The sequence below is a fragment of the Liolophura sinensis genome, chromosome 11 (genome assembly GCF_032854445.1).
Source record: "Liolophura sinensis isolate JHLJ2023 chromosome 11, CUHK_Ljap_v2, whole genome shotgun sequence".
Classification (NCBI taxonomy): domain Eukaryota; kingdom Metazoa; phylum Mollusca; class Polyplacophora; order Chitonida; family Chitonidae; genus Liolophura; species Liolophura sinensis.
This window is the reverse complement of record NC_088305.1, coordinates 19,034,074-19,147,693: the sequence shown is the minus strand read 5'-3', so window position 1 is coordinate 19,147,693 and position 113,620 is coordinate 19,034,074. Positions and strand designations below refer to the sequence as shown.

The 113,620-nt window shown below is 41.3% G+C and overlaps 6 protein-coding genes across 7 annotated transcripts; 2 read left to right on the top strand and 4 right to left on the bottom strand.

Annotated features, from left to right (window-relative positions):
• Positions 1 to 297: 297 nt before the first annotated feature.
• On the bottom strand, positions 298 to 50,042 carry LOC135477412 (116 kDa U5 small nuclear ribonucleoprotein component-like). The gene is given in 30 exon segments (XM_064757497.1): positions 298 to 1,702; positions 3,089 to 3,145; positions 3,147 to 3,197; positions 3,788 to 3,941; positions 4,279 to 4,373; positions 5,986 to 6,104; positions 6,781 to 6,868; positions 7,513 to 7,726; positions 8,334 to 8,424; positions 9,784 to 9,877; positions 10,696 to 10,836; positions 12,591 to 12,702; positions 13,250 to 13,443; positions 15,001 to 15,128; positions 15,652 to 15,787; positions 16,426 to 16,516; positions 17,063 to 17,126; positions 17,797 to 17,924; positions 18,499 to 18,665; positions 20,613 to 20,695; positions 21,632 to 21,722; positions 24,290 to 24,325; positions 26,018 to 26,083; positions 26,644 to 26,719; positions 28,261 to 28,339; positions 29,135 to 29,171; positions 29,834 to 29,953; positions 32,234 to 32,366; positions 33,679 to 33,741; positions 50,018 to 50,042. Coding segments are annotated over 28 exon segments (2,964 nt in total). The 5' UTR covers positions 32,357 to 32,366; positions 33,679 to 33,741; positions 50,018 to 50,042; the 3' UTR covers positions 298 to 1,573.
• On the top strand, positions 41,198 to 43,900 carry LOC135478328 (uncharacterized). 2 transcript variants are annotated; one of them, XM_064758603.1, is made up of 6 exons: positions 41,213 to 41,249; positions 41,731 to 41,786; positions 42,355 to 42,442; positions 42,701 to 42,765; positions 43,008 to 43,091; positions 43,509 to 43,900. In XM_064758603.1, the coding sequence occupies exons 1-6, from the start codon at positions 41,217 to 41,219 to the stop codon at positions 43,711 to 43,713; spliced, it is 531 nt and encodes a 176-aa protein (XP_064614673.1). In that variant the 5' UTR covers positions 41,213 to 41,216; the 3' UTR covers positions 43,714 to 43,900. The 2 variants fall into 2 exon arrangements, with proteins under 2 accessions (XP_064614674.1, XP_064614673.1); XM_064758604.1 differs by lacking the exon at positions 41,731 to 41,786 and having other exon boundaries at positions 41,198 to 41,249.
• Positions 50,043 to 50,303: 261 nt separating the features above from the next.
• Positions 50,304 to 57,263, top strand: LOC135477948 (rRNA N6-adenosine-methyltransferase METTL5-like). Its single transcript, XM_064758183.1, has 6 exons — positions 50,304 to 50,442; positions 51,343 to 51,474; positions 52,087 to 52,201; positions 52,904 to 53,100; positions 55,563 to 55,645; positions 57,037 to 57,263. The coding sequence occupies exons 2-6, from the start codon at positions 51,360 to 51,362 to the stop codon at positions 57,220 to 57,222; spliced, it is 696 nt and encodes a 231-aa protein (XP_064614253.1). The 5' UTR covers positions 50,304 to 50,442; positions 51,343 to 51,359; the 3' UTR covers positions 57,223 to 57,263.
• A 3,047-nt stretch (positions 57,264 to 60,310) lies between these two features.
• LOC135478148 (diacetyl reductase [(S)-acetoin forming]-like) lies at positions 60,311 to 64,566 on the bottom strand. Its single transcript, XM_064758420.1, has 2 exons — positions 64,338 to 64,566; positions 60,311 to 60,879 (listed from the first exon to the last, which is right to left on the bottom strand). The coding sequence occupies exons 1-2, from the start codon at positions 64,564 to 64,566 to the stop codon at positions 60,311 to 60,313; spliced, it is 798 nt and encodes a 265-aa protein (XP_064614490.1).
• A 3,845-nt stretch (positions 64,567 to 68,411) lies between these two features.
• LOC135478147 (diacetyl reductase [(S)-acetoin forming]-like) lies at positions 68,412 to 72,623 on the bottom strand. Its single transcript, XM_064758419.1, has 2 exons — positions 72,395 to 72,623; positions 68,412 to 68,980 (listed from the first exon to the last, which is right to left on the bottom strand). The coding sequence occupies exons 1-2, from the start codon at positions 72,621 to 72,623 to the stop codon at positions 68,412 to 68,414; spliced, it is 798 nt and encodes a 265-aa protein (XP_064614489.1).
• A 16,178-nt stretch (positions 72,624 to 88,801) lies between these two features.
• LOC135478146 (diacetyl reductase [(S)-acetoin forming]-like) lies at positions 88,802 to 92,874 on the bottom strand. The gene is made up of 2 exons (XM_064758418.1): positions 92,802 to 92,874; positions 88,802 to 89,370 (listed from the first exon to the last, which is right to left on the bottom strand). Exons 1-2 carry the CDS (start codon positions 92,872 to 92,874, stop codon positions 88,802 to 88,804), a joined length of 642 nt encoding a protein of 213 aa, XP_064614488.1.
• Between the last annotated feature and the right edge of the window lie 20,746 nt (positions 92,875 to 113,620).

Sequence of the window (113,620 nt, the reverse complement as noted above, 5' to 3'; positions counted from 1 at the left end):
AAGGGACCTTCTGTAAGTCTTCAACCTTTTCAACCACGTAAGCACCTTTTTTCAGCAAAAATTATGCACACAATTATTATGAAAATGATGCTAAAGTGATTTGTTTGTGTCACTTAAAATGCAAGCTTCACAAAGCTTTGCTCCCTGTTTCTGTAAAACTGCTTCAAACTGTTGGTTGCAGAGAAGCTTGAAAAGAATTAAGGTACAAGTCTTTACTGGCATCTTGACAGAAGTTATTTTTCACAATTTTTTTATAATCCTTTTAAACCTATTTCTTCATTATTCAATATAAAAAAGAATTCTTGCCCGACTGGCCTCATTTTTTTCCTCATACAATTGGGTTGTACGTAACAAAAGGTTTTTTAAGAATGGCCGTGTTTACATAGCAGGGGCCGACTCAACAAAGATTTTTTCTGACTTAAGTCAAAATTTATAGCGTTTCTCACAATGTTTAGTTTTCAGAAATGGAAGTTAAAATTTGGACACATCTGTTTCAATATGGCGAGGTGGCCAATTTTAATTTACAAGGCTCAAAAATAAGCTCCAAAATTTTGTTTCAAATTTCAAAACTGGCCTTCTGGAATCTGCTCTAGATACAAGAATATTAATAATGTGAAAGGTGTTAAAACAGTATTTTTTTTTTTTATTTGATTGGTATTTTACGCCGTACTCAAGAATATTTCACTTATATGACGGTGTCCAGCATTATGGTGGGAGGATAAAAGTAGTACATAATTAATGAATGCTTATGGCTCAACGCCACATCGGCAATATCTCAGCCATACCCTTGCGACAGTACATATTGAAGTGTCTTCTTCAGGTAAAAAAGATAGCTCAGCAGAGTTCTAGGCAGAGAATTTATGTGACCCAGAATTCCAAGAACTGGGTAATCACTACAGCAGAAATACAACCGTCACAAAAACATAGACAGTAATGTTACAATTTATATATGCCAATAAGCAGCAGATGTTGTACCAGTATACAATGTCCTACATACACCCTATGAATACGAGAGTGCGGGAGTTTGAGGTCAAGGTTGATCCGAGACAATTCCTCATAAAGTGAGTCGTGCTTCAAGTTTATGAAATGTATCCACGGATCCAGGTTCATCCTTACCTCAAAATAACTCTGGATGAAGACTGAGTCACGCTAAAAGTTACTGAAAAGTACATGTATTTCTGAGTCATCTTAACTGATGAAAAGTATCTCTGGATGAAGGTTGAGTCATGTCAAGTCGATGAAAACTACCGCTAAATGAAGGTCATCTTAAGTTGATGAAAAATATCTCTGGATGAAGTTCTCAGTTCTTCCCAGCAGGAGGAGTCAGTCTTTTGAATCATCTTTATAAGTTGATGAAAATATCCCTGGATGAAGGCTGAGTCATCTTAAGTTGATGAAAAAAATCTCTGGATGAAGTTCTCAGTTCTCCCCAGCAGGAGCAGTCAGTGACTCAAGTCTTTTAGGTATGAAACTATGTACAAATCTGATTGGTTGATCCACTGACATGATCCAAATGACTGAGGATATACACGAATCTCTCGTCCCCATGACACCAGGGCACCGGGGCACTGGATTAGACACCGCTGTCTTCACGCGACTTGCGAGACAATTCACATGGGATAAGCATCACATCCTGCTTAGCCAATTCCAACAACATAGGATCGTCAAAGAATTTGTTGATGCTGACGTCTTCACTGAGACCCTGGAATTAAAAAATGGAAGTGTTAATAATGCTTTTTTTTTTTTTTAGCCCACGGCTCTTGACCAAAATTTTATGTTGGTAACCCTTACAATACCCACGGTTAAATGGTGTAGTACAACAATCTCTTTGGGAAACAATTGTTGATTGACTGTACTGGAAGGATTTTAAAGATTTACAAATTGTAACAAACATTACCAATTAAACACTGTTTGAATTGAGAACGCATTTTTTATAATATACAACATTCAGTTATAACAAGAAAGTAATCTCTGGAGAAGAAACTGACTAAACACAATAGTTAATACTAGTAAAGCTAATACTAGGGCAAAGTGAATAATAATTTCAGAATGATTTATTTATTTATTTATTTGATTGGTGTTTTACGCCGTACTCAAGAATATTTCACTTATACGACGGCGGCCAGCATTATGATGGGAGGAAACAGGGCAGAACCCGGGGGAAACCCACGGCCCATACGCATGTTGCTGACAGACCTTCCCACATATGGCTGGAGAGGAAGCCAGCATAAGCTGGACTTGAACTCACAGTGACTGCATTTGTGAGGGACTCCAGGGTCATTACGCTGCACTAGCGCGCTAACTGACTGAGCCACAGAGGCCCCTAATTTCAGGAGGATGACTGACTACTGTATGTACAGTTAGATGTTGATTCAATTTATTCCTTTTCGGGGGCCTCCGTGGCTCAGTCCGGCCGTAAGTGGGAAGGTCTGCCAGCAACCTGCGGAGGTCTTGGGTTTCCCCTGGGCTCTTGCCCGGTTTCCACCCACCATAATGCTGGCCGCCGTCGTATAAGTGAAATATTCTTGAGTACGGCGTAAAACACCAATGAAATAAATAAATAAATAAATTGACTCCTTTTGATGCTTCTTAATAAAGTTGAAATATTATGAATATACGATGTAAAACACCAAACACAGATGCACTTTGGCATCAGGTTACTGTTTAATAATGATTTAAAAATCCTGGACAAGTATGTAAAGATATCTCCCTTCCCAACAGCTTGAGAACTCTATTTTCTAGTTAGTTATTTACTTGTTTTGTTTCATACTCACTGATCATACTCAAGAAGTTTTTCACTTGCATGATGTCGGTCAGTTTTTATGGCTATAGAAAACCACAGTGTCCAGGGAAAACCACCACCCTTTGGTAAGTTACTGACAAATCTTCCCCACGTGACGCACATATAGGCAGAGCATACTGATAGCTGAGAAGTAGTCTCCGATGAATGTTAGACTGTGTAATTAAACTGCCAGATGATCATAGTCCACTGTTTATTGTAAAAAAATCCCTGTCCAAAGATGAAATTTTCTGATGGATAATTAACACATGTAAACTATGCATGATAACCCCTTCTTATGCCCCTCACCTTGCGTCTGCGTGTCTTGATCATGAACTCCCTGGCCAGGTGTGTGGCTGGCTGAGGGCTCCAGAGGACGGATAATGATGCTTTTGTCCAGCGGGTCACCGGGTACAATCTGAAGATGGCAATTAATTCAAGGTTAAAGAAGCCTTATTTTGAGTCGGGTGTATACAATTGACGCAAGTCCGCAAGGCGCATGTGGAGTAGAAAAATAAGTGGTACACTGATATCATCTGTTGTTAGGTGCTAGATGCCACAGTAATGTTTAACTGCAAGATTAGTGCTTAAAGATGGAGAAAACATAAAATTACAAAATCCAGATGAAAGAGGTAAATGTTTTCTTCAATATTTTTTTCGATGTTTCTTTTGAGAAAAGTACACTTGGCAATAATTTTCAATTGTGGGTATTTGGGACCTGGTATATTCTGTCTTTGTGAAATGATGTTACAAAATGACGATGTAACACATGTTGAATAAATATATTAGCACTAGAATTTGGTCTTTGCAGCTAAGAAAATGTGTTCAACCTAAACTTTGATCATAATTAAATTTTTTAAATATATCCATGAACATTATCATAATTTACAGCATATTAAATGCATATCTTTGGTCATGTCCAAACTCCAAATTAAGTTTTCCAGAATAATGATTTAGTTCAAGAACATTCCTACCTGTTTCACTGTCACATTGTACACCAAAACTCACCTGCCAATGGTGGAAGACAGACAGACAGAAGGCCTGGCCCTGGGTGTGAGTTCGCAAGTCCGTTTCAAACCCCATGGAGTCTATGGCAGGAATGAATGCCTTGATGGTGTACAGCGGGGAACCTGGTACAGGTGCATCCTGGGTAACGTGACCTCTGATGAAACAAGCAGAGGCTATGAATACTATGAATCTAGTGAATACTACCTCTAATCACAGAAGAGCTCAAAAGTTCCACAAAAGAGTTACATCTAAGAACACAAACTTATTTGGACAGTCAACTTTGTTTTCTTTTCTTTAAAAGACAGGACATTTGTTTCCTTCTGATGGTTTGCTTGGGCATTTTAATATCACCTTGAACATTATTTTTGTTGCCACAGAATGATGCCTCCATGTAGATGCCAACATTATATTACAAGAATAATGCTGCCTCACTGGAACAGCATTCTGAAGACACCCGACAGGACACGCTTGTCCACAGTGTCACTACTCACCTTCGCCTGGCCAGGACAGTGTAGACAGCAGACACACAATCAGCTGGCGCCATCACCTCCACAAAGAAATACGGCTCCATCATTCGCGGTGTCGCCTGAAGAAAAACACAAAATCTAATTGTATTTCTTCTGATTGCATTTGTTTGATTTCTCAGTTAATTTATTTATTCAGGATATTTTCACTTCTACAATGGCGCTCAGTTTTATACGTGGAGAAAACGAAAGTGCCTGTGTTAATCCACCGACCTTTGTCAAGCTTTTGATGATCTTTTTTACATGTTACATTCCGTGTAGACATGATATTGGTGGAAGGCAAGTGGTCTTCTATTTTAGACACTGAACCATGTAGATGGTCACATAAAAGTCATCAACCATTTGTTGTTACTGCCGTAATTCTTCAACTTTTTGGCATATTTGCAAAGTGTTTATTCAGGCATTATTCTGTGAAGACTGATAAAAGTATACTTTTCGTGAACCCTGGAATTGGCCGATCCAACCAATGTAGTTTTGTCTCCAAAATGTGCATAAATTTCACTGAAAGTTGTTTTTTCATATGCGAAAAGGAATTAGAGTAATGTCTCATGAAATTTGAGATAACCTCTAGAAATTTTTTGTGTACTCCTTTATTTGACTTTTTAGAAGAATTAATTAAATACCATACAAACAAATTTACGTATTATTTATAAAGGCAAACAGGCATTTTAAGAGATTAACTGTTCATCAGTCTGAAATCGCTAAAGCAATCGAACAGTTGTATCCATATACAGAGCTTCACTGAATTTTCAGAAATTTTGTAATGTTTTTTTTTTTGAACAGTGCTCTTGAAGGACACAAAAAGACACTGCATGCAACACTGTAGGTGATGCAAGCCCATATCTGCTAGTGTTAACAGTATTCCACCCTAAACACCAGGAGAGTTGATGTAAACACCAGAAGAGTTGATGTAAACACCAGAAGAGTTGATGTAAACACCAGGGGAGTTGATGTGAACACCAGGAGAGTTGATGTTCTCACCAGGACAGTTGATGTAAACACCAGAAGAGTTCATGTAAACACCAGGAGAGTTGACGTAAACACCAGAAGAGTTGATGTGAACACCAGGAGAGTTGATGTGAACACCAGGACAGTTGATGTAAACACCAAAAGAGTTGATGTAAACACCAGGGGAGTTGATGTGAACACCAGGGGAGTTGACGTGAACACCAGGACAGTTGATGTGAACACCAGGAGAGTTGACATGAACACCAGGAGAGTTGATGTACTCACCAGGAGAGTTGATGTAAACACCAGAAGAGTTGATGTAAACACCAGGAGAGTTGACGTAAACACCAGAAGAGTTGATGTGACCACCAGGAGAGTTGATGTGAACACCAGGACAGTTGATGTAAACACCAAAAGAGTTGATGTAAACACCAAAAGAGTTGATGTAAACACCAGGGGAGTTGATGTGAACACCAGGGGAGTTGATGTGAACACCAGGAGAGTTGACGTGAACACCAGAAGAGTTGATGTAAACACCAGGAGAGTTGATGTACTCACCAGGAGAGTTGATATACTCACCAGGAGAGTTGATGTAAACACCAGAAGAGTTGATGTAAACACCACGAGAGTTGATGTACTCACCAGGAGAGTTGATGTGAACACCAGGAGAGTTGATGTACTCACCAGGAGAGTTGATGTACTCACCAGGAGAGTTGATATACTCACCATGAGGAAAGCAGAATAGGCCACTCTCCTAGCTGTGGGAATGATCTGTCCACCACCTCTGTGGATTGGTTCCTGGGCTATCACTGCATCAAGGATTTTAAACTTCACATTCCTGATGGCTGAAATCAGAAAGACAAAACATCACAGAAACTTTTCTTTTCCTGCTAGCTAGTCATGGGGGAGTGAGTGAGTGAGTGCTTGGCGTTTAACGTCATGCTCAACAATTTTTCAGTCATAAGATGACGAAGGAATCCTTAGGGTGCATGTACGTGTAATGTGCCTCCTTGTTGCAGGACAGATTTCCACCGCTCTTTTATCTAGTGCTGCTTCACTGACCTACTGAAGGCAAGTAAGCCGCCCCGCCCGAGCCATTATACTGATATGGGTCAACCAATCGTTGCACTATCCCCTTCATGTTGAACACCAAGCGAGGAAGTTACAACTTCCTCTTTTAAGGTCTTAGGTGTGACTCGACCCAGGTTTGATCCCGGATCTACCGGTCCCGAAGCGGACGCTCTACCAACTGGGCTATCCGGGCCGGTCACTAGTCCTGGGGAAAAACCACAGACACTGGCAGGTTGTCGGCACACCTGACCAACTACGACAAACTGGGGAGAGGAAACCATCACTCGTCACCAGTTACGTGACAAGCCAGCGAAAGCTTGTTTCAAACATGTCCCAAAATACCAGCTATAAACCTTGCATGAATTCACTGGACAAAGGTTCAGGTTATTGTCTCTAAACATGTTTAAAATCTGTGTTTTTCCTAAGTGTTCTATCAAGCAGTACACTCACGTTCATCGCAGAGAGGCCCCTCCCTGGTGGCCCACTGAAAGCCCTGCACAATACTGTCCTTCACAGCACCCAGCAATCCTTTGTCAACCTGCCAGGGAAACAAACACAAAGACATCAGGTACATGCTGCATACATGTAATACAGGTCCACGCAATAAGACTGCTGCGTCAAAAGGAGGGAGATGTGGCGTTAAGCCATAATTATTCATTCATTCAAAAGGAGGGTGTTGTTGTTGTTGTTCTTGGTGTTGGGAGACAGCTTTCTTAGTCTGGACCATGGGATCCAATTCTAGCTGTGATGAGTATCTCAGTGGACAGCATTTTTGTTGTTCTTATTCTATTTGTTAGGGATTTTGTTTGTTTGGGTTTTTTTCATTATTATTATTATTGTATTATTAATCTTCTCTTCCAATGTCAAATGAAATACCCACGATCTGTGTGTAAAAACTACATGGATTCTGCCCAGTTTCTTCAAAGCATTTTTGATGTACAAAACATGATTTTGTGTTGTCTTATAAATCAGGCATACAATGTCATAGTTCCAAGATTTAATTTAATGGACAACTCCAACCGATGAGCTGCCTTGGGTTTCTTAAAATCGTGTGCAATATTCATGTACATCTAAGATTCAGATCAAAAAGTTAAAAATGCACACGCACCGCAGCTTGTCAAAGCACATAGGTCAAACTCAGACTGTCCAAAAAGCTGCTAAGTTCAGTTCTATGAACCTCACCTCTGATGGCAACGTGTCATCAACCAGGATATTGGGCCCCGTCACATCTGGCCCAAAAGCCCAGATAGACCTGGCTGCCAACAAATCCCAGTCGTATTTTGTCTGGAAAAATTCGCCCAGCCTCTTCCTGGGCCATGAAATCTGAACCACCTCGTTCTCAATGTCCTCAGCCAGCCCCTTCTCAAGTGGCTCAGCAATCATGGTTACCTTGTTCCTGAAAATAAAGCATAACAATAATAAAAATGACACATTTAATATATTTATTTATCAAAGGTAAAAATCTGCCAAATTATGAAACTGTTCTTCTGCGTGGCCTTCACAAATAAAATATATAGAAACAACTTGTAGTATCACATCACACTTTTATGAATGTTCATATTTTAACATACGTGTAACACAGCTGCACAGCCATTAAGGACAATTACTACTGCCGATCTTGCCCCTTTCCCCAACAGCAGCTAGGTCAGGGTAGTGGAAGGTGGCCAATCAAGTAATACCTTATAAATGTAGATGGGACAAGTCTTGGGACACTGGATTCTACTGGATCCGTCAAATACAGCTTTTCAAATTTGTGGCTGAATACCAGGAAAATAAGCGATATTTCCTCACATTTTTAAAAACCTCATTAATAAACTGAGTTTATTTCGGCTTTTTGGGCCCATTATTTGGGAACTCATTAAAAGTATGACATATTATCTCCACGTGACCCTGGTATGGTGGCAACTTCCAATACATTTATGATTAAAATTAACAGTTGGTCAGCAATCATCACAAGCCCATAAATCTAGTAGTTGTTAGACAACTATCTTAAATTGACTTACTTTTTGTTTGGAGTTTCTGCAAAACATTTTAGCGATGATGTTTCCACGACAGTCTCACAAAATGATACCACTGGATCTGCTACTTTTATATCTGAAAAGGGAGCGGTGATGATAGAACTCCATCAGGGAAGATTGTTTATGATTTTATGATTCAAAATCCATTCACTTATTGAGTTATTCATTGATTAATAGTTGTCTATTATCCTTCTCAAAACAATGTTTCATTTACATGATGGCGGCAAGGTTTCTGGGTCAAGGAAACCAAAGTGCCCGGCCTCAACCACCAAACACTCAAATGAGTTCACAATTTTATTTGTTTATTTGATTGGTGTTTTACGCCTTACTGAAGAATATTTCACTTCTATGACGGAGGCCAGCATTATGGTGGGACGAAACCGGACGACACCCAAAACCATCCACAGGTTGCTGGCAGACCTTTCCACTTACAGCTGGAGATGAAGCCAGCATGAGCTGGACCTAAACCCATTCCAACCGCATTGGTGAACGGCTCCTGGGTCATTGCCTTGTGCTAGCCTGCTAGCCCCCCAATAAGTTCATGATGCCCACATTATAATGCCACACTGACACCCCCCATGAGTTCATGACACCCACATTATACTGCCACACCAACACCCCCAGAATGAGTTCATGATGATCGCATTATAATGCCACACCGACACTCCCAATGAGTTCATGATGCCCACATTATAATGCCACACCAACCCCCCCACAATGAGTTCATGATGATCGCATTATAATGCCACATGGACACCCCCAATGAGTTCATGATGATCACATTTTTATAATGCCACATGGACACCCACCAATGAGTTCATCATGATCACATCATAATGCCACACCGACAATATTTCAGCTGTATCATGCCAAATCAAATCAATGATACAAAAAACAACCATATCTGAAAATGGGATAAATATAGTGTATTTCACCTAATGTTTGGTATGTAAAAAATGTATTTTTAGAGGTACATAATGGCCTTATTTGAAGTCTTCTCCTTATCAGAAAATCAAGAAACTTCACAAAAAAAAAATTGGATTGGATGAATCACTTAGAATCAGGCAAATGTGTCACTTAAATGATGTTAAACTTCACGTGACGTACCCAGTACAGAATTCCAGGTTGAGCTGGAACTTGCTTTACACATGTAATATTGCAGCTGTAATAGCACCAGTACCCTAATTCCTTGACCTTTTCGCATATGAGAAAGCAATTATTATGCACATTTTTAAATTGATTTTGGAGAAAAAATTACATGTTGGATTGGCCAGATTCAGGGCTTCGCAACAAGTACAATTTTATCAGTCTACACAGAATAATGCCTTCAGAATATACTTGAGTAAACACCTTGAAAACTTGTGAAAAGGTTGAAGAATTACAGTACAATAAAGTTCCCCTCCCCCACAATCCACACACAGAGGATTTACTTTACCTATCTCAGAGTACATTTTCCTCAGATCATGCATAACACAGTCCAGGTAGAGCTCTCCTGTCCCCAGCACAATATGCTCCCCGGACTCTTCCACCTTAAACAAACATTGCCATCAATGTAAGTTCATGTCAAATCTTTGGCAATCAAATCTGACTGCAAACAGCACAATATTTATGTATGTATGCTTAGGGTTAGATCTCATACTTAGCAATTTTTCACTAGGTTTGTGTACATTTGCTGTGACTTCTGTGGCAGGACAGAGTTCATGTTGGCAAAATGCTGCCGCCACTGAAGCATCATACCAAAGACACCAGACATGACACCTCACTCAGTCACATTATACTGACACTGGGCCAACCAGTCCTGTTTCCTTTCTCTACCCAGGGGTTTACAGAAGTCATTTTTCCACGTACCGACCAACACTTTTTGGGCGAAAATGAGTTTTTGTTTCAACTGAAATTGATGTTTTTTTGTTGTTTTGACCGACAGTTTGAGAGATTAAAATTATACTGGATATACTAAAAGATATTAGCGCCATCCTGGGCCTGTCCCCTTCAAGGTGGATGCTCTAGCCATTAGGTCACCGCAGCAGTCCCACAACACATTACTAACAGCAGCATATCAATGTGCTTTCTCAGTGGGGAACAATCCTATCTACACAATGAACAGATTTTATTCAAATATACATTACAAATATCTAAATATGATGCAAAATAAAAAAAAAAACATTTTCTTTAATTTTTTTCATAAATTAACATACTTTTTAGTTACAGGAATACTTATTTATTCCTTTTAATTGGTGTCATGACAGTCTGTTTTATGGGTGCAAGAAACTAAAGTGTCCAAGGTAATACATGAATATGTAGAATAACAGAAGTTACACATTCAAGTGGATCAAGAAGAACAGCCAACCTTTGTATTCAAGAGGGGATAACTCTTGTTAACCTTCCTCAGTCCATCCAACATCTTTGGCAACTCTGACGGGTTCACAGGCTCCACAGCTATTTTGATGACAGAGTTGGTGTTGAACTTTAGTGGACGAAATATGTATGCCTGCAAGACGAAGCAAGATGGTAACATTTCAGGCATTTTTCAGGCTATGTGGAATAAATATTCTGTAGTTAGACAAGGTGAAAATTGCCCTGTTTGATCAGTTTGACACACGCACACCAGTGTATCCATCAGTTTCAAAGATGGCTGAAAACAAATTTTTTTATCTGGCTCCCCAGCTTTTTTGATGACAGAGCTGGTGTTGGTTGAACTTGAGCAGACGAAATATGTAGCCTGCAAGACGAAGCAAGATGGTAATATTTCTGAATTTTTCAATCCAGGCTGAAAAATATAATTTTCCAGGTAACATGGAATAAATATTCTGTAGTTATACAAGATGCAAAATGCCCTGTTTGATCACATTAACATATGCACACCAGTGTATCGATCAGTTTCAACGACGACTGAAAACAAATTTCTTCTGGAGAACATCAGCATAGTATATACTACAACTTAGGCTGGGTCTCTAATCTGTTAACAGACCTGCCTACAGTTCCAATTTGGTTCTAATTCCAATTTTCAAGGCCTATAAATATATATTTTCCACTCCCAGGTATTTCAAAGTTGTCAAGACATGGTGTGCACCCTGCTTTCTGGAGCTAACGGGCCCACCATGTTGTAAACAAGAGCCATCAGAAGATAGTGAATCTCTTTCGAGTTATACTCAATAGACTAACAGCGTAACGATGTCATCACCGGCACGCAGAGAGCATTATGGGCTTAGAACGCGATTTGATTGGTTTACAAGACGGTGTAAGGTGTGTAATTATAAATTATAAAAATGAACAAATCACATGGTTTACAGGAATAGAAAACCAGATCACAATGATCAGGAAGTGGAAACCAGGGATTGGACATGCTACATATCACCACTTAGAGACCAGTATACCACTGTAACAAGTATTCACTATCTACATGGGGGCCTCCGTGGCTCAGTTGGTTAGCGCGCTAGCGCAGCATAATGACCCAGGAGTCCCTCATCAATGCGGTCGCTGTGAGTTCAAGTCCAGCTCATGCTGGCTTCCTCTCCAGCCGTACGTGGGAAGGTCTGGCAGCAACCTGCGGATGTTCACTGGTTTCCCCCGGGCGATTTCCACCCACCATTATGCTGGCCGCCGTCATATAAGTGAAATATTCTTGAGTACGGCATAAAACAGCAATCAAATAAATAAATAAATTCACCGTCTACAAGTCTCAATTCTATGTTCAAAGGGCAATAACTCTGGAACTCGCATATCCTTATATGGTCTCTGTACCGTGTCTAAAGTTTAATGAATATCATGCAATCCAACTTGTAGGAGAGGTATTGAAAAGGACTCCCTACCCCTGAGTTCACAGAACAGTTCATCCACATTCTCACACGATGTATGTCACCCCTACAAACTTTCACGAAAATCCAAACATAACTGTATGAGCATATACATTGACGAGGTAAATGATTACGGACAGACAGACAGACGCACACAATCGCTACATCCCCTCCCATTATATGCCAAAGGGATAAAAAAAAAAAAAAAAAAGGTCACAGTAAGACAATCTGTGATTGAATGATTGATCAATACTTCCTTATAATGACCTTCCGAAATTTACCACGAAAACATGACGTTAAACTCTCCTTGGCAAGTGACAGAGAATGGAGCGGTGCAAGCACACCATCTCGTTGACCGAGAGGAAGCATTTATCTCCGTAACTCTTTGTCACTTTACAAAGGGAGGTAAATCCTGCTTCATCCATTTCATCATGGACATTCCTCTTACCTCTTCATTGCCAGACACATCTGTAATGGTGGAGGTTTTCACAATGGGTTGGTCGATGCCCTCAATCAGCACCCAGTTCCCCGCAGGCACTCGATTCACCTCCACTTTGTACCTGTGCCAAGAAAAGAAAATACAGGCTGACATCAGTTGGTGATAAGTTTTCATAACTCCAAATTCTACAGCTGACAGCCAGTGAACAAATGGTTTTATCAAATTTTTGCAACTTCAAACACATAGGTGCCTTGGTTACTCAGTCTATTCAGTCTGATTGATTTCATGTTTCAGAACTGCTACATTCACTGATTTCCTGTGGCACTAGATTCTATATAAGCTTACATAAAAATAAATTAAGTCTTCTCACCTGATATAAAGTATACATCAGAATTCAGAATATGTTGAAATACATATGGATCTCCTCAAATATTTATGACCAAATCTGTCACAATCCACATGAGCACTTTCACTGAAACCATAATTTGCTTGCTTTACGCTTAATGTCGCTTTCAACATTTCTTGGTTATTTCACAAAACTTGTACTTCTTTCTAGCAACGATGCTGCCTCACTAAAAGTACAAGTCAATAGGAACCTAGTTACAACATAACAGATCATTGGTTGCTCATGTTCTCTCCACCAATCAGAGAGCTCCTAATATCCTCACCTTGACTCGGCGATCCAGAGTCTGCCGACCTGACCAAATCGTGAGTCCTCCTCATCTTGTAATGTGTAGTTCTCCCCGAGAATCTTCACATCCTGATTGGCCTGAAGCGTTCCGCTCATCACACGACCAAACACGTGAAAACTTGTGGCGTCCTGTGTTGGGTACAGCTTTGTCGTGTGCATCATGAGAGGTCCCTATCAACACGAAGGATAACAATTAATGGGAGAGTGAGTGAGTGAGTGAGTGCCTTGGGGTTTAATGTTAAACATACTTAACTATTTTTCAGTCATATGACAACAAAGGAATCCGTAGAATGCATGTATTGTGCCTCCTTGTTGCAGGATAGACTTCCAGCGCTCTTTTATCTTGTGCTGCTTCACTGAGACGCCTTACCGAAGACAAGTGCACTATCCCCTTCATGCTGAACGCCAAGTGAGGAAGCTGGAACTTCCTCTTTTAAAGTCTTAGGTGTGGCTCGACCCAGGATTGACCCTGGATCTACCGCTCCCAAAGCGGACCCTCTACCAACTGTGCTAGCAGTTAATGGGAGAATAACTAGGAATTCTAAAAATAGCTCAAAACACTATGGCAATATGCAAATATTATTTCTGATGGTAGGCAATAAAATTTGCTACAAACATGACACAATAATGGCTTGCGGCATCTTATTCTTAGTAAAAAGATTGAGAAATTTAATACCCAATATATCTTTAAAGGGATGGAGGTGGACTGGGATGGAGGTGGATTGGGATGGAGGTGAAATGCGGATGGAAGTGGAATGGAGGTGGAGTGGGATGGGATGGAGGTGGATTGGGATGGAGGTGGATTGGAATGGAGGTGAAATGAGGATGGAAGTGGAATGGAGGTGGAGTGGGATGGGATGGAGGTGGATTGGGATGGAGGTGGGATGACAGTGGAATGGGATGGAGTGGGATGGGATGGAGGTGGAGTGGGATGGGATGGAGGTGGGATGGGATGGAGGTGGAATGGGGTGGAGATTCAGCTGGAATATGATGGAGGTGGAATGGAGGTGAATGGGATGGAGGTGAGATGGAGGTGGAATGGGATGGAAGTGGAATGGGATGGAGGTAGGATGGAGGTGGAATGGGATGGAGGTGACAGTGGAGTGGAATGGAGGTGGGATGGAGGTGGAATGGGATGGAGGTGGAATGGGATGGAGGTGGAATGGAGGTGGAGGTTAGAAGTTTGAGTGGTGACGCTAAGCCGGTCCTACACTACATACACGCATAGTAAATTCATCCATGACATCTTTTAAGTGACTTAACTGGTCAATGGTTTGTGTACCTCTGGCTGTGAAAATTGACATGAATCAATTACTTCTCATCCATGAAAAATCAAAACAGACTATAAGCATATACTGACTTGCATTTGATTTATTTTCTTTGCATTATGGAATGACACCAGGCTCTACCCTTGACCATCCACAGGTTGCTGCAGAGACCTTCCCACATACAGCGGTAGAGGAAGCCACCATAAGCTGGACTTGAACTCACAGCGACCACACTGGTGACTTGCATTTAAAATCTTATCTAACCTTTATATGCATGGCGGGAGGAGAAAATAATTTCATAATTAAGTGTTATTTCCGGTAATGAATAACACCATATTTGCAATCAAATTAAACCTCTAAAACACATTTTTCTTTTTGAAAAAAAAAAACAAAGGCTTGGCTGTTTAGAAATTACTAAGCAGCTGATGAGGAAGAGAGATAAGGGAAGAGTGCAACTTACATCAGGATCACAAGCAAACATGGCATCAGCCAGCTCTGTGTCGATGTCTCCTGTGTAGATGTGCTCGACTTTGCTACGGGCGTTGTCTTGCGGTGACCCAATGTGCTCCACACACATATCCACCAATCCTGACACAGATAAATGCGTGTATGAGTATTTAATTATTTATTTGATTGGTGTTTTAAGCCGTACTCAAGAATATTTCACCTATGCGACGATGCCCAGCATTATAGTGGGAGGAAATCGGGCAGAGCCCGGGAGAAACCCACGACCATTCATAGGTTGCTGATGGACCTTCCCATGTACGGCCAGAGAGGAAGTCAGCATGAGCTGGATTTGAACTCACAGCAACCATCTTACGTAACCATTACTTTACATCTCATGTAACCATTTTACATGTATGCACAAACTGAGCTCAATACCTGCAGTACTTTTTCAGACAGCACCCACACCATTTACCTTAACATTCCTTTCGCTACGCCTGTACTTAGTAAGAGGCTTTGTACAGGCTAAACATGGTTGTACAGGCCAAACATGGTTGTAAAATTCCCTAAAATTTACATCGAACTCCACAAAGTTGATGTAAAGAAGGAATTAAGTGAATGTTAAACATAATGTTTGTTGCTCCTTGATATTCCGACAAATATGTACCTGTAAAATCCCCAAAGAACCTACGACAAATCAGTCGTAAAAGCGGGCGAATGTTTATTTTCTTCTCTTCCTTCGTCAGTGAGATGCCCAATTCATCACAAAGTCGTGGCAAGCACTCATCCACATCTCCTATGATCTGTGGAAGACAGACAATATAGGACATGAGAGTGATGATGTGGAAATGTGGAAGACGGACAAAATAGGACATGAGAATGACGCAGAACTGTGGGAGACAAACAAAATAGGACATGAGAATGACATGAAACTGTGGAAGACAGACAAAATAGGCCATGAAAATGAGGCAGGACGGACAAAGTAGGACATGAAAATGATGTGGAACTGTGGAAGGCGTACAAAATAGGACATGAGAATGAATGTAGATACATGATGTATGACGAAGTGGAAATGCTGGAAATTGCATAAAAATACACAAAATCATGATAATAAATAGAACCTTGCATAATGAAGGTTGAACACCACAAATAATTTTCTCTTGAAAGGTACAAATGATAAAGAAACATATTTCTGGGGTTCAAGCAGGGAAATCCACAAATTCCCTGTCCAAGGCCAGGTTTGAGCCTTGACCCTGTGTGCCCAGGTGACTGGTAAGCATCTGTAAGCACTGGATTATGCTATCGCTACTCATTATCCAAGATCTCAATTATTCAGCTGTAATGTAGTCTTAGGTTTTCTAATTTATAACTTTCGGTGTAGGCGCTACTTGACACTTTTTTAATCTCAGACAATTGTGAATATGGGTTCTGAAATTCAAACCTGCGCAAATATCTTGTACAGAGGCTCTAGAATGAATTCCACAAAGCTTCTCTGTGAGGTGCTGTGCGGCGGCTTCTTTGTGAACTTTCTCCTGCAAGGAAGAATGTGATTATAATATTAGTTTATAAATAATAACATTTTATAAACAATCACATTAACACAAGTTGACAAAAATCAATACTGTCTAACTCAGGAATTTATTTATTTGATTGGTGTTTTACGCCGTACTCACGAATATTTCACTCATATGACAGCGGCCAGCATTATGGTGGGTGGAAACCGGGCAGAGCTGCCCAGGGGAAAAAAATGACCATCTGCAGGTTGATGACAAACCTTCCCACGTACGACCGGTTGGACTTGAACTCACAGCCACCGCAAGCGTGAGAGGCTCCTGGGTCATTCTAACTCAGGAATTCAAGGAACTGATGATAAGCCTGTTCTATACTATATGTTTATGTAGCAGGAAATGTATATACTCTCCAATTCATTGTCTTTATATTAAAAAAAAAACAAATAACAATTGCAATTAATATTCCTTAGTACATGTATTGTATAAATTTTCTTTCAAAATGAACTTACATGTATTAAAAATTAACTGAAAAAATTGTTCATGTCTCAGTTTGAGAAACTGACTTACGTTCTTCCATTAAAATAGATATCGCCCCAAAGTCTTCGTGCGAATTCCACTTCGTTGATACCTCCTGAAAAAAAAACAGAATGACCTTGACCTACCATATTTCACCTAAAATCCTACAAAGTTTCAATTTTCATAGTTTTGTCTCCAGCAGACAATTATTACATTCTTTTCATCAGAAAACATGGTCCATGAGTCAAAAATGGTGGGGCGACTCCCTCACTTTTCACAGCTCAACATACAAATGCTGACCTCCAACTGCGCCCAGGTCATCACAAAGATGACTTCGTGTCAAGCAAACATGTGCAAAATGACTATTCTGATTCTTCAACCTTGTCAGCCGCCTCTGCAAATCAATATTTCGAAACATTCGAAGATTTGCACAGTTTTATAAAGCTTTGCACCTTTAATGACACAAACTAATCATTTTTACTGTCGTTTTCATAGTAATTTTATCCATAAATTCCGCTGAAAAAAGGCTGAAGATTCACAGTAAGTAAATTTGTGATATTTTTTTTATCCATCATCCACTTTTGTATTATTACTTTATGATAATATAGCTGGAGTCTAATAAATTTGACCCCAGTAAATCACATTAGATGATTTAAACTGTTGTTTAGGCCAATCACAAGGAAGAGCTGAAAATATTAAAACATTTTGACCCCTGTGTTTTCTGCAGTAATATTAAGAAGTTTGATCACAGCAAGTTTGTAGGAAATCACCGTTTGACGACTCACCGTAGGTGTCGGAGTAGATCTTAGCAAATGAGCCCAGGGTAAAGCAGAATCGGTAGTACGAGCTGGCAAAACAGACGTTGCCCAGGATGGGTGACACTCGTCTGTTCTCAGTGTCTTCAGCATACAAACTGTGGAGAGGAGAAGTCATGAATTTGCTAATTTATCTGTCTGGGGTTTGTTCATTTGACTGGTGTTTTACACTATACTTAAAAACGCTTCACTTTTACGACGGCTACCAGCATTATCATATTGGTGGCACTGATGGGAGACACTGCTATGAGACCTGGATGTGAGACACTGCCATGAGACACTGATGTGTGTCGTTGATGTGAGACAATGATACAAGACACTGCTATGAGAACCTGATGCAAGACACTGCCATGAGACATTGACACACTGATATGAGACAATGACACACTGATGTGAGACACTGATACAAGACACTGCTATGAGACCTGATGTGAGACACTGCCATGAGACACTGATGCTTGTCGTTTATTTGAGACACTGATACAAGACACTATGAGACAATGACACATTGCCATGAGCCAATGACACACTGATGTGAGACACTGATACAAGACACTGCTATAAGACCCTGATGTGAGACACTGCTATGAGACACTGATGCGTGTTGCTGATGTGAGACACTGACACGAGACACTGCTATGAGACAATGACACACTGATGTGAGACACTGACCTGATGATACTGTTGACCTCATCCAGAATATTCCTGAGTTTGTAGTAGGCATCTGTCGGTGGCAGCTTTAACTCTAGGATAAGTCGATCAACTTTGTTGATACAGATGGTGACAGCCATTTTCTCCTGAACAGCATGCTTGATCAGGCGTTCAGTGTTCAGCATCACCTGGAGGACATGCAAACAAGGTTGGGATATATACAAGTCCCAAGGCAAGTAAGCTGCCCCACCTGAGCCATTAGGTTGATACGGTTCAAATAGTCGTTACACTATCCCCTTAATGTTGAACGCCAAGCGAGGAAGTTACAACTTCCTCTTTTAAGGTCTTAGGTGTGACCCAGGATTGACCCTGGATCTACTGCCTCCCCTGGCGAACGCTCTACCAACTGTGCTGTCGGGGCCAGTCCTTTGGCCATGGGGGCCCTCTACTAGACCATGTACATTGCAAGACGACACTGTAAACTTATGCATTGTGAAACTAAAGACAAATGGATAGGTGAGTTAATTTAATGTTTGTATCTCTTCTCCACTTTTATTTATTTGGTTTATTTGGTTGGTGCTTTACGCCGTACTCAAGAATATTTCACTTATACGACGGCGGCCAGCACTATGGTGGGAGAAAACCGGGCATCCACAGATTGCTGGCAGACCTTCCCACGTACTCTCCATGTTTATATTATGGGCTTCATGACTCCTTCATGGCTCCTTCATGATTCCTTCATGACTCCTTCATGACTACATGTAAGTGTACATACCGACCAGAGAGATCTGACAGTAACTGGACAAAAGTTATATAAAACAATAAAAACACAAAGCTAGTTTTAGGTATAGTTTTAAGTGGTCATTCTTGCAACGTTCCCATTATTTTCTTTTTTCCTTCACTTCAATTTTCACCTATGTGCATGTTCATCACAATGAAAGACAAATAAAGTGACAATGCTTCGTGCAAGCCATGTACACTCAGTTCTCGGGTTTCAATCAATGAGAAACAAATCTTAGATAGGCCCCAGAACCAAGACAGGCATAGCATCATATGGGTTTTATTCAAGGGATAATAACTTGATGATATAGCCTCACTATAGCTGATGCCGTAAATGCCTTTTTATTCGCGGGCATAAAATTTCGCGGATTTGTTAAGAAGACACATTCGAGGGCATCAATTTTCGCGGATTTCAACAGAATTTTTGGACAACTGATAAACGAATATCAAACTTCAATACAGAAACGCCAAGTAATAAAACAACTGAAGCATTCAAGTAACAATGTTATCATTTAAACTTGATTGTACCTGTAACATATGACAAAAATTCTATACAATACAGTAACTTGATCAGGCAAAGGAAATTAATCTTCCTAAGCTTTTAATCTTTTGAAGACTGTTAATCTTTATCACACAAAGCCCTTGCCAGCTGTGTGAGCAAATATTCGTGTCACTCACTCCGGGAGACGACGAAGGTTTAAATGTGATATAAATAAATCCCACTGTTTAATTGCTCATGCATCGGCAGGTGAGTGAAACTTTGAGTGAACTGTGACAGATTTGAGTAAATTTCTCTGAAATAAACTTTATGAAAAGGGAAGTCTGAAGTGCGGAAAGCCCCGAGCAATGTATTGGGCACGTTGGAAAGGTGATCTGACTGGAAGGCAAGTGCAGTCAACGACAAAAACAGCCTCTCTCATCGTATGTATATTGTATCACGTACACACGCCCAGTATAAATTATTGATTTGTATGTCTCTAACTGCGGCAATAAATCAACAACAACAGCAACATCGCATTGGGGTGATACTTAGACAAAGCTAAGCCTCGTTAAAAGAAAGCGCCATTAACTGACAATCAATTAAGCTGGACTTGTGAAAGGCAGAATACATTCTAATTAGGTATTTCTAATTAAAGTGTTTGAAAAAGTATCAGAACCGTAGTCCTTGTTAACGAATTTATGCCTGTAACGCATGCTACATTTATAAAGTACTTACACGGATTTTATATTTGATGGCACTTATTTTCGCGGAAATGTGTTTGCCGCGAAATCCGCGAATGTTAGTACCACACGAATAAAAAGGCATTTACAGTATCCCAAATGGAGAATGAGGAATTCCCGGCTTCCAGACTTACCCCTTCTGCTGCGTCCACAAAGATGACACACCCATCGCTGAGGCGGAACGCTGCCGTCACCTCGTCAGAGAAATTCACATGACCTATGGAAACAATGGAGAACTTTTGTGGTCAAATTTTCAGGTCTCATTTGATAATGCACAAACAATGGCTGCTCCAATACTCTTTCTGGGGTGCCCCCGTGGCTCAGTTGGTTAGCGCGCTAGTGCAGCGTAATGACCCAGGAGTCTCTCACCAATGCGGTCGCTGTGAGTTCAAGTCCAGCTCATTCTGGCTTCCTCTCCGGCCGTATGTGGGAAGGTCTGTCAGCAACCTGCGGATGGTCGTAGGTTCCCTCCTACAATACTGGCCGCTGTCGTATAAGTGAAATATTCTTGAGTACGGCGTAAAACACCAATCAAATAAATAAATACATACACACACTTTCTAGTGCATTGAATTTGATGTGATTTGTTACCAAGAACAGTATCCTTATTTTAATAAAACTTGAAAAGTTCTGGCCCACACATACATGCAGCTGTCACTATTGTTGTTTTCTCTCTATCAAACAGGCTAACCTCGTGTTGTATAAACTTTCCTGGTGTTGTCTGATGAGCTTACCTGTTGTCTGATGAGCTTATCCTTGTCTGATGAGCTTATTTATTGTCTGACGTGCTTACCTGTCGTCTGATAGTCTTACCTGTTGCCTGATGAGCTTACCCGTTGTCTGATGAGCTTACCTGGAGTATAACAAGCCTACCTGGTGTCTGATGAGCTAACCTGGAGAATAACAAGCCTACCTGGTGTCTGATGAGCTTACCTGGAGTATAACAAGCCTACCTGGTGTCTGATGAGCTTACCTGGAGTATAACAAGCCTACCTGGTGTCTGATGAGCTTACCTGAAGTATAACAAGCCTACCTGGTGTCTGATGAGCTTACCTGAAGTATAACAAGCCTACCTGGTGTCTGATGAGCTTACCTGGAGAATAACAAGCCTACCTGGTGTCTGATGAGCTTACCTGGAGTATAACAAGCTTACCTGGCGTGTCAAACAGGTTCATCAGGTAGGATTTGCTCTTCGAGTCCTGCATGACCAGAGTGACAGGTGAAGACTTAATGCTGACACCTCGCTGAAATGACAAAGCAAAACAAGCCATTAGTATTTCCACTTATACCATGGCTATCAGATTTCAAGCAGAGAAAACTGAAACTATGGCAAGTTTCTCTTCGCATACGAGACAGTTATACTGTCTCCTGACAAGCACTGGAATCCTGCTTATCCACCACTGAGCTTAGTATACTAGCGGAAGAGTACTGATAATCAAAATAACAAAAAAAAGAAAAAAAAAGAAAAAAAAACTGAAAAATCTCATGTTTGATGTTCCAATATTTTAAGAAAATTTTATATGTCGCCTTAAGGATAAATATATCATAAGCACTAGAATAATCGATCCTTTTTTCATCACAGAAAATATTCTCTTCACATGAATTTAATGTTGTGCAGCTGGTGGAATATTTAAGAAATAATGTTCACGTCACGGTAGTCTAACGGTAGTTTTACATCAAATCAATGTGGAAGAGTTTACATTTTAGGTCGAAGGTCGAAGAGTTTATATTTTAGGTCCAAGGTGAAGCCTGAGACCTAAAACTTGTAAACTCTTTCACATCGATTTGATGTAAAACTACCGTTAGACTACTCTGATGCGAACATTATTTCTATTATATTACCTTGGTAACAGCAAAATGTTCTCGTAATTACAACAAAAACGCCATTGCGGTTTAGATTAACAGCAAAAAACGCCCCCCACTTCCTCCCCGGCACGTTGTTTTCGTCCAACCGAACGTTCTAAAGGGGCATGACCTAATTCTTGACAAAACTATGATGTGTTTTACAGGGGGTGTTAAAATGCGATGCTAAATGTTACGGACAAGCTTCACGACTAGGATAGAATAATAAAGAGAATACGTTTGTTTCTCGAAAACAATTCCGACTATAAAATTTGCACTATAAAATAAAACATCCGCAGGGTTGCTTTCATATTGTCCTGCTTTCAGCTAAGACTCTGTTATCAGGGTAGGCTTCGGTGAGACAGGCACCGTGTCAAACAGCGACCACAATGACAGTGGGCCAGGGAGGTCGCTCGTTGCTGGCAGCGAGAGTTCGGGCAAGTCAAAAGATTTCCCAAACTTTGTCTGACAGAGCTAAAGGAGCTGGAAATCTCTGGCATCAGCAACAAGACAACAAAAGTGGGGAGTAAAACTGTTTAAACATAATTAAAGTTTTCACTTACGTATGAAAAAAAAAAAATTGAAACACACAAAATTAGGTTAACAATAGTTTGATACTGAATTTTATTGGTTTGCTTGTGTAAATGTTTTGCGGTCGTGTTGTATTCTGTATCAAGTTCATAAACACTGGGTAACGAATGTTGAAATAACGGAACACTTCAGTTCACATTTTCAATTCAATGTTAATTTCTCAACATATGTTGATAAATAACAAAACAATAACAGCATCATAGATATGTGTTTATGCTTATTTTAAGTAAGCAAATAAATATATTATAATTTATATGTTGAAGGTATCATGAGGATAAATATGATTTGCGTTTGTAGTATTGTGAAATACAATGGACGGCTACCACAATTTAAATTTGTAATGACGCAATCTGTACAAAGTTATATGTACATTAAACCAGCCCCGTGCACGTTTCACTCAGTGCCTTGTACCAGTTACGTAAAATATACGCGTCACACTCATGCATAAAGGTCACATGATGTACAAAATTTGAAGATCTTGGTCAACAGCAATATATAGGCGGCAGTCAGACAATAGCAAATAGATGTGAGGTTGATGAGAACTGTGCTGTTATTTATTGTTGAACCACCCTCAAAAACTTTGAAGCGTAACTGAAAACTGGGATTTTGCCATTTGGATGGTATTGCTACTGTTACGTGTAACATTACAGTCGACAGCGTCAGGGATTTGCACTGGGAGTGGCGTGACTGACATGGGAGTATTTTCACTCAACGGCATTTTCACTTTCAGCATTTTCTGATAACACACTTGAAGCTTGCAGGATAATGCTGATTTCACGGCGTTTTGAAACGGAGAGTTTGGTGATATAACTCCATACACTGGATTCATTGCGGTGGTCTGTCACAGACATAACGTCCATCACAGAAACTTCGGCATCAGCAAGAACTGTGGCTGTCGTAGCCCGGACGCAGTGATTCGTGTACCGGCGGCTAAGTTTTGCATCGCGGGAAATATCAGACATCATGGATCCGTTCGTTTTGAGACCCATCAGTTTAAAAAAAAAAGTTTGCTCCGACAGAAAAAATCGCCACTTTGTTTCTTTGTTTATATTTGTCGTCTGCTTTATTCAATGTAAACGACAACCTCTATCCACCCATAGAACTACAACAGACCCGTGCAGAAGTCAAACACTTCTGTCTCATGATGGGGGGTATCGAACGACTCAGATAATGTGCACTTGGCACAATGCCAAGCAGTGCGTTGTATGTAATAAAAAGGAATCGAAGCGTAATAGAATTGATAATAATAGCGCGTTAGGACTTCACTTGTCCACAGCTTCTCCTTAGTGCTGAACAGTGCCAAAGATATTTCACGAAAGCCCATATGAATGAGGAACGAAGCAATAAATTTATAGGACAGAGCAATAGAAATTCTCACCTCCTGTTCAGTGAAGAGAGTGTCTGTGTATCGCATCTGCAAAAATCAAAATCACAAGATTTGAAATACAATTTTACTCTTCTGCTCCCAAAAACATGCCTTTTTAAGAGCAAATAAAGGCAATAAAATAGTACTCTGGGAGCTGAAACTTCTATCTTTCCAGTAGTTTATACTGCCGTCCCGTGACAAAAGGAAGCATATAGGTCAAAAAGTAGGATTATCACATAATATGCTTCTTGAATCAAGTCGCATGTCTTGGTAGAGGGATTTTGTATGCTGTGATGAAAGGGCAAAATGAAGCAAGTGCGCGTGGACTGACAGTTTTCTGTGACAAGAGAAAGCAAATGATTGGCCAATCCTAATGTACATTATTATCCTCAATTTACATTTTTAATTGCCTTTCTTGTGGTCTATAATTTCAATGTAAATTAAATAGGGAGAGGCCAAGACAGGCACATAGTGTTTATGTTTTCAGTCAAAATATCAGAATGCATTTGTCACTTGCTTCCATTTTGTCAAAGGAAGGCAGTACAATAGCACCTTCCAAACAAACCTTAAAACACCTTTTCTAAGTTCAACAGAAATTTCACTTCATTTTGTAGGATTACTTCATCTACCTTTTAGGCCCTCTTCAAGAGTTTTATTTTGAAGTCTGATTATTTTTCTCTTCTCTTCTAAAGTGTTGGCACCAAAAGTATCATTCCAAGGTCTAAACGTATAGTTTTACAAACACCAGTTTTGATGAGATATAGTACTTGTATGTTCTGTTAACCAATCAAAATCTGATCTCTGCCATTAAATCACGGTAAATCTTGTTATTACGTATGGAATTCACATTCATTCTATGCCTCTGAAATCAATCGATCAATCAATCATTGTCGCACTTTACAGAATATTTTGTCTCAATGTCATGAATGTGCCTGAACGCACATAGAAGAGAATGTCTATACATGTCTCTTGTTGAGAAAATGTCTATACATGTCTCTTATTGAGAAAATGTCTATACATGTCTCTTGTTGAACAAATGTCTATACAGGTCTCTTGTTGAACAAATGTCTATATATGTCTCTTGTTGAACAAATGTCTACGCATGTCTTTTGTTGAACAAATGTCTATACATGTCTCTTGTTGAACAAATGTCTATACATGTCCCTTGTTGAGAAAATGTCTATACATGTCTCTTGTTGAGAAAATGTCATACATGTATCTTGTTGAACAAATGTCTATACATGTCTCTTGTTGAGAAAATGTCTATACGTCTCTTGTTGAACAAATGTCTATACATGTCTCTTGTTGAACAAATGTATATACATGTCTCTTGTTGAACAAATGTCTATGCATGTCTTTTGTTGAACAAATGTCTATATATGTCTCTTGTTGAACAAATGTCTATACATGTCTCTTGTTGAGAAAATGTCTATACATGTCTCTTGTTGAGAAAATGTCACACATGTCTCTTGTTGAACAAATGTCTATACATGTCTCTTGTTGAGAAAATGTCATACATGTCTCTTGTTGAACAAATGTCTATACATGTCTCTTGTTGAGAAAATGTCTATACGTCTCTTGTTGAACAAATGTCTATACATGCCTTTTGTTGAACAAATGTCTATACATGTCTCTTGCTGAACAAATGTCTATACATGTCTCTTGTTGAGCAAGTGTCTGTACATGTCTTTTGTTGAACAAGCTAAAATTCTTCCTCCCAGAGATTTAAAATCCCCTCACCTCTTTATCCTCAGTAGCTCGCAGCTCAGGATGTGTCTGCTCGATCAAAGCATCAATAAACGTTGTCTGTAACATTCAAGAGGATGACAATGGTGTATTAACAACATATTAAACTTTACTTTCTCTTTTCCCACAAGAGGCAATAATAAGTTGAATAAACTTTCATAAACTTAAATGTTTTATTTTGCCACACTCAAAAAATATTTCACTTGAGTTCACCAGCCTGGAAATAATTGTTGAGTTGGTAAAGAACATAATAATGGCAAATCTTCCAGCTATTATCAAAAAAAAAAACATTATTAAAAATAAATTATCCAGCATTATTAAAAAAGTTACAATGTTATTTACATATCCTTGTCCTGCTGCTTATTTTCAGTCTTGTGTTCAGGGCATTGTCAATCCAGCCTGACAGGGGCCTGGAAAACCTCGACAAAAAAAGACCCCACAGGGCCTGCAGCAGGAGCTGGGTTTGAACTCACAACCGCATTGGTCAAGAGTGGATACTGGAGACGTTCAGCATTCACAATCACTTGATGGTATGTGATACAACAAACGTGACTAGAGATCGAATCAATGTTTATAGAAGCTAATAAGATCCATCAAAGACGAGTTAACCCGAGGCTCACCTTCCCATGATGCAAATGACCGCAGAGTGTGACGTTTCTGATCAACCCTGGTACGTCCATCAGGTCTGCCAGAAACCTGAAAAGATGCAAAAACGTATGTTTTAAGCTGTAAAAGGTAAAAAGAACAAGGGAAAATTCCCAATGGCTGTAACACTAACGATTAAGATTTTGTGTCGTTTTGACCTGATGACCCTCTTTAAGCGAATGACACATACAGAAAGAGAAAATATAATTAATATGCACACCATAGAGAGAAAACCCAGAGCAGCGATGAGAGTGTGATAGATGGCAAATCTTCACAAAAAAAAACCCTACAGGGCTTGCAGCAGGAGCTAGGTTTGAACTCACAACCGACTGGTCAAGAGTGGATATCAAGAGACGTTCAGCAAAGTTTCAAACGTCCTAGTCAACTTACCTCAGTTAAACCTTTACTCTAACTGTTCATGTAAATTACATGCCCCATGGCACCATGGCTTAAGCACAATTGGGTTAAAAAAAAAAAAAAGCAGATTGACATCAGTGTCTAGAATTATTCAAAATGCTACACTGTCATCACATTTAATGTACAATATTTATTTGACTGATGTTTTACGCCATACTCAAAAATATTTCACTAATACGACGGCGGACAGCATTATGGTGGGAGGAAACTGAGCAGAACCCGGGGAAAACCCACGAACAACTGCAGGTTGCTGCCAAACTTCCCACCAATGGCCAGAGAGGAAGCCAGAATGAGTTGGACTTGAACTCACAGCGACAGTTTATATACAATAACATTACATTATTGAAGGCCTATGTTATAATATAGGGCACAAAAACAAACTGATTGGCTGACTGACAGAATAACCCATATATTAGGCTGCTTGTGAAAGGTTCAATTAAGACATCAGTCTTTCCACTATGGTAACCTTGATTACGCGCTGGAGTCAATAAAGAAACCAGAAATTTTCACACCACTTTGAAAAGACCGACTTCTACTATGGGACTAAGCATGTCTGAAATAAAGGAAGCATAGAAAAGATCGTTTGATAATTCATCTGATCAGTGTTCATGAATATTCATCTCTTATGGGACTGCCATGTGCCTGAAACTCGACAGCTGGATAATGATGGGAAGAAAGTGAGCACAACCAAGGGGAAGAGTGAGTGAGTGCTTGGGGTTTAACGTCGTACTCAACAATTTTTCAGTCATATGACGACGAAGGAATCATTAGGGTGCATGCACGTGTAATGTGCCTCCTTGTTGCAGGACGGATTTCCACCGCTCTTTTATTTAGTGCTGCATCACTGAGACGACTTACCGAAGGCAAGTAAGCCGCACGGCCCGAGCCATTATACTGATACGGGTCAACCAGTCGTTGCACTATCCCCTTCATGCTGAACGCCAAGCGAGGAAGTTACAACTTCCTCTTTTAAAGTCTTAGGTGTGACTCGACCAAGGATTGATCCTGGATCTACCGGTCCCGAAGCGGACCCAAGGGGAAGAGTATGACCCTTCGCATGTAGGATTTGAACACACAACCTCTCTGGTTTAGAGCCTAATAGTCACAGCAAGCCAGTGCTTTGATAATCTATCAAAGCTACAGAAGCCCTTGAATCACAAGCAATCTGTTCTTACTCCATGTTGTAGACTGTGGAGGGTAAGTCTTGCTCTGCCATGGCAAATTTCTTCTTCTTTACTGGTGCGATGATTGGTTCTGTAAAAAGAGAAAGAAGATTCAAAATCTCATAGTGGATACAAGCTTGAATAAATCTTGACATTAAATGTTGACTTACTCTTTTCATGTCTTTTTTTTTTTTTTGCTTTTTGTTTATTTCTTTGATTGTAGATGTTACTGACCACTACGACCATTTGAGATGTACAAACTTACACGTCTGCCATATTGCTGGATGACAATTGACATCACTGTGCAAACAACCTCGCTTGCACCATCAGTAGTTTCTACAATGCAAGATGGATAATCCACAAAGTCCATGCCCAAGGCTGGGATTGAACCCGTGATCTCATGTGTCCCAAACTACTGAAAGACAATGGTCTTACCATTCAGCCAAGAAACTTCACAATATCTTTGGCTTGAACCTTTCCGCAAGGGTCGGAAACAGCACACCTTATATATTATATCATTTATATATATATATATATATATATATATATATATATATATATATATATATTTATATATATATATATCGATATATACAACCATTAACATCAAGATACCCCCATTGTCAGTATTTTTCCATTTGCTACGAATGATCCTTCTCACGTAGGTAAATATCTATTCAGATCAGTCATTATCTTTCTGAACTGACAAGCAACCAGCTACTTGACAAGAGAATTAAAAAATGAAAATAAAACAGGAACTCTGCACAAACTGGGCATCTACCAGCTCTTTTTGTTTCCAAAAGTAGCAGATTGCAGATGCCTGGTAACTGCCTCTAATGAATAACCTCAACAGGCTTTGAAAATGCAAACTGTCTCCATGGTTTACCTGTTAGAGGCTGGGTGTCTTCTTCTTGTACAATTGTCTGAAAATGGAAAAAACATGCAATTAATTCCTCAGTACATAAAAGCCTTCGAATCAAAGCTTGAAGTGTCGACTAACTTTACCAGTGAGTAAGGTCTTCTGCATGAGGCACCAGTTGTCTCCCTTGTTCATATTCACGATGTTGAAATCATTATCTGAAAGTTCCCTATGAACTGTTCCCTAGGAACTGTTCCCTTTTACTGAAGAACTGGGGTTTAATGTATTTGGCAGTATTTCAGATGTATCAAGACGAACTGTTCCCTATGAACAAATGACTGAAGTTTAACACCACATTGGCAGTATATCAGTCACATTATTTATTTATTTATTTGATTGGTGTTTTACACCGTACTCAAGAATATTTCAATTATACGACTGCAACCAGCACTATGGCGGGTGGAAACTGGGCAAAGCCCGGCGGAAAGCCACGACCATCCGCAGGTTGCTGACAGATCTTCCCACGTATGGCTGGAGAAGAAGCCAGCATGCAGCCACATTGTGGCAAGCTGTTTAGCTTGTGTGATAACTCAGAACCAGAAGAGAGTTGAACAGTTTTAACTGTTAATAATTTCCCGCGGAATAATACTTTCACATAGTAAAGAAAATCCTTGATTTCTGAGTTATATCCTGAAAACTTTCATCATTATTATCAACTTTGCTCACCTCAACCTCCGGACCAAACACCTCCTCAGGGGTGGGGTAATATTTCTTGTCCTCGTGAAGAACTACCTGCATGTCTCCACCATCATCAGCATCGTCCTGGTCCATCGCCCCTTCCTCATCCTTAAGGGTCAGAAAAAAGTCAAACATCAGAAAAAGTTACGTAAAGGTCATGAAAACAGCAAAGGTCAAAAAAAGGTGGGGGTCATAAAATGTTGAAGGTTAGTGGTTGAGATATTCCCTTTTGCACAATTGTTGGCCATGTGTGGCGGCGCTATGGTAGCGAGCGAAAATTTCCCACTGCACGCCAGGCATTTGTGTTTGCTGCTTTGCAATCTGTGTAGCTGTATTGCTGTTTGTTTAACACAGAGATTCACTCTTCAGGTACATAACTCAAGGGTTGCGTTCCATCTATTTTTATATACAGTTATAATATTAGACATTTTTCTCTTGAATGACATTTGTACCACATAAACCAACACACGTTTCAAACAATTTACTTTTGTGCGTGTCATAAGGTGTTCAATTTCTGAGACACAACTGCTTTCTAGGTTTAATAAATTTAAGTTCATTTCAAAGTTATGAGGCATGTCCTATAGCTCAAGGAGAATGATTACACTTTACTGGCATAGACACACAGTTGTTTTGAGCAACTACTTAGACTTTTTGTAATGTCGACTTAAGGTCATGGCTTAGAGTTAGGGATAGAGTTACCTCCCATTTAATTGTATAAGTAGTTGTTGCCGTACAGAGTAGTCTCCCATCTGGCATTACAAAGTACTATTGTGGTATGTCTGTATTTATTTATTTGATTGGTGTTTTACGCCATATTCAAGAATATTAATTGACGGCGGCCAGCATTATGGTGGGAGAAAAAACCCACAACCATCTGCAGGTTGCTGGCAGACCTTCCAACGTATGGCCGGAGAGGGAGCCAGCATAAGCTGGACTTGAACTCACAGCGACAGCATTGGGGTATGTCTGTAGAATGTTAATTTAATGCTACAATGATCAACTGAATTCAGTTATCGTAGTTTTACTGTTTATTATGCAACGATGAATTATAACTGTTAGTCCATATTATTGAAATATTTTCGTGGAAGTTATGGAATAATTAACTTTAGTAGATTTAATTTGCAAACATTTCATTACAAGTAAATTACTGGATGCAAGGCTTACAGTGTCAGAAGCAGTGTGCCATGGAGCTATATGTTATACACAATGTAGTTCATGTATTTTCACATAACTGACTGATTTATTTGGTGTTCAACAATTGTTGCTGACAGTAACATTCTACTGAGTACATATAATTCAGACACTATCACCAATGTAATTCATAGTTTTAATTCCTTCTGTTCTTTCTGTGTTACAGAACTATCAGCGCTGTATACACTGTCTACCACTTGTTGTTACAGAACTGTCTGCGCTGTATACACTGTCTACCACTTTTGTTACAGAACCGTCTGTGCTGCATACACTGTCTACCACTTGTTGTTACAGAACTGTCTGTGCTGTATACACTGTCTACCAACACTGTCTACCACGTGGTTACAGAACTGTCAGCACTGTATACATTGTCTACCACTTGTTACAGAACCATCTGCACTGTATACCCTGTCTACCACTTGTTGTTACAGAACTGTCTGCACTGTATACACTGTCTACCACTTGTTGCTACAGAACTGTCTGTGCTGTATACACTGTCTACCACTTGTTGTTACAGAACTGTCTGTGCTGTATACACTGTCTACCACTTGTTGTTACAGAACTGTCTGCGCTGTATACACAGTTTACAACTTGTTGTTCTGCAAAAGGCATACAGTGATTGAATAAAGACCGTCATTGAAAAATTCTCAGAATTTTCTCAGGTCAAAACAAGATCTAATGTCAGAATAAAAAAGGTTAGAGATCAAAAATAAAAGATCTAAGGTCATAAAAAGGTTGGAGGAGATAACTGGACAGAGCCCAGGGGAATCCCATGACCTTCCCAAGCATGGCCAGAGAGGAAGCCAGCATGAGCTGGACTTGAATTCCTACCGCCGCATTGGTGAGCGGCTCCTGGGTCATTTTGTGCTGCAGTGGCATACTAAACCTCTGGGCCACGGAGATTAAAGATCAGAAAATGGCTTGAGGTTAGAAGAATATCAAAGGTCAGGAATTGGTTGGAGACAACAAAAGTAATTCATGCATGACCCCTTCCTCAACCTGAAATTTTTATCTTGCTATTATTGCCTGTAATGTAACATTAGAGACACAAGGTGTGCGTACAGAATTGAATAAGAGAGACTATTAGATCTGAAGGGCAGGACAAGAGGCATTTATGGACACGCTTGCAATTTCAGTTTTTGGTGAAATTCCTTGTATTATATCCTTCTGCTTCTACTATTGCAGGTCTTTACTCACATCCATCTGTCCCCCGTAGTCGGCCATCTCATCATCATGATCTTCTTCCTCATCTTCATCATCATCACTGTCTAGCTCTGGGCCGATGTAGTTCCCGAACTCGTCATACAGATCTGCGTCCATCTCTGACTGACTACACAAGACAGCAACAGTTGACTAGAAATAAAACAACACCGCCAATAACAGAAATAGCAGAAATAATAGCAAAATTAGGCGTCATCCTAACGTGTTTATTTTATTTATTTGGTTATATTTGATTGATTTCTTGGAAAGTGCTGAAGAATATTTCACCGATACGATGGCGGCCAGCATTATAATGGGAGGAAATGAGGCAAAGCCCAGGGGAAACCCATGGCTATCCACAGGTTGCTGGCAGACCTTCCCATGTACGGACGGAGAGGAAGCCATGTTTGTTTGTTTATTTATTTGATTGGTGTTTTACGCCATACTCAAGAATATTTCACTTATACGACGGCGGCCAGCATTATTGTGGAAGGAAACCAGGCACAGCCCTTGGGGAAACCCATGACCATCCGCAGGTTGCTGGCAGACCTTCCCACTTACAGATGTTTGTTTGAAGTTTTATGCACAGGTTCACGACTGCAAATGGTAGGAAAATGGCCCAGGAACCCAGATGATGTATATGATGTGGTGAGAAGGACGTTTATCTTTGGGATGATCGACAGCTTGGGATTTAACTGTGTTGTGGTCCAAACCCTTAAGCATTGTAAAGGAGTAATTGCACAGGCCAGGGAGGTTAGTAATCGCTTCCTTTCCGAAATTTTACAAAGTATTCCTCAGGGGTGAATGGGGGAATGCCATGACTATGCAAGTGTGAGAACAAAAATAAAAACTCAGATTTGTCACAGATTTCTTGCAGAGTAATCCCCTCTTCCATGGCCTTTGTCTCTGTGGCGGTTCCGTACTCATCTGTTCCACAGATATACAGTGAGTTGTAGTTCCGTAATTTACAGTATCGAATTTACAAAAAAAATTTTAGTACATAACCTAAGGCATTTTAGGTTTCTTCCTATTATAAAACAGTTTAGCCCAAATTACCCAACTAAAAGGGTGCCCAACTTAATAAGCTGTGCAGTTGTAAACTAAACACTAGGTTTGTTCTTTTGTTAGTCAATGAGCCCCTCCTTAGACACCTGTTAGATGCCCATTGTGAAAAGCTAGTTCTTCATCGAACTGATTTCGCTTTACCACCTGATACAACCTCAAGTTTCAAATTCTCGAAAGTGGAATTCAATGACATTACTAATGACACAAGATATCAAATGAGAGGTATAAATTTGTGTCGAAATCTGGACCAGAAATGATGTCTGTGACTTGCAGTGAGAGCGCCTATGTTCTCTGGGCAATGCTTGCTATTTGCTGGTTAGACGATATTGAACGATGTGTTAGAAATACACTAGTATACAGCCAGCAACCTTTCTTACCGTGATCCAGAAGTTCTAAGCTTTAGTTAACAACTGTCTTTGTTCAACACGTGCTGCAAATTTGAGTAGCACTGGGCAGCCGCCATCCATGAGGAGAACGTCCACGAGGAGAACGGACATCCATGAGCAGAACGGAACAAGTAACTTGTTCGTTTACGAATAATTGGGCAAGGTACGAGACTATAGGCCTGTATATTTATATAGGCCTATAGCCAAGCAGATAAATTCTCAACACTTTAAACCCCTTATTATCCGAAAACACAGACATTACTGTAACCCTGAAGACCTTCTCTAATGTGTCATTGTTAATTAGTAACCTAATAGTCCTCCATCACTAACTTAAAGAAAAAATATTAAAGATCCACGAGGAGGACCTTGCCTAGTTCACCTCCCCATAGGTATAAAGTATAACATCCACGAGGAGGACGGTGGCTAATTTACCTTCCTACTGGCATAAGATACAACATCGACAAGAAGGACAGTGGCTAATTTACCTTCCTCCAGGTAAAAGGTACAACATCCACGAGGAGGACGGTGGCTAATGTACCCTCATATAGGTATAAAGTACAACATCCACGAGGAGGACGGTGGGTAATTTACCTTCCTATAGCCGTAAAGTACAACATCCACGAGGAGGACGGTTGTTAGTTTACCTTCCTATAGGTATCAGGTAGAACCTCCACGAGGAGGACGGTGGCTACTTTACCTTACTGCAGGTATCAGGTACAACATCCACGAGGAGGACGGTGGCTAATTTAACTTCATATAGGTATAAGGTACAACATCCGTGAGGAGGACGGTGGCTAATTTACCCTCATATAGGTATAAAGTAGGCCTACAACATCCACGAGGAGGACGGTGGCTGATTTACCTTCCTATAGCCATAAAGTACAACATCCACGAGGAGGACGGTGGCTAATTTACCTTCCTGCAGGTATAAGGTACAACATCCATGAGGAGGACGGTGACCAGTTTACCCTCCTGCAGGTATCAGGTACAACATCTACAAAGAACACGGAGGCTAATTTACCTTACTATAGGTATAAAGTACAACATCCATGAGGAGGACGGTGGCCAATTTACCTTCCTGCAGGTATTAGGTACAACATCCACAAAGAGGACGGTGGCTAATTTACCTTTCCTCAGGTGTAAAGTACAACATCCACGAAGGGAACGTTGGCTAGTTTACATTTCTGGAGGTGTCAGGTATAACATCCACGAGGAGGATTGTGCCTATTTTACCTTCCTACTGGTATAAAGTACAACATCCATAAGGAGGACGGTGGCTAATTTACCTTAATACATGTATAAAATTCAACATCCACGAGGAGGACGGTGACTAGTTTACCTTTCTATAGGTATAAAGTTCAACATCCACGAGGAGGACGGTGACTAGTTTACCTTCCTACTGGTATAAAGTACAACATCCACGAGGAGGACGGTGGCTAATTTACCTTCATATAGGTATAAAGTACAACATCCATAAGGAGGACGGTGGCTAATTTACCTCCATGTAGGTATAAGGTACAACATCCACGAGGAGGACGGTGGCTAATTTACCTCCATGTAGGTATAAGGTACAACATCCACGAGGTGGACGGTGGCTAATTTACCTTCATATAGGTATAAAGTACAACATCCACGAGGAGGACGGTGGCTAATTTACCTTCCTTTAGCCATAAAGTACAACATCCACGAGGAGGACGGTGGCTAATTTACATCCCTATAGCCATAAAGTACAACATCCACGAGGAGGACGGTGGCTAATTTACCTTCATGTAGATATAAAGTACAACATCCATGAGGAGGACGGTGGCCAATTTACCTTCCTGCAGGTCTTAAGTACAACATCCACAAAGAGGACGGTGGCTAATTTACCTTTCCTCAGGTGTAAAGTACAACATCCACGAAGGGAACGTTGGCTAGTTTACCTTTCTGGAGGTGTCAGGTATAACATCCACGAGGAGGACTGTGCCTAATTTACCTTCCTACTGGTATAAAGTACAACATCCACGAGGAGGACGGTGGCTAATTTACCTCCATGTAGGTATAAGGTACAACATCCACGAGGAGGACGGGGGCTAACTTACCTCCATGTAGGCATGAGGTACAACATCCACGCGGAGGACGGTGGCTAATTTGCTTTCCCATAGGTATAAGGTACAACATCCACGATGAGGACGGTGGCTAATTCACCTTCATATAGTTATAAAGTACAACATCCACGAGGAGGACGGTGGCTAATTTACCTTCATATAGGTATAAAGTACAACATCCATAAGGAGGACGGTGGCTAATTTACCTCCATGTAGGTATAAGGTACAACATCCACGAGGAGGACGGTGACTAGTTTACCTTTCTATAGGTATAAAGTTCAACATCCACGAGGAGGACGGTGGCTGATTTACCTTCTTATAGGTATAAAGTACAACATCCACGAGGAGGACGGTGACTAGTTTACCTTTCTATAGGTATAAAGTTCAACATCCACGAGGAGGACGGTGGCTAATTTACCTTCCTACATGTATAAAATTCAACATCCACGAGGAGGACTGTGACTAGTTTACCTTTCTATAGATATAAAGTTCAACATCCACGAGGAGGACGGTGACTAGTTTACCTTCCTACTGGTATAAAGTACAACATCCATGAGGAGGACGGTGGCTAATTTACCTTCCTACATGTATAAAATTCAACATCCACGAGGAGGACGGTGACCAGTTTACCTTCCTATAGGTATAGAGTACAACATCCACGAGGAGGACGGTGACTAGTTTACCTTTCTATAGGTATAAACTTCAACATCCACGAGGAGGACGGTGACTAGTTTACCTTCCTACTGGTATAAAGTACAACATCCACGAGGAGGACGGTGGCTAGTTTACCTTTCTGGAGGTGTCAGGTACAACATCCACGAGGAGGACGGTGCCTAATTTACCTTCCTACTGGTATAAAGTACAACATCCATAAGGAGGACGGTGGCTAATTTACCTTCCTACACGTATAAAATTCAACATCCACGAGGAGGACGGTGACTAGTTTACCTTTCTATAGGTATAAAGTTCAACATCCACGAGGAGGACGGTGACTAGTTTACCTTCCTACTGGTATAAAGTACAACATCCACGAGGAGGACGGTGGCTAATTTACCTTCATATAGGTATAAAGTACAACATCCATAAGGAGGACGGTGGCTAATTTACCTCCATGTAGGTATAAGGTACAACATCCACGAGGAGGACGGTGGCTAACTTACCTCCATGTAAGCATGAGGTACAACATCCATGAGGAGGACGGTGACCAGTTTACCTTCCTATAGCTATAGAGTACAACATCCATGAGAAGGACGGTGGCTGATTTACCTTCCTATAGGTATAAAGTTCAACCTTTATAGGTATAAAGTTTTCCATCCTTCAGGTATGCAGTACAACATTGATGATTACCAAATTAACTTCTAATAAAGATTTAACTGATTGATTGACACACACTTATGAGGACAATAGATAAGTTATATGTCGTTTTGGTACAGCTAAAATCTATATGCGGAGGACTGTTGCCTTGTTTATTTCTGAGAAATATATATAACATATAATGTATAAGTATGTATGTAAGGTGATGGATACCAGGGTTTGTTACATGTTTAGGAAACTTTTTTAAAACTAAGTATTAGCCCGATTTGAATGGAAGTCCTATAAGTTATACAATAGCTCTTCGCCAGCCTAATCACGCTTGTGTGGTAATTAACCATAGGTTGTTTATTGTTACTTAGGAATGTTATATGTTTTATGTACATGATTATTATTATTGCTTTATTCTGTGTACAGTAAACTTCTGACGCTTAATGTTGTAATCCCTTTTGATCTCTGCCTGTGCATAGCTGTTCACAGCGCTCATGTTGTCAATTAACGTTCAATGGCCATTTAATTAGTGTATAAAAACTTGCAGAGATATAAAGCCTGGCGAATTGTTACGCTCAGTTCCTTGATAAGGACAAACAAGGTCTTTGCTGCTGTTGTATAGCCTTATTTATAACCCAAAAAATACACATATGTAGCTTGAGACCATAATTTGTAAAGTGCGAAAAACATTGAATATTTAAGAAAGCTTATTTTGCCAAAGATATCAAGTAAGTTTTTCAGAGTTTGCTTCTTAACACACCCCACACATTATTTCCTCTTATGGCAGAGAAAGGTTCAAGCGTCTAAATTCTGTGTGTCTGACCTCTGACTTTCATGCATGACCCAGTTTATTTTGTTATACCGCAGAAGCTTACATCCACATATATCAGATTTCACTGGTGGACAAGTGATCGCCCGCTTTATTGCTCCTGAATTCTCTAAGTGAAAACATTTAACTTGAAACTAAATTAGGCGTCTCCATCTTATAGGGTTTTCATATGTCGCGCTACCATAAAGTTACTTGCTTTATTTATGTATTTATTTATTTGATTATTGTTTAACGCCATCCTCTCTTTAGGACACATGGTTTGTTTATTCACAACGTAATGTATATAACATCCTAGCCCAGCAAACCACGGTGGAATTTTTAGAAAGACATTATAGTCCTCAGACTTAAAAAGGAATTCAGACTTATCTCCTTGTCAAGGAAATCTGTCAGCTATAACTTTCTCATACCCAGAATTGTTTTCTTTGACCTAAGCAAGATGCATTTATTACTACTATTATTAAGTTTTAAAAAAATAAAAATGATCAGAATCATAAAAATCCACACATCACAAAATATTTCTTAACAAATATGTGTACAGGCAAAAGTATGCAACAATACAGGTGTATGTAAATATACCGTCAATGTAATTATGTAACTCAATTCGCATTAAAATTTGCCTTTCCCTGCCCAACAACCAAGCAGCAGAAGATCCATGTATAATACAATATGAATTGGGGTCGGGCTTTTTGAATAGCGCTTTGATTTTATTCATACAATGAATGAAATCCTCATGAAATGGCTGAAAAGGAAGTATGTCAAGCAAATACCATTTCATTTGTACTACCTAGCACATTGGGCCTACTATAGTGCTTGAAAGTCATATCTGCAGTGTCGTGATAACTTTTGTTATGGTTGAAGAATTTAAAATGTACTTCGGACCAATATCTTCATCTTAGAAATTAAGTAGGACTATTTTATTTTGTTCATATGGACATGTTGTCTCACATGAATGATCTTCATGTCTCCTAATCCCAATTTACTTGGAATTCGACGGTGGAGAGTTATTTCCAGAAAAATTAACGAGTTCTATCATGTACGAGTTTGTTTATGTTTTTCGGACGCCAAAACAATACAATATTTGGAAAAACTCGATGTTGATAGAAGTATAAATGATTTTCTAATTCGATTATAAGATAAAACATTTTCAGTTAAAGTTAAAAACGTGGAGTTTCTAAGAACATTCAGTATATAGGCCTGCTCTTTCTACACTTTTATACCTCCGTGCATCACTTGCCACAATGTCTAAACAAAACAAATTTATGGGTAACTTTCGTGTGTCTGGACCGTGGAAAGCCGAGGTGGCGGTGTGTTTGTAAACACAGTTTCCCATCGCATGTCTGCTGAAGTAATACTATCTCAGGGTGACTTGTGAGCTTTGCAGTTTGGCTAATGTAGTACATAGCTTTTATAAAAGCTTTCCACTTTTCCGACGAGTTTATTTCTGGACGCCTCAATGTAACAATGACAGCACACCAACCTGTCGTGATTCAGTCTGTGGATGAATTGTTAAGTTGTGTAAAAAGTTGCAAGGATTGTTGTAAAGGAGACTATATTTCATTCCATTGTCCGTTATGTCCACCGTCAAAGTTCAAGCCAACAAGGAAGAAGAAAGTAGAGAACCATTTAAGAGCTGTACACTGGAAAGCACGCGTTGAGGGACAAAACGGCACGTAAAATTAAGCATCAATACGTTTCATTCATCTAAAATACTGTGTACATATATAGTTATCGTCTGCGGCTTTATATGATAGGCGAGCTTTTTGATTAACTTTTCATGTTAAAAAAATAGATACATTCCCTGTCAATGAGATGATATGTTCTTAAATTATTTTCTACATCTTTTTTCGAAATGTATACTCCTAGTGGTCATCCAGACGTATATGCAGATTTATCGGCTCTGTAGGAGACGCCAATTTAAAATATTCTTCCACTGATGAGGCAGAGTAAAATAGGTATCAAAGCAATCTAAACTTACAGATCTTATTTTCGTGATTGGCCCCGGAGATGGATGTAAAACAGAAAGATGCCATCAACTTCCGGTCGGGCAAATGCAAGTGTCTAATTTGCAAGGGAAAAAATAAGTAACACAAAGAGATCAGATCATCTATGCCTGCAATAGAACTTCTACTCAATGGCCTCATGTGAATAGTAGTTGTGTAGTGTTTGTGTACATATTCTCTCTATTAGACCAACAGATTAGTCATTTGGCGTGTATGTTTTAATACCACACAATGTAAAGAACGCTCCCGCTGCGCTAACCGTAACTCGAAAGCCAACAGATGTTTTTCTTACGTAATGCATGAACGGTGGCAAAAATTTTAATGCCAATCACTGGAAAACTATTCATCTGTAATAATTTGATACGAGTGAAGAGCACAATTTGTCCTGCTGACCAACTTTCAGCATTGCACCATTACTGCTTTTCGCATCGTGTCTCAAATATCAGAATAAAGTGTGCCTAAAAGCGAAAACTTCTTTAGAACCAAAACAAAGCCACATTCGTGGTTAGCTATTTATGCCTAATGCATGAACAGTAGGTAAATTGTGGTCAAACTTCTTAAGCTAGAACAAAGCTAGAACAAAAGCAAAGCCAGATTCATAATCTATTTGTCAAATTACACTGTATATATTCACACAAGAAATTGGATCAGCTATGCACGGGTTTAAACTTCTTTCCAAAGGCTTCACTGTGCGAGCAATCTAATTAGGCTTTAAGTCTGCGCTATATATTACAGTCCATGCACATATGTCCATAAAATTGACCGCCATCACATGGGCTGTAAATTGAGCTGTTTTTGAGGCGTAAAACACCATTGAAATAGATAACTAAATTATCACAATGTTCAAAAGACGTGTTTATTTTTGTAGGTAAAAGTGCCGTTCTTTGCCATCTAACTGAACAGAGTTCTTCACGGCATTTCCATTGCACGTCATGTTGAAGGATAATTATTCGCAAAGAGAACACTAATTAAGGAAATGCATTTCAAATCTGAATTGAATATTATACTCGTGTATATCTGCATTGTGGTGCTTGAGGCGACAAATGCTGGGCATGACTGAACATTGTTGCATGTCTTAGGGTTAAGGTCTTTGTCTTGAACACATTCTTTCCGATACGTTTTGCTTTAGAATGTGTAACGATGTGGGCGTCGATTTTGATAAGTGTTGCAGTCATTTCTCGTATGTTTTCAAGAAAGATACAACTTTTGTGATGTCTTGATTTCTGTAGGTTTTCGTCAGAAGACTTACAAGTGTCCAGGATTATTCCATCTGCGGACGAGGAACTCAACAATGAGGAGCAGGATTCCAACATGTTTATTTGTGTATCTGATGTCATTTCACAGGTATGGATAAGGGAGCAGTTGTCATGCAGGTGACATTGATTTGTTTATTTGATTGGTGTTTTACGCCGTACTCAAGAATATTTCACTTATACGACGGCGGCCAGCATTATGGTGGGAGGAAACCGGGCAGAGCCCGGGAGAAACCCACGACCATCCGCAGGTTGCTGGCAGACCTTCCCACGTACGGCCGGAGAGGAAGCCAGCATGAGCTGGACTTGAACTCACAGCGACCGTATTGGTGAGAGACTCCTAGGTCATCACGCTGCGCTAGCGCGCTAACCGACTGAGCCATGAGGGCCCCAGGTGACACTGAGGCATATACTCAAACTGTTTAGAAATAACAGGTGGGTCTGAGCCTCAAGTATTCAGCATCAGTAGAAAAATACCATTAAACTGTGTCTGACAATTTTTGGATTTTTAACCAACTTAAACACAATGTTTGGATTGTATATATATATGCCGCATAATGTTGATATTTCAGGTTGATGTGATCGACCAGTATGTGGAAGGCTTGTTGACAGACAGAGGTTCAAAGTGGTATGTATAGCTTAAATCTGTACACTTCATTTATTTTCTTTGTCTTTTACATATTTTTCTATATTTCCTCATATGTGTAGGCGCATTCTGGAGTTTCGCACAGTGACTGGTGTGAACAACAATTAGCTTAGGAATACCTACACATTTTTCTGCGCAATTATAATTTACAGACACAGTGTATTTAATTGACCCTTGTATTTGACTATATACAGTAGTTTTAAACATATGATAATTTATGTCTTTCCCTATTCTTCTATAGTGGCGTGCAGCACCACTGTACATTCATATCACACAAACTCGAAAGATTTCGCTGCTATTTGAAGAATAGTTGCTGCGATACAAATAATTAATTTGTTACATGACATATAGTTTAATGTATTGTTTCACATCATACAGCCACACTTGATGGTAGCATGTGATTTCATAAAGATCCTCATGCACTTCATCGCCCGGGATATATTATTATGTATCTAAAACGAGTGTTTTAGAGTGTTTCACTGTGTTATATTGATAGCTTCTCCTAACCCCTTCCTCGTACAACTGTATACATGATTATGTGTTTATCTAGGTCCGAGAGCTCTGAGCTGGAGATTTTCTTGACAAATCCGAGAAGGGAATTTCTAAAGGGCTTTGGTTTCGGTTATGTCTTGGACTTGGTACGTAAAAGTGTGATTTCGGTGTATAAATTGTTTATAAATTGATATTGACTTTTTCGCTTAGCTTGATTTATATGTACTGAAAATACCCTTTGTATGGAAAAAGCCGTGTTACTATATTTATATATGTTTTACGTACCAAAAACAACGCTGCGAGACTTTGGAATTTTGTAAATGTTTTGTGAGTAAATTATGGCCATTCTGGGTGTTATTTCGAATGGGTATGCGTATGGTACTTAATAAGATTTTCTCTTTTAGGCTTATACATATCTCGAAGCCTATGTGGAAAAAAAGTTCTTCAAATTGAAGCTTAGGGACAAACGGTACGTATAGGTACATGTAGGTAGGGTGGTTGCCAGTAATCCCGGTCTTCTCCATGCACGTTTCAAATAATCATGCCTATAAGGGTTTTTTGTTACAGTACAGATCTGGGATGTTCTGTTTGTTTGTTGTCACAACTTATCTACATATGCTTTTGTATACCTTGTCTGTATATGTGCATTGGAAATAGGCCATGATTATCTTTCACTGTGTGATTATATTCTTGTGTGAAACATTGCTTCAGGCGCCCCGCCACATCTGGATTTGTACACAAGCTAGTCCAGCTACCAGGAACCGAGCGAATTCAGAAGATTTTAAATGTGGATGGGTTTGTATTTACCTTGTGTTTTATCTGTCTGTTTTTATTTTTTGGTATAATTAGATATGGCTATTTTGGCTCCAGTTATGAATGGAGTAGTATCGGAATGGCTTTCCAGCTTTCAAGTTATCTATATACAGACAGTTCAAATGTGTATAAACATTTGACAAGGCTAAAGCCATAAAAAAGGAGGAAAGTAACTAAGAATATTGCAGTCATCAAGTAGTCATTTACATGTAGATGTGTGTTTAATTATTTATCATTATAATTTCATAATTTTGTTCCGCGCATGACTTGCTAAAAAGTGTGAAGGCATATATGTTTAATTAGTAGCAATATATATACATTTCCAGATTTCAGTCTTTTACAAATGAAATAGGAAGCCTTTAACAGGATTGCATTCTGTTCACATTTTTTTCTTTGTAGGTACGAAGGGACAGTCAGGAATAGGAGATGTAAGGAAGCTTTGGTTCGGGATGTAGTCGCACTGCTTGTATCCAACAAACTGCACATATCTTTACCAGAAGCAAGACGAAGATGCTGTCAAACTGAACATTCATCGTTACACACGGCACTTAAAAAAAGTGAACAATTAAGAGCACACCGCTTAATCAGCAGTACCGAGTCGTAAATGGCATGCTGTGTGTGTAAATAATAGATGACTGATGAGTTGACAATGTGTATTTTATATCATTGTTATCATTGTATCATGGCTATATGCCTTGTACATATAGCCTACACCTATAATGTATTTTCCATTCCACCTCCATACCATTCATTGCTTCACTTACACATGTATAGAATCTTAGAATGTACAAGAGAGTTAATACACTAATAAACTTACCTAGGGTACTGCAGCATATGTAATGAAACACAACTTTTATCCGTACATCTCAGTAAAGCGTTCTTCAGTTTATAATAGTTTTTCTGTAAAGGTTTTTGCAAACCGGATGAATACAATGCTGTAACCATTTTTAGGGAAAGGAACTTGTTGAATTAGAGTTTCTGTTGGCAAACTCTCCATGGGCGGTGGGTTATGGCAGTGCGACAGGGCTCCTTAAAATACATATATTTAAACTAGAATGTGGTTGTTGACTTTTTTATTCAACTGTCCGGAATTGGTGGTCACTGGATTTCTCATATTGGATGATTCGAGGATTATATTCTAAGGCTCTGTGAAAAATTTCTCATCTACGTACATGTAGAGAAAGGCAAACTCGGTTTGTCCTCGTTCGTGTTGGGCTTTTCCCATCTGCGGAGAAAAAGGATGGTAAATTAGTCACCGTCCTCCACGTGGATTTTGTACCTGATACCTATAGGAACGTCAATTAACCACCGTCCTCCGTGTGGATGTTGTACTTTATACCTGCAGGAATGTAAATTAGCCACCGTCCTCCTCATGGATTTTGTACTTTAAACCTATAGGGATGTAAATTAGCCACCGTCCTCCTCGTGGATGTTGTACCTTATACCTACGGGGAGGTAAATCAGCCACCGTCCTCCTCATGGATGTTGTACTTTAAACCTATAGGGATGTAAATTAGCCACCGTCCTCCTCGTAGATGTGGTACCTTATACCTATATGGATGTAAATTAGCCACCGTCCTCCTCGTGGATGTTGTACTTTATACCTATAGGAAGATAAATTAGCCACTGTCCTCCTCGTGGATGTTCTACCTGATACCTATAGGAAGGTAAACTAGCAACCGTCCTTCTCGTGGATGTTGTACTTTATAGCTATAGGAAGGTAAAGTAGCCAACGTCCTCCTCGTGGATGTTGTACTTTATACCTACGGGGAGGTAAATCAGCCACCGTCCTCCTCATGGATGTTGTACTTTAAACCTATAGGGATGTAAATTAGCCACCGTCCTCCTCGTGGATGTTGTACCTTATACCTACGGGGAGGTAAATCAGCCACCGTCCTCCTCATGGATGTTGTACTTTAAACCTATAGGGATGTAAATTAGCCACCGTCCTCCTCGTAGATGTGGTACCTTATACCTATATGGATGTAAATTAGCCACCGTCCTCCTCGTGGATGTTGTACTTTATACCTATAGGAAGATAAATTAGCCACTGTCCTCCTCGTGGATGTTCTACCTGATACCTATAGGAAGGTAAACTAGCAACCGTCCTTCTCGTGGATGTTGTACTTTATAGCTATAGGAAGGTAAAGTAGCCAACGTCCTCCTCGTGGATGTTGTACTTTATACCTATATGGATGTAAATTAGCCACGGTCCTCCTCGTGGATGTTGTACTTTATAGCTATAGCCTCGTGGATGTTGTACTTTATACCTGCAGGAACATAAATTAGTCACCGTCGGCTTTGTGGTTGTTGTACCTTATGCCTATATGAACATAAATTAGTCACCGTCCCCCTCGTGGATGTTGTACTTTACACCTGCAGAAAAATAAATTAGTCACCGTCCTCCTCGTGGATGTTGTACTTTACACCTGCAGAAAGGTAAATTAGTCACCGTCCTCCTCGTGGATGTTGTACTTTACACCTGCAGGAAGGTAAATTAGTCACTGTCCTCCTCGTGGATGTTGTACTTTACACCTGCAGAAAGGTAAATTAGCCACCGTCCTCCTCATGGATGTTGTACTTCACACTGCAGAAAGGTAAACTAGCCACCGTCCTCCTCATAGATGTTGTACTTCACACCTGCAGAAGATAAATTAGCCACCGTCATCCTCGTGGATGTTGTACTTTACACCTGCAGGAAGTTAAATTAGCCACCGTCCTCCTCGTGGATGTTGTACTTTACACCTGCAGAAAGGTAAATTAGTCACCGTCCTTCTCGTGGATGTTGTACTTTACACCTGCAGAAAGGTAAATTAGTCACCGTCCTCCTCGTGGATGTTGTACTTTACACCTGCAGGAAGGTAAATTAGTCACCGTCCTCCTCGTGGATGTTGTACTTCACACCTGCAGAAAGGTAAATTAGTCACCGTCCTCCTCGTGGATGTTTTACTTTACACCTGCAGGAAGGTAAATTAGTCACCGTCCTCCTCGTGGATGATGTACTTTACACCTGCAGAAAGGTAAATTAGCCACCGTCCTCCTCATGGATGTTGTACTTCACACCTGCAGAAAGGTAAATTAGCCACCGTCCTCCTCGTGGATGTTGTACTTCACACCTGCAGAAAGGTAAGTTAGCCACCGTCCTCCTCATGGATGTTGTACTTCACACCTGCAGAAGGTAAATTAGCCACCGTCCTCCTCATGGATATTGTACTCTACACCTGCAGAAAGGTAAATTAGTCACCGTCCTCCTCGTGGATGTTGTACTTTGCACCTGCAGAAAGGTAATTTAGTCACCGTCCTCCTCGTGGATGTTGTACTTTATACCTATAGGAAAGTAAACTAGCCAACGTCCTCCTCGTGGATGTTGTACTTTACACCTGCAGAAAGGTAAATTAGTCACCGTCCTTCTCGTGGATGTTGTACTTTACACCTGCAGAAAGGTAAATTAGTCAACGTCCTCCTCGTGGATGTTGTACTTTACACCTGCAGGAAGTTAAATTAGTCACCGTCCGCTTCGTGGTTGTTGTACTTTATGCCTATAGGAACATAAATTAGTCACCGTCCTCCTCGTGGATGTTATACTATATACCTATAGGAAGGTAAAGCAACCACCGTCCTCCTCGTGGATGTTGTTCCTGATACCTGGAGAAAGGTAAATTAGCAAGCGTCCTCCTCGTGGATATTGTACTTTATACCTGCAGGAAGGTAAATTAGCCACCGTCCTCCTCGTGGATGTTGTACTTTATACATATAGGGATGTAAATTAGCCACCGTCTTCCTTGTGGATGTTGTACTTTATACCTATAGGCAGGTAAATTAGCCACCGTTTTCCTCGTGGATGTTGTACTTCATAACTATATGAAGGTAAAGCATCCACCGTCCTCCTCGTGGATGTTGTTCCTGATACCTGGAGGAAGGTAAATTAGTCCCCGTCCTCCTCGTGGGTGTTGTACTTTATACCTGCAGGAAGGTAAATTACCCACCGTCCTCCTCGTGGATGTTGTTCCTGATACCTGTAGGAAGGTAAATTAGCCACCGTCCTCCTCATGGATGATGTACTTTATACCTATAGGAAAGTAAACTAGCCAACGTCCTCGTCATGGATGTTGTACTTTACACCTGCAGAAAGGTAAATTAGTCACCGTCCTCCTCGTGGATGTTGAATTTTATACATGTAGGAAGGTAAATTAGTCACCGTCCTTCTCGTGGATGTTGTACTTTACACCTGCAGAAAGGTAAATTAGTCACCGTCCTCCTCGTGGATGTTGTACTTTACACCTGCAGGAGGTTAAATTAGTCACCTTCCTCCTCGTGGATGTTGTACTTTACACCTGCAGAAAGGTAAATTAGCCACCGTCCTCCTCATGGATGTTGTACTTCACACCTGCAGAAAGGTAAATTAGCCACCGTCATCCTCGTGGATGTTGTACTTTACACCTGCAGGAAGTTAAATTAGCCACCGTCCTCCTCGTGGATGTTGTACTTTACACCTGCAGAAAGGTAAATTAGTCACCGTCCTTCTCGTGGATGTTGTACTTTACACCTGCAGAAAGGTAAATTAGTCACCGTCCTCCTCGTGGATGTTGTACTTTACACCTGCAGGAAGGTAAATTAGTCACCGTCCTCCTCGTGGATGTTGTACTTCACACCTGCAGAAAGGTAAATTAGTCACCGTCCTCCTCGTGGATGTTTTACTTTACACCTGCAGGAAGGTAAATTAGTCACCGTCCTCCTCGTGGATGATGTACTTTACACCTGCAGAAAGGTAAATTAGCCACCGTCCTCCTCATGGATGTTGTACTTCACACCTGCAGAAAGGTAAATTAGCCACCGTCCTCCTCGTGGATGTTGTACTTCACACCTGCAGAAAGGTAAGTTAGCCACCGTCCTCCTCATGGATGTTGTACTTCACACCTGCAGAAGGTAAATTAGCCACCGTCCTCCTCATGGATATTGTACTCTACACCTGCAGAAAGGTAAATTAGTCACCGTCCTCCTCGTGGATGTTGTACTTTGCACCTGCAGAAAGGTAATTTAGTCACCGTCCTCCTCGTGGATGTTGTACTTTATACCTATAGGAAAGTAAACTAGCCAACGTCCTCCTCGTGGATGTTGTACTTTACACCTGCAGAAAGGTAAATTAGTCACCGTCCTTCTCGTGGATGTTGTACTTTACACCTGCAGAAAGGTAAATTAGTCAACGTCCTCCTCGTGGATGTTGTACTTTACACCTGCAGGAAGTTAAATTAGTCACCGTCCGCTTCGTGGTTGTTGTACTTTATGCCTATAGGAACATAAATTAGTCACCGTCCTCCTCGTGGATGTTATACTATATACCTATAGGAAGGTAAAGCAACCACCGTCCTCCTCGTGGATGTTGTTCCTGATACCTGGAGAAAGGTAAATTAGCAAGCGTCCTCCTCGTGGATATTGTACTTTATACCTGCAGGAAGGTAAATTAGCCACCGTCCTCCTCGTGGATGTTGTACTTTATACATATAGGGATGTAAATTAGCCACCGTCTTCCTTGTGGATGTTGTACTTTATACCTATAGGCAGGTAAATTAGCCACCGTTTTCCTCGTGGATGTTGTACTTCATAACTATATGAAGGTAAAGCATCCACCGTCCTCCTCGTGGATGTTGTTCCTGATACCTGGAGGAAGGTAAATTAGTCCCCGTCCTCCTCGTGGGTGTTGTACTTTATACCTGCAGGAAGGTAAATTACCCACCGTCCTCCTCGTGGATGTTGTTCCTGATACCTGTAGGAAGGTAAATTAGCCACCGTCCTCCTCATGGATGATGTACTTTATACCTATAGGAAAGTAAACTAGCCAACGTCCTCGTCATGGATGTTGTACTTTACACCTGCAGAAAGGTAAATTAGTCACCGTCCTCCTCGTGGATGTTGAATTTTATACATGTAGGAAGGTAAATTAGTCACCGTCCTTCTCGTGGATGTTGTACTTTACACCTGCAGAAAGGTAAATTAGTCACCGTCCTCCTCGTGGATGTTGTACTTTACACCTGCAGGAGGTTAAATTAGTCACCTTCCTCCTCGTGGATGTTGTACTTTACACCTGCAGAAAGATAAATTAGCCACCGTCCTCCTCATGGATGTTGTACTTCACACCTGCAGAAAGGTAAATTAGCCACCGTCCTCCTCGTGGATGTTGTACATCACACCTGCAGAAAGGTAAATTAGTCACCGTCCTCCTCGTGGATGTTGTACCTTATAACAGTAGGAAGGTAAATTAGCCACCGTCCACCTCGTGGATGTTGTACCTGATACCTGCAGGAAGGTAAATTAGCCACCGTCCTCCTCATGGATGTTGTACTGTATACCTGCAGGAAGTTAAATTAGCCACCGTCCTCCGTATGGATGTTGTACTTTATATCTATTTTGAAGGTAAATTAGGCACATTTTATATAGATGCCGGTGGAAAACAACCGTCTTGCCAAGTACCTGTATATTGTATAGTCCTACAGGCCTATGAACCGCATGTCGGGACAATGGGTCTGGAGAGGCCGTGGTCTGTTGGGTCCTTATGATATAGAATACCTTGTCTTATTCATCATCTGTCTTCGATAGTTCGATAATTTATAGCGATAATTTATAAGATACCTTGTCTTATTCATCATCTGTTGTCTATAGTTCGATTATTTGGAGAAGCCCTGTAGTAAATAAAATTTAAGTGAATAGTATGAGATATACAGTGATATAATCCGTAGGCCTATGTCTTTTTAGTGAACACAAATGTGTAACTATATCCCACTACTTTACATTTCGCGCCATATGTGTGGTCATGCGCACTACACCGTCCTCCTGATGGATGTCCGTTCTCCTGGTGGATGTACTTCCGTTCCCCTCGTGGATGTAGGCTGACGAGTACTGTTGGCAAATTTACCACAAATTGGAAACTAACGCACTTGAATCGTCAAATCTTTACAAAATTAGGACATGATTGCTATATCCGGAAATCATTCTCATGAAAATAATTTTTCAAACATCATTTAGCCGCGTTTTGTATGATAATCACTTTAAAACAGTAAATTATTATTAGACTTACTACCGCGTTTGATTTTTTTCTGTGATTCAATTTTAAAATCCAGCGAAGTGTTTTCGTTTTAAGTTCTGGTTATAGTTTCACTGAACTGATTGTGTACCACGTGACATAAAATGGCAGCCCCCAATAACACATGTCAGTTAGCTGCTTGGATTTTGTTTGCTCGTGGATGTTTTGTTTAATGTTGTTGTCACACAGAAATACTCTGTTATCAGACTATTTAGCATCTGTTCTTCAAGAATACCAAGGTGTCGATTACCGTAGGTATGTTTGAGGGGAATTGCTAAAATTGAAAAGAAGTCTCAATCAAATGCTTGAAAGTGCGCTCATTAACTGAAGTTGACACTCATTGTGAGATCGTGTACCATGTCATTCTGCTGTAATATTGATCATATCTGGTACAAGTATGCATATTTATTTATTTGATTTGAATTTTATGTCATACTCTTAAGCTTTTTTACGCATTTACTGGGTAAACGAAACTTTCACTTATATAGTAGCGGCCAACATTTTGGTATGAGGAAACCGAACAGAGCTTGTGGGAAACATACAACCATCCACAATCTCTGTTTGTACACAATTTATTTATTTATTTATTTGATTGGTGTTTTTACACCGTACTCAAGAATATTTCACTTGTACATCGACGGCCAGCATTATGGTGGGTGGAAACCGGGCAGAGCCCCGAGGAAACCCACGACCATCCATGTTTGTACACAAGCATAAGATAACATGTAGCTCAACTATATTGATAGTCGAGCTGAATCCAGATGATTATGATTGCAAATGAGCAAACCCCAGGTTTAACATTTGTAGATTCTTTGTTTGAAAAATTTCCTTTCACAAGCTAGGCCGGTTAGGCCTGCTTATAATGTGAACATTTTGTTGCAAAGGTCACCTGATTATTATGATAAGGTAGTGTAACTACCAAAGCAGTGGTTCTCCAGAGAAGCTGGAGAAAACTGATGAGAGCCAAACTAGACCTTGGTTTTCTCAAAGGCCTGTATTTCCGAATGATGGTTTAAATGTAGGTCGAATTATAGGTCTAGCTTCCTCAATGAAAGGCGTGACTTTCTTCAGAGTTACATAATGAATTGGCAAACATGTCTGTGGCTTATTTCGATGTAATATGTTCTTCGTTATTTGCTGACGTTTTTTTTACAGGAAGACATATTTGAAAGATGCCGAAATTGAAACTGAAACTGAAAGAACTGGAGAGCTATCTACAGGATGTGGAGGTGTTCGCATTGCCAAAAGTTGAGTTGGAACAGTACCCTACCACACCTCACATAGCAGGTCAGTGTAAAGCTTACATGGAGCTCAACTAGTGAAGTTGGAAACTGCCTTCCACAAAGCGTGGAAGATGTGGGTTCAATCCCAGACTTGGAATTTGTGGTTTTTCCCATTCTCATTGTCCATAGGGCCTTTGTGACAATAAACAGTTGACGATGTGTGTGTGGTTGTTTATGCAGGTCAGCAGACCAGTCACCACCAATATATTGTGTATGTTTATAGGACACATCTGTTTAAGTTTTTCAGTAACTTGCCAAAGGCCAGTGGTTTACCCAGAATGTTCTGTTTTCTTCATTAGTAAAATTGAACATCATCTTATAAGTAAAAAATCCTCGACATTAAACAGTGGTTAAAAAACGTTCAGAAACGTTAGCGTCAGCGAACAAGCATATGTGAAACATTCTTGAGAACATCAAACAACTCTAACTGATCTTTACCCAGTAGGATATCACTCCAACAAGCTTTAGGTTACCTTCTAAGGTCAACAGATCTCTCAGAACCAGGAGAATGAGTAATTTAGTCATGGATGAAATTTGAGGTCATTTGCAGTAATTAGAAATGTAAATCATTGAGGCGTCCAGTAATTCCTCTAAACCTTTCTCTTTTTTCTCTCAGCATGCATGCTGCATACGATACATGAGACTTTTGATGATATTGAGCACCGATTGGTTGCTGATTTAGGCTGTGGATGCGGAGTGTTGAGTATCGGAGCGGTCATGCTGAATTGTGGGTAAGCTCTATAATTATCTAAATAATAATAATAATAATGATATATGTAATCATAATATCTTTATTTAATGAAGGTCAGTTTACAATAACAGTGTCACTATTCGTCTGAGAAGCCTTCGTACATGAACATGTATTTACATATTTATTATTGGCCAGAATTAGAGTGGGAACGAACTTGAAACACAAAAATCTCTCATCCTTTGTATTAATACTAGATACACATGCATTCTCTTTATCTAAAGGAAACACAGCATGGTTCAAATGGACACCTGAACAATTTTATAGATGAATGCTGATTATAGGTTGGTGAGAGGACATTGGTGAGGCTAAGCCTAAACATGTAACAAACCTATGTGCATCTCATAGGCTCCAAAGGTTAAGCTGGTACGGTGGTGGAAGTGCCAAGTGTGTTGGTCTATCAGATGGGGATTTGAACCAGCGATCTCTGGGTTTAGAGTCCACACTTTTACCACTAGACTAAAGGGAAATTCTCTCCGGCCTGGAAATAGATAGAGCTTGTCCATCACCATGTTCCATCCATAAGAACTTTGGTATACCATGCTGCATAAAGAGAAAAATCCATTACATTGGATAAGCTATCTTTCCAGCTTATCTGGAAATATGTGGGAAATAACTTTTCAGAATAGGACAAAACAACAACTATTAATCATGCAATCACTAAATCAGTCAGTCACATTTACAGATACTGCTTGGCCGTGGACATAGACCATGGAGCCCTCGACATCTGTTCGGCAAACTTGGCCGAGTTTGAAATGACACAAGTCGACCTTGTACAAGCAGACATCAAATCCTTGAGTTCCCAGATAGAAGATGGACGCCTCCATAAATGTGTGAACACTGTGATAATGAACCCACCATTCGGGACAAAGAACAATGCAGGTATTTATAACCCCTTTCATCACAAAATCTGAACACCATACTTACTGATTATGTTTGATTTATTTATGTATGTATTTAAATAGTTAAATTTTTTTAGCTCGCCTTACGCAATAAGGAGAGGTATTTTGAGAGGGGGGTCAGATACTGTGGGTATCTGTGTTCATTTGGGTTAAAGTTTTTTGCCAATCATAGGGTTGCAGGGGCCACCCCATAGTACATGGATCGCCAATCATTGGTAGCAATTTGCGTATCAAAGGTCAAGGAAGTATTTTACCTCATAGCTCAACATTTTGCTCAGCTCTTCACAGGGTTAGGGGCCTCTGTGGTTCAGTTGGTTAGCGAACTAGCGCAGCGTAATGACCCAGGAATCTCTCATCAATGCGGTCGCTGTGAGTTCAAGTTCAGCTCATGCTGGTGTCCTCCCCAGCCGTATATGGGAAGGTCTGTCAGCTACCTGCGGATGGTTGTGGGTTTCCACCCACCATAATGCTGGCTGCCGTCGTATAAGTGAAATATTCTTGAGGACAGCGTAAAACACCAATCAAAAAAAAAAAAAAAAGAAGAAAATAATCTTCACAGGGTTACAATTGCCTTCCAATTGCCAAATGTAGTTCGCGATTCACATATCATTGACCTCTGTGGTAAAGTTGTGCTCTAACTGTCTTTTACAACCACGATGATTTACAACTCCATAATGTATTAAGTCTCTGCTCTGCAATCTTTACGCGTACGATAATAGTTATGACAGCATAATAATTTTGGTCTTTTTTGTTGATTTAATGGCAAGACCATGCCCCTGTAAAACATGCATTTCCCATCTGAAGCAGAAGAATTTTTAACACAAGAATTTTGTGTTATTTGGTATTTTTCACACCACCCGCAATCTTCATCCTAAAGAAATATTTGCGCAAATAAATTAGACGACCAGAAGGGGAAAACTCTTGGAATATCCAAAATATTGAAAGAACAAATACTTATTTCTTATAAGATTTCCTTTATTTTTTAATTTACAATGGAGTTCCATGGGAGAAGGGAAAGAGGTAGATTACGAAAGAATTCCACCGCTTCAGTTGAACAACAAAGCTAAATCAAAACATCCTGATAAAACATTCACTGTCACAAACGTTGAACGTTTGTCAGAGTACCGATGTCATTTTATATTACTAAAACTGTCAGGTTAGCCCCGAGACTGTACAGAGCTGATATCAAACATTTAATGTTAGACCGGGATTGTCACCTGTTACGATCACAAGGGAGTTATTGTGATGTTGTAAATATCAGTTCGTACGTGGCTGCAAGCTATACGTATACTGTGCTTCAAAGATTTAAGGTTTGCTATGAACTCTCTGTCCATTTTGAATGAGTTGGCCCCTCATGCGGCCAGCCACAGAGGCCAACATGCACTCAAGCAAGGCGTTACAGGGGTTTACATGTGTGACACAGAATGCGTATAAATGGCTACAAATATGGAAGTTCCCTGCGAAGTTATACAGTGGGAAATTCTCCACCAAATCAGGAGAAGATCAGCAATCTGAACATTGTTCAGCCTACTCAGGATCACACCTCTTCACATCTGCCCGCGAAGCCACAAGCACTGCTTACACAGGCCAAAGCCAGCCTTTTCCGTCATGTCGTCTTCGCTCCTCGCGCCACTCCAAACCTGTCATCGTCTTCTGTTCAAAACACAACAGTTATGCCTCTTCGCTATCAGGTAGCTGCACAGCGAGTAAATTCCACTAGGTCTGCATCATCTTGGTTCGTTTTTTACTGTCTATATATGGTTCAGTGTTCTCTACAACTCGTTCGAGCTTCAGCATTTCGCCGATAAAACTGCGAGCTGGGGCCCGACTCTGCTCGTGACGTCATGAAAGAACATTGCACCATTCCATTTGTTCGTGTGTTTCATTGATAAAATTGTAATCTTGCGCCTACTTTGGGCGAACAAACGAGCCCTTACGACATACTCGCTTGTACATCATGTAATTAGGTCAAATGTTTTGCATTTTTGATTTAATTTCATTGGATTAGTTCTTTCATTAATACTCATTGGAGTATGAACCAAAAAAAAACGCTGTGCAAAATGTATGAATCCGCTAAGCGGAAATTACATGAAATTGAATGCAGTACCCAAGAATATACTACTGGCATTTGCCAGCTAACTAAGCAAGTTTTTGCAGATGGCACACATGAGGTTCAAATCTGAACTTGGAGAGGGGTGTTGTGGATTCTCCCACTCTCATGGCTTGTAGGGTTTTGGTGAAAATATGGTGACAATATGGGAAATTAACCGACCGAACAACAGTCCAGCTGACGGAATGACTGACTGACAGACCAGCCAAGAGTCACTTAAAGAGCTGCTTGCTGCAGCTGAGAACGCCATTAACAGGTCGGTAAGCTTAATTATTAACTAAATCATACTGTCAGTTGCATCCTTGACATCTGACCTTTGACCTATTTTGCAGGCCTTGATCTGAAATTCTTGCGGGCAGGAATCAACATGGCGACAGATGCGGTATACTCCTTACATAAGACATCAACAAGGGCAGTGAGTTATGATTTTGTATCAAATTATTCTTTTCACTTAAATTTTGTGATTGCATGGTGAAGTGAAATGCAATTATAAAACTAGATTATTGAAAATGATGAGTTGATTCTGTTCTACATTTTGTTCTTTCAAGAAAAAAACAAATTGTTATATTTTTATACCCCAAATGAGATAATAAAATGAGTGAGTATAAATTTAGGTGTCAGGTAGTTCGCACATCATTTTAACAGCGGTTTTGTGACCTGCATCCCCACTACATTCATTCAAAGGAATTGTAAGTTATAAACTTCTGACCAGAGCGTGTTTAGCTGAGAAAACATTTATCGTTAAGTTCTTGGGACAAATAGATGTGGGTTCAGTCCCAGTCAGAGTTTAAATCTATTTCATCCTGGCTTCCTCATTGGTGATTTGTGTGATGGTCAGCGTTGGTTTCCTGCAGATGGTCGTTGGTTTCTTGCAGGTTCTGCCTGGTTTCCTCCCACCATAATGTTGGTGGTTGTCGAATAAGTGAAATATTCTAGAGTACAGCAGAAAACTCCAAGCAAATAAATAAATAAATAAATGGCTGCTTTTGAGAGGGAACTTGTAGATTTTCCTTAGTGAGAATAAGCTTTTAATGGAGCTTGTGTGGCATGTTGTGCATTCTATCATTTTGACTGCTTTATATCTCCCACCAATATTGTGTGCATATTTATGTCGCACGTGGGAAAGTTCATTAGTAACTTGCCTAAGGTCAGTGGTTTACAAATGGGCACTCTGTTCTCCTCCATTTATAAAACTTACTGCCATTGTATATTAAAAGGCTACAGAATCGATGCTGATTGGCTGACAGTGAAGATAGGGTTTCCTGGGTTAAGCTCTTCAGCTCTGGTCATACTTGAATAAATCTGCCTTACATAAAATGCAGCTTAGACTGAACATAGCTTGGATTTTCCTACCTCTCGCAGCAGCCAATCAGAAACGATTCTGTATCCCTTTAAGGGAAAAATTGTTGAACAATGCATTTAACAGTCAGTGAGTGCTTAGGGTTTAACAACGAAGTTTTCAGTCAAACAAATCCTTTGAGTACATGTAATGTGCCCCCTTGTTGCAGGACGGATTTCCAACGCTCTTTTATCTAGTGCTCCTTCACTGAGAGCCATTATACTGATACAGGTCAACCAGTCTTTGATCTCCCTTCATGCTGAACGCCAAGCGAGGAAGTTACAACTTCATCTTTTAAGATTCCCACTGTGCTATCAGGGGCCGGTGCATTAAACAGTAATCAAATTAATATACACTGCAAGCAAAAGTCTAATCTTAAGACATCGATGAAATGAAATACATCTTTAAAACATTAAAATAAATAAAAAGTGTGAATTCATGTTCAGTTTTGTTGATTTTCTTTTCAGCACATTTTCAAGAAGGCCAAGGAGTGGGATGTACAAATGGAAGTGCTAGCAGAGCTAAGATTTAACCTGTCAAACACGTACAAGTTTCACAAGAAATCTTCAGTTGATATTGAGGTGGACTTCATACGGTTTTCATTTCAATCGGACAAATCGTTGACAACAAAGACACAGATGTGTGATATCTGACAGGTCAAATAAAGCTGTCTTCATGGATAAATTGCGCGTTCCGGCCATTGTCACTCTAAATGGACAGGTTTGATCGTTCTTAGTCTTTTGTTAAGAATTTTCCACCAAAGTAACGTGGTAAGGAGCAAATGAAAGAGGCGTTATTTATTTATTTATTTATTTATTTTTTTCTCAACTTGCCCACAGGCCTTGGGTCAAATTAGTGGATCGCTGGTGTTTATACCATTTCTCTAAGCATTATAAAAGGAATGGTAAAAAATGCCGCCCTGTCTAACCCCATATTACCTACGCTGAATCGACTCCAAAAATAGCATTCTACCAGCAATTTTGACACAGATCTCCTCTACTGATGCCATCCAACATATTCTGCCATTTATTTGTCCATTCCAGGCGTATCTTCCCCACAAAAGTCACATTTCGGCCTGACATTTCTGTTGCTAATCGTAGGCATAAGTAACCAAAAATGCTACAACAATCTGCCGTATTTGGAGACGACAAGTTGTGGATAAAAGGTTACATTCCATATATGGCGTTTCATGACGCAACGTGTTGACGGAAGGTCATGTATGCAGCTGTCAATCAACGCCAGGGCTTACTGAGGTAATATTCTCTGCGATTTGCAACAGTGCTGGGATACCTAGTGGTCAAAACTGGTGTCCGAATGCTTTATTTTCAGTCTGTTCAGCGTAGTTGAGATGCATGGGATTAGGCCGGTTGACGTTTCCAAGATAAATTTTTATTAGCCTAAGGTATAGGTTATATACTGGTATAGGCGTGTACAGGAGGCCTATTTAGTCAGGACTAACCTGGAAGTGGTTCCGACGACCTGCTGTGTTCGAGTCAGTCAAGAGTCTTACTGCAGCGAAGCGAAAGGAAACCGATCTCGGAGAAGAAAACATAAAATTGATGCCAAAACCAGATGAAAACAGGGCGAAATCTTTTGGCTTTTAATATTTTATTTTTCTTATTTTTTTTTTTTTAGGTTTTTTGTTTCAGGAGAAAAGGACATTTAAAAATATTTGGTATGGTGGGTATTTCGGACCACAATTTGGTGTATATTCTTTTTGGATGACAGTTGTCTAAATAAGGATGTGATGCATGTCCAATAAATTTGAATGTAATTTTGTGGTCTATGAATATTATCAAAATCCAGGTTGAACACATTCCTTAGCTGAAAAGACCAAGTTCTAGTGCAAATATATTCATTAAGCAGTAAAAATGCCCCCTCCCCCCACCAAAAAAAAATTGACCACATTTACCACTAATTTTTCGACTCTTTCATCTGAACTTTTTGTTTTCTCCACCTTTAACATTGCGCAGATATTTTGATCTCTCGACCTGTTCCCTGGGAATTATACTGGCCGTGTCTTTTATTCAAGCGTAACCAAGGTAGTTGCGGAGTGGGTTAGCTCTTATTGAGCATCGCTGTTGTCAGAGTTATGGAGCCAAACAGCCCCAAATACATGTGGGGTTGATAGCAAGGAACATTTACCGCTGTTCACACGCACATTAAATCTTCCCAAGCAGAGCTAAGATTTAATGTGTCAAATATGTACAAGTTCCAAAAGATGTCTTCAGTTGGGAGAGTTACGGAGAGAAACAGTCCCAGATGTATCGGATTGATGGCAAGGAACATTTACCGCTGCTTACACGCACATTAAATCATCCGTAGCAGAGCTGAGATTTAACCTGTCAAATATGTACAAGTTCCACAAAATAACGTCAGTTGATATCGAACGCTGTTAGGAGAGTTACGGAGAGAAACAGTCCCGAATGTGTCGGATTGATGGCGAGGAACATTTACCGCTGTTCACACGCACATTAAGCCTTCCCTAGCATCGACCAACCTCAACCGTGTGGTCCCTGTGTTACTAACCTGTTAGGGTGCATGGCATTCAGGTACGTCTGCTAGTGAAAACGAATCTCATTTCCCGAGCCTATATCATAACAGTGAGTTATCGAGATGATGGCCGCAGTCCTGTAGGCCCTCAAAAATGGTTCTGTCAGTTTGTGTCATTGGCAGACTATTTTTGGTGAGGCCAACCTAAGAACAGGTTAGTTAATTTGTAGGAACATGCGGATGACATCAATTTATTTTATAGGGAAGATTCAGTGTGACTGTGAACGCACGTTTGGGGAGGCGGTAGATTCAGGGTCAATTCTGAGTCGATTCATACCTATTTATTTATTTATTTGATTGATATTTTACACCGTAGTCTAGAATATTTCACTTATACGACGGCGGCCAGCATTATGGTGGGAGGAAATCGGGCCGAGCCCTGGGGGAACCCACGGCCATCCGCAGGTTGCTGGAGAGACGAGTCACACCTAAGACCTTAAAAGAGGAAGTTGTAACTTCTTCGCTTGGCAGTTCAGTATGAAGGGGATAGTGCAACGACTGGTTGACCCGTATCAGTATAATAGCTCGGGCGGGGCTGCTTACTTGCCTTCGGTAAAGCGTCTCAGTGAAACAGCACTAGATAAAAGAGCGGTGGAAATCGATTTAATTACATGCACTCTAAGGATTCCTTCGTTGGACTCAAAAATTGTTGAGCACGAGATTAAACCCCAAGCACTCACTCACTCACTATTCACCGTCAATACGACACACTTTGGGACTGTTTCTCTCCGTAACTCTCGGAACCGCGTAGCTCGATAAGAGGTACCCCACTCCGCAACTCGTAACCAATGCTGCAAGAATCAACCCACGAAACCCTATCTCAACTGTTACCCAATAAGCGTCGATTCGTATCCCTGTAAGCATTATATACCTGAGTAAAAATATCGGAGTTTCTATCACCGAACTGACAAATAGCTAACACAAATAAACCTTAACTGATTGGTTTGATACTTCTGCTGTCAGGAAATTCCCTAAAATATGGGATTTTTGCCCGAGAGGGGTATAACAATATGTTCTTAATCTGGGTGTTTAACTAATTTATTTATTGATTTGATTGGTGTATTATTTGATGCATATGCTGCCCTGACATCCGCCGGACATCCTCCATCATGGGACACCGCCTTTAAGCCAGTCCGTAGAGGCTTTTCTCCCCCACAAATGTCGCATAGGCATCGCCTTCACACCGAGTCACACAAACATAAGTCCCCCATCGACTGGTAGAAACGCACCGGTGATAAAACGCGCTTTTGGGGAGACGAGAAATGCCAGTGCTGCTCCGACATCCTCCGGTTGGATGACTTCCTTCATGAGACACCGTCTTTCGGCAAGTTCCGTGGGGTCTATTTCCTTCCACGCCTTAGTCTTTGTAATACCCGGGATCACCACATTGCACGTGATACGTTTGGGGGCCAATACGAGTGCGTAGTGCCGGGTCAAGTACTCAAGCGCCGCCTTTCCGCAACCAGCCATTAGGTAGAAGGGTCTAGGTGAGGACATTAGGTTGACCCCAGGGCTGGAAAGTACTACGATCCGACCTCCGTGTGGTGACTTCTCCATATAAGGCACTCCTCGCTCCACCAGCCGCCAAAAAGCCTTCGGGTACAGTTTTGTGAAGGCCTCAAACGTTTTCTCTGGGTCTTCATCATTTATGGGTGGCATAACGCCAGCTGTGTGGAGAATAGCGTACAAGGAGCCACCGAAGTCCTCGTCGACGACCTTGAAAATCTCCTCTACCGTTCTCTTTTCGGACACATCGCCTGAAAAAAGCAAAAATATCTGCTAATTTTCAATTGAACTGTTTCGCATTAAGATGTATCAGTAGTGTTAGACCTTGTCTTGGATTTGATTTGGCTTGGTTGTGGAACGCGGTACTTCGGACTTGCTAGACTAGTGGTAACATTAATTCGAGTGCAAAAGGCACGAGTTGCAGCGAGAAACGAGATGCAACATGTCGTAATCCCGAAAAAGGATATTTCTTCAAGGCTGTCACTGATAGTTGTACACTCTTTGTGAGCTCACTCGGACAAGCTCGCATTTTGGCGTTTCCTAGCTTTTCTTCCAATGGCAGGAGATCGCAGAACTGTTATTTAGAGTGGCGGGGTATCTTGCCTTCCATGCGTATTATGGTGTAGCCGTGGAGAGACAGGATATTTATTTATTTATTTGATTGGTGTTTTACGCCGTACTTAAGAATATTTCACTTATACGACAGCGGCCAGCATTATGGTGGGAGGAAACCGGGCACAGCCCTGGGGAAACCCACGACCATCCGCAGGTTGCTGTCAGACCTTCCCACTTATGGCCGGAGAGAAAGCCAGCATGAGCTGGACTTGAACTCACAGCGACCGCATTGGTGAGCGGCTTCTGGGTCATTACGCTGCGCTAGCGCGCTAACCGACTGAGCCACGGAGGCCCCAGACAGGGTATTAAAAGTTTAGGTGTCGAATTTTTTTTTCCCATGGAGGTGAAGATCAGTTCTTTGAAGCATGTAAATCAGTGTTGATGGCCAGTACAGATCAGGCAACAATACGAGATTGTCAGTGTAATCTTTCTTCGCGGTAGTAACTCGAATACAAAACCAGTGAAAATAGATAAGTCTAACATTCGAGACTGTCGGTGGGATTGTTCTTGGGTGTAATTACTCGAATACAAAATGCAATTATTATTGACAGCTGTGGACAAAGCCGTCGCACGCACTGCATTGTGGTTTCGCATTTGGATTTGGGGAAAATGGCGGGGAGATTCCCAAATGGGGAAAACTTCTGGTATATCTGGCATGTAACTGTTGAGCTTACCTATGCGATATTCACTGGCACAGCGAATTCAGTGTTCAACGTGAGCTTTACCCTACCATATTAGTGAATCTTAAGTGTTTTCCAGCGAATATGCAATAGAAGTTCACCTGAACTTTTCTTCGACATCTCCTTTGATCACACGTGCGCACTTGGGTGCAAAATTTGCCCCCGAATTGAGGAGTTGACATTGACTTTATAGGTTGTTGATACATTTATATTTTTGCATGGCTATTTTGCACCTCGTGAAAAATATCAGAATTTTATTGGGTAGAAATGGAAACTTCTGGCCCAGTCTTGTCACTGACCTTCCTGGAGGTTAGGAACTACCATGGTGATAAAATGTCATGGAAACACATCCAGCAACATTAGCTAAAAAAGGTGGTCATGCTCGGTTGACTTTTTGATATGTTCAAGAGAAAGTGCATGATTTCACGCCAGCTGCTAACGGCGCCGTTGGGCCGACAGACCCGGCTGTCCGAGATGGCCAGTATGAACCGAAAAATTTCGCATTTCAGCTGCGTTAGTTTGTGTGAGCCCCCATCCTGTCTCGTCCCTGACCCCTGACATGCCGACTCATCTATAGGCCTAAGTCATATGCGGGAAAGTTTGTAAGTAACTTGTTCAAGGTCTGTGTTTTATGCACTCCGGTATCCTCTACCCAGAAAAACTGACAAAACAAAAAACAAACAACAACAAAAAAAAAAGACAAACAAAAAAAAACACGTATAGGTGAAAATTTAGTTTATCGGATAATACGTTCTTTAAATAAGAATATTCAATTCTTTCCTGTATCAGTTTCTCAAGCGTGACATTTAATCATTTTGTTAATTATTATATACTAGTAAATGTGGACAGTAGGCGCCTCCTTTCGACACCATATATATTTCCGTGTATTGCCGTAGATAGCTGTTTACGAGTAACATCCCCCGTACCAATCCAATACAGATATGTCTGTATACAGTATTAAAACTATAAACTTCACTGTGTTATAAAACATTTTCTACAGGTGACCTCTCCAAGTTCTAATTAAAGTAGAAACAAGATAATATTGGTAAGGTAGGAAACTGAACTACTAGCAACTGTTAATGACACACCCTGTAGATGAGAAGTGAGGTTGGTGGGACAGTCATATACTCAAGTCGACCAGTTCAAGAAAATTGATTTAAACTCCTGGGCCCAGTTGTTCAAAAGTCTATTAGAATTTAAACCGGGTTTTAAATTTGGTTCAGACTAAAATGGCGTTTACTTTATATTGGGTCTAGCGATTACTAATTACCCCTCCTGCATGAGAAAATGTGTTTTTACCTCTCGTGTATGACTTTTTAAATTTATTTTGATTGGTGTTTTACGCCGTACTCAAGAATATTTAATTTATACGACGGTGCCCAGTTCGGAGGAAACCCACGACCATCTGCAGATGACTTCCCACGTATGTTCGAAGAGGATGGTCAATTACTCCTCCGGTATGAGGAAATGCTGGTAATCATACAATTGCCGTAGACAATGTGTGGTTGATTTACTTATCCTGCAGAAAGATGTGTGGTTAATTACCATTCCTGTAAGAGAATGTATGGCAATTACCCCTTGTCATGTATGGAAAAGTGTGGTTGATGGGACGGCCAGTTCAAAGATTGTTCATTTTTATCAGTGTCTAGCGCTTAATAATTACCCTTCCTAGAGAAGAAAATGTGGTTAGTTATCTCTGATGTATGATTTTTAAAAATTTATATTGATTGGTGTTTCTACGCCGTTCTTAAGAATATTTTATTGATACGATGGTGCTCAGCCCGTCGGAAACCCACGACCATCCGCAGATTACTTCCCACGTATGGTCGGACAGGAAGCCAGCATGTGCTGGACTTGAACTTAGAGCGACCGCATTAGTGAGACGCTCTTGGGTCATTTCGCCGCGTTGGCAAGCTAATCATATATGTGCGGTTACTGACGGACCTCTTGTGTATGAGTAAGTGTGGTGAATTACACCTTCTGTATGATAAAGTGTGGTGAATTACTCCTTCTGTATGATAAAGTGTGGTGAATTATACCTTACTTATTTTATCCCTGTCTATAGTGCTTGTTAATTACCTTTCCCAAATGAGATTTGATTTGATTTGATTTGATTTGATTGGTGTTTTACGTCATACTCAAAAATATTTCACTTATACGACGGCCGACACCATTATGGTGGGAGGAAACCGGGCAGAGCCGTCTCCCGAATGAGAAAATGTGGTCGCCATGATAGGGCAGCCAATGCAGCCTTGTACTAAGTAGTCCAGTTACCGTGTCTTCAAGTCTTACTCCCTCTGTACGAGAGAGGAGGGCCGAATTAAACAGCCACCATAGGCCTATCATTAGGATCGAAAATTTGACCAGGCCTACATCTACATACAGACAGCAAATAGCCGTATATGCTCACTCACCTTTGACCAGAACCACCTTAACCCCTTTGTTCTGTTCCAGGTTACTTTTGGCCACATTGGCGTGTTCGTCATGTGTAGCATACCCTAAGATGAACTTGCGAAAACCGAGTAGCACGAGCTCCTGGGCTGTGCCCAGCCCGATTCCAGTGGTGCCGCCGGTAAGGAGAATCGCTCCGTGGTCAGTCAGCCCGTTGGTGGGGGGATCTGATGGCTCATGTTGACCATCCATTCTCACTGAACGACGTTATACTGATGTCCGCACTTGGTGACAGCAAAGGCCTTGTCTGTGCCTCTTCAGACGCGTAAGAACGCGTTAAATCTGTGTTGTGATACGATCGAGAGACAGATCCACCTGGATGTGACAAGGAGGTTTATGCAGTGGGCGGACGAATAGGTTAAGATCGTTTGACTTGGTCAGCTGATGTGGGTCAGCTGTACTGTAGAGCGTGACCCCTGTGTCGTGTCAGCGTCACCTCGTGATGTGGCCTGCGCGCGCACCTGTTGCAATAATACATACATACATACCACAATTTGCTATCTATATCTGTAGTTGTGACAAGTAATTAAGCAGCTCTATATATTAAGTCGCTCTGTCTGTCTATTTCTTGGCTGGTCGATCCTCAGGATGATTTGGAAATGGCTATATAATAATCTAAATGATAATGGTTTGCTGGCTAAAGATAGGAAACTGGTTTTAGGTTATTTAGAAACTAAATTATTTGACAAAATTTTGGTGCTGAAAGGACCTGACATGGTAAGGCGGGCAATCGGCCCCTTCTCATGATACTATGCACCTTAAGAATCGAAACTGACTATAACTTTGAGTGACAGATGCCGACACACTGGTAGGAAAAGAAGTACGCGTTTTTTAAAGCTCCAAACATGCACCGAAGCAATATATAAGTCATCAAATCAAAAACAGGGGGAAAAATCACCGCCTGAAAAAGTCTTGAGCACTCAGTTATGCACCAGTGAGTTGAAATACACGCAGATATAACAAATATAACTTTCGGCCTAATAATTTCACTATACGCATAACGTGGATGACAGTGTCAATGATGGCCGACCACGTGCTCTCCTAAGGAAGATTCATATGGATTTGCTATGGTTGCCACATGCTACTTATGCATTCTTAATTCATAACATTTATTTAATGGAAGGTGGCCTATATCTTTACTTAGGCAAAAGTATATTTCCAAAGACAAAAAAAAAAAAAGAAAAAGAAGAAAAAAAAAAAGAACATTCGAACTCTTTGTGGTGGTACTACCTGTTTTCTATGTTCACTTCGTTAGTTCACTGTACTACGGAGGATGTCTCTTGGACCATGGCAAAAATACGCATTTTAAGTTTGTCAAAATATGCCAAAACTGATCACATTATAACGTTTATGTTTTACTTTTGAAAATAAACGTTAACCAAAATGAAACTCTGTCAGCATCTGGAAATATATACATGAAAGTTTCTTTAGAAATATTTTTTTTTGGTTTACGTCGATCTTCATACTGTAAATTAAAAACTCACTGCCTCGTCTGAAGGAAAAATTGCCATTTTTGATTTCGATTTTTGGTTTGTTATTACTAAGGATCGATCTCGGAGAAGAAAATATAAAGTTGATGCCAAAACCAGATGAAAACAGGGCGAGATCTTTTGGCTTTTATTATTTTATTTTTTTTAGGTGTTTTTTTTAGGTTTTTTGTTTCAGGAGAAAAGGACATTTAAAAATATTTGGTATGGTGGGTATTTCGGACCACAATTTGGTGTATAGTCTTTTTGGATTTTTTTTTTGATTGGTGTTTTACGCCGTACTCAAGAATATTTCACTTATACGACGGCGGCCAGCATTATGGTGGGTGGAAACCGGGCACAGCCCGGGGGAAAAACCACGACCATCCGCAGGTTGCTGTCAGACCTTCCCACTTACGGCCGGAGAGGAAGCCAGCATGAGCTGGACTTGAACTTACAGCGACCGCATTGGTGAGAGGCTCCTGGGTCATTACGCTGCGCAAGCGCGCTAACCGACTGAGTCACGGAGGCCCCTATATTCTTTTTGGATGACAGTGGTCTAAATAAGGATGTGATGCATGTCCAATAAATTTGAATGTAAATTTGTTGTCTATGAATAGTATCAAAATCCAGGTTGAACACATTCCTTAGCTGAAAAGACCAAGTTCTAGTGCAAATATATTCATTAAGCAGTAAAAATCGCCCCCCACCCCCCAAAAAAAGTTGACCACATTTACCACTAATTTTTCGACTCTTTCATCTGAACTTTTTGTTTTCTCCACCTTTAACATTGCGCAGATATTTTGATCTCTCAACATGTTCCCTGGGAATTATACTGGCCGTGTCTTTTATTCAAGCGTAACCAAGGTAGTTGCGGAGTGGGTTAGCTCTTACTGAGCATCGCTGTTGTCAGAGTTATGGAGCCAAACAGCCACAAATACATGTGGGGTTGATAGCAAGGAACGTTTACCGCTGTTCACACGCACATTAAATCTTCCCTAGCAGAGCTAAGATTTAATGTGTCAAATATGTACAAGTTCCAAAAGATGTCTTCAGTTGGGAGAGTTACGGAGAGAAACAGTCCCAGATGTATCGGATTGATGGCAAGGAACATTTACCGCTGCTTACACGCACATTAAATCATCCGTAGCAGAGCTGAGATTTAACCTGTCAGATATGTACAAGTTCCACAAAATAACTTCAGTTGATATCGAACGCTGTTGGGAGAGTTACGGAGAGAAACAGTCCCGAATGTGTCGGATTGATGGCGAGGAACATTTACCGCTGTTCACACGCACATTAAGCCTTCCCTAGCATCGACCAACCTCAACCGTGTGGTCCCTGTGTTACTAACCTGTTAGGGTGCATGGCATTCAGGCACGTCTGCTAGTGAAAACGAATCGCATTTCCCGAGCCTATATCATAACAGTGAGTTATCGAGATGATGGCCGCAGTACTGTAGACCCTCAAAAATGGTTCTGTCAGTTTGTGTCATTGGCAGACTATTTTTGGTGAGGCCAACCTAAGAACAGGTTAGTTAATTTGTAGGAACATGCGGATGACATCAATTTATTTTATAGGGAAGATTCAGTGTGACTGTGAACGCCCGTTTCGGGAGGAGGTAGATCCAGGGTCAATTCTGAGTCGATTCACACCTATTTATTTATTTATTTGATTGATAATTTACACCGTAGTCTAGAATATTTCCCTTATACGACGGCGGCCAGCATTATGGTGGGAGGAAATCGGGCAGAGCCCTGGGGGAACCCACGGCCATCCGCAGATTGCTGAAGAGACGAGTCACACCTAAGACCTTAAAAGAGGAAGTTGTAACTTCTTCGCTTGGCAGTTCAGCATGAAGGGGATAGTGCAACCACTGGTTGACCAGTATCAGTATAATAGCTCGAGAGGGGCTGCTTACTTGCCTTCGGTAAAGCGTCTCAGTGAAGCAGCACTAGATAAAAGAGCGATGGAAATCGATTTAATTACATGCACTCTAAGGATTCCTTCGTTGGACTGAAAAATTGTTGAGCACGAGATTAAACCCAAAGCACTCACTCACTCACTATTCACCGTCAATACGACACACTTTGGGACTGTTTCTCTCCGTAACTCTCGGAACCGCGTAGCTCGATAAGAGGTACCCCACTCCGCAACTCGTAACCAATGCTGCAAGAATCAACCCACGAAACCCTATCTCAACTGTCACCCAATAAGCATCGATTCGTATCCCTGTAAGCATTATATACCTGAGTGAAAATATCGGAGTTTCTATCACCGAACTGACAAAGAGCTAACACAAATAAACCTTAACTGATTGGTTTGATACGGTACTTCTGCTGTCAGGAAATTCCCCAAAATATGGGATTATTGCCCGAGAGGGGTATAACAATATGTTCTTAATCTGGGTGTTTAACTTATTTTTTTTTTGATTTGATTGGTGTATTATTTGATGCTTATGCTGCCCTGACATCCGCCGGACATCCTCCATCATGGGACACCGCCTTTAAGCCAGTCCGTAGAGGCTTTTCTCCCCCACAAATGTCGCATAGGCATCGCCTTCACACCGAGTCACACAAACATAAGTCCCCCATCGACTGGTAGGAACGCACCGGTGATAAAACGCGCTTTTGGGGAGACGAGAAATGCCAGTGCTGCTCCGACATCCTCTGGTTGGATGACTTCCTTCATGGGACACCGTCTTTCGGCAAGTTCCGTGGGGTCTATCTCCTTCCACCCCTTAGTCTTTGTAATACCCGGGATCACCACATTGCACGTGATACGTTTGGGGGCCAATACGAGTGCGTAGTGCCGGGTCAAGTACTCAAGCGCCGCCTTTCCGCAACCAGCCATTAGGTAGAAGGGTCTAGGTGAGGACATTAGGTTGACCCCAGGGTTGGAAAGTACTACGATCCGACCCCCGTGTGGTGACTTCTCCATATAAGGCACTCCTCGCTCCACCAGCCGCCAAAAGGCCTTCGGGTACAGTTCTGTGAAGGCGTCAAACGTTTTCTCTGGTTCTTCATCATTTATGGGTGGCATAACGCCAGCTGTGTGGAGAATAGCGTACAAGGAGCCACCGAAGTCCTCGTCGACGACCTTGAAAATCTCCTCCACCGTTCTCTTTTCGGACACATCGCCTGAGAAAAGCAAAAAATATCTGCTAATTTTCAAGTGAACTGTTTCGCATTAAGATGTATCAGTAGTGTTAAAACTTGTCTTGGATTTGATTTGGCTTGGTTGGTGAACGCGGTACTTCGGACTTGCTAGACTAGTGGTAACATTAATTCGAGTGCAAAAGCCACGAGTTGCAGCGAGAAACGAGATGCAACATGTCATAATCCCGAAAAAGGATATTTCTTCAAGGCTGTCACTGATAGTTGTACACTCTTTGTGAGCTCACTCGGACAAGCTCGCATTTTGGCGTTTCCTAGCTTTTCTTCCAATGGCAGGAGATCGCAGAACTGTTATTTTGAGTAGCGGGGTATCTTGCCTCCCATGCGTATTATAGTGCAGCCTTGGGGAGACAGGGTATTTATTTATTTATTTGATTGGTGTTTTACGCCGTACTCAAGAATATTTCATATAAACGACAGCGGCCAGCATTATAGTGGGAGGAAACCGGGCAAAGCCCTGGGGAAACCCACGACCATCCGCAGGTTGCTGTCGGACCTTCCCACATACGGCCGGAGAGGAAGCCAGCATGAGCTGGACTTGAACTTACAGCGACCGCATTGGTAAGAGGCTTCTGGGTCATTACGATGCGCTATCGCGCTAACCGACTGAGCCACGGAGGGCCCAGACAGGGTATTAAAAGTTTAGGTGTCAGTTGTTAAGGTCAGTTCTTTGAAGCATGTAAATCAGTATTGATGGCCAGTACAGATCAGGCAACAATACGAGATTGTCAGTGTAAACTTTCTCCGCGGTAATTACTCGAATACAAAACCAGTGAAAATAGATACGTCTAACATTCGAGACTGTCGGTGGGATTGTTCTTGGGTGTAATTACTCGAATACAAAATGCAATTATTATTGACAGCTGTGGACAAAGCTGTCGCACGCACTGCATTGTGGTTTCGCATTTGGATTTGGGGAAAATGGCGGGGAGATTCCCAAATGGGGAAAACTTCTGGTATATCTGGCATGTAACTGTTGAGCTTACCTATGCGATATTCACTGGCACAACGAACTCAGTGTTCAACGTGAGCCTTACCCTACCATATTAGTGAATCTTAAGTGTTTTCCAGCGAATATGCAATAGAAGTTCACCTGAAATTTTCTTCGATATCTCCTTTGATCACACGTGCGCACTTGGGTGCAAAATTTGCCCCTGAATTGAGGAGTTGACATTGACTTTATAGGTTGTTGATACATTTATATTTTTGCATGGCTATTTTACACCTCGTTAGAAATATCAGAATTTCATTGGGTAGAAATGGAAACTTCTGGCCCAGTCTTGTCACTGACCTTCCTGGAGGTTAGGAACTACCATGGTGATAAAATGTCATGGAAACACATCCAGCAACATTAGCTAAAAAAGGTGGTCATGCTCGGTTGACTTTTTGATATGTTCAAGAGAAAGTGCATGATTTCACGCCAGCTGCTAACGGCGCCGTTGGGCCGACAGACCCGGCTGTCCGAGATGGCCAGTATGTACCGAAATATCTCGCATTTCAGCTGCGTTAGTTTGTGTGAGCCCCCATCCTGTCTCGTCCTTGACTCCTGACATGCCGACTCGTCTATAGGCCTGTCATATGCGGAAAAGTTTGTAAGTAACTTGTTAAAGGTCTGTGTTTTATGCACTCCGGTATCCTCTACTTAGAAAAACTGACAAAACAAAAAATAAAAAAAAAACAAAAAAAAAAAAAAACGCGTATGTGTGAAAATTTAGTTTATCGGATAATACGTTCTTAAAATAAGAATAGTTAAATCACTTCAATTGTTTCCTGTATCAGTTTCTCAAGCGTGACATTTAATTATTTTGTTAATTGTTATATACTAGAATATGTGGACGGTATGCGCCTCCTTTCGACACCATATATATTTCCGTGTATTGCCGTCGAGAGCTGTTTACGAGTAACATCCCCCGTACCAATCCAATACAAATATGTCTATATACAGTATTAAAACTATAAACTTCACTGTGTTATAAAACTTTTTCTACAGGTGACCTCTCCAAGTTCTAATTAAAGTAGAAACAAGATAATATTGGTAAAGTAGGAAACTGAACTACTAGCAACTGTTAATGACACACCCTGTAGATGAGAAGTGAGGTTGGTGGGACAGCCATATATAGTCCGACACAAATTACTCACTTCGATCAGTTCAAGAAAATTGATTTAAACTCCTGGGCCCAGTTGTTCAAAAGTGTATTAGAATTTAAACCGGGTATTAAATTTGGTTTAGACTAAAATGGCGTTTACTTTATATTAGGTCTAGCGCTTACTAATTACCCCTCCTGCATGAGAAACTGTGGTTTTACCTCTCGTGTATGACTTTTTAAATTTATTTTGATTGGTGTTTTACGCCGTACTCAAGTCTATTTAATGTATGCGACAGTGCCCAGTTCGGAGGAAACCCACGACCATCCGCAGATGACTTCCCACGTATGGTCAATTACTCCTCCGGTATGAAGAAATGCTGGTAATCATACAATTGCCGTAGACAATGTGTGGTTGATTTACTTATCCTGCAGGAAGATGTGTGGTTAATTACCATTCCTGTAAGAGAATGTATGGCAATTACCCCTTGTCATGTATGGAAAAGTGCGGTTGAAGGGACGGCCAGTTCAAAGATTGTTCATTTTTATCAGTGTCTAGCGCTTAATATTTACCCTTCCTAGAGGAGAAAATGTGGTTAGTTATCTCTGATGTATGATTTTATAAAATTTATATTGGTTGGTGTTTCTACGCCGTTCTTGAAAATATTTTATTGATACAATGGTGCTCAGCCCGTCGGAAAACCACGACCATCCGCAGATTATTTCCCACGTATGGTCGGAGAGGAAGCCAGCATGAGCTGGACTTGAACTCATATCGACCGCATTAGTGAGACGCTAATGGGATATTTTGCCGCGCTGGCAAGCTAATCATATATGTGCGGTTACTGACGTACCTCTTGTGTATGAGTAAGTATGGTGAATTACTCCTTCTGTATGAGAAAGTGTGGTGAATTATACCTTACTTATTTTATCCTTGTCTATAGTGCTTGTTAATTACCTTTCCCAAATGAGATTTGATTTGATTTGATTTGATGTGATTGGTGTTTTACGCCATACTCAAAAATATTTCACTTATACGACGGCCAACAACATTATGGTGGGAGGAAACCGGGCAGAGCCAGCTGCCGAATGAGCAAATGTGGTCGCCATGATAGGGTAGCCAATGCAACCTTGTACTAAGTAGTCCAGTTACCGTGTCTTCAAGTCTTACTCCCTCTGTACGAGAGAGAACAGACGAATGAAACAGCCACAAGTAGGCCTATCATAAGGATCGAAACTTTGACCATCCCTACATCTACATGCAGATAGCGAATAGCCGTATATGCTCACTCACCTTTGACCAGAACCACCTTAACCCCTTTGTTCTGTTCCAGGTTACTTTTGGCCACATTGGCGTGTTCGTCATGTGTAGCATACCCTAAGATGAACTTGCGAAAACCGAGTAGCACGAGCTCCTGGGCTGTGCCCAGCCCGATTCCAGTGGTGCCGCCGGTAAGGAGAATCGCTCCGTGGTCAGTCAGCCCGTTGGTGGGGGGATCTGATGGCTCATGTTGACCATCCATTCTCACTGAACGACGTTACACTAATGTCCGCACTTGGTGACAGCAAAGGCCTTGTCTGTGCCTCTTCAGACGCGTAAGAACTATCTTAAACCTGTGTTGCGATACGACTGAGAGACACATCCACCTGGATGTGACAAGGAGGTTTATGCAGTGGACTGGCGAATAGGTCAAGATCGTTTGACTTGGTGAGCTGATGTGGTTCAGCTGTACTCTAGAGCGTGACCCGTGTCGTGTCAGCGTCACCTCGTGATGTGGCCTGCGCGCGCACCTGTTGCATTAACACTTACATACCACAATTTGCTATCTATATCTGTAGTTGTGACAAGTAATTAAGCAGCTCTATATATTAAGTCGCTCTGTCTGTCTATCTCTTGGCTGGTCCAAAAATGCACTGAAGCAATATATAGGTCATCCATTCAAAAGGAGGGGGAAAAATCACCGCCTGAAAAATTCTTGAGCACTCAGTTATGCACCAGTGAGTTGAAATACACGCAGATATAACAAATGTAACTTTAGGCCTAATAATTTCACTATACGCATAACGTGGATGACAGTGTCAATGATGGCCGACCACGTGCTCTCCTAAGGAAGATTCATATGGATTCGCTATAGTTTGCCACATGCTACTTATGGATTCTAATTCATAAGATTTATTTAATGGAAGGTGGCCTATATTTTTACTCAAGCAAAAGTATATTTCCAAAGACAAAAAAAGAAAAAAAAAGAAAAAAAAAGAACATTCGAACTCTTTGTGGTGGTACTACTTGCTTTCTATGTTCACTTCGTTAGTTCACTGTACTACGGAGGATGCCTCTTGGACCATGGCAAAAATACGCATTTTAAGTTTGTCAAAATATGCCAAAACTGATCACATTATAACGTTTATGTTTTACTTTTGAAAATGAAACTCTGTCAGCATCTGGAAATATATACATGAAAGTTTGTTTAGGAATATTTTTTTGGTTTACGTCGATCTTCATACTGTGAATTAAAAACTCACTGCCTCGTCTAAAGGAAAAATTGCCATCTTTGATTTCGATTTTTGGTTTGTTATTACTAAGCAACCATCTCCTTAAAGGCCATATAACTTTTATCGGTGCTCCCACCAATTTTATACTTCTGATTTGGAAATTTACGGAATTGTGCTGGCATTTTGAAATTTGCACTGTCTCATCATACCTCCCTCAATCCGATTCTCTGCCTTATATACCGTACCAGGTCCTTTGAATGAGACAGTTATATGGACATATACGCATACAAAGCAAATGTCTTTTAACATATTTCATCATACTTGAAAATGGGGATCTGAAAGAGGAAGTTGTAACTTCCTGGCTTAGCGTTCAGCATGAAGGGCATGGTGCAACGACTGGTTGACCTGTATCAGTATAATGGCTCGGGCGGTGCGGATTACTTGCCTTCGGTAAGGCGTCTCAGGTGAAGCAGCACTGGATAAAAGAGCGGTCGAAATCCAGTTTTGTTTATATGATTAGTGTTTTACGCCGTACTCAAGAATATTTCCCTCAAACGACGTCCACCAGCGTTATGGTGGGAGGAAACCGGGTTGAGCCACCGGGGGAAACCCACTACCATCCGCAGGTTGCTGTCAGATAGAAATGTTTAAATGGCCATCTATTTGTAATTTACTTCTCATGGCCATATGTCATGCACTGAGTGACCATTTGTCAACTATCACATTGTCTCCGATACGGCCCTGATTTTACTCTGCTTACAGTTGTCCTCTGTGTGCTTCAGCAAGATAAAAAGATAATCATACAACAAGTATAGGCTTCATCAGTTAGAGATTGTTTTAAATGTCTCCATTTAGGCGTCAGATACCCGCAAATTTGTAATCGACCATATCCGTCTATCATATCGACCAAATGTCCAAGATATGCCTTGCCTAAGCCGAGGTACAGGTATGTAACATTTATTCAAGCGTGACCAATGTAGTTGCGGAGTGCGGTAACTCTTATGGAGCAACACTGTTGTGAGAGTTGTGGAGAGAACAGCCCCAAATGATGATGGCCACGAACATTAACCGCTGTTCACACGTACAGCAAATCTTCCCTAGCATAAATCAACCTCAACCGTGTGGTCTCTGTGTTTCTAACCTGCTGTAAGAATGGTCAAACCAAAAGGGTTCATGGTATTCAAGCATGTCTGCTGGTGAAAACGAATCGCATTTTCCGAGCCTATACCATAGCATTTAGTGAATTATTGAGATGATGTCCGCAGAACTACAGACCCTCAAAAATGTCCTTTTTGTCAGTTTGTGTCATTGTCAGACTATTTTTGGTTAGGCCAACCTAAGAACAGGTTAGTTAAGTAGTAGGAACATGCGGATGACATCGATTTATGCTATAGGGAAGAGTCAGTGTGCGTGCGAACGTTCGCTTCGGGAGGCGGTAAATCCAGGGCCAGTTCTAAGTCGAGTGACACTTAAGACCTTAAAAGAGGAAGTTGTAACTTCCTCGCTTGGCGTTCAGCATGAAGGGCATGGTGCAACGACTGGTTGACCCGTATCAGCATAATGGTTCGGGTGGGGCTGCTAAATTGTCTTCGGTAAGGCGTCTCGTTGAGCAACACTACATAAAAGAGCGATGGAAATCGATTTAATGTGCGTAATGTGCGAAGGCACAGTAGATGCAATTTAAGGATTTCTTCGTTTGACTGAAAAATTGTTAAGTCTGACCTTAAACCCCACTGACTCTCCACCGTCATTACGACACACTTGGGGCTGTTTCTCTCCGTAACTCTCGCCACTGCGTTGCTTGATAATAGTTACCCCACTGCGCCACTAGTGACCTAGGCTGCAAGAATTAACCCACGAAACCCTATCTCAACTGTCAGGCAGTAAGCGTCGATTGTGTATCCCTGTAAGCATTATATACCTGTGTGAAAATATCGAAGTTTATATCAGTGAACTGACAAGTAGTTGGCACCAATAATAAACCATATCTGATTGGTCTCACATTTCCGCTGTCAGGAAATTCCCCACAGGAATGTTGCCCGAGAGGGATATAACAATATGTTCTTAGTCTGGGGGGTTAATTAATTTATTTGATTGGTGTATTATTTGATGCATTGATTGACGGGTTTGACATTTCTGCTGTCAGAAATTTCCCAGAATGTGAGAATGTTGCCCGAGAGCGGTATAACAGTATGTTCTTAGTCTGGGTGTTTAACTAATTTATTTATTGATTTGATTGGTGTATCATTTGATGCATATGTTGCCCTGACTGCCGCCGGTTGGATGACCTCCATCATGGGACACCGCCATTCGGTCAGTTCCGTAGAGGCTTTTTCGTCCCCACAAATGTCGCATATGCATATTCTTCACACTGAGTCACACAAACATAAGTCCCCCATCGACTGGTAGAAACGCACCGGTGATAAAACGCGCTTTTGGGGAGACGAGAAATGCCAGTGCTGCTCCGACATCCTCTGGTTGGATGACTTCCTTCATGGGACACCGTCTTTCGGCAAGTTCCGTGGGGTCTATTTCCTTCCACTCCTTAGTCTTTGTAATACCCGGGATAACCACATTGCACGTAATGCGTTTGGGGGCCAATACGAGTGCGTAGTGCCGAGTCACGTACTCTAGCGCCGCCTTTCCGCAGCCAGCCATTAGGTAGAAGGGTCTAGGTGAGGACATTAGGTTGACCCCAGGGTTGGAAAGTACCACGATCCGACCCCCGTGTGGTGACTTCTCCATATAAGGCACTCCTCGCTCCACCAGCCGCCAGAAGGCCTTCGGGTACAGTTCTGTGTAGGCGTCAAACGTTTTCTCTGGGTCTTCATCATTTATGGGAGGCATACCCCCGGCTGTGTGGAGAATAGCGTATAAGGAGCCACCGAAGTCCTCGTCGACGACCTTGAAAATCTCCTCCACCGTTCTCTTTTCGGACACATCGCCTGAAAAGCAAAAATGTCTGCTTTAAATGTGTATATGCAAATTTTTCAATTGAACAGTTTTGCATTTAGATGCATCAATAGTCTTAGACTGTGTCTTGGATTGTGAATTGATTTGGTTGGTGAACGCCGTGCTTAGGAATATTTCACTTGCTAGGCTAGTGGTATCACTAATTCGAGTGCAAAAGCCACGAGTTGCAATGAGAATCGAGATGCAACATGTCGTAATTCCGAAGAAGGATATTTCTTCAAGGCTGTCAATTATAGTTGTACATTTCTTCCGAGCTCACTCGGACAAGCTCGCATTTTGGCGTTTCCTAGCTTTTCTTCAAACGGCAGGAGATCGCAGAACTGTTGTTTAGAGTAGCGGGGTATCTTGCCTTCCATGCGTATTATAGTGTAGCTGTGGAGAGGCAGGGTATTAAAAATTTAGGCGTCGAAAATTTTTTTTCCAATGGAGGATCAGTTCTTTGATTTATGTAAATCACAACTGATGGCCAGTACAGATCAGGCAACAATACGAGAGTGTCGGTTATTTCTTGGCGGTGATAAATTGAATACAAAGGCCAGTGTAAACAGATGAGTCTAACACGCGAGACTGTCGGTGGGATGTTCTTCACTGTAATTATTCGTATACAAAATGCAATTATTATTGACACTTGTGGACAAAGCCGTTGCACGCACTGCATTGTGGTTTCGCATTTGGATTTTGGCAAAATGGCGGGGAGATTGCCAAATGGGGAAAACTTCTAGTATAGCTGGCATGTAACTGTTGAGCTTACGATATTCACTGGCACAGCGAACTCAGTGTTTGTGTCACATTGGTAGGTTTAATGTGAGCTTTACCCCACCATATTAGTGAATCATAAGTGTTTTCCAGCCAACATGCAATAAAATTTCACCTAAAATTCTCTTCGATATCTCCTTTGATCACACGTGCGCACTTGGGTGTAAAATTTGACCCCGAATAGAGGAGTGGAAATGAGACGGTTGGGTGGCTCTCAGGCGAGAACTGAACAGGTCGGCGGACGTACATGTGGAGCTGAGAAGAAAACTCTGGGATGGCATCGGCCTACACCCTCTGTGTTGTTTGGTAGCTATACCCACTTGTTTTACTCTGCCACTGAGATTGCTTCATATATAAGTGTATATAATATACTGTTTGTGTATACCTCTATGACTGTAATATAAATTTGTACATTTGCGCACGTCCAAATTTTTTTTATTATTTATTTTGTATATACTTGCCATGTGTGGACACTGTTGGTGACTAAGTTGTAAATATAGTGCAGTGTGGAGAATATTCCGCAGTTGTAAATTTTGCTGTGATTTAAATAGTGGTAGATATTGCTTAGTGTAGGGTTATAGTTCCTATACCTTTGGTATAGGGGTAGGATTGTATGCAGTACAAATCCTGTACGTGCACTGTCTACTCTGCATTACTAACCCGAGCGCCTTTTGTCTTGTCCCGGCCCGGAGCGGCTCCCGGGCAACACCCACTTGTGCTTTAACAGTCTTACGTAATAACACACCTGTCCTATACACCCTAGATATTATATTTAGAATAACTGACCATGGACGCCGCCGAAGGGGGTGAGGATTCCATGGAATTCTCAGAGGTCCGTTCCAGTAATGAACGCGTGCGCGATTTATCCTTGGATCGGGCGTCCTCTGAGGGGAAGAAACCTAGACAAGTAAACACCAGGTCAAATTCAGGCAATCACAGTGTGGTTATATGCTCTATGGGTGGCCTGCCCATTACAGCGTGGAAAAACATAAAATTTGGACAAGCGATACAGCAAGCTATGGGTAACATCAAACAGGTGAAAAGGCAGGGTTCTAAAGAGCTATTAATTATATGTACGGGACCAGCCCAAGTTAAAAAGGCTTTGGCATTAACCTCTATTAGGGACGTGATGTGCAATGTAAACAACAGTTATATGCTAACCAAGCACGGGGTGTTATTCATGGGGTAGGAGATGAGCTTAAAGAAGAAGATGTATTGGCTGCTTTGAAGAAAAACAAATGTTATAAAGTGGAAAGGCTATATAAGGGGAGGGAGAAAATGAAAACAAAATGCATGCTGTTGCATTTCGATCTCGAGGACATTCCTACTGAAATTTGTTTAGGTTATGAAATGTTTGAAGTCAAACCGTACGTTACTCCGGTATTACGCTGCCACAAGTGCCAGGGCTACGGCCATATATCGTCTTTATGCAGTGGAAAGCAGTGTTGTCCTCGTTGTGCAGGAGAACATGAGTTTGAGCATTGTAGAAATGTGGATAGACCTAAGTGCATTAACTGCGGCTCCGTCGGCCATTCATCTGCCTACCTGGGCTGTCCATATCGCAAGCAGGTTAGTAAAGCCCAGTGTATTAAGGTAACGCAGAAAGTTTCGTTTGCCGAAGCTCTTAAGAATGTTCGTGAAGAGAACAGTCGACTTTATCCTGAAAGTCCTGCAGATAGGGCTTTACTTGAAGGCTCTGAATATTCACCATCTATGTGTAATTGTACACCACCTGAGGATAACAGTACACAACCTACGTATAACAGTACACAACCTCGACCAGACGTTCATCCTGTGAAACCCACCTCACAATTTAAGCGAGTTAAGCCCGTAATGAAATCTGCATGTACCCAAACCATGTCGGATTCATGTAATCAAACCGAAGATTTGTCTTTGTCTACGGGAACTAAAATCATAGCCCTGTTCACTGAAGTAATGCTCAAAGCTTTTTAGCTTAGAGAAGCTGATCAGTTTATAGCTGAAGTCTTCCATATCGCCCAGTCACGGCTCGGGCCTGAACATGTCAACTTTACCCGTCTCAAGTCCGTACTCTCTAGTCTAGTTTCTGCTGAGGTTTCGTAATGTTTATGTATTCTAACCTTTATTGCTTCACTGCTTCGCTTTTTTCGGCAATAATGGCGTTTAATTTGCTTCATCAGAATATTCGGGGTAACGGTACCCACGGCCAGGAGTTTAAGTTCTATCTCTCTAATGTAAATCCTGAACCGCATGTTGTCTGCTTACAAGAAACCTTTTTAAAGCAGCATCTTGATTATACATATCCTGGATATTTTATTAACAGATTAGATAGGGAAACGAGAGGCGGCGGCTTGGCTATGTTCTTAAAACATGGACTTTCCCTTTCCGAGGTTAGATTGCCTTGGTTTACCAGCATAGAAGCCCAGTGTTTCAATATAGCTAGAACTAACGGTCCATCCGTTAGTGTTATAAACGTTTACAACCCGTCGAACCGTCTGGATCGTTCCGACTTTAACTCCCTTATATCATCTCTGAATAACTCCTACATTTTATGCGGGGATTTTAATGCCTACAGTCCGTTGTGGGGCAGTGCAACTGTTAACCAAAATGGGCGGGTACTTGAAGAATTTATTGATCAATATGGTGCATGTATTCTTAATGATGGTTCAGGCACCCGAGTTAATCCCCACTCCGGTAATTTCTCGCATCTTGATCTTACTCTGTGTTCCCCTGACCTAAGCCTGTCTTTTGATTGGTCCGTGGATAATATCTCACCGTGTGGGAGTGATCACCTACCCGTCCATGTATCCTGGGATTTCAATCCTTATGTAAACTCAGTGGGTCACTCTCCCAGATGGAGCATTAAAAGAGCAAACTGGGGGCTTTACCAAAAGGAATGCAGGAAATCCTTTAATTGTGAGATTTTCGATGACAATGTGGATGTATTTTCTGACAACATTGTGGACGCCATTAACGCTGCCGCCACCAAGACAATACCTAAATCTTCTGGTGATATGAAATATAAAATGCCAGTTCCGTGGTGGAATACCGAATGCTCCGCTGCCATTAGGGAACGTAAACGTCTCAAGAATCGAGCACGTCGTACACCACATTAGGATGATATTATATTATACAAGAGGGCCGAGGCTGTAGCTCAACGAACAATCAAACGAGCTCAGAAAGATCACTGGCGGCAATTTTGTAGTAATTTATCCGAGAATACACCAATCAAAAACGTTTGGACTCAGATTAAGTCCATTAATGGCAAGGAGAAATCTAAAGCTATTCCCACCATTGTTCATAACGATTCTGAATATGTCACCAATTCAGATAAATGTAACATTTTAGCTGACAGCTTTTCCTATGTCTCCAGCTGGAGGAATCATTGCCCTGAATTTATCTCTCATAAGGAAGAAATGGAGAAATCTCATTCTTTTGAAAATATTGCATTTGATGAAATGCCCATCAATGATGATTTTTCTTTAACAGAGTTAAAGCAAGCTCTTTCAGTATCCACTGACTCGTCACCTGGAGAGGATTTGGTAACTTACTTTATGTTGTGTAACTTGCCTGAACAGGGCCTTACGGTGTTATTAATGTTATACAATACGGTATGGACCGAAATGAAACTCCCCTTTAAGTGGAAAAGTGCTATCGTCATACCGGTGCCTAAACCCGGCAAGGACCTAACTGCCCCTTCATCGTACAGGCCCATCGCGCTTACTGCCACTTTGTGTAAAGTTATGGAAAGGATGATTAATGCTCGTTTGGTGTGGTTTTTAAACAAACACACTATTTTCAGTCCAGTTCAAAGCGGTTTTAGAAACAAACGCTCTACAACCGACCATATCATCACTTTAGAATCTTCTATTAGAAACGCCCTGTGTAATAAGTGTGGCAAACTGGCGTCCTTATGAAAATTGAGAAACATGGGAATTAGCGGAAAAAATGCTGGGGTGGGTGAAAAAACTTCCTTTCGGGCCGTTTTATTAAGTAAGAGTCGGTCGAGGCTACTCTCGACCAGTACCTGTCGAGAATGGGGTGCCCAGGGTAGTGTTTCATCTCCTACTCTTTTTAATATTGCAATAATTGACCTACCGGACGCATTGTCACCAAAACTGACATGCACATTACTTGCGGACGACAAAGCTGTATGGTATGGTTCCAGGAGTCTTAAACTCTGCACCAAGTACATTCAACAGGGCTTGGAAATGGAGCTTAACATGGGGCTTTAAGTTTTCATCAGTTAAAACCGAGGCTGTCATCTTTACACGAAAAGCTATCAAGCAGGCACCTGTTTCTCTTAATAATTCTCCCGTGAGAATATCCTCGTCTTTCCCGTATCTTGGCGTGATATTTGATAGGCGCCTTACCCGGTCTAATCACGTAGATTATACGATTAGTAGATGCAAGAAAGTTCTTAACCTGATGAGATGTGTTTCCGGGCGAACCTGGGGAGCCGACGGGCAATGTCTTTTGCTGCTCTACCGGTCCTCAATTAGGTCTAGGCTTGACTACGGCTGCGAAGCCTATGATTCAGCGTGTGCCAGCCTCAAAGCTAAACTTGACTCTATCCAGTGGGCAGCACTACGTATTTGTACTGGAGGCTTATGCTCCACTCCTCTCAGCGTATTGCAAGTCTTCTGTAATGAGTGGCCGTTACACTTACGTCGTTGGTTGCGTGTCCTAAAGTTTACTTCCAGGCTAAAGTCTGCCATTAATAATTCGACAACGTCTATACTTAAACCCTCATATTATGATCAGGTATATAGTAAAGACAGTAAGAAAGCCTTGCCATTTAATTTACGGTCGAACGAAATTTCAGGCCAGTTATATTTCTATTCAGCCTGGTTGTGTTCCTCATTTTCCTCCCTGGAAGTTATGGAACCCATTTATCTCTGTGGAACTACATTCTAAAGTCAAAAAGACGGATAACAGTAATGTATCGTTGTTATGTGTAAAGGACCATATTAAATCAAACTGGAACGAGTACTTACAAGTATTTACCGACGCTTCCAAATGCCCCGACACTAACAAAGTGGGCGCATCAGTGTGTATTCCAGAAATGAGGTATGAAAAATCTTTCCGCTTGTCAGGTTATGTTTCCGTGTTCACGGCAGAGCTTACCGCAATCTTGAGTGCTCTTAACTATCTACTCGAGTTAAGACCGATTAGGGCTGTTATTTTCACAGACTCCTTGAGTTCTTTACAGGCACTTGGCAACTTTATTTGGAATAAGTCGGCAGCGCTTGTGTATGAAATACTGTATATCTGTACTATATTGGGCTATCAAGGTGTATCTGTGGCGTTTGAATGGGTGCTGGCCCACATTGGTGTTGACGGAAATGAGTTGACCGACAAACTGGCCAAAAAGGCCCTTGATCTACCCAATATATCCCACACCATCCCGTTGTCTGTACAAGAAGCTATTAGTTATGTCAAACCGAAATTTATACCAGTATGGCAAAATGAATGGGATAACTCTGTTACAGGAAGATTTTTTTACTCTCACAAACCTCAAATCTCTGTAAGCTACAATCTCTCTCTCAACTGTCGCTGTGACGAAATACTCGTATTTAGACTCTTGTCTGGTCACATTAAAACAAACAGCTATTTGCATAAAATCAATCTCCATGACACGGGTCATTGTGAGGAATGTTTTGTAGAAGATACTGTTGCGCATGTTCTTTTTCGTTGTAGACGTCATATTGACGCCAGGCGCGTATTTTACGCAGAATTAACTCGTGTGGGTGTTAGGAACCCGTCAGAAGACACGGTTTTAAAACCGGTGAGAAATCACAAGAAAGTTTTTCAAGCTGTTGCCAATTTTCTCACTCGCTGCTACAGATTCCAACACCTAAAATGTGTACTTAACGGTGTACCCAAGCATGTCTTGAAATGTTATCTATCGTTGTTTAAACATGCGTAATTTGTCAAGGGTCAAAGCCTAGCATTTTCTGTGGACTCAATGTGTTAACATTCCCCCTCTTTACTGTCCACGCGTGTATCCTTATACCATCGGTGTTCTTTACGACAGCTGTGTAAAGACTTAGTTCTCTTGGGAAAATAATTTATTCAGCGTTCCGTTATTGGCGTGCATCATTCAACTTGGATGGGGAAACGCCATTAAAAATTAATCCCCCCTCCCCGAGGGGTGGAGATAATTCTGCCACATTGAATTTATAGGTTGTTGATACATTTATATTTTTGCATGGCTATTTTGCACCTCGTTAAAAATATCAGAATTTTATTGGGTAGAAATGGAAACTTCTGGCCCAGTCTTGTCATTCACCTTCCTGGAGGTTAGGAACTACCATGGAGATAAAATGTCATGGAAACACATCCAGCAACATTAGCTAAAAATGGTGGTCATGCTCGGTTGACTTTTTGATATGTTCAAGAGAAAGTGCATGATTTCACGCCAGCTGCTAACGGTGCCGTTGGTCCGACAGACCCGGCTGTCCGAGATGGCCAGTATGTACCGAAAAATCTCGCATTTCAGCTGCGTTAGTTTGTGAGCCCCCATCCTGTCTCGTCCCTGACTCCTGACATGCCGAATCATCTATAGGCCTAAGTCATATGCGGGAAAGTTTGTAATTAAATTGCCAAAGGTCTGTGTTTTATGCACTCCGGTATCCTCTACCCAGAAAAACTAACAAAACAAAAAACAACAACAACAAAAAAAAAAAAAACAAACAAAAAAACAACAACATGTATATGTGAAAATTTAGTTTATCGGATAATACGTTCTTAAAATAAGAATAGTTAAATCACTTCAATTGTTTCCTGTATCAGTTTCTCAAGCGTGGACATTTAATTATTTTGTTAATTGTTATATACTAGTATATGTGGACGGTAGGCGCCTCCTTTCGACACCATATATATTTCCCTTTATTGCCGTCGAGTGTTGTTTACGAGTAACATCCCCCGTACCAATCCAATACAGATATGTCTATATACAGTATTAAAACTATAAACTTCACTGTGTTATAAAACCTTTTCTACAGGTGATTTCTCCAAGTTCTAATTAAAGTGGAAACAAGATAATATTGGTAAGGTAGGAAACTGAACTACTAGCAACTGTTAATGACACACCCTGTAGATGAGAAGTGAGGTTGGTGGGACAGTCATATATAGTCCGACACAAATTACTCACTTCGACCAGTTCAAGAAAATTGATTTAAACTACTGGGCCCAGTTGTTCTAAAGTGTATTAGAATTTAAACCGGGTATTAAATTTGGTTCAGACTAAAATGGCGTTTAATTTTTATTAAGTCTAGCGATTACTAATTACCCCTCCTGCATGAGAAACTGTGGTTTTACCTCTCGTGTATGGCTTTTTAAATTTATTTTGATTGGTGTTTTACGCCGTACTCAAGAATATTTAATGTATACGACGGTGCCCAGTTCGGAGGAAACCCACGACCATCCGCAGATGACTTCCCACGTATGGTCGAGGGGATGGTCAATTACTCCTCCGGTATGAGGAAATGCTGGTAATCATACAATTGCCGTAGACAATGTGTGGTTGATTTACTTATCCTGCAGGAAGATGTGTGGTTAATTACCATTCCTGTAAGAGAATGTATGGCAATTACCCCTTGTTATGTATGGAAAAGTGTGGTTGATGGGACGGCCAGTTCAAAGATTGTTCATTTTTATCAGTGTCTAGCGCTTAATAATTACCCTTCCTAGAGGAGAAAATGTGGTTAGTTATCTCTGATGTATGATTTTTAAAAATTTATATTGGTTGGTGTTTCTACGCCGTTCTTAAGAATATTTTTTATTGATACGATGGTGCTCAGCCCGTCGGAAACCCACGACCATCCGCAGATTTCTTCTTACGTATGGCCGGAGAGGAAGCCAGCATGAGATGGTCTTGAACTCATATCGACCGCATTAGTGAGACGCTCTTGGGTTATTTCGCCGCGCTGGCAAGCTAATCATATGTGTGCGGTTACTGACGTACCTGTTGTGTATGAGTAAGTGTGGTGAATTACTCCTTCTGTATGAGAAAGTGTCGTGAATTATTTATTTTATCCGTGTCTATAGTGCTTGTTAATTACCTTTTCCGAATGAGATTTGATTTGATTTGATTTGATTTTATTGGTGTTTTACGCCATACTCAAAAATATTTCACTTATACGGCGGCCGACACCATTATGGTGGGAGGAAACCGGGCAGAGCCGGCTCCCGAATGAGCAAATGGTCGCCATGATAGGGCAGCCAATGCAGCCTTGCACTAAGTAGTCCAGTTACCGTGTCTTCAAGTCTTACTCCCTTTGTACGAGAGAGAACAGGCGAATTAAACAGCCACAAGTAGGCCTATCATAAGGATCGAAACTTTGACCAGGCCTACATCTACATACAGATGCGAATAGCCGTATATGCTCACTCACCTTTGACCAGAACCACCTTAACCCCTTTGTTCTGTTCCAGGTTACTTTTGGCCACATTGGCGTGTTCGTCATGTGTAGCATACCCTAAGATGAACTTGCGAAAACCGAGTAGCACGAGCTCCTGGGCTGTGCCCAGCCCGATTCCAGTGGTGCCGCCGGTAAGGAGAATCGCTCCGTGGTCAGTCAGCCCGTTGGTGGGGGAATCTGATGGCTCATGTTGACCATCCATTCTCATTGAACGACGTTATACTGATGTCCGCAGGTGCTACTACCTGCTTTCTACGTTCACTTCGTTAGTTTACTGTACTACGGAGGATGCCTCTTGGACCATGGCAAAAGTACGCATTTTAAGTTTGTCAAAATATGCCAAAACTGATTACATTATAACGTTTATGTTTTAGTTTTGAAAATAAACGTTAACCAAAATGAAACTCTGTCAGCATCTGGAAATATATACATAAAAGTTTGTTTAGAAATATTTTTTTGGTTTACGTCGATCTTCATACTGTAAATTAAAATCTCACTGCCTCGTCTGAAGGAAAAATTGCCATTTTTGATTTCGATTTTTGGTTTGTTATTACTAAGCATCGATCTCGGAGAAGAAAATATAAAGTTGATGCCAAAACCAGATGAAAACAGGGCGAAATCTTTTGGCTTTTATTGTTTTATTTTTTTAAAATTTTTTTTTTAGGAGTTTTTTTTTAGGTTTTTTGTTTCAGGAGAAAAGGACATTTAAAAATATTTGGTATGGTGGGTATTTCGGACCACAATTTGGTGTATATTCTTTTTTGATTTTTTTTTTTTGATTTGTGTTTTATGCCGTACTCAAGAATATTTCACTTATACGACGGCTTCCAGCATTATGGTGGGTGGAAAGCGGGCACAGCCCGGGGGAAACCCACGACCATCCGCAGGTTGCTGTCAGACCTTCCCACTTACGGCCGGAGAGGAAGGCAGCATGAGCTGGACTTGAACTTACAGCGACGGCATTGGTGAGAGGCTCCTGGGTCATTACGCTGCGCTAGCGCGCTAACCGACTGAGCCACGGAGGCCCCTATATTCTTTTTGGATGACAATGGTCTAAATAAGGATGTGATGCATGTCCAATAAATTTGAATGTAAATTTGTTGTCTATGAATATTATCAAAATCCAGGTTGAACACATTCCTTAGCTGAAAAGACCAAATTCTAGTGCAAATATATTCATTAAGCAGTAAAAATCGCCCCCCTGCCCCCCCCCCCCAAAAAGTTGACCACATTTACCACTAATTTTTCGACTCTTTCATCTGAACTTTTTGTTTTCTCCACCTTTAACATTGCGCAGATATTTTGATCTCTCGACCTGTTCCCTGGGAATTATACTGGCCGTGTCTTTTATTCAAGCGTAACCAAGGTAGTTGCGGAGTGGGTTAGCTCTTATTGAGCATCGTTGTTGTCAGAGTTATGGAGCCAAACAGCCACAAATGCATGTGGGGTTGATGGCAAGGAACGTTTACCGCTGTTCACACGCACATTAAATCTTCCCTAGCAGAGCTAAGATTTAATGTGTCAAATATGTACAAGTTCCAAAAGATGTCTTCAGTTGGGAGAGTTACGGAGAGAAACTGTCCCAGATGTATCGGATTAATGGCAAGGAACATTTACCGCTGCTTACACGCACATTAAATCTTCCGTGGCAGAGCTGAGATTTAACCCTGTCAAATATGTACAAGTTCCACAAAATAACTTCAGTTGATATCGAACGCTGTTGGGAGAGTTACGGAGAGAAACAGTCCCGAATGTGTCGGATTGAAGGCGGAGAACATTTACCGCTGTTCACACGCACATTAAGCCTTCCCTAGCATCGACCAACTTCAACCGTGTGGTCCCTGTGTTACTAACCTGTTAGGGTGCATGGCATTCAGGCACGTCTGCTAGTGAAAACGAATCGCATTTCCCGAGCCTATATCATAACAGTGAGTTATCAAGATGATGGCCGCAGTACTGTAGACCCTCAAAAATGGTTCTGTCAGTTTGTGTCATTGGCATACTATTTTTGGTGAGGCCAACGTAAGAACAGGTTAGTTAATTTGTAGGAACATGCGGATGACATCAATTTATTTTATAGGGAAGATTCAGTGTGACTGTGAACGCCCGTTTCGGGAGGCGGTAGATCCAAGGTCAATTCTGAGTCGATTCACACCTATTTATTTATTTATTTGATTGATATTTTACACCGTAGTCTAGAATATTTCACTTATACGACGGCGGCCAGCATTATGGTGGGAGGAAACCGGGCCGAGCCCAGGGGGATCCCACGGCCATCCGCAGGTTGCTGGAGAGACGAGTCACACCTAAGACCTTAAAAGAGAAAGTTGTAACTTCTTCGCTTGGCAGTTCAGCATGAAGGGGATAGTGCAACGACTGGTTGACCAGTATCAGTATAATAGCTCGGGCGGGGCTGCTTACCTGCTTTCGGTAAAGCGTCTCAGTGAAACAGCACTAGATAAAAGAGCGGTGGAAATCGATTAAATTACATGCACTCTAAGGATTCATTCGTTGGACTCAAAAATTGTTGAGGACGAGGTTAAACTCCAAGCACTCACTCACACACTCACTCACTATTCACCGTCAGTACGACACACTTTTGGACTGTTTCTCTCCGTAACTCGGAACCGCGTAGCTCGATAAGAGGTACCCCACTCCGCAACTCGTAACCAATGCTGCAAGAATCAACCCACGAAACCCTATCTTAACTGTCACCCAATAAGCGTCGATTCGTATCCCTGTAAGGATTATATACCTGAGTAAAAATATCAGAGTTTCTATCACCGAACTGACAAATAGCTAACACAAATAAACCTTAACTGATTGGTTTGATACTTCTGTTGTCAGGAAATTCCCCAAAATATGGGATTGTTTGCCCGAGAGGGGTATAACAATATGTTCTTAATCTGGGTGTTTAACTAATTTATTTATTGATTTGATTGGTGTATTATTTGATGCATATGCTGCCCTGACATCCGCCGGACATCCTCCATCATGGGACACCGCCTTTAAGCCAGTCCGTAGAGGCTTTTCTCCCCCACAAATGTCGCATAGGCATCGGCCTTCACACCGAGTCACACAAACATAAGTCCCCCATCGACTGGTAGAAACGCACCGGTGATAAAACGCGCTTTTGGGGAGACGAGAAATGCCAGTGCTGCTCCGACATCCTCCGGTTGGATGACTTCCTTCATGAGACACCGTCTTTCGGCAAGTTCCGTGGGATCTATTGTCTTCCACGCCTTAGTCTTTGTAATACCCGGGATCACCACATTGCACGTGATACGTTTGGGGGCCAATACGAGTGCGTAGTGCCGGGTCAAGTACTCAAGCGCCGCCTTTCCGCAACCAGCCATTAGGTAGAAGGGTCTAGGTGAGGACATTAGGTTGACCCCAGGGCTGGAAAGTACTACGATCCGACCCCCGTGTGGTGACTTCTCCATATAAGGCACTCCTCGCTCCACCAGCCGCCAAAAGGCCTTCGGGTACAGTTTTGTGAAGGCGTCAAACGTTTTCTCTGGGTCTTCATCATTTATGGGTGGCATAACGCCAGCTGTGTGGAGAATAGCGTACAAGGAGCCACCGAAGTCCTCGTCGACGACCTTGAAAATCTCCTCCACCGTCCTCTTTTCGGACACATCGCCTGAGAAAAGCAAAAATATCTGCTAATTTTCAATTGAACTGTTTCGCATTAAGATGTATCAGTAGTGTTAGACCTTGTCTTGGATTTGATTTGGCTTGGTTGTGGAACGCCGTACTTCGGACTTGCTAGACTAGTGGTAACATTAATTCGAGTGCAAAAGGCAGAAGTTGCAGCGAGAAACGAGATGCAACATGTCGTAATCCCGAAAAGGGATATTTCTTCAAGGCTGTCACTGATAGTTGTACACTCTTTGTGAGCTCAAGCGGACAAGCTCGCATTTTGGCGTTTCCTAGCTTTTCTTCCAATGGCAGGAGATCGCAGAACGGTTATTTAGAGTAGCGGGATATCTTGCCTTCCATGCGTATTATAGTGCAGCCGTGGAGAGACAGGATATTTATTTATTTATTTATTTGATTGGTGTTTTACGCCGTACTCTAAGAATATTTCACTATACGACGGCGGCCAGCATTATGGTAGGAGGGAAACCGGGCACAGCCCGGGGGAAACCCACGACATCCGCAGTTTGCTGTCAGACCTTCAACTTACGGCCGGAGAGAATGCCAGCATCAGCTGGACTTGAACTCACAGCGACCGCATTGGTGAGAGGCTTCTGGGTCATTACTTTGCGCTAGCGGGCTAAGCGACTGAGCCACGGAGGCCCCAGACAGGGTATTAAAAGCTTAGGTGTCGAATTTTTTTTTTCCCATGGAGGTTAAGATCAGTTCTTTGAAGCATGTAAATCAGCATTGATGGCCAGTACAGATCAGGCAACAATACGAGATTGTCAGTGTAATCTTTCTTCGCGGTAGTAACTCGAATACAAAACCAGTGAAAATAGATAAGTCTAACATTCGAGACTGTCGGTGGGATTGTTCTTGGGTGTAATTACTCGAATACAAAATGCAATTATTATTGACAGCTGTGGACAAAGCCGTCGCACGCACTGCATTGTGGTTTCGCATTTGGATTTGGGGAAAATGGCGAGGAGATTCCCAAATGGGGAAAACTTCTGGTATATCTGGCATGTAAACTGTTGAGCTTACCTATGCGATATTCACTTGCACAGCGGAAACTCAGTGTTCAACGTGAACTTTACCTTACCATATTAGTGAATCTTAAGTGTTTTCCAGCAAATATGCAATAGAAGTTCACCTAAAATTTTCTTCGACATCTCCTTTGATCCACACGTGCGCACTTGGGTGCAAAATTTGGCCCGGATTGAGAGTTGACATTGACTTTATAGGTTGTTTATACATTATATTTTTGCATGGCTACTTTGCACCTCGTTAAAAATATCAGAATTTTATTGGGTAGAAATGGAAACTTCTGGCCCAGTCTTGTCACTCACCTTCCTGGAGGTTAGGAACTACCATGGTGATAAAATGTCATAGGAAACACATCCAGCAACATTAGCTAAAATGGTGGTCATGCTCGGTTGACTTTTTGATATGTTCAAGAGAAAGTGCATGATTTCACGCCAGCTGCTAACGGCGCCGTTGGGCCGACAGACCCGGCTGTCCGAGATGGCCAGTATGTACCGAAAAATCTCGCATTTCAGCTGCGTTAGTTTGTGTGAACCCCCTCCTTTCTCGTCCCTGACTCCTGACATGCCGACTCATCTATAGGCCTAAGTCATATGCGGGAAAGTTTGTAAGTAACTTGTTAAAGGTCTGTGTTTTATGCACTCCGGTATCCTCTACCCAGAAAACTGACAAAACAAAAAACAAACAACAAAAAAAGACAAAAAAAAAACACCTATAGGTGAAAATTTAGTTTATCGGATAATACGTTCTTTAAATAAGAATAGTTAAATCATTTCAATCGTTTCCTGTATCAGTTTCTCAAGCGTGACATTTAATATTATATACTAGAATATGTGGACGGTATGCGCCTCCTTTCGACACCATATATATTTCCGTGTATTGCCCGTCGAGAGCTGTTTACGAGTAACATCACCCCGTACCAGTCCCAATACAGATATGTCTATATACAGTATTAAAACTATAAACTTCACTGTGTTATAAAACCTTTTCTGCAGGTGACCTCTCCAAGTTCTAATTAAAGTAGAAACAAGATAATATTGGTAAGGTAGGAAACTGAACTACTAGCAACTGTTAATGACACACCCTGTAGATGAGAAGTGAGGTTGGTGGACAGTCATATATAGTCCGATACAAATTGCTCACTTCGACCAGTTCAAGAAAATTGATTTAAACTCCTGGGCCCAGTTGTTCAAAAGTGTATTAGAATTTAAACGGGGTATTAAATTGGTTCATACTAAAATGGCGTTTACTTTATATTAGGTCTAGCGCTTACTAATTACCCCTCCTGCATGAGAAAATGTGGTTTTACCTCTCATGTATGACTTTTAAATTTATTTTGATTGGTGTTTTACGCCGTACTCAAGAATATTTAATGTATACGACGGTGCCCAGTTCGGAGGAGACCCACGACCATCCGCAGATGACTTCCCACGTATGATCGGAGAGGATGGTCAATTACTCCTCCGGTATGAGGAAATGCTGGTAATCATACAATTGCCGTAGAAAATGTGTGGCTAATTTACTTATCCTGCAGGAAGATGTGTGGTCAATTACCATTCCTGTAAGAGAATGTATGGCAATTACCCCTTGTCATGTATGGAAAAGTGTGGTTGATGGGACGGCCAGTTCAAAGATTGTTCATTTTTATCAGTGTCTAGCGCTTAATAATTACCCTTCCTAGAGGAGAAAATGTGGTTAGTTATCTCTGATGTATGATTTTTAAAAATTTATATTGGTTGGTGTTTCTGCGCCGTTCTTAAGAATATTTTATTGATACAATGGTGCTCAGCCCGTCGGAAACCCACGACCATCCGCAGATTACTTCCCACGTATGACCGGAGAGAAAGCCAGCATGAGCTGGACTTGAGCTCATATCGACCGCATTAGTGAGACGCTCTTGGGTTATTTCGCCGCGCTGGCAAGCTAATCATATATGTGCGGTTACTGACGTACCTCTTGTGTATGAGAAAGTGTGGTGAATTACACCTTCTGTATGAGAAAGTGTGGTGAATTATACCTTACTTATTTTATCCGTGTCTATAGTGCTTGTTAATTACCTTTCCCGAATGAGACTTGATTTGATTTGATTTAATGTGATTACTTGACACTTACTCAAAAATATTTCACTTATACGACGGCCGACAACATTATGGTGGGAGGAAACCGGGCAGAGCCGGCTCCCGAATGAGAAAATGTGGTCGCCATGATAGGGCAGCCAATGCAGCCTTGTACTAAGTAGTCCAGTTACCGTGTCTTCAAGTCTTACTCCCTCTGTACGAGAGAGAACAGACGAATGAAAGAGCCACCACAGGCCTATCATAAGGATCGAAAATTTGACCAGGCCTACATCTACATACAGATAGCGAATAGCCGTATATGCTCACTCACCTTTGACCAGAACCACCTTAACCCCTTTGTTCTGTTCCAGGTTACTTTTGGCCACATTGACGTGTTTCGTCATGTGTAGCATACCCTAAGATGAACTTGCGAAAACCGAGTAGCACGAGCTCCTGGGCTGTGCCCAGCCCGATTCCAGGTGGTGCCGCCGGTAAGGAGAATCGCTCCGTGGTCAGTCAGCCCGTTGGTGGGGGGATCTGATGGCTCATGTTGACCATCCATTCTCACTGAACAACGTTATACTGATGTCCGCACTTGGTGACAGCAAAGGCCTTGTCTGTGCCTCTTCAGACTCGTAAGAACGATCTTAAACCTGTGTTGCGATACGGCGGAGAGACAGACCCACCTATGCCTGGTAAGAAGGTTTATGCACCGGGGTCAGAGGACGACTGTCGAATATCACTTAGTCATTTCACCTGATTAAATGGGGTTCAGCAATGCTCTGCGTTCTGCGTGTTATCTCGTTGTGTGACCTGTTATCAAAGTGGAAAAAACGCAGTGGGTTTCTTTCACAATGCTGCCGCCGTTCTATAAGTGAAATATTCTTGAGCACGACTTGAAACACCTCTGGAATACATGAATAAATAATTAAATAAATCAACCTTTTACGGCTGTAAAGCTCAGTGACAAGCACCGATTCCACAAACCCAGGTGTGACATTTTCCTACATTGGTCTTGAGGTCACATTTCTAAAGTTGTGAGATTTTTAGTTGATAGGGCCAAAAATAATCTTCAAAATCATATCTATTGATGGAACCAAGGCCTCTAGTGTCTGACTATTTAAAAACATTGTGTCTCCAATCATAATGAAATGAAAAACAAACAAAACTGTCTCAAAAACTACCGGTAACATAAAATGCACGAAATTTGATTGTGTATAACCGCCAATTAACAGTGCGTGCTATAACACAGCCACACTGGTTTGTTTTTCTTACAGGGAAGAAATACTAGCCATGCGCACTCGAAATCTCCCTTTGGCTACACAGGCGCAGTTGGGTACTAAATTTGCTCCCAATCTGAAGAGTGAAGATAATACTGCCACACTGACTTTATAGGCTGTTGATACATTTTACATTTTTGCATTGCTATATTGCACCACGTTACAATATATGAGAATTTTATTTTATTTGACAGAAATGATAACTTTGTGCCCAGTGTTGCCACCCACCTTTCTGAAGGCTAGGCCCTACGATGGGCCTAAAATTGCTATGGTTATACATCCAGCAACATCAACTTAAAATGGTGGTCACGCTCGGTTGACCTTTTGATATGTTGAAGAGAAAGGTTGAAGTTGCATGGGGCGATATGGCATGGTAACAGGCAAAAGTTAGCGGATATATATTTCTGGGGTTTAAGTTGACAAATTTACTTGATAAAGAGTATAGGAAAATCGATATGGCAGTAAACTCTTAATAGAGTCCTGTTCACAATTTCTCACTTGAAATACATGCAGATCACTCCTCTCTCACTATTGCTTTGGTGATAATACGTGGTTGACGACGCATGCGTGGCCGTATGTCTAACAGAGTCTAATATTCGTTGAAGACCACTTAACTTGAACCAAGGTCAATGAGCGGACTCGGCATTGCAGGCATTTCGCGAATCCACGGAGGCTGAGACAAGAGATGGTTAGCGTTTTCGCACTTCTAACGCGTGATTTTACGCTAGCTGCTAACGGCGCCGTTGGGCTGACAGACCCGTCTATCCGAGATGTGCCTCAAATATCGTAAAATCTCGCATTTCAGCTGCGTTAGTTTGTGTGAGCCCCCATTATGTCTCGTCCTTGACTCCTGACATGCCGACTCATCTATAGGCCTAAGGCATATGCGGGAAAGTTTGTAAGGTAACTTGCCAAAGGTCTGTGTTTTATGCACTCCGGTATCCTATACCCAGAAAAAACTAACAAAAAAAGTATATGTTAAAATTTTAAAATGTTAATAAAATGTTTATTCTCAGATCACTTCAATTGTTCTCTGTATTAATTTCTAGCGCGTGACATGTTAACTATTATCTACAGGTGGACGGTATGCGCCTCCTTTCGACACCATATATATTTCCGTATATTGGCGTAGATAGCTGCTTATGAGTAACATCCCCCGTACCAATCCAATACACATGAATCTATATACAGTATTAAAACTTTATTATTTATACATCAGTGAAATCCCAGTATTTCCATCACTGATACAAATGATATCTCCACTAGTTAGATATAACTTTTGTTATTACATTTTGCTATTACACTGCTGGAGACCGTGAAATCTTCGTGGACCGCATATCCGCGTAAGATATAGTTCGCCAAAAAAAGACGTAGAATTTCTTCATGTGCTTAATTTACGTAAACTCCTATATTGCATTATCTTTAGGCACCTTTGTAGAATGTATAATTACTTACAGACAGCGTTTAAAACTGCGAAAACGTTTTGTGAGCACGGACGTGAACGAAATTGCATATGAAAGGGATCAGAAATACGACGAAGATGGCATATTGCTTATTTTTTTCGCGGATGCAACAGATAAACTTATACGCATTAATATACATGTAGAGAAAATATCAGAATTTAAATAATAAATAGAATATTGCAGTGTAGGTTGAATACCATAAATATTGTTCGAGTGAGAGGTGGAAATGATAACCCAGGAGACGCGAAGCTTTCACCTTCACTGAGCAATATCCCATATATAAACGACCATCCGTCGATTACATCCGCGTACGACTGGAGAGGAAGCCAGCATGAGCTGGACTTGAACTCAGAGCGACTGCATTGTTGAGAGGCTCTTAGGTTATTACGCCCGCGCTGGCAAGCTAATCATATGTGTGCGGTTACTGACGTACCTCTTGTGTACAAAAAAGTGTGGTGAATTACACCTTCTGTATGATAAAGTGTGGTGAATTATACCTTACTTCCTCTTATCCGTGTCTATAGTGCTTGTTAATTACCTTTCCCAAATGAGACTTGATTTGATTTGATTTGATGTGATTGGTGTTTTACGCCATACTCAAAAATATTTCACTTATACGACGGCCGACAACATTATGGTGGGGAGAAGCCGGGCAGAACCGGCTCCCGAATGAGAAATTGTGGTCGCCATGATAGGGCAGCCAATGCAGCCTTGTAATAAGTAGTCCAGTTACCGTGTCCTTCAAGTCTTACTCCCTCTGTACGAGAGAGAACAGACGAATGAAACAGCCACAAGTAGGCCTATTATCAGGATCGAAACTTTGACCAGGCCTACATCTACAGACAGATAGCGAATAGCCGTATATGCTCACTCACCTTTGACCAGAACCACCTTAACCCCTTTTGTTCTGTTCCACCTTAATTTTGGCCACATTGGCGTGTTCGTCATGTGTAGCATACCCTAAGATGAACTTGCGAAAACCGAGTAGCTCGAGGCTCCTGGGCTGTGCCCAGCCCGATTCCAGTGGTGCCGCCGGTAAGGAGAATAGCTCCGTGGTCAGTCAGCCCGTTGGTGGGGATCTGATGGCACATGTTGACCATCCATTCTCACTGAACAAACGTATACTGATGTCCGCACTTGGTGACAACAAAGGCCTTGTCTGTGCCTCTTCAGACGCGTAAGAACGCGTTAAATCTGTGTTGTGATACGATTGAGAGACACACCGACCTGAATGTGACAAGGAGGTTTATGCAGTGGACGGACGAATAGGTCAAGATCGTTTGACTTGGTGAGCTGGTGTCGTTCAGCTGTACTGTAGAGCGAGACCCTTGTGTGGTGTCAGCGTCACCTCATTATGTGGCCTGCGCGCGCACCTGTTGCATTAATACATACATACCACAATTTGCTATCAATATCTGTAGTTGTGACAAGTAATTAAGCAGCTCTATATATTAAGTCGCTCTGTCTGTCTATCTCTTGGCTGGTCGATCCTCAGGATGATTTGGAAATGGCTATATAATAATCTAAATGATAATGGTCTGCTGGCTAAAGATAGGAAACTGGTTTTAGGTTATTTAGAAACTAAATTATTTGACAAAATTTTGGTGCTGAAAGGACCTGATATGGGAAGGCGGACAATCGGCCCCTTCTCATGATACTATGCACCTTAAGAAGCGAAACTGACTATAACTGTGAGTGACAGCTGCTGACACACTGGTAGGAAAAGAAGTACGCGATTTTTAAAGCTCCAAACATGCACTGAAGCAATATATAGGTCATCAAATCAAAAACAGGGGGAAAAATCACCGCCTGAAAAATTCTTGAGCACGCAGTTATGCACCAGTGAGTTGAAATACACGCAGATATAACAAATGTAACTTTCGGCCTAATAATTCCACTATACGCATAACGTGGATGACAGTGTCAATGATGGCCGACCACGTGCTCTCCTAAGGAAGATTCATATGGATTCGCTATAGTTGCCACATGCTACTTATGCATTCTAATTCATAAGATTTATTTAATGGAAGGTGGCCTATATTTTTACTCAAGCAAAAGTATATTTCCAAAGACAGAAAAAGAAAAGAAAAAGAAAGAAAAAAAGAACATTCGAACTCTTTGTGGTGGTACTACCTGCTTTCTATGTTCACTTCGTTAGATCACTGTACTACGGAGGATGCCTCTTGGACCATGGCAAAAATAGGCATTTCAAGTTTGTCAAAATATGCCAAAACTGATCACATTATAACGTTTATGTTTTACTTTTGAAAATAAACATTAACCAAAATGAAACTCTGTCAGCATCTGGAAATATATACATGAAGGTTTCTTTAGAAATATTTTTTTGGTTTACGTCGATCTTCATACTGTAAATTAAAATCTCACTGCCTCGTCTGAAGGAAGAATTGACATCTTTGATTTCGATTTTTGGTTTGTTATTACTAAGCAACCATCTCCTTTACGGCCATATAACTTTTATCGGTGCTTCCACCAATTTTATACTTCTGATTTGGAAATTTACGGAATTGTGCTGGCATTTTCAAATTTGCACTGTCTCATCATACCTCTCTCAGTCCGAATCTCTGCCTTATATACCGTACCAGGTCCTTTGAATGAGGCAGTTATATGGACATATACGCATACAAAGCAAATGTCTTTTAACATATTTCATCATAATTCAAAATGGGGATCTGAAAGAGGAAGTTGTAACTTCGTGGCTTAGCGTTCAGCATGAAGGGCATGGTGCAACGACTGGTTGACCCGTATCAGTATAATGGCTCGGGCGTTGCGGCTTACTTGCCTTCGGTAAGGCGTCTCAGGTGAAGCAGCACTGGATAAAAGAGCGGTCGAAATCCAGTTTTGTTTATATGATTAGTGTTTTACGCCGTACTCAAGAATATTTCCCTCAAACGACGTCGACCAGCATGATGGTGGGAGGAAACCGGGTTGAGCCACCGGGGGAAACCCACTACCATCCGCAGCTTGCTGTCAGATAGAAATGTTTAAATGGCCATCTATTTGTAATTTACTTCTCATGGCCATATGTCATGCACTGAGTGACCATTTGTCAACTATCACATTGTCTCCGATGCAGCTCTGATTTTACTCTGCTTACTGTTGTCCTCTGTGTACTTCAGCAAGACAAAAAGATAATCTTACAACAAGTATAGGCTTCATCAGTTAAAGATTGTTTTAAATGTCTCCATTTAGGCGTCAGATACCCGCAAATTTGTAATCGACCATATCCGTCTATCATATCGACCAAATGTCCAGGATATGCCTTGCCTAAGCCGAGGTACAGGTATGTAACATTTATTTAAGCGTGACCAAAGTAGTTGCGGAGTGCGGTAACTCTTATGGAGCAACACTGTTGTGAGAGTTGTGGAGAGAACAGCCCCAAATGATGATGGCCACGAACATTAACCGCTGTTCACACGTACAGCAAATCTTCCCTAGCATAAATCAACCTCAACCGTGTGGTCTCTGTGTTTCTAACCTGCTGTAAGAATGGTCAAACCAAAAGGGTTCATGGTATTCAAGCATGTCTGCTGGTGAAAACGAATCGCATTTTCCGAGCCTATACCATAGCATTTAGTGAATTATCGATATGATGTCCGTAGAACTACAGACCCTCAAAAATGTCCTTTTTGTCAGTTTGTGTCATTGTCAGACTATTTTTGGTTAGGCCAACCTAAGAACAGGTTAGTTAAGTAGTAGGAACATGCGGATGACATCGATTTAGCCTATAGGGAAGAGTCAGTGTGCGTGCGAACGTTCGCTTCGAGAGGCGGTAAATCCAGGGCCAATTCTAAGTCGAGTGACACTTAAGACCTTAAAAGAGAAAGTTGTAACTTCTTCGCTTGGCGTTCAGCATGAAGGGCATGGTGCAATGACTGGTTGATCCGTATCAGCATAATGGTTCGGATGGGGCTGCTTATTTGCCTTCGGTAAGGCGTCTCGTTGAGCAACACTACATAAAAGAGCGATGGAAATGTATTTAATGTGCGTAATGTGCGAAGGCACAGTAGATGCAATTTAAGGATTTCTTTGTTTGACTGAAAAATTGTTAAGTCTGACCTTAAACCCCACTGACTCTCCACCGTCATTACGACACGCTTGGGGCTGTTTCTCTCCGTAACTCTCGCCACTGCGTTGCTTGATAATAGTTACCCCACTCCGCCACTAGTGACCAAGGCTGCAAGAATTAACCCACGAAACCCTATCTCAACTGTCAGCCAGTAAGCGTCGATTGTGTATCCCTGTAAGCATTATATACCTGTGTGAAAATATCGAAGTTTATATCAGTGAACTGACAAGTAGTTGGCACCAATAATAAACCATATCTGATTGGTCTTACATTTCTGCTGTCAAGAAATTCCACACAGGAATGTTGCCCGAGAGGGATATAACAATATGTTCTTAGTCTGGGGGGTTAATTAATTTATTTGATTGGTGTATTATTTGATGCATTGATTGACGGGTTTGACATTTCTGCTGTCAGAAATTTCCCACAATGTGAGAATGTTGCCCGAGAGGGGTATAACAGTATGTTCTTAGTCTGGGTGTTTAACTAATTTATTTATTGATTTGATTGGTGTATCATTTGATGCATATGTTGCCCTGACTGCCGCCGGTTGGATGACCTCCATCATGGGACACCGCCATTCGGTCAGTTCCGTAGAGGCTTTTTCGTCCCTACAAATGTCGCATATGCATATTCTTCACACTGAGTCACACAAACATAAGTCCCCCATCGACTGGTAGAAACGCACCGGTGATAAAACGCGCTTTTGGGGAGACGAGAAATGCCAGTGCTGCCCCGACATCCTCCGGTTGGATGACTTCCTTCATGGGACACCGTCTTTCGGCTAGTTCCGTGGGGTCTATTTCCTTCCACTCCTTAGTCTTTGTAATACCCGGGATCACCACATTGCACGTGATACGTTTGGGGGCCAATACGAGTGCGTTGTGCCGGGTCACGTACTCAAGAGCCGCCTTTCCGCAGCCAGGCATTAGGTAGAATGGTCTAGGTGAGGACATTAGGTTAACCCCAGGGTTGGAAAGTACTACGATCCGACCCCCATGTGGTGACTTCTCCATATAAGGCACTCCTCGCTCCACCAGCCGCCAAAAACTCCAAATCTGAGAGTAGACCAGACCTCCTACAAGAAATAATCTCGCTAACTGACAAAATACAGAAACAAAAAACCGACCTGACTCTAGCATGGGTTCCAGCGCATGTTAATATTCGAGGAAATGAAATTGCAGATCAGGCAGCAAAATCGAGCCTACGAAAATATGAACAAGATATAGACGTCCCCCTGAGCCAAAATGAAATATATACATTGATCAATACCCAAATTAACAATCAGTGGAAAGAGGAATGGGATAAAGAATCCCGCGGACGGTGGCACTATAAAATATTAAACGGAACGATTACAAAATTAAATTCGTTTCAATTATTGAATAACCAAGATGACAAAAACATATCACGCCTGAGACTAGGGAAAACAGGGTTCAAAGCACACCTAGCAACTATAATCCAAAATTCTTCACCAACTTGCCCAGCCTGTCAAGAGCATGATGAAACCATAGAGCACTATTTGCTACAATGTATTAAACACAGTAAATAACGAAGACGATTGGCAGAATGCCTGCAAATCTACAAATGTGAACTTGACCTTCAGACTATCCTTAACCCCAAACCACACCTGAGAGCACAAATATTCTCCTTACTAAAAGAATACATCAAATCGACGGGTTACGAAAGTCGAATCTGATAAAACACAATTGACCAACAACGGCGATACCTTGATTCTGAGGGCCGTTTCTGCTCTAGTCAACAATACGTCACCTTCTCTGATTAAAAACGGTGCACTCTCCGTAATTACCAAACACATATACTAACAACGGCGATACCTTGATTTTGAGGGCCGTTTATTCCACAGATACATAATTCCTCCCTACAACTTTATCCCCAACTATATCGGCGATACCTTGATCTTGAGGGCCGATAAAACGTCCATGAAACCAATCTGCAAAAACATAGCACACGAAAACAATGTAACCACAAAAGTTGATAACTGTAGTAATTAATAATATTTCTCCATTAACTAATCTGCCCTCTTATTTGTTGTTATTTATCTATTCTTATTAGTTGATATTTATTTTCTATTTATTTACAAATGTGTATATATCATACGAGGGCAGACCCTCTATCAATTTCTGATTGGTAGGTATACCACCAATTTGCTCCTAAATATCTGTTTTATCAAATATCTTCTTGCTTAAGATATACATTATCTCATAAACAAAACCCCTTCGCAAATCAAAAATACAACTATCTTGTATATTTGTTTTCTCTATTTGTTTTCACAGGGACAAAAAAAAAAAAAAAAAAAAAAAAGGATGAAAATCTTTATTATCGGCAGCAGTTACGTTCATAGACTGGAGAATAGTATCCTTCGAAATTCGATCCCAAACTCTAGAATCGACTTTGGAACAGGCCAGGACATTCGGTTTTTTGGCATTGGGGGAGCTAGAGTTGGGACACTTAGATGCTCTGGAAGATTGGAAAGTCTCCTTCAGGAGACAAAACCTGACCTAGTTATCCTTCACATTGGGGGAAACGATGCGGACTCTCACAAATCAGCAGCAGCAATTTGCGCTGATATTTTAGACTATGTTGGTGCACTTAAAACGAAATTCCAAATTCCAAGGATCTACATCAGCCAGCTTCTTTACCGTCAGGTAACTCGGCGAATTTCGGTCCACATTTATAATACAAAAATCCATGAAATTAACAAGAAGCTGACAAACAACCAATTGGCCACCTTCTGGAGACACCGGGGACTGATCCGACCACAAAAACAAATTCTAACCAACGACGGAGTGCACCTAAACACTCTAGGCCAGGAACTGTTCTACCGGTCTATGAAACGTGCTGTCTGTGCCGCCATGGGAGGCCAAAATAAAAATTGGAAATAGAGAAGGAAATCAATTAAAGAAGAAGACAGGGAAAACAATAAGAAGACCCATGGGACCAAAGAAACTTAACCAGGAAACGAAGACCAGAAACATGAAAGACATCATGACAATAGGACTATCTCTTGCTTCAACTAAGTGGATGAGGCCTGACATCCTTGCTCCTCATTTATACTTGTCGCACCTGTTACAGGCACAGGTTTCCAGTACGCTGGTTTTTCCTGGACGGCGTCCGGTATAAGTGGCGGGAGCTCCTTAACTCCACGCCACAGAGGAGGAAGCAAGAGAACAAAACTGTTAACCAATAAATAAAGGCACTACTGTTGTTTTCTCTCTGTGTAAATTTCTGTATAGGCAACTCATTGTAATTTTTTAATGCAGATCTATGTATTTCTAATGTAAAGATAACGTTAATCCCTGTAAATAGCTTACTATTTATCCCCTTTCTGTTAAATGACCATGGCAGCATTTGAACCTATAGAATAAGCTGTAATATGCTACCACAAAGAGGTTAATCCCACTAATTGACTCATGTACATATGTAAATAGTATACCAACGCACTGCTGTTATGTAACCAAAATATTCATGTGTTAAAAAAAAAAATAAATAAAACACTGATTTGATGGGCCACGATATCCGCCAGGAAAGTGGCCCTAAAACCAGTAAATAAACAAAAAAAAAACCAGCCGCCAAAAGGCCTTCGGGTACAGTTCTGTGTAGGCGTCAAAAGTTTTCTCTGGGTCTTCAGCATTTATGGGTAGCATACCCCCGGCTGTGTGGAGAATAGCGTATAAGCAGCCACCGAAGTCCTCGTCGACGACCTTGAAAGTCTCCTCCACCGTTCTCTTTTCGGACACATCGCCTGAAAAGCAAAAATGTCTGCTTCAAATGTGTATATGCAAATTTACAACTGAACAGTTTTGCATTTAGATGCATCAATAGTCTTAGACTGTGTCTTGGATTTGAATTGGTTTGGTTGGTGAACGCCGTGCTTAGGAATATTTCACTTGCTAGGCTAGTGGTAGCACTAATTTGAGTGCAAAAGGCACGAGTTGCAATGAGAATCGAGATGCAACATATGGTAATCCCGAAGAAGGATATTTCTTCAAGGCTGCCAGTTATAGTTGTACATTCCTTCCGAGCTCACTCGGACAAGCTCGCATTTTGGCGTTCCCTAGCTTTTCTTCCAATGGCAGGAGATCGCAGAACTGTTGTTTAGAGTAGCGGGGTATCTTGCCTTCCATGCGTATTATAGTGCAGCTGTGGAGAGGCAGGGTATTAAAAATTTAGGCGTCGAAAATTTTTTTTCCGATGGAGGATCAGTTCTTTGATTTATGTAAATCACAACTGATGGCCAGTACAGATCAGGCAACAATACGAGATTGTCGGTTATTTCTTGGCGGTGATAACTCGAATACAAAGGCCAGTGTAAATAGATAAGTCTAACACGCGAGACTGTCGGTGGGATGTTCTTCACTGTAATTACTCGAATACAAAATGCAATTATTATTGACACTTGTGGACAAAGCCGTTGCACGCACTGCATTGTGGTTTCGCATTTGGATTTTGGCAAAATGGCGGGGAGATTCCCAAATGGGGAAAACTTCTAGTATAGCTGGCATGTAACTGTTGAGCTTACGATATTCACTGGCACAGCGAACTCAGTGTTTGTGTCACATTGGTAGGTTTAATGTGAGCTTTACCCCACCATATTAGTGAATCATAAGTGTTTTCCAGCCAACATGCAATAAAATTTCACCTAAAATTTTCTTCCATATCTCCTTTGATCACACGTGCGCACTTGGGAGTAAAATTTGCCCCCGAATAGAGGAGTGGAAATGAGACGGTTGGGTGGCTCTCAGGCGAGAACTGAACAGGTCGGCGGACGTACATGTGGAGCTGAGAAGAAAACTCTGGGATAGCATCGGCCTACACCCTCTGTGTTGTTTGGTAGCTATACCCACTTGTTTTACTCTGCCACTGAGATTGCTTCATATATAAGTGTATATAATATACTGTTTGTGTATACCTCTATGACTGTAATATATATTTGTACATTTGCGCACGCCCAAATTTTTTTTATTTATTTATTTTGTATATACTTGCCATGTATGGACACTGTTGGTGACTAAGTTGTAAATATAGTGTAGTGTGGAGAATATTCCGCCGTTGTAAATTTTGCTGTGATTTAAATAGTGGTAGATATTGCTTAGTGTAGGGTTATAGTTCCTATACCTTTGGTATAGGGGTAGGATTGTATGCAGTACAAATCCTGTACGTGCACTGTCTACTCTGCATTACTAACCCGAGCGCCTTTTGCCTTGTCCCGGCCCGGAGCGGCTCGCAGGCAACACCCACTGGTGCTTTAACAGTCTTGCGTAATAACACACCTGTCCTATACACCTTAGATATTATATTTAGAATAACTGACCATGGACGCCACCAAAGGGGGTGAGGATTCCATGGAATTCTCAGAGGTCCGTTCCAGTAATAAACGCGTGCGCGATTTATCCTTGGATCGGGCGTCCTCTGAGGGGAAGAAACCTAGACAAGTAAACACCAGGTCAAATTCAGGCAATCACAGTGTGGTTATATGCTCTATGGGTGGCCTGCCCATTACAGCGTGGAACAACATAAAATTTGGACAAGCTATACAGCAAGCTATGGGTAACATCAAACAGGTGAAAAGGCAGGGTTCTAAAGAGCTATTAATTATATGTACGGAACCAGCCCAAGTTAAAAAGGCTTTGGCATTAACCTCTATTATGGGACGTGATGTGCAATGTAGACAACAGTTATATGCTAACCAAGCACGGGGTGTTATTTATGGGGTAGGAGATGAGCTTAAAGAAGAAGATGTATTGGCTGCTTTGAAGAAAAACAAATGTTATAAAGTGGAAAGGCTATATAAGGGGAGGGAGAAAATGAAAACAAAATGCATGCTGTTGCATTTCGATCTCGAGGACATTCCTATTGAAATTTGTTTAGGTTATGAAATGTTTGAAGTCAAACCGTACGTTCCTCCGGTATTACGCTGCTACAAGTGCCAGGGCTACGGCCATATATCATCTTCATGCAGGGGAAAGCAGCGTTGTCCTCGTTGTGCAGGAGAACATGAGTTTGAGCAGTGTAGAAATCTGGATAGACCTAAGTGCATTAACTGCGGCTCCGTCGGCTGTCCATATCGCAAGCAGGTTAGTAAAGCCCAGTATATTAAGGTAACGCAGAAAGTTTCGTTCGCCGAAGCTCTTAAGAATGTTCGTGAAGAGAACAGTCGACCTTATCTTGAAAGTCCTGCAGAGAGGGCTTTACGTGAAGGCTCTGAATATTCACCATCTATGTGTAATTGTACACCACCTAAGGATAACAGTACACAACCTACGTATAACAGTACACAACCTCGACCAGACGTTCATCCTGTGAAACCCACCTCACAATTTAAGCGAGTTAAGCCCGTAATGAAATCTGCATGTACCCAAACCATGTCGGATTCATGTAATCAAACCGAAGATTTGTCTTTGTCTACGGCAACTAAAATCATAGCCGTGTTCACTGAAGTAATGCTCAAAGCTTTTTAGCTTAGAGAGGCTGATCAGTTTATAGCTGAAGTCTTCCATATCGCCCAGTCACGGCTCGGGCCTGAACATGTCAACTTTACCCGTCTCAAGTCCGTACTCTCTAGTCTGGTTTCTGCTGAGGTTTCGTAATGTTTATGTATTCTAATCTTTATTGCTTCACTGCTTCGCTTTTTTCGGCAATAATGGCGTTTAATTTGCTTCATCAGAATATTCGGGGTAACGGTACCCACGGCCAGGAGTTTAAGTTCTACATGTATCTCTCTAATGTAAATCCTGAACCGCATGTTGTCTGCTTACAAGAAACCTTTTCAAAGCAGCATCTTGATTATACATATCCTGGATATTTTATTAACAGATTAGATAGGGAAACGAGAGGTGGCGGCGGCTTGGCTATGTTCTTAAAGCATGGACTTTCCTTTTCCGAGGTTAGATTGCCTCGTTTACCAGCATAGAAGCCCAGTGTTTCAATATAGCTAGAACTCACGGTCCATCCGTTAGTGTTGTAAACGTTTACAACCCGTCGAACCGTCTGGATCGTTCCGACTTTAACTCCCTTATGTCATCTCTGAATAACTCCTACATTTTATGCGGGGATTTTAATGCGTACAGTCCGTTGTGGGGTAATGCAACTGTTAATCAAAATGGGCGGGTACTTGAAGAATTTATTGATCAATATGGTGTATGTATTCTTTATGACGGTTCAGGCACCCGAGGTGATCCCCACTCCGGTAATTTCTCGCATCTTGATCTTACTCTGTGTTCCCCTGACCTAAGCCTGTCTTTTGATTGGTCCGTGGATAATATCTCACCGTGTGGGAGTGATCACCTACCCGTCCATGTATCCTGGGATTTCAATCCTTATGTAAACTCAGTGGGTCACCCTCCCAGATGGAGCATTAAAAGAGCAAACTTCGGACTTTACCAAAAGGAATGTAGGAAATCCTTTAATTGTGAATTTTTCGATGAGAATGTGGATGTATTTTCTGACAACATTGTGGACGCCATTAACGCTGCCGCCACCAATACGATACCTAAATCTTCTGGTGATATGAAATATAAAATGCCAGTTCCGTGGTGGAATACCGAATGCTCCGCTGCCATTAGGGAACGTAAACGTCTCAAGAATCGAGCACGTCGTACACCACATTAGGATGATATTATATTGTACAAGAGGGCGAAAGCTGTAGCTCAACGAACAATCAAACGAGCTCAGAAAGATCACTGGCGGCAATTTTGTAGTAATTTATCCGAGAATACACCAATCAAAAACGTTTGGACTCAGATTAAGTCCATTAATGGCAAGGGGAAATCTAAAGCTATTCCCACCATTGTTCATAACGATTCTGAATATGTCACCAATTCAGACAAATGTAACATTTTAGCTGACACCTTTTCCTATGTCTCCAGCTGGAGGAATTATTGCCCTGAATTTATCTCTTATAAAGAAGAAATGGAGAAATCTCATTCTTTTGAAAATATTGCATTTGATGAAATGCCCATCAATGATGATTTTTCCTTAAAAGAGTTAAAAGAAAGCTCTTTCAGTATCCACTGACTCGTCACCTGGAGAGGATTTGGTAACTTACTTTATGTTGTGTAACTTGCCTGAACAGGGCCTTACGGTGTTATTAATGTTATACAATACGGTATGGACCCAAATGAAACTCCCCTTTAAGTGGAAAAGTGCTATCGTCATACCGGTGCCTAAACCCGGCAAGGACCTAACTGCCCCTTCATCGTACAGGCCCATCGCGCTTACTGCCACTTTGTGTAAAGTCATGGAAAGGATGATTAATGCTCGTTTGGTGTGGTTTTTAAACAAACACAATATTTTCAGTCCAGTTCAAAGCGGTTTTAGAAACAAAACGCTCTACAAACGCCCTGTGTAATAAGTGTGGCAAACTGGTGTCCTTATGAAAATGAGAAGCATGGGAATTAGCGGAAAAATGCTGGGGTGGGTGAAAAACTTCCTTTCGGGCCGTTTTATTAAAGTAAGAGTCGGTCGAGACTACTCTCGACCAGTACGTGTCGAGAATGGGGTGCCCCGGGGTAGTGTTTTATCTCCTACTCTTTTTAATATTGCAATAAATGACCTACCGGACGCATTGTCACCAAAACTGACATGCACATTACTTGCGAACGACAAAGCTGTATGGTATGGTTCCAGGAGTCTTAAACTCTGCACCAAGTACATTCAACAGGGCTTGGATGACATCATGAAATGGAGCTTAACATGGGGCTTTAAGTTTTCATCAGTTAAAACCGAGGCTGTCATCTTTACACGAAAAGCTATCAAGCAGGCATCTGTTTCTCTTAATAATTCTCCCGTGAGAATATCCTCGTCTTTCCCGTATCTTGGCGTGATATTTGATAGGCGCCAAATCACATAGATAGATGTAGTAGATGCAAGAAAGTTCTTAACCTGATGAGATGTGTTTCCGGGCGAACCTGGGGAGCCGACAGGCAATGCCGTTTGCTACTCTACCGGTCCTTAATTAGGTCTAGGCTTGACTACGGCTGCGAAGCCTATGATTCAACGTGTGCCAGCCTCAAAGCTAAACTTGACTCTATCCAGTGGGCCGCACTACGTATTTGTACTGAAGGCTTACGCTCCACTCCTCTCAGCGTATTGCAAGTCTTCTGTAATGAGTGGCAGTTACACTTACCTCGTCGGTTGCGTGTCCTAAAGTTTACTTTCAGGCTAAAGTCTGCCATTAATAACTCGGCAACGTCTGTACTTAATCCCTCATATTAAGACAGTAAGAAAGCCTTGCCATTTAATTTACGGTCGAACGAAATTTCTGACTTCTTTCAAGCCAGGGATATATCTATTCAGCCTGGTTGTGTTCCTCACTTCCCTCCCTGGAAGATATCGAACCCATTTGTCTCTGTGGAACTACATTCTAAAGTCAAAAAGACGGATAACATTAATGTATCGTTGTTATGTGTCAAGGACCATATTAAATCAAACTGGAACGAGTACTTACAAGTATTTACCGACGCTTCCAAATGCCCCGACACTAACAAAGTGGGCGCATCAGTGTGTATTCCAGAAATGAGGTAGGAAAAATCTTTCCGCTTGTCAGGTTATGTTTCCGTGTTCACGGCAGAGCTTACCGCAATCTTGAGTGCTCTTAACTATCTACTCCAGTTAAGACCGATTAGGGCTGTTATTTTCACAGACTCCTTGAGTTCTTTACAGGCACTTGGCAACTTTATTTGGAATAAGTCGGCAGCGCTTGTGTATGAAATATTGTATATCTGTACTATATTGGGCTATCAAGGTGTATCTGTGGCGTTTGAATGGGTGCTGGCCCACATTGGTGTTGACGGAAATGAGTTGGCCGACAAACTGGCCAAAAAGGCCCTTGATCTACCCAACATATCGCACACCATCCCGTTGTCTGTACAAGAGGCTATTAGTTATGGCAAACCGAAATTTATACCAGTATGGCAAAATGAATGGGATAACTCTGTTACAGGAAGATTCTTTTACTCTCACAACCCTTAAATCTCTGTGAGCTACAATCTCTCTCTCAACTGTCGCTGTGACGAAATACTCGTATTTAGACTCTTGTCTGGTCACATTAAAACAAACAGCTATTTGCATAAAATCAATCTGCATGACACGGGTCATAGTGAGGAATGTTTTGTAGAAGATACTGTTGCGCATGTTCTTTTTCGTTGTAGACGTCATATTGACTCCCGGCGCGTATTTTACGCAGAATTAACTCGTGTGGGTGTTAGGAACCCGACAGAATACAAGGTTTTAAAACCGGTGAGAAATCACAAGAAAGTTTTTCAGGCTGTTGCCAATTTTCTCACTCGCTGCTACAGATTCTAACACTTAAAATGTGTACTTAACGGTGTACCCAAGCATGTCTTGAAATGTTATCTATCGTTGTTTGAGTATGCGTAATTTGTCTGGGGTCAAAGCCTAGCATTTTCTGTGGACTCAATGTGTTAACATTCCCCTTCTTTACTGTCCACGCGTGTATCCTTATACCATCGGTGTTCTTTACGACAGCTGTGTAAAGGCTTAGTTCTCGTGGAAAAATAATTTATTCAGCGTTCCGTTATTGGCGTGCATCATTCAACTTGGATGGGAAAACGCCATTACAAATTAATCTCAATCCCCAACCCCCCCCCCCCCGAGGGGTGGAGATAATTCTGCCACATTGACTTTATAGGTTGTTGATACATTTATATTTTTGCATGGCTATTTTGCACCTCGTTAAAAATATCAGAATTTTATTGGATAGAAATGGAAACTTCTGGCCCAGTCTTGTCACTGACCTTCCTGGAGGTTAGGAACTACCATGGTGATAAAATGTCATGGAAACACATCCAGCAACATTAGCTAAAAAAGGTGGTCATGCTCGGTTGAATTTTTTGATATGTTCAAGAGAAAGGTGGAAGCTGCATGGGGCGGTATGGCATGGTAAAATGCAAAAGTTAGGGTATATATATTTCTGACGTTAAAGTTTGCTTGATAAATAGTAAGGAAAATCGATGCGCCCATGTAACCTTAATGGAGTCCTTTTCACAATGTTTTCTGACTAGGAAGAGTACATGTAGATCACTCCACTCTCAGTATTGTTGTGGCTTGGTGACACTGCGTGGTCGACGACGCATGCGTGGTCGTATGTCTAACAGAGTCTAACATTCGTTAAAGACGACTTAACTTGAACAAAGGCCAATGAGCCGATTCGGCTCTTTAGCGAGTCCACGCAGGTTGAGACAAGACAATTGGGGGTTCTCGCGTTCTGCTTGATTCCACGCCAGCTGCTAACGGCACCGTTGGGCCGACAGACCCGGCTGTCCGAGATGGCCAGTATGTACCGAAAAATCTTGCATTTCAGCTGCGTTAGTTTGTGAGCCCCCATCCTGTCTCGTCCTTGACTCCTTGCATGCCGAATCATCTATAGGCCTAAGTCATATGCGGGAAAGTTTGTAAGTAACTTGTTAAAGGTCTGTGTTTTATGCACTCCGGTATCCTCTACCCAGAAAAACTAACAAAAAAAAAAAACAACAAAAAACAACAAAACAAAAACAAAACAACAAAACAAATAAAAAACAACAAAAAAAAAAAACAACAACACGTATATGTGAAAATTTAGTTTATCGGATAATACGTTCTTAAAATAAGAATAGTTAAATTACTTCAATTGTTTCCTGTATCAGTTTCTCAAGCGTGACATTTAATTATTTTGCTAATTGTTATATACTAGTATATGTGGACGGTAGGCGCCTCCTTTCGACACCATATATATTTCCGTTTATTGCCGTCGAGATCTGTTTACGAGTAACATCCCCCGTACCAATCCAATACAGATATGTCTATATACAGCATTAAAACTATAAACTTCACTGTGTTATAAAACCTTTTCTACAGGTGACCTCTCCAAGTTCTAATTAAAGTAGAAACAAGATAATATTGGTAAAGTAGGAAACTGAACTACTAGCAACTGTTAATGACACACCCTGTAGATGAGAAGTGAGGTTGGTGGGACAGTCATATATAGTCCGACACAAATTACTCACTTCGACCAGTTCCAGAAAATTGATTTAAACTACTGGGCCCAGTTGTTCAAAAGTGTATTAGAATTTAAACCGGGTATTAAATTTGGTTCATATTAAAATGGCGTTTACTTTATATTAGGTCTAGCGCTTACTAATTACCCCTCCTGCATGAGAAAATGTGGTTTTACCTCTCGTGTATGACTTTTTAAATTTATTTTGATTGGTATTTTACGCCGTACTCAAGACTATTTAATTTATATGACGGTGCCCAGTTCGGAGGAAACCCACGACCATCCGCAGATGACTTCCCACGTATGGTCGGAGAGGATGGTCAATTACTCCTCCAGTATGAGGAAATGCTGGTAATCATACAATTGCCGTAGACAATGTGTGGTTGATTTACTTATCCTGCAGGAAGATGTGTGGTTAATTACCATTCCTGTAAGAGAATGTATGGCAATTACCCCTTGTCATGTATGGAAAAGTGTGGTTGATGGGACGGCCAGTTCAAAGATTGTTCACTTTTATAAGTGTCTAGCGCTTAATAATTACCCTTCCTAGAGGAGAAAATGTGGTTAGTTATCTCTCATGTATGATTTTATAAAATTTATATTGGTTGGTGTTTCTACGCCGTTCTTAAGAATATTTTTTATTGATACGATGGTGGTCAGCCCGTCGGAAACCCACGACCATCCGCAGATTACTTCCCACGTATGGTCGGAGAGGAAGCCAGCATGAGCTGGACTTGAGCTCATATCGACCGCATTAGTGAGACGCTCTTGGGTTATTTCGCCGCGCTGGCAAGCTAATCATATATGTGCGGTTACTGACGTACCTCTCGTGTATGAGAAAGTGTGGTGAATTACACCTTCTGTATGAGAAAGTGTGGTGAATTACACCGTACTTCTCTTATCCGTGTCTATAGTGCTTGTTAATTACCTCTCCCGAATGAGATTTGATTTGATTTGATTTGATGTGATTGGTGTTTTACGCCATACTCAAAAATATTTCGCTTATACGACGGCCGACACCATTATGGTGGGAGGAAACCGGGCAGAGCCGGCTCCCGAATGAGAAAATGTGGTCGCCATGATAGGGCAGCCAGTGCAACTTCACACTAAGTAGTCCAGTTACCGTGTCTTCAAGTCTTACTCCCTCTGTACAAGAGAGGATGGCCGAATTAAACAGCCACAAGTAGGCCTATCATAAGGATCGAAAATTTGACCAGGCCGACATCTACATACAGATAGCGAATAGCCGTATATGCTCACTCACCTTTGACCAGAACCACCTTAACCCCTTTGTTCTGTTCCAGGCTACTTTTGGCCACATTGGCGTGTTCGTCATGTGTAGCATACCCTAAGATGAACTTGCGAAAACCGAGTAGCACGAGCTCCTGGGCTGTGCCCAGCCCGATTCCAGTGGTGCCGCCGGTAAGGAGAATCGCTCCGTGGTCAGTCAACCCGTTGGTGGGGGAATCTGATGGCTCATGTTGACCATCCATTCTCACTGAACGACGTTATACTGATGTCCGCACTTGGTGACAGCAAAGGCTTTGTCTGTGCCTCTTCAGACGCGTAAGAACGAGTTAAATCTGTGTTGCGATACGACTGAGAGACACATCCACCTGGATGTGACAAGGAGGTTTATGCAGTGGGCGGACGAATAGGTTAAGATCGTTTGACTTGGTGAGCTGATGTGGTTCAGCTGTACTGTAGAGCGAGACCCTTGTGTCGTGTCAGCGTCACCTCGTGATGTGGCCTGCGCGCGCACCTGTTGCATTAATACATACATACCACAATTTGCTATCAATATCTGTAGTTGTGACAAGTAATTAAGCAGCTCTATATATTAAGTCGCTCTGTTTGTCTAATCTCTTGGCTGGTCGATCGTCAGGATGATTTGGAAATGACTATATAATAATCTAAATGATAATGGTCTGCTGGCTAAAGATAGGAAACTGGTTTTAGGTTATTTAGAAACTAAATTATTTGACAAAATTTTTGTGCTGAAAGGACCTGATATGGTAAGGCGGGCAATCGGCCCCTTCTCTTGATACTATGCACCTTAAGAATCGAAACTGACTATAACTGTGAGTGACAGATGCCGACACACTGGTAGGAAAAGAAGTACGCGTTTTTTAAAGCTCCAAACATGCACCGAAGCAATATATAAGTCATCAAATCAAAAACAGGGGGAAAAAATCACCGCCTGAAAAATTCTTGAGCACTCAGTTATGCACCAGTGAGTTGAAATACACGCAGATATAACAAATGTAACTTTCGGCCTAATAATTTCACTATACTCATACCGTGGATGAC

What these genes read in the sequence shown, in the direction of transcription:
- LOC135478146 (XM_064758418.1), bottom strand. Translation starts at nt 92,874, where the DNA reads ATGACGAAACACGTCAATGTGGCCAAAAGTAACCTGGAACAGAACAAA. An exon ending in TAAGGTGGTTCTGGTCAAAG is followed by an intron (nt 89,371 to 92,801) that starts GTGAGTGAGCAT and finishes TGCTTTTCTCAG; the next exon opens with GCGATGTGTCCGAAAAGAGG.
- LOC135478328 (XM_064758603.1), top strand. Translation starts at nt 41,217, where the DNA reads ATGTTTATTTGTGTATCTGATGTCATTTCACAG. An exon ending in TCGGTTATGTCTTGGACTTG is followed by an intron (nt 42,443 to 42,700) that starts GTACGTAAAAGT and finishes TTTCTCTTTTAG; the next exon opens with GCTTATACATATCTCGAAGC. An exon ending in TTGAAGCTTAGGGACAAACG is followed by an intron (nt 42,766 to 43,007) that starts GTACGTATAGGT and finishes ACATTGCTTCAG; the next exon opens with GCGCCCCGCCACATCTGGAT.
- LOC135478148 (XM_064758420.1), bottom strand. Translation starts at nt 64,566, where the DNA reads ATGGATGGTCAACATGAGCCATCAGATCCCCCCACCAACGGGCTGACT. An exon ending in TAAGGTGGTTCTGGTCAAAG is followed by an intron (nt 60,880 to 64,337) that starts GTGAGTGAGCAT and finishes TGCTTTTTTCAG; the next exon opens with GCGATGTGTCCGAAAAGAGA.
- LOC135477948 (XM_064758183.1), top strand. Translation starts at nt 51,360, where the DNA reads ATGCCGAAATTGAAACTGAAACTGAAAGAACTGGAGAGCTATCTACAG. An exon ending in CGGGACAAAGAACAATGCAG is followed by an intron (nt 53,101 to 55,562) that starts GTATTTATAACC and finishes CCTATTTTGCAG; the next exon opens with GCCTTGATCTGAAATTCTTG. An exon ending in ATAAGACATCAACAAGGGCA is followed by an intron (nt 55,646 to 57,036) that starts GTGAGTTATGAT and finishes TTTTCTTTTCAG; the next exon opens with CACATTTTCAAGAAGGCCAA.
- LOC135478147 (XM_064758419.1), bottom strand. Translation starts at nt 72,623, where the DNA reads ATGGATGGTCAACATGAGCCATCAGATCCCCCCACCAACGGGCTGACT. An exon ending in TAAGGTGGTTCTGGTCAAAG is followed by an intron (nt 68,981 to 72,394) that starts GTGAGTGAGCAT and finishes TGCTTTTCTCAG; the next exon opens with GCGATGTGTCCGAAAAGAGA.